We start from the raw sequence: 116,524 nt of genomic DNA on the forward strand, positions 1-116,524 counted from the left end.
TTAAGACAGGACAACGTCTGTCGGGTCAACTAGTTTAAGATAATTAATAATAATGCTTTATTAGTTATTAGTTATACGATATAAAATAAGGTTTATCACGTCACAGTAATAACAAGACAAGCGTACGGAAGAGATCACGAGACGTCCTCCCGTTATCTTTCTTATACCTATCCTCTTATACACCAGAATTAAAAAATAATAGCTGCTCTGTTCATCCGAGTTAATGCTGTTTTTCCAGAAGAATTTTATTCATTGTTGCGTATAAAATAATGTACAACACGAAACGTAGAAAACTACCCTACTTTACATAATCTCAACGCTTCATGTACTCGCGACATTTAACGCTAACTTCATTACACTTCCTTCGCTTCGTTCATGTTTTATTCACGTCTTTTGTTAAGTTTTTTTTATCCAATGAATGCAGAAATAAATGGCATTCGTGTAGCTACATTTGGAAATGTCAAGTACGATTTTCTTCGCTTTGTCTTGTGTTATACAAACCTTTGAATCGTGCAAAATTATGCGTAAATATATGGCGATAATAATGAGAAGATTCAGTCTTATATTAAATTCAAAACGTCACGGTTTACAGCTCACATACACAGCCACTCAACTAACAATAATTATTTGTATACTTTGTACTTTAGTACTATAAAACTTAAAAAGATTTTCGCGAGTCACGAATAATTTTCCCTAAGCTCTTAATGTAAAGAGCATTTCAAATGCACGTCGCAGCATGAATTCTAATTCGTTGGTGTTGCCAAGCCTGCCATTCTGCCAGGGTGCCAGACCAGCGTGCCAGACGCGTTGCCAAATGGATCGTCCTTGGCAACTGGCTTCTGAAACCGAACGCTGTTAAGTGTTCAGCTTTTCGCCGCGACACTGTTTAACTAAGTTGTCAGTAATGTGGAAGTTATAATGTCTATTAGAATGCCTTTCCATAACGGGTATAGAGAGTAGGTATGTGTAGGGAAACGTGCGGAACTACAACCTGATTCATATAAGTCAAGGTGACTAACGATATCTTACTTATTTATATCAAAATTACTAGCTGTTTGTCACAAAGTTTTTCCCGCGTAAAGCCCAACCCACGAAATTTTTTACAACCACGCAATCTCTTCAACAGTAATCGTTATATTTCAATTAATTAACATAAAACCGTAACGTACTATTAACCTAAACCTTTCTCAAGAATTGAACTATCATTTAGTAAAACGGTATAAAAATCCTTTCAATATATTTTGAAAGAATCGTTCACATTCAGACAGACAGCTATTCGAGACTTTGTTTTATAATATGTATAGATTAACGATAGGACACTAAAAATGTCGTACGAAAACAAGACCGCTCTCTTTCAGGTCTTACGTCTAGTTATCCTAAATAATATTTTCTTTGATCTTCTGACCATTCGCCACGTTTATCACGAATCTAAGTATTATTATGTGTTTGATTTTACGCCTAACTAACGGATCAGTAATGATTTGTATAAAATATTTTTTACGCTCGACATCTTGACCTCAACCTCCAATACAGGATTAGAACTAATCAACCAGCAACAGACCGGCGCACCGCCAAATTAATCCGCTAATTAAATTACCTTTACGCGCCAAACTGTAGCCTTCTAACATGTTCATTGAACAATAAACATGCACAGTATATCAATCAATTGATTTAAACAATTCTTCAATTTCAAAAAATTTTATGATTATAAATTACATATGTTATTTTAAGAAATTGAATCACGAAATTAATGACCAACGTTATTTTAAAGCAGAAACACATTCATATTTACCCTAATTTATTTGATTTGATTTGATTTATACCATAGGTTCTAATTTTGCTTAACAATGATTTGTAAATGATTAATTTAACAACCGCAGCCCTCTACTGCGTAGGCCGCGAGCTTTATTGCGCAGCGCTTATTACGGAGCTTCGTAACCGCGAGGTCAAGGACAGACGTATGGGAATCAACGGCGTGACGCTCCATCGGGAAGTTCGCGTAGTGACTACACCGTAGCTGGCACTACGCCGTAGCCGCAGCACAGTAACGACATGCAGACGTTTGATGCGTAGTCATCCCTCGCGATTATTGGTTGAACTTTATGATCATTGCGGAAGGGATATAAATAAATTTCGTTCGGGGCTAATCTTCGTAATGGCTTACCTTGAAATATGGAACCGTCACGGCATAGACAGCAAAACTTCTGCCTTTATAATATAAATATCTGACGCGCATTTCAACAAGTTACTGCAGCGCGTTCGAATCATTATATTTAATAAGCTCATAAAATTAAATAAATAGGAAATAAATCTTTGCCATGCACGAGATGGCTCATTGCTTAACATTTGAATTTTCCGGTATAGGTGTAGTATTTACAAACTAGTTGCTTTTTTAATTTGCATGTAACAAAGCAAAAAAGTGTCAAAAACAAAACATTATAACGACAAAACACTGATTAACTTAATCAAGTATTCAAAATAAAATAACAAAAGTTAGAAAAGTCTCGTTAAACTAAACCCATATGTCAGACGCGAACTCATGTTTCATGCAAAATACTAAACTCGATTTTCACTCGACCGACTCGATAAATACAATAATCTAGAATCGAGTTCGAGCTCATGAATATTAACCGCGTCGCGGCCGCTTGATGATGCTCGCGTTAAACTTGTTTGTGTATTTTTAAGTAAACAAGGTGGATTTAAACTAGGAAATTAACTATGAACATTTTTAACACGTGACTATATTAGTATGACCCGTGATTGTGTCAGTACGAAAATATAACAAGAAATTGAATATTGAAATCAAACTATTTACGGATTTTATCGCGGTTGTTTATATTATTATTTTCTCCCGACGTTCGAAGACTTTGCAGCCGTCATGGTCACGGGGGGGACCGGAGTCTGCGAAACGTCGCGTCGGGAGAAGATAATAATATAAACTACTGCGATAAAATCCGTAAATAGTTTTATTTCAATGTTTAACACTCGAGTAAACAGTAAATTTAATAACTAAACAGTAATGCAAGAGTAAACAGCAGGGAGAGCTAGTGAACAAAAGACAATCTGATAATGATTGATCATTAGAGACTTTCCCGCCCTCACACCCAGCACTAGAACTCCTGTAAGCCAGGATCAGCAGAGGCACGCATTTTATGACACCGAGCAGTGAAGCTCGGCGAGTCTCAGGGAAAACTAATATGTCATTATCCCGCAACGAAATTGATCAAATAGAAAAATAGGGAGGAGGAGGGATTGATCATTACTGACAAATACATAGAAAGTAGTTCATAAATACCCCTAAATTTTAATGACACATTCCGAAAAACAGCTAGCTCAGTTTTTACGACTTTCCGTTGTAAAAATGATCGATTTTAAACCCAAAAATGTTTAGTAATTACGGTGGTTACAATATCTTTCAAACCTCAATGCCACTAAGTATAACTATTTAGCAGAAAATAGGCTGTGACAAACAGAGTTTATAAGTGAGCAAACGACTAGTGAATTAAATTACCTTTTACTATTTCAAAGAATCGACATTGTTTTCGACACAGAGCTGCGTACGTGTCGACTGTCGACTCCAGTCCTATTTGCATCACAGAAGAGACCGACATTTACATAAATAACCATAACAATGTATGATCAATGGAAAACTCTTCTCGCTGGCGGAATACTAATTTTGGAAAAATATTTTTGATTAACTTTGCCAGCATTTTACATAAATACCAGCATTTTACATAAATACATTAGGCGTATTAAAAAGGATATTCTGTTTCGGTAGGGCGGTCTGTATAAGAGCAGTGTACGTGTCTAACCTTCCGAAATCCGGGTGTATATTTCAAACCCTTGTACCTAATTTTTCTCAAAATTAGGGCTGCAAAATAAACTTCAGAAGACTTTTCAAGCCGAAGTCGTGGTTCGTGTGTAGTGGGCTGACAATGCCTATGTAAAATTTAATTAGTATTAACTTAGAAGTCCTACTTTTGATGAAACTATCGCGATATAGGCGAGATTTAAATCGATTTTAATTATAAAAAATCATATCGCTAGGGCGTCATGCTAACTAAAAACTCACTTAACTTATGAATGTTCTAATTACGATGCAAAATAATATTTCCCGATCGGGGTGTCAGACCCCACCCAGTTTCACAATCTAACATTACAACGAAATAAATAAAGCGATCGATACATATAAAATAAAATATAATAGGCGTACAGTATATACCCACACCGAGGAATTCCAATATGCGAGACGAATGCCTCTGAAGCGGTGAACTAAGCCAACAATACCTCCGTCTCTGTACGCCCTATGGCCCGTGTAATAAGGTTGGGAATGGCGCATTTGTCACGTTTAATATTGCGTGTTTACCCATCGCCGTCGCGTGTGGATCTAATATGAAATAGCTGATACCCTACAATGTGCTATCTATTGCCGCAGATAAAAAATATATGCACGAGACAATTGAGAGTCGATGTCTTTACGGCATTAGGCGAACACGTGTCGTAAAACTTTATCAATGATTTGTTCACAAAAATTAATGACAAAAGATGCAAGTCGTATGCCCGAGGGACTGTGACAGGACTGCCTATTATAAAATACTAGCTTTTGCTCGCGGCTCCGCCCGCGTTGTAAAGTTTTTCAGGCTAAAGTTTTCCATTATAAAAGTAGTAGTTTCCCGGGAGCCTATGTTCTTCCCAGGGTTTCAAACTGTCTCCATACCAAATTTCATCTTAATACGTTGGGTAGTTTTTGAGTTTAAGACGTTCAGGCAGACGGATGCAGCGGGGGACTTTTGTTTTATAATATATTTTTATAGAACTTTTTAAGAGGAACAATCCCATCATACATAATTGTTGCATAACTTTAACCGTTTACGCAGCGCACGCAACGGAAGCTCTCAAAACTAATAAATTGTCCCCGTATTTGCAACATGTTTCATTACTGCTCCGCTCCTATTGGTCATAGCGTGATGATATATAGCCTATAGTACTACACGAATAAAGAGCTATCCAACACAAAAAGAAATTTTCAGTTCGAACCGGTAGTTTCTGAGATTAGCCATTACTGCTCCGCTCCTATTGGTCATAGCGTGATGATATATAGTCTATAGCACTCCACGACCAAAGGGCTATCCAACACAAAAAGATTTTTCAGTTTGGACCGGTAGTTCCTGAGATTAGCGCGTTCAAACAAACAAACAAACAAACTCTTCAGCTTTATATAATAGTATAGAAGTATAGATACATCACGGTAGTAAAGTAGGTTATTTTTTTATTTTTTTTATACGTGTACGGCACAATGGCTCCATCTGATGGTAAGTGGAGTGGGGTCCAACAGAATGTGAACTGACGAGAGCTGTTTACTCCTCGGCAGTCGATACAATAGGGGACTGGACTCATTGTTGTTCTTTATTATTATCAAATATTTACGTTATATAAATTATAACACAGAAATAATTATTTAAATCCGGTAAAAAATCAACAAGTTATAAGTCTTTCAATTTTGATAGAAGGGGTAAATAATAAGAAACAGAAAAGTGGCGCAATACCCACGTGTGACGTCATCGGGCATTATGACGCGAGCGAAAGAAAGAGATGAAGCGATATCCCCACTTCGCGCCCACTTCGGCACATAGTAATATTTGAAATATGAATTACTGGATAATTCTGCAGCGCAGGTGTTCATCCAGTAAAATATATTAAGACCGGCACGTATCTTATAGAATCCAGATGGATTCTTACAAATGTCCTAGAGTCTAGTAAAAAGAAAAATCTTCTTGAATAAGGTACAATAATTACACACATCATAATATTTTGTACAGTGTGTAATTCCCACTTATATCTTCAGGATGCGAGCTAGTCTTACTAGCTAAATAAGCGAACTCTTGTCTAAACTTATGAGATCTTCTGGCAAGTTTATCATGTCCTAGCACTGGATATAGATATATGTAGATATAGTATATATATCCTGGTTGACTCGACTACTTGGAACCTACCATGTATTTCCACCATGTTACGCTCATTTTCCATCGTGTAATCGTATTCTCAGATATTATATTTTATGCAATCAAATAATTCAATCAGTGAAATAATTAATCAAATAATCTGGGATTAATTCATTCAAATAACAAATCATTATCTCGCTTGATTTTGTGACTAAGTATATGTATATACTAGCTTATGCACGCGGTTCCGCCCGCGTGATAATGTTTTTCGGGCTTAATTTTCCATTATAAAAGTCACGCTATATATTTTCTCGGGAACCTATGTTCTTCCAATGGTCTCAAACTATCTCCATACCAAATTTCATCTACATCTGTGGAGTAGTTTTTAGTTTATCGCTTTTAATCAGGCAGGCAAATGTGGCTGGGAACTATGGCTTATTATATATTTTTTGTTTTTTGGGAGGAATAATTCCGTCATACATAATTGTTGCATAACTTTAACCGTTTACACAACTCACGCAACGGAAGCTCTCAAAACTAATATTTTTTCCCGTCTTTGCAACATTTTTTATTATTACCACGCTTCCATTGGTCATAGCGTGATGATATATAGCCTATAGCCATCTTCGATAAATTGGCTATCCAAGACTAAAATAATTTTTCAATTCGAACTGGTAGTTTCTAAAATTAGCGCGTTCAAACAAACTCTTCAACTTTATATCATAGTATAGATTATTTACCAGTACAATATTAGTGCATATCCTTGAATTTAAATCTGTAACAAAGTGATTTTCAAACCCAATACGTTGGGCTATATTTTACAAAGCTCTGAAAGGGCTAAAGAAAGTACAAAAACACACATCACGCCACGTACCCACTTTTCGCTAAGAATATTCCGTCCAGTAACGAAATAGGAGAGAGCCTATTTTCATATCGGGCACATTTACTGACTCCGGCCTGATACTCAGAAAGAAAATTCAATATCACTTTGCCTGACCGGGAATTCGAAGCCTGGGTTTCAGAGCAGTTATCGTACCGCGTACGCGATACCGAGACAGTCAAAGAAAAAGTTAATACAATACCACATTATAAAAACACCTATACTAATTAACTAATCAGGGAACTCTCTTGTAAGCCTCTTCGACTTAGTTATCAAGATCAACGTAAAAAAAAAGAATTTAAAAACCTTATTATCTTAATTTTTTGTCGATTATCTCATGATCATATACTTAATATTATTATACTCATATTTTTGTGCTACTAAACGGCGAGAGATGCTGATGATAAGCACCACAGCTCCCCATAGAAGCAAAATCAAGAGGTTTTAATTACGAAGCATATTAGTAACTAAACTGCGCTCGTCACCCTAAAATGGTACATAAGCCTCTATTACCAAAAACATAAGCGACAATATAGGCACTATACTTAGAACTAAGTTAGCTTTACAGAATATTGACAATAGTGTTAAAGTTGCGTGAAATCTACGAATGTAAACCTATTCTTGGTTTGCCATTGTCGTCAGTGACAGGGTCTTACGTCCGCGGCCTGGGACCGACGCCATTGTTAAAGGGTTAGCCATTTGAATCACAATCAACTGGCATTTGTCGCCACTGTTGTTGGTTTATTGGTAGACCAACATTTTGGAAGTAGATAAAATATATTTATAAAGGGTATTTTTTCTTATCTTAACGTGATATATGCGGGCAAGTACAGTGCAATCCACGCATGGGCACACGTAGTCAGGTGGGGGCAGGGTGGGGGCCACAGCCCCCGTAAATGTAATACAAATACTTTCTCTTGTAAATATGTACTTGTGTTAAATCACTGGAATTACCTACATGAAATTTTCGTCTTAACTCCCTCTTGAATAAAAAAAATAAATGCAGTTCACTCTCGCCCTGTATTGAAAGCTGGCTACACCCATAAGTCCACAATAAGGTCGATCAACACTAAGAGGTCCTGTCCCAAAGACATTGTTATGTTTGATCTATTTTTAAGATAGATAAAAAAATTGATTGGGATCGTTTATTGATAATTTTATTACAATCAGGGTCCAGGTTCAGGGACCGTGTCTGTATCGCTTTTTCCAAACTTCTTGATTTATTACAACAGCTATAGTATTTATTAATCGATCTTGCACCAGTTCCGTTTGTCGAATTATTTTTTTACAGCTACGCCATCTAGTGCTACGCCGAAGGCAACATTCATTCAAACGGGTAGTCATCTACAATAAAATCGATAGATGTCTCCTACATGACTAAGAAGTTATCGACTTTTAAAATTGATAAACCATAATATGAAGATGGTGAACTTCATATTAAAATATTAATTTTGTGGGTAGTTTCATAAACAGTGTTTAAAGTACTAATACAATACATATTATTATGTATTAATTTGCGGTGAAATAGCCACTATTGGCAGAAAATATACAACAAAATTTTAATGTTGTGGACTGCAATAGGCTTAAACCGTAGCCATGCTTTAAATTATTGCCGTTGACATCGCACGCCACGTGTGGCCCTCTTGTAACGGTCTTTTATACCTACACTGACCAAACTTTTCTCTATAGTTTGTCATTCGCATTGCACAATGCCCATTAACAACTAGGTTACAAGCCAATACAAAGGAAAGTATTCAGGGTTTTTATTGGCTTATCGCATAGAGTAGGGTCGAAGTAGGAAGTGTTAACTTGGAGGCCGCAACATTCCAGGAACTAGGAAGGCATCGATAGAAGCCACTGTAAAAAGTACGCATAACATAAAGGTCGGAGGGTTAGTTGTGAGGCAGTGCGCCGTGCGTGGTGCGTGGTGGTGGCGGGAAGCCCGCGCTATCTCGTTAGCGCGAGGCGAGGCTCGCGGCGTCTGCGGGCGGCACTGCGGCGCGCCCTCAACGCCGACCGCGAACTAGGGCAGCGGGTGACGGCGGGCGTCGGCGTCGGGCGTCGGGCACGGAGCCGCCAGCGAGCGCCGAGCGGGACCGCGCGAGCGCTGCGCTTGGCGGCGCGGCGCGGCGGCTCCGGGGCCGGCTCCCCGCAGTGACGCATTGCAGGTGCGCGACGGCCAATCGGCGCGCGCCGAACTCCGCTCCACGCCGCCGCACCCGCCCGATATAAAACCGACTATCCTTTGCGGATCAAATTTAATCCTCTGTCGTGCGTCCCGAGACATGGACTTGAAAGTCCGCGAAACTCGCGTTTGAACGTTTCCCGCCTCCGGTCGAGTGACACGAGCCCCCCTGCGCTTGGAACACGGATATGAGAGTGCGACGCATCGAGTAGTCGATTCGGAACGATTCGCGCCCGAACCCGTAGCGAATCGCGGTCGCGAGTTTCCCGGCGCGGCCGCTCGCGCGAGAGAGGGCGGCAGTATCGTTTCAACCGTCGGTCCGTGCGGTCGCTTTTGCGGCGTAGTCTGTGATTTTTTAGTGTAGCTCCAGATAATCCAAGTTAATCTACGATGGTGAGTGCCGTTTTTGCTGCGATGTGTCGGGAGTGCATTCGGGCTATCGTTACCTTCCTTTCGCCGGTCATATTTCGGTTCCGCGACGCATCGGTGTTTATAGTGATGACGGCCTCCATTATATTATTGTGATGGCCGTTTTTTGCCGCATTGCGGATCGACGTCGTTCCCGGAGCCGGGACGTCGACGCGATGTCGAAGGATAAGGAGCCGTTGAGACATATCCCTGTGCTAGCTGGCTTAAGATTTTAACGTGCGACCGTTACCAGGGCTCGAGAAACGTCCGTCGCCATAGTCTCGTAGGTGTTGCCGGTGCCGTGACGTTGACGGTTGATTTGTTGGTAGCCGAGCGGCCGGTAAAACGGTGATGGTGTAAGATGGCGCAGAGCTCCGGGTCGCGTTAAACAAGTGGTTCATGGGTTGGGAGCGGCGGCGGATCGATCGGCCGCTGCTGTCAAACGCCCGTTGACTCATCACTACGCTCGCTCGTATGTTTCATACGCAATTCGGTAGACGTGTTGTATTTCTTCGCCGGTCGCTGCGGGCAGCTTGTAACAATGGTAATATATTCGGTCGCCCTCCGTAATATCTTGTGCAAACATTTGTTGTTTTCCTACCGGTATCCAATGAGTATTCGCGTTGCACCGGACCCCAATGTACAATCAACGGCATTCGATGATTCCTTGTATTCCGAGTAACCGTCATCACATAAAGTCGTTTCGTTCTGCGTATATTTTCGATTGTTTTGTAAAGACGCAAACCCGATGCACTGTCGACATCATCAGATTATTATAATGCATGCTATGTTAAGCAGCACGATGCTCCTTCGCATCGATTAGTGTTAGTCATAGAGATCAACGTTGTCACACGTAAGTTGCTGCAAAATTCTGTTATCTGTCATCCAAATAAAATATAACCTCAAAATGTTGATACGTTTTCTTGTGTATTTTCGTTATGCAAGAGAAACAAGATTTCATTTTCTAAAGACTGATGGAATCTACATAGGTTGATAATTCCATACTAATTAACATGTGAAATGAATGGTTCTATTAATGGCAGTAACCAGAAGAATTGCACTCTAGAACAATAGACTGTAATGACCAATATTTTACATTCACAGAACATTTGTAGACTATAGTGTTATAGCAGGAAAATCACAAACAATCCTCTATTCAGAATTTGTATTGAACATTGGTATGGTACTAATAACTTAATTAGCAATTGAGACACCAATTAAGACAAGAACTTTGCAATATATGAAAAAAAATTTGGTCTTCATAAAGTATTTATGTTATTGAATAATAATGAAAAATGAAAGATAGTTTAAAATAAATACTTAGTATTTTAAATCATGTTGCTGTAAATTGGTGAAAAGCAATGGTTTAGATGTAATCAAGATAATGAAAGAGTATTCAATTGTTGTACATTGAACAAAATTTATGAGTACCTATTTGATTTTTTTTTAATAATATAATTCAATGTTGCAAATAATCTAAGACAATGACCAAGAACAAAGAAACATTGAAAAATACAATAAAACTAACATAAAGGAAATGGATCAGAATAGGTAACAGAATATATTAAGATACATATAAATTCACAATGCGTCCTATAAAGTACTCAAAGTATTTTTTTACAATTTTTGAAGTTTTGCACAAAGCGATTAAAATGTAGGTATCAAATGTAGCCAAGGATATCTCCAAAGTCCTAGTCTGATAACATTTCTACCTGTCATTATGATTAAGTCCATTTTGAATTACACATGTTAGTGGCCCAGATTAGTGCTTTTATGCTATATGTATTAATTAATACAGATCTATGCTGTCTTGCAAGAGTTAAAAACAGTAATCTGAGATAGACAAATGTTTTCCAAATCATTTTAATACACAAATTATTTATACACAATGCAACTAATGTAATATACCTAACTAGCAAGTCAAGGTAATCTGAGAAAAAACCATTGTCAGATAACAAAGTATGATGGACATAACATAGATTTTTCATAATCATGTAAAATTGTAATGATGTCAGCTCTGCCCTGGTTATATCCAAATATGTGAGTCATTGGTGTTTAATGAGGTAGTAGGGAAGCGTTAATTAATTTTGTTATCTGTGGAGATGAAAAATATATAGGATTATATTTAAAAAGAAAATATTTGTATTATACTTCAAATTACACATATCTGAGTTGCAGATCTATAGTGATATACATATTTATTAAGACCATGAAGGATCTGTGATAAGTTTTTTTTTATAATTTGATATAATACTTCGCATTCCTCATTGGTTTAAGCCTTGCAGAATACCCAGAAACTAAAATAATATGTCAAGGACAAGTCCATTGTCATATGAATTAAAAAAAGATACATTTTTAGTCAGTGGACATGCAAATTAAAATTTCTAGATCTTACATTATTTTATCATCTTAATTACGCCATCGCCAGATCAATAAGACCAGCGCCAAGTGCAGCTTGTAAACATTTGTGCTAAAAAAAAGTCGTGCGAATATTTTGTTCCGTGTTATTGTTAGGCAATCCATTACGTTCATACATAAACATGTCAAGCCTCGCCAGGCGTCGCGTTTAGCGGACTAAGTGGGACCAGAATAGCTAGCGTACCTGCTTTTGAAACCTAGAATTTATATTTTTAAAAGGTTTCTGATTTACGAACATTGGAATGTTACGCAAAAAGTAAATTGCTCTGAAGTTAGTCACGAACGGCGCGGCGTAGCTATTGTTTTACATTTTTAAAGTGCCGGAAAATATAAAGAGGGGGAATGAAGTTACTATCTTCACATTGGCCATACATATGATATTTCTTTTTTGCCCATTATATAAAAAAGAAACCTGTTCTAGATTTTGTAATATTCATAATTAAAAAGTTGAATATTAGGGAAATTGATTAGATACCTACTCATGAACGAAATTATAATAATCCGATAACACTTTGATAAATCTTGTATTTTAAATAATCATTGAATGATGAAAATGATTATAAGCAAATTTTGCTCATTGTAGATTATCAATTTGAATATTTTCGTCATAACACCAACTTTGTTCATATACTTGCTTTGGTACTATACCTACAACTTGCACAAAACCGTCCTGTCGTCATGATACTTTAGATACTAACTTGTGATTAGTTAATATATTCCAGATTACCACTTCATGTATTCTGTACTCTCTGACTCGTATTACCTCAGAACTATAGTGATGTCACTCGCGTCTGACTTAAGACCACTTATAAATATTCAAGATAACTAGTAGACAACAATCGAAATGTCTGTTATTCCTGATGTCATAGTTCTTTTTAAAAAACTAAGCGTGGGATACAGGGGTGAAGTGAGTACAGGCCGATCAAAAAATCTTCGCAAAACTAGCAACTATATTACGTTGATTTAAGCTGATAATACTATCAGTATTTTCATAACAAAAAGTTATCGCAATAAAGCGCCTAAATTAAATGACATTAAAGCGATAAATAAAAGCATAAGATAATCAAGTTCAAAGATTGTTTTCAATGCCGCGTCCTTGCGAAATCTATAATATTGAACAAACACAGGACTGCATTCCGGCTTGCCAGGGTTTGCCAATTACAAGGAAATACAGATCTTTCCTTTTGAAAAATTGCATTTACAGAGGAAAATGTCTTACTTTATTATTATTTATTCCCGTTACGGTCCAATGGAATCGTCCCTACACTGATGCAGGTGACCCACATTCGATGCTCCGATAGCAATCAGTTTCGAAGTGAATTAAGATTAGGCAATACATTTTTGAGGGTTTGTTTCAAGACACGTGTTGTCCGAAACTTGTACGTAATATGGCGATAGGTTTGTCCAATTGAAGGATATCTACGAATCTTAGCATTAGTTACAACCTTCAGGGACGCAGACGTGACTTATTACGAGGAGTACCTATCATCACTAAATAGCGAAGCGTGACGTGGCCAGCGGGACTAGCAAAATTGATTTATTAGTACGGCCATAAACATTATCGACACTTATATTACCGATAACTTCCAATGCAGTATTTTGTATCTGGCGTTGCGTTTGCCGCATTGTGACGTGTCAGCCGGCCGTAATTACTTGTAATCTACCCGCTATCTTATCATTCGCGGCGTGTACTCGTGTAGCCGCGTACGCCGTTCAGACACCCTTCTGCGTTGGATACTTGACTACGATGGTCGTCATGGCTGTACGTCTCCTTCGTATTCTTAAAATTAGTGATACGAAACTAATAATGACCTTAGAAATTTTCATTCTACTTTCTAAACAATAGTTATTTTTGCAGTGATGGTTTTGTGTGCTGGATTGTTTTTAAAATGCTAACGCGTCCGTCCGTTTGTCTGTGTTCCAGGCCGATCAACTGACAGAGGAACAGATCGCCGAGTTCAAGGAGGCGTTCTCACTGTTCGACAAAGACGGCGATGGCACCATCACGACCAAAGAATTGGGCACCGTGATGAGATCCTTAGGACAGAATCCCACAGAAGCCGAGCTTCAGGACATGATCAACGAGGTTGATGCTGACGGTGAGTACTAGGCCTAATATACATGTAAAATACACGTGCTTTTAAAGGCACTTAAAGGTGATATCGTGCTCCTATTTGCAGAAAATAGCTTTCAGTCATTAACTCACCAATGTTTAACACGAGGTATTTGATGTTTGAAATTTACATATACATTTGTGCTTCTAAGTGATATGTAAATTTCAAAAGTATACATTTTCCTTATACATAGTGAGGTAAGCTTTCGGAACACGTAATGTGGCTATAAATTAAAATTATAATCGGATTAGATATTTTTAAAGATTATAATCATAAAGCGGTGTTGGTAATCAAAATTAATCGGCTTTTTGTTACACTCTTGGATAAGATTGATAAAAAATAGATAATATTTTGTACGATCGGTGGTACAGTGTGTCTTTTTACAAGCTTTTTTGTCTTATTACAATTTTCATGTTATTTCTTTAATTATGAGAAATCGTAACAAACGTGCGCGGCAACATCATTATAAGGCTACTTTTCACTTTTGCTTTCTTTGTCCATTGGGGTTACCTTTAATTAAGATGTGACAGGTAGATATAACTCAATGTTCAAAAAAGTTTTTCACGGTAGGCAGCAGCAGTTTAGCTGTGCCCTCGGCCTTGCCGCCGTCTATGGGCAACGGTAACCACTTACTGTCACGTGGGTCGTTAGTTAGTCTACCTTCGACAGCAATAAAAAAGTAATGGAGGTTCTCAAAAATATTGCAATATACCTACATAACGTCTTCAAGAGTCATAAATTCATGTAATGATTAATATTTGGCGAACAAATTCAAACGGTAAACCGAAATGGCACTTCCGTATCGTCGGTTGGTCTCGGAAATAGAGTCACGTACTCGCCGTGCGCGAAATGGGCTCGGGTTTTATTGCTCCCGGGATTTTTTATGTCAACTGTAAGCCGCATAGGAACAAGTAAAGACGGTTTTATAGCACCCATTATTTAGACTTATGTGGGGAATGATAAGGAATAATATTGGACATTAATTTTGATATTAAGGATAAAGTTTTACAATAATTTCACATGCTGTTTTGTATATGTATAACAAATCTGGTGTGGTAATATGTTTAGTTATATTTCAAATTGAAGCTACGCAGACTAACAATGGAGGCTCTGAATAAGATGTGGTTTTAAGAACTTAGTGAAATTCTATTTTTGATCTCGTGATGTAACATGTCGATCCGTTTTCAAGTACAAGTATTTACAGGTAACGAGCAAGTTTCTTGAATGTATTGCGGTTATTTCAAATTATTATCTATATTACTTTGATGTTTTCGATCGGTTTTTCCCGTACATTATTCGTTGTTACCTAGAAATATGAACAATAAATTTCAGATATGTGTATCCTTGTAGAATAACATTCGTCAATATTATAATATTACCTAAATCATGCAGTGTCACACGGCAAGTTATGTTCAAAAATCACACTATCATGTCTTTCGAAGGAAAACATGGTCACTAAATTTTCATGGGTTGCGAGCGTATAAAGCGCTCACCCGAAAGTCCCGTGTGTTAGTATAAGCCGTCCCTAGCCAGGCTAACAAACGCAAGGTAAAAAAATAAAGTAAATAATTGAAACCATGGAAAGTAAATGAAAACAACAGTATCGGTGCGTTGTGTTCGCATCGCTTATGCCACGTAATCGGAATGTTATCAGCTCGGCGCGCTGATAACGAGGTGGCCGGTCCCTCGCCCTCCGCCCCCCGCCCGCCGCCTGCTGCCTTCTGTCCTGCTTCCATAATTAAATACAATATACCTACCGAGTATATTGCACAGATTATCAGATTAGACCGATATGATAGTCTGGGTTTACTTGGATTTCTACGGTATCCAGTTGCCAGGTTTAAATGGTTCCGGGTAACGCGTATAGTTTGTGACGAGGTAGTTGCGAAACCGTTCGAAATTCTGTAACAATGCGTGCAATAATTACAATATCAATACAATAAGTGCAGGTCTTATATGACTAATAAATAAATAATAATAATATCAGCCCTGTATTATATACTTGCCCACTGCTGAGCACGGGCCTCCTCTACTACTGAGAGGGATTAGGCCTTAGTCCACCACGCTGGCCTAGTGCGGATTGGTAGACTTCACACATCTTCGAAATTCCTATACGACTAAACGAGGGATCTAATCGCGTACAGTTTCTGAAATTGTTAGTTAATGTTTGCAGTTAACTTCTGCATTTCGAATTTCCTCATTAGTTTTTCCAAGAGCTACAACCTAAAATAAAGGTTTAAAACACTTCAGGTGTTATCGGCAGGACTGTTTCCATAATTTTATTTAAAAAGAATAATCAAAAAGCCTATAATAAATTTTAGAAACATTAATACAACAATAGTGTTATATTTTTATCTAGAGCGTAGGTATCTCATGTAAATATATTGCGACAGTATAACTCGTTTAGCGTACAGTGCAATGACAAAGTCAAGGTTGACTGACCGTGTCCTAGCAACTCGCTCTTAACATTCTAATTTTGTTTAGAACCGACACTGAAAGAGCAACTCACGATACTAACGAATTTGTGGAAAAAATACGAAATATGACATTCATAGTTTATACTTCTTGAAAGCAATAGATATACCGGTCGTAGATAATGTAAACGTTTCTAGATTTTTTATTGCATCATTGTTTGCATTGTAGCTAATGGCATTCACGTGTTCCATTATGTTCTATTTTTAAATATTTGTACGAGAGTATTTAGGCAAAAGAATTTTAATTTATACAGCCTTCCAATTGCAAAATATTATCTAAGATTACTGATCATCGTAAAATACTAGAAATGTAACAATACACAGAATATTATGTTCTGCACTTGGTCTCTGAATTAGATATTAATTGAATATATTTATTCTTAACATATCACACGTACCGTGACGTCAGTAATTATCTACATTATGTGTACTAATATACTTAATACCGTGAATATGTTACATTGTAAACAAATAATAAACATGTAATATAACACTCAAGTTTAATAAAACCCATTTATTGTGCACAATTGTGTACGTGAATAATTGATTAAATATGCACATGAATGTCCTTCCTGCTTAGTATGCCTAGCTTGTTTGTGGTTAATTGACACACTTCCAATAATAATGTCATTATCCAACATAACTCATTCAACTATTCCGAATTAATTTTCCGTCCACTATTTTATTGCTGTTTATTGTAATTATTTCTTTCCCATATTCAGATAATTTGGTTGTGTTAAGTTTTTACTCACCGTCGTACATTTTCGCTCATAAATTACAATTAATTCAGCACAGTAACGCTCCAATAACCTTGTAAGGTCTGATAATATAAATAATAATAGCGAGAGTAATATATAGATTTATGTGACAATTAAAATATAATCTATAATTAAAGTATAATTTATCAGATTTTAATAATAATAGACTAGAGTTGGCATTGTGCTTGCCTGAATGAATAATTTGTTACGTTGACGTGAGAATTTAAAACTATTGGATGAAACGAAATAGATTAATTGGAGACAATACTAACCTGAGCATGGATATAAATTTAGCTAATAGTGTCCATATTCCATTGATTTATCAACTTTTTTCTGATTTTCCATTAACTTCCTTGTAATTCGTTGAATAGCCCTCATGATAATAGTCCAAGCATCATTGCAGTGTTTCATTTTAAAGTACCCGAAGTGACAGAATACGTATTACGAATTAATTGACTTGTACAATACTCTTAAGTATACGTAATACGTATATACAGGGAGGAAACTATAAGTATCTCTCGACAAACACTCGTATCCAGGAAAATTAAACTATGCCACTGATAGTGTTGTTTGTTGAGCGAAACAATAAAGCCGTGCGCAAACAGACGTGGTACTCAAGCGGTATAGGCGGCGAGGTTAATACATGTATGTAAACCAGTATACCCGCGGGCATTTGCACGATTTAGGTCTAAAAAATTACGGTATGTCACAAGTAGAAAAATAATTATTTATTTGACGCGAGATTTTTCCAAATAGAACAAGAGTGATTATACTTTCCAACTGTTTTTATATTTCGATCGATCTCTGCCTATGAAATTTAGCACATAGCGCGATATACCTCGGCTTCAGTGAAGTGCCGCCCATGTACCTACTAACAGGCTTTAAGACGTACTGTTTGCTGTACAATGTGTGTACAGATTATGAACTAAGTACGAGACATATGTATATTGTTTAAATTTGCTTGCGTCGCGTAAATATTATTCGTCATGTGATTTCAATGTGAATGACTTTATACGTGCGTTTTCTATTTGTAATTCGTCATAATAAATATTATGAGTGGTTGGTATAGTTTATTTAATTTAGTATAGATCGTCAAACAAAAAAATGGCAATTAACTAATGTGGATAAAAATATAGTACAATTGTAGACATTTATGAATTTAAAATAAGAGGCTATAAAAAAGTTTCGTACAAGATTGTCGCATTTAACACTTATGAAAGTTATGTAAACGTAGTACGCGGTAAAGAACGCGATAAATTTGGAAATGTCGAGTTTCACCACTTTATGCACCAGTTTGGACTGCCTCCGTGGCGCGGCGAATAATATATAGGCAGAGAAATCAGGAGCCGCATGTTTGGCTTCAGTTCGATTGGAGAAACCAGCTAGTTCTTGTTCCCACAGGCTACAGCACAAGACTTGAATCTTTGTATGGGTTTTAGATATCTTATTAAGAGGAAATATTTACACCTTAGAAAAATGTATCCAAAGTAATTGCACTAGTCTACGATCGTGCTACATTATTTAACAGTTCAATTTCCATAAAATCTAACCCAGGCAATCTGGAAGGCAATTCCAAAGGCGTTAATATCGCTACACTAGTTTCTATCGGTAATTTGACGAGATTGCAGTGCTTGTTTTGTTAGACGTTTTTATTAGAACTATTTCAGTAAATTCAATCTAAAAGCAGGTGAAATAAGCTTGAATTTATTTTAAATCTGTTTGAAGCTTGTTCGTTTGTTTAATTCTATTGTGCTAGTACTTTTGTGTCCCGTTTGAAGGACTTAGCATATTCTGATATTATTTTAAAATGACGAGTGCAGTACAATATTATGTTAGTTCCTTATACTGTTATTCTTTATGGACATATTAATACCATAAACCATGAAACACATAGCTAGCTCGTCTCGCTGAAATATAGAGCTGCATTTCCATACTTTCCTATACTTGAGCGTAATAAAACTGCCAGTGTGCCGTCTCAAACGGTATTGTTTACAAATAGATTGAGACGCGACATCGGCTGACCGTGACATTGTGCGTTTATCAATCCACCCACAGACGGCGGAACCATGTACATACATATAGATAATAATGCAGTCTATGCTGGGGACATTTGAGCTATAATGCACCTCACTGTTAGAATAATCTGGTACATGTAATGGAGATATTACTCGTCATTTGAATTTTGGAATGGTCATCGACCTTCGTGGCCTTACGGCGAAAGTTTTGTCAAACAAGTACCAGTGTTTAATATGTAGTAAGGTTTTATCAACGATTCTATTAAGTCTACTGGCTATAATAATAATATCAGCCCTGTATTATATACTTGCCCACTGCTGAGCACGGGCCTTCTCTACTACTGAGAGGGATTAGGCCTTAGTCCACCACGCTGGCCTAGTGCGGATTGGTAGACTTCACACACCTTCGAAATTCCTATAGAGAACTTCTCAGAAGTGCAGGTTTCCTCACGATGTTTTGAACCTGCGGACATTCGTCTTCGCAGTCCGTTCCACGACCAACTAGGCTTTCGCCGCTTCTTTCTTCTTCTACTGGCTATAACTACTCCCATTGGAAATTTTCAGAATAATGTCGTTATGCCGCGATGAAACACTGTGTAGGTGTTGGTGAGTAGGTACCCCACCAGTAATTCGGAACTTGAGGCCTCTAGTTCCAGTCATCAAATCATTATCCATGAAGGTCACACAAGCAATATTCACTTGTACATGTGTACTTGTGCAGAAGAATCTCAATCATCGCGTAAAGTTGTTTTCACAAGTGCGGATCGCGCGGGAAACGTGTCTTGAAGTTTCGATGTGTGTTTGTACACTTGTGCTAATGTTGTTTTGTGTTTATTTTGTTTGGACGCCGCACAATTAACCTATATTAAGGTCTACCACGCGTATTGAATACTAGTTTTGGTCTGCAGCTATACTTTGATAGCTATGAACTCGCTAGACTTGCATTTCGTAATTTTTAAATAGGTAATGAATTTTTGTATATTATAAAAATATATAAAAAATATGTTATTTGTTTCACAAGTTTTATCTGATTCAATCCGTGAAATACCTTCAGCTTATTAAGGAAAAGTACGCTATTTTTTTTTTGTAATTATACCCGTAATCGTTGTATAATTAAAACAACGAACTGATTAAAAACAGTCAATACCCGCGCAATGTGAATCCGTTCTAAATTTGGTTTTGATAAACATTACATTTTCACACTCTTGCAATGTAAATAATTAGTTTTTGATAGTTCTTTGATGTTAATAACATTGATAATGTATGTTTAGTTGATTAGTAAACTGTAGTTCTAACAATTTATACTGAAATTTGAACAAAGCATCATTCAGTGGGAATATCAAAGAAGAATCAGAATATCTATTTATAACAATAAGATATTTTGTATACATTTTCGGTTATCATATTTTCATGTTTTTCGTATGTTATACTTAACTTCATCTATGTGTAATAAAAACAATTTAACATGTTTAACAGATTTTCTGAAAGCAATACACTCTTTCACATCATGCAATGCCTAAGCCACGGCGCGGCCTATTTGTGCAAACGTGCCTCCATAACAATAGCGACTGGCTCGCGTTGGTTTCACGAGGCGCGAACAATAGGCCCGTGTGATGCGCGATGTCCGCTAATTAACACAACAATGGCATCCTAGCTGCTGTAATACAATACGCTCGGATACCGGTTCGAGGCGCAATAACCGTCGTGCAAACAGCCGACGAGACGCACTTAACAATTGTCTCACAGGTATTGTGCTCAAGGAACGCGATTCGTACAGCCTCGTTGCTCCGATGTAAGCTGTTTGTTTTTTGGCCTTGGTTTGCCGAGTTAATACAATGGGAAATGCTAGTTACATATGTATATATTTACAAAAAATACACTATAGAATAAATTTTAAATTATACTTTTACATTATCGATTATTACTCGTGATAAAATTATAAATAGCTGCCACAGTTATTCGATATCGACATTATCGTATGTTGATAAATATCGATGTTTCTGCTACGTCACTGTTCACGTTCAAGGATGCATGTAACACTATTTTAAAATTTCCCCGACGGTGTTGCAAGTCCCTAGGTTGTCGTTTATCAGATAATTGGTGATCTAATCGGTCGTTTGGCAAAATTTCCACTGAGCTTTATCTGTGTCACTGCTGGCGGCACAATGCGGTTTTGTGCAAAAGATCCAGAGCTGAACGTTGTTTTGTGTCCGCTCGCCGGGTTTCGTGCTTTTGTGTAGCAGCTCCCGTGGGAAATTTGGTTCACGAATAGCGTAGGGGAGAATGGGGAGTCTGCGTCTTAAATCGAATTTCATTTTTAACTGAATTTGCTACGAACTTACTTCGGTTACGTACCTATTTAAAACGATTTTCGTTTCGTGTTCTTTATTATTCTTAACAATGAGCCGATTTGCCAAATGTATTCTCTATGGCCGGTTCTCGTCTGCTCCCTAAGGACTGCCCATACACGTTACAATGGAGGTATATCCGGTACCGGTGACCATTAACGAACGTTATTGCGAAATTAAATGAGACCATAATAGCTATACTTTTAGAATTGTCTTATGTTCAATATATCGTGCGGTAAGAATTAGAAGCATGAATGCTTCACATCGATCGAAATTTTAATATGCAACATCGGCATAATATAATGACTGTTGTGTTTGCTGTGAAAGGATATTAATTCGTATTATTTATCACTGTCCGTTTTATTTTTCTGTTAACAAAGATAAGCAATCGGCCCAATGTGTTCATAAACGGGCGAGCCATGTTGCCATTTGCCGTCCTAATCAACAGTTTCTATTGATGTCACGTGTAAAATTTTCCACAAAAAATATTCCTATAGCCGTTAATTTAATTAACAATTGACCATTAGCGGCGGTCAGCAACCAGCGCGGCGCGGCCGGCGGGAAACAACGCTGATAACGACTGCCGGCCGCTTGCTTGCCGCCACGATAGCTGTTGTGATGCTGCACGACAGGATACCGGGATTTTTTTGTCGATTAGTGATGGTTGTTGCTGTAGAAATGAACTTGTATGATTGCTGTGTGGCTTTGGCGAATGGTGAAATTTTCCGAAACCTATGATACATATACATTTGATACAGTTTGCAAACCGTTCTGATGATAGTTAGATTCTATATAATTTCTACATAACGGAAAGCCGCCAGGAATAAGTTTATGTAGACCCTTTGCTATTGCTGTGTGGGTAGTGTGCTCGTTAAAATAGATTAGTGTGAACAGTGTATATTAGACTACCTCGGGAATACAGGCTAGGCGTCAACTTGTATGTGCAAAAGACAACGGTGAAACTAGCGACACATGTTTCCTAACTGTAATACATCATTACTAACGGTAGTTCAGTCATAAAATATAAAGGCGGCTATAAATCCATCGGTTGATCAGTTCTGAGAGGAATGAACGCTCTCTCGCAGGTTCTGGGGCGTGAGCCGATAGCTTTCGCACATTATTAACGCGATATAAGCTTAATAGCTCAGAAATTCTAACAAATACTGGTTCAATCATGATGTATTCAACATCGCTTATTTGTCTTTAAAGTTTTGTAACGAACGCACGATACTTTAGCTCTAAAATATTTATAATAATATCTAAAATATTAATTATTTTGTATCATTATATTTGTAAAATACACAAAAAATAATACCAAATTGTTTTTGATGGTTTGTGAAACAACGGCTGTTCTAAAAAACACCACATCGGATAGTTTCTTTATGAGTAAGAAATGTAGTCATATTACTAAAACAAGAGTGCGCCGGCGCGAACCCGGCTTTTATGTCTAGGAAATATTAAATATCGAAACAATTGCCAGATCCGAGCTGGCGGGCCGGCAGGAGGCAAGTTCGTGGAATCAGCGTATACAACTCACTGATCGCTTCGTTCGGGGCTGTATTTTGTATAAATTTAGATTCCACGTGAAATTTTGAGATCATAGAAAACGTTAAATTCCTAACGATTTGCGATTCCTTGTTTAAAAATCACGGGGAATGCATATTTCTTAGTTCATACAGAATTCGCGCTTTAGACGAGCGTCGTGTGTAATGAATGTTTACAGCTGTTTTTAATTAGTTGCCTACGCACAAATATAAATATATCGGCTATAGGATGCCAGTTTTAAACGTCCCATTTTAAGTATGTGTGATAAGCGAGAATAGACTTAATAGACATTCGTCATATCGCCTTATTGATCTAGTTGCGAAACCGGTAATGATCCGCATTCGATCGGTTAGCAAAGAAATGTGGGATTTTTACTATTTGTTAAACACCTGGATTGTATTGTGTAGTCTATATGACGTTATTGCCTTACGCTTTTTTGTTGACCGATGAAAATCGGACGAGCTTCCATGGCGTGCATTGCCTAGTTTGCATTGTAATTATAATTAGTTATCTGGCATGCAAGCGAAAGTCATTCGTGCGTGTGCCGCTAGATGATGCTGCATTAAAACTAAAACAATCAATCCCGTAATGAGCAAGATCTAAAGATAAGTAGCTGAATGTCAAGTCTGGGGTTAGGTTAGGTTATAATAATATTTATAATATATTCAAGAAATTCGTTTGAAATTTAACATTTTCCTTAAGTTTTAGCCGCGAACTAAAATCATTATTACGCCCAGAGCGCACGGCATTTCACTGTTATATCTAGCCGTTTTGTAGAATAGTCGAATGATCGTAAAATTTATTAGTATTTGATTTTAATGGTATGACTGGTGGTTTCGATTCCAACTGCTCCGCCATTTGGCAAACATCGCCCATATTGAGTACAAATGAACCCCGTGTTTGGCTTTATATCGCTACGTGTTCACAGGCTTCGAACAAGCTGTTTGTAGAAATGGTCATTGCTCAAGCATACTCGAGTATTTTCTTTTGATTATAAAATTAGAGTTTTATGGAGCTCTAAAATACTTAAACACAAGCCTACTTATCAACTTTATTTAAGTTCCATAAACACGATAATAAACTGTGCTAATACGCGTCGTCTCCAGGTGTACGCTGGCCAAATATAGATTGGGTCCTAGTGATGTCCTCGCTCGTGACCGCAGCGAGTGATGACAATAAACCGGTGTAGTATAGTGAAATGTTTACGTGTCTGCCACCCATCACCGCCCGTCCGATCTCCAGTCACCAGCGCTTGCGCAGAAATCAGTGTCAAAAGGATAATTTACCGAATGCGTATGAGCGAGTATTGTAATGCAATCTTATCATAACTCAAGATGATTCTCCTCTTCAGACAGTGAAAAGACGCCAATGTTTTATAGGGTGATATATTAACTCAATAGAGGAAGTTAAGTTCTTATTCTTAATTGAAAAGTTGAACAAATGTTATTAGAGAGCGTCAAAGGAATAGACATATGGTGAAACTGAGAAACAATTAATTTATTCGTGTATACGCGCGTTATTTTCGTCGTAAATAATGTGCCGGCCAAAGATTTGACGTGTAGGACACTAGTGCCCACTGGGCCGCGGCGCCGGCGTCAGCCGAAATTCACGGATGCGCCTGCCGACCGTTGACCCCGACTTCAAAGCATCTGAAATGGTCTTTTACGAGTTTTCGAGTGGCCGGACAGCGCGTCTGGTGTTGCGATACTGGGACCGGCGCGACTGCACTTTGCATCCCGCACTGCGCCGAATATTTATACAACAAAAAGGCGATAAATCAAAGTAACAGTTCTCTAGTTGGCAAGAGTTTTGCGCGGTGATGTCACGGACGGGCGATAAGATGTCGTTCACACGCCAGAACGAGACCGCGGCCGCGTCTTCGTCGACACCGGGCTATTTGCGGAACAATGCTTTAGAACGTTAAACTCGACCGGCTACGTTACCAATTACCCGACTGGACTGTGGTCACGTGACTCGGGTCGAAATAAAAAATGTGAAAGCCAGACTGCCGGAATCGCGTTTCTATTGTCAATTTGTTTGTGAAATTCAAGATGTTTCATGTTTGGATCGATTACAAACGCCGCTTTGTAAGATGAGCTCGGATCTATTAGATAAAATAACTATTCTTAAGTAGTGATCTCAATTCTGTATGACAAAAGATATCACCAGTGTCTTGCAACCTCATCAATATTTTTTTATCAAATAAACAATTATGTTATGTTTTCAATTAAGACATCTATGTAGTCAGATTGGATTAGGATGCACTAAGAACGAATGTATGCGCGTTTAAAGTCTACACACAAATCAACATGTATCTTAGGTTGGCTGATAATTTTATTAGTTTGCGTTCGGTTGATACTAATATGTGGAAACGTTCCATTGATCTGACGTGTACAAACAAATAAAGCATCTCCTTGAACGTATCGATATATCGGAGCGAGTTACGGCGAGATCGGCTGGCACTGAATGTGTACCACGAGGACACATTTCAGTTGTATAAACGTCGATGAAAAAACTGCGTAATTTGCTGGGATTAAAAGAAAACAATACGAGACACTATAGGTTATAAACTGTCAACAAGAATTATGCTTTTTTAAAAATTAATTTCAAGTCTTATACAGTTCCAGAGCCGAACTTAAATACGTAAGGCCTATGCGTGTCTATCAGGAAAGATGCCTTGAATTCCGACTATAAAACCACTTTAAAATAAATATTAGTCTTGGTGCTAACTGCGATGATCGATACGTCTCGTTTCATAACTGGCTACACGCTCGCTTCGTAACGGATGTCGTCATTAACAATAAAGTTTAATGAGGCGGGACAAGGCACCCCTAAGCTACAGAGGCGACGTCAGGTGACACCCCAGTGCCCGATCGATGTGGGCACGTGGCGAGGCGTCTAATTGGACGAGCTTCACGGCCCGTTGGTTCGCTGCAGCGCTATATCTCCCCCTCGTGCGTGTTCGCGCCGCATGTTTAGATTAACGTCGTCAGTGTTTGCAGCGCTTATTCGCTATTTTTCACCTGAGAACTGCTTCCTGTGTTCTATATATAGAGCCGGTCATGTGAACTTGTCTATAAGATGTTTTGATCGGGAACAGGCGCTGCCAGTAATCAGTTTGTATGGCCATCAGCCGGTCTACGCCGAAATTTCGAGACGAGCTTTAACTTTATAGCAGTTTGAAGTTAATCTCATTTAATGCTCTATTTGTCCTTTATGAAAGAACACACTCCGAAAAACATCAACGATTCTACGTTCCAAATTTGAAATTTGCTCTTTTTGACATGTTATCGTACAAAGAGACGGCTTTATCGCACATATGTTATGATTCTTGGGACGATAGTAAATATTGTTGAGCTTGAGTTGTAGAGATTAGTCTCTGAAAACAACACAAAGCCACTCGTAAGTAACATCAAGCCGGACATAAAGATTGGTGTCAGCAATTTAACCTTATTTTTTGTTCTGGCACGAGTACGAGCCACTGCGGCGGCTTTTTCGTCATATGTGTGTATCGCCAAATATATGATACTTACAATTTAGGTTAAATCTTACCACTCAACAGCCGCATTCGAGTTATACTTACTCAAGCTTTAGAAAAGACTGCATTTAGTTCACCCAAACTTAGTCGAATTAGTACTTCCCGTTTCGGCACTAGGATGCGCGTGTTGATCACGATTCGCGGCGTACATGATCAATCTTCGCGATATTTTCCATTCCAATCGCAAAGTTAGAGAGGGCAATGAGTCAATTGGATTTCACACGGTGTATTTTTAGTATATCGATAATCAGTTTGTTTTTATTCACACTCTCATATCAAAACACAGCCGTTCTATGTTTAAATACCGGCTTTAGAACATTTAAACAATACACTTTATCAAAAATACTAACTCTATATTGGTGACTCATCGATCGCGGATCGTAGGAGACATTGCCGCGATGCCTCGCAAGTCTGTGTAATTGCGTCGCCCACTCGGCCACCACGCCGCGCCGCGATGGCCGCACGAGTCGAGCCTTATGTGGACACCCACGCCGCCACCCAATCACATTTGCATCGACCGTTAGCTTCAATTACATAATCATGTCCCTTTTGAACGACATGTGACACTAATCACACAACGTTTTTTGTATGACATCAATTTTAACTGGAATATTATAGGTAGAAAAGTTATAAGGATTATTTATAAAGCTTGTCATTAATAAAAATCGATATATACGACTTATTAGTTAGGAATTATATGACTCGAAGGACCAAAAATGGTGGACTCACGTCAGTGCTTTGACGCAACTCCAAAATAGGCCGACGTTGCACGTCTGACGCGTGCTGGTCGTTAGCAATATCAATTAATAGGTAAGCGAATGGTTATTGATACATGAACTTGTCTTACTTTCTTTTTTTATCAAGATTTTCTCATAAAAATTTAATATTTTGCCACGTAAGCTGCCAATTATAAAAAAAGAATATCCACCAGAATATAAATCACCATAAAAAGGTTGGCAATTTCACAATTTTTTATCAATTAACTTTGAGACCCAGTAGGCACTTTAGCCAATCGCTGCCATTAAGAAATACAGCTCACATTATAATTGAGGGTAATAAACGGTGTGCTTTCAATCAGGCTTGATGACGGCGAATGCAATCACTGCTCATTTGTGTCCACAATCGTATAGGCCGGCTTTACACGAACAGTTCGAACAGTTGATTCATGGTTTTCGAACGTTCGATCGCGAAATATTGCTGTAAGCATATTCATTGTAGCGCTAAAAGGAATGAAAACAAGATATCAACTACAAAATATTCGCATTACAGTCAATCAATCACGTTCTATCTAAATATTCTGTAAAATAAGATAACACGCGATACTACAGCGATATAGTTTGAGCATTCATATGTACTGGCTTGAACATCAAGTTTGTTGCTCGGTGCGGTCATATAGACTTCAGCGGTTTTTATTGAAGAGTGTACTTACTAGCTGGACATGTAGCGGTCAATCTTGTATGATACCAGCTGTCCGTGTACAGTCCAGGCTGATACCAGCTTCGTGTACAACCGCCTTTACATGACTTGTGAGCATTAATGCACGACAGACCACAATCGAGGTTGAAACATTGTAATGCTAAAGCAAGTCAATTTTCTTTAATTCAAGTTTGTTTTTGCAATGATCCATTTAATGTATGTTTTATTGTATTTGAGCTTAATATTTATATTGGTCGTTTGGTTCTATTATTCTATATACAATGTGGTCAAGTGTATCACCGTACTGACTACAATGTCTTTCAATATAAATATCTTAGTCGTCTGACTTTCCAATACCTAAAATTTATGATAGAAATAGTTGAATCCGGCGTTGGATTATACTCTTCCTACACAACCTCAGTGGTTCGTGGCTGAACGGGCGGTAAATCTCGCGCTGTTTACATTAACCCAAGAACAATAAAAATAGGCCACCGGCCGGTCAAACAACCCGCGTCGAATATCGATCCGAAACTGCTGCGGCCCGCGACCGCCCCCGAATATCGAGTGACGACACCGAGCCCCGACCTCACGCTTACAAAATGGATGCTATTTGGGTATTGGATTTCGGAATGGATGAAAACTGAGCCATCATTTACTGCTGAAGGAGTATTAATTCCGAAGTTTTTGCGTTTATTTGTAACGAATATTCACATTTATAATATTAATTATTTTGGAGTGTGATGTAGGAAAATAGCTGATTTTGATGTAGTTGTAGGTTTAAGGATACAGAAAAACATGGTGAGGACACCGGATGCGTGATCAGAATTCGATTCCAATTAATATTCATTTTCCTTGAAATTAAACCACAGTTGCTTTAATAAAAGATTATTTAACCACATCAGTATACAAAATGGTACTAAAAACTTGTAGTTTTCTTAAACGATTAGGTAATTTGACTAGATATAGAACATTGGGATATTGTCAGAGTAATGAATAGAATGTGAACCAGTGCTTTGTTAATTCAAAATTATAATGTATAAACCAACACAGAGCAGACTTATCATTGGACACGCTTATCTCTTCAATCATGTATAAATAATGACTACTCTATAGACCATGAAATGGATACAGCCGTTCAGAATGAAGGTTGATAACAATTGCCCAAATTGTACAGTCGATTTGTGTGTGTTTGTTCCGTATGAACGATAAACGCGTAAAGGACACTTAACGAGGCGAGTCCGGAGGTGATGTCATGCGCTGACGAGCGATGAGTGATGAGCCTATCGACATTCCGCGTGCGGCCGGCCTAACCTTGTATGATGATGGAATATTTTCCCTCACAACCACCGCGTGCAAGGAGAATGAATGTCTTATTGAACTAGGTAGAGTTCGGCTGTTTGTTCAAGTCCTGTGTTTGTCTCTCAACTAAGGCAATTAAAAACAAGTTCTTGTTTCTGTCTACCCCGGCAATATATACATATAATTTATATATCTATGTTGCATTATATTATTAAAGTGGGTGTAAAAACTCTGGGTCAATGCGCCTGCAATGTCATCGGTTTGTTTTGTCTATACTTAGCGCGCTCGTGTCATCAGCTAGTTAGGTGTGCTATGCATGTATCTGTCATGGCGTCTCTCAAAATCATCAAGTATTTGTGAGGATTTTTATTAATAAATTTAATTTACAATGCAATTAGTTAGAGCATTGTCTTTTTGAAGAAACAAAATAGATTTGCTAAGTTTTAATCCTCAAGTCAGCATTTGAAATTATATCGGGCATTTCAAGTGTACTTAGAAAAATTACCAGTAATAGTAGTCTATCAATTGATTGATTTTCTTAATTCGCCATCAAGTAAAAAATATTTTAGCGAAGAGTTCTTTGGTAATGGTCCCTTCATTATCTTGTTCGTTGTCAAAATATCCCTCAAAGGAAGTCAAACGTCGCCAAAAGTGTTCCAGTTTCTTCAATGAACAAATTGTTCAACGACGGATGTCTGCAATATGTCACTAGTTGATCAGGATGCGGGTGACAATCTACTGCATAACACGTACGAGGAGTAGTGGACCTTATTGTTGTGTCATTAAGTTCATTGCTTTGCTAAGTAATAGGCTGTTGACTCATCTGTATATCATTCCATGTAAGTTTTTTTTTTCTTGTGAATACGGTGAAGGGACTGCACTGGAAGTACAGGCAGGTCTGAATAGAGTATAATTGATACAACTGGGACATTTACGGTGTTGATCATTAGAATTATGTAGGCCTGTTTTAGAGGAACATGTACTGATTTCATACATTATTTGTCATGTTATTTTCAATCCAATTATTACATTATTTTTCCTTTTTCCTTATATTATAACAAAACAACAACCGCAAAGTAATTAGTACATGTTTAAAACCATAAAAGTTGTTTTGTTATGTAACTGGTATGTATGCATACATATGTGTTACATTAATATTAATTGAAGGAGCAAGGTTATAAACTCAGTGATATTATTTACTTACACCATGAGAACTTCATGTAGGTACTTACAAAGATATTTACATTACTAATATGTACCTTGACCGTAATTTTGCATTAGATTATGTTTTTAAATTAACAAATAATTCTTATATAACTTGGTCATTATGAATTAATAACTGTTATAGAATATAACACTTCGTGCTTCTCATTTGTTGGCTTTATAATAACCAATATTGAAACATAATTCTGTACAATAGTCATATTTTATTATCTATCCTCTACACTCTCACATGCAATTTCACAATTGTGGATTTTCGTTGAACGTTGATCATCAGTTGGCATCAAACATTACTCATTTTCCCATCAAAAAACCACATTCGCAAACAGCCGTCCATTAGTGAAGTATAAGAAGTACGTCGGCCCTGATGTGAAGGAATGCTCTCCCGATGTCTGCGCAGTGTCTCGCGCTGGCATCTGATACAAACGACCCGAGATTCGTAACTGATGGGGTTCGGAACGCGCGACGACGTTTACCGACATGAAATCAGAGAGTAAGAATGTGGAGTCATAAAACTGGTTTTTTGGTCTGGATTTACGTATTATGATTTACGGCTTAGCCCGTTTTTGTGGATTTGATGCGTGCTAGAATGAGACGGTTATTCTTGGCGGCTGACTTGGAGAAGCACTTTTGTTGTTGCGTTTGCATCGTGAAGCAACGCTGTGGAATGCTTAAAAACGTCTCTTATATTTGCTATAAGAGAATGGGTTGATAGGAATTCGTAAACTGTATCAGTACCGCCTCTAAATATCTATTCGGTTTCCATATAATCAATAATATGAACAGGAAATACCAATAAGGTGAAAGCAACATAATTTATCTTATGCAATGCGAAAGTTTGTGAAGATGTTTGGTTATTTGTTGAAAGTAAACTCAGAAACAGCTAAACGAATGTAGATAAAAAAGTCATTTTTATTTTTAATTACCTATTATCATAGCTCGCGTATCGACGCCTCAAGCTGTCATACTATTCGACCTCATTAATGCCAGTAATTCTGTCTAGACATGGAAGTACTGCGGTTGCGGGCGACGCCGCGGTGTAACATTAGCTTGTATGGTATAGTTTTTGCGTTGGTAGGAAGTTGCGGTTATGTCGCGCACACCGCACTCGCCGATACGGAAAATTATACTTATACGGCTAAATAAATATCGGCTTTAGATGATTTTACAGAAAGTCATGGCTTCATTTGAAATGGATCACTCCACGAACAAGAACAGTAAAGTTGACCCATTTATGCTGAGAAAATCGGATACAAATTACTCTTACTTTCGGAGATTTGGTCTAATTTAGGCAACTGTGGTGATTCACAAAATGACGCGGCAAGATTGAAGCTCTCATTTAATTTAATTGTCCCTCGCAAACTAACACAGAAATGTTGAAACGAAAATAATTTACCCGCTACTACGCGAGCTATTAATATACTATTAGGTGAGGCGGAAAACGAATTATTACACACAATAAAGTGCCACTTGAGTGAATAAATTTAATATAAACAAGCCGGAGCGTCGTACAAGCGCCCTTCTGTTTTGGTAGGTCGCCAAACTACACCGACAGATGGTGGATGTACCTGGGAATCGTGAGGGAAATACTTGGGAATATCCCGAGGGAAAACACGAAGTGAATAGTTATCCTGCTGAGTTATAACCCGTAGTCCGTTTTGCAGATATGTAATTATTTGAACGAGAAATCACGTCATTAATTAAAAAACCATGACCGTGACGTGAAATTGATATTAATGGTCTCGTGTGTTCAAAATCTCTCGAGACTATTGTAGTAGTAGATAGTAGTACATATACAAATTTGCTTACATACGCGACTCAGGAGACAGTGGCCGTGTAAAACATTTCCGCCAAGTGCTTTCACATAAAAAGCAAGCATCGAACGCCCCCTGAACGAACTCGCTCTCCTGAATGCACGCTAATGATTGACGAGCGCATCTCGCCGCCCCCTCGCGCATTGTGCGAATGCGTGACCCAGTGCGGCTGCGGTCGGCCGCCTGTCGCACTCCTCTCTGCCCTTTGCGTGTTGAATCAGACGCCGATATAGCCCGCGCAGCCCGGTACCCTCCGTACTTCTGTAGCTAATCTAATTGGGGATTTACTTTGTTGCTGTAGACTTTATTGACGGAAGCCCGTGCGCACATTTGGAACGACATCGTTTTTTTTTTTTTTTTTAATATAAATGTTCCGCGTTTAAATTAGTTGCTTAGGTAATGTCTGCTTGTTAGTTTGCAAATATATATCAATATTAACTTAAAATGTAATTTGTAAGAATCAGAACTGTTGTTTCTTCATAAGTCTGTCATAAGTACACAAGCGAAGCAAAAACATTTTTAAAATGTAAGCAATTTTAAACAGATAATGCAATTTGCAATTGGACGAATTGTATGCATCGCCCAAGACATATGGACCGTAAATAAGCGTCAATAACATTCAATTCAAATGACTAATCACATCAAAAATGCATCACTGATTCACTTGTTGAACGCGCGCGACATTTGCAAAGTTATAATACTTTGCAGGTGGTCGCAGACAAGTGGTACTAACGGCGCAGTAAACTGTTGTAATAGGTGATGGTACACAAATCAGCTCGCGATTGTGTTGACACGCCGCGTAACCACTCTGTGCTGGAGCCGGCTTAATAAATGAATTTGCATATATTGAACTGGCGCGGTGCCAGCGCGTTTGTCGCCAATACGAATGGTCGGACGCGCCGCCCGCGACGCACGCTTATGTGCACAGTTTATACCGTACTACAATTGTTTTTTAAATACACTTTAAAATTTCGATGTTTTCGGATTGGTTTAAACGTTTATATTACAGCTTAAAAGGCTTAAATGTGTAAAGATGGAAAACGTAGTACCTGTAATCTGAAGTTTTAATTGGTGTTGCTACTGCTTAGTGTATGTTGTACTATTGGACGTGATTTCCTTGTACCTCATGCAGTGAATTAATTTAATATTAAGGTTTCTTATTTTTTTCTAATTGTTATATCGTTTGAGAGTTAGCACTGAAGCGGTTACTGCCCGCATGCTCACGAGCGCAGTAATTTTTATTAATTTGTTTTCAGTCTGCAAACGTTAAGTGTAGTAAATGTTCAGTTGTGAAAGTATTGTGGAAACACGGAATGTTTCTTAAATTGCTACAAGTTTCGCCAGCGGTTTCCTCAGCGTGTCGCGGTCTGATCTCCAGTCTGGCTTGTTCTATTGTTACACTTCCCACTCGGCTTGTAATTGTGGTAGATTGCTCAACGCCAGCGATATAATTGCACCACGTGCCGGCATTGTGATTGCGATCTTAATTCTTCACTTTTGCTTCTCGATGGATGTACAATTAATTGAAACGATCTGTCGATCTGTCTTTTGCTAGTTATTCTGTCTATGTTAGTTATTTTGAGATAGTTTATACCCAACTATGTTCCCGTAAAAATTACAATGGTTTAATTGCGAAAAGATAGGAGGTAGTTCGACCATCGTATCTTAAATAATGGAATGTATTTAACGCTATCATATATGAATAATTATTTTGATTCTCTAAACATGTTAAGATATCCGAGTTATATTTTTGTCTAAGAATGATTAAGACTCCTGATTGCGGTGCGTTGTCTATCCACCCACGACGTATTGCGTGGGTGTGGATAACAGATAATTTCATTACAAGAATATGAAAATATATTAATTATGATATCAGCTATGTATGTTCTCATCACCGATCTGTATAAATGCCATAGAAATGAATTCATTGCATTTTGGTATCACATGCCATTGAAACTCCAAATACAGAATTACCGTTTTGTGTTGTTAAATGCTACAAATATAAAAATATCCTCCTTCAATAGGCTATGGTGATTACGTAATACATACCATCAAATGACAAATGGTTAGCTTACCTCATGCATTATAAAATACGTTTTTATTCTGAGTAAGTAGATTGTTATAATTAGCCTCGAGTGACTAAAATCTGTTCATACTTTTTTCTATCTAATATCGAATCCGCAGTCTACATTAACAGTCATTGCACGATAGATATGGCGGGTGCTAGGTTAGTGCTATATTTGGATTTCCGTCCAATTATTAATCCCGTGCTAGAGTACTAATTGCATATAAAAGTTTAGGCAATATAGTTACATGATTAGTGACGGATTTTAAATATCTGTAGCAGAATGAAGATACCAACCACATGTGATAGGTTATACGTCTGATGATGCTGAAATGGGCGCGGTCCATTAAGAGACGAACGGGCGCGAGTTCAATTTTCGCACCGAAAGTCTTACGAATATCGCATTGCATCTTTCAATCGGATGTCTTTCATGAAACTTAGAAATTCAAGGCATTTGTAAGGGCAAAATCGTCCATGCGTCAATAATGTAAACTCATTTCGTCCGTCGTTCAAACGCCGCGTAGTTTCGTTTCTTAATTAGTGTATGTTTTTGCTTGTCCGCCGTCGGGGCGGGGCGGTGATCTATTGCCAATCGTCGGCTTATAAGGAATGTAGGAACGTCGCCGATTGACGGCCGGCGGCCCACTGACTCACGCTCCGTCCTTGTCAACGTTTGTAAGGTTTCGACGGATCTATCGATCGCGTCACTGGGTTTTTATGTGGTGTACACTACGCCTATAAATTATATCGGTGAAGGTAATTTGTCTCTGGTATTTAGTGGAAGATAGATGTGTTTAAATTGTATTGTTGATTTAGTTACTGGTATTAAAAAGTTAACGATTTTCTTCTTGGGAAGAAGGTCGGCAAATTTGTAAGTAAATGTGCTGTTTGCCGAGCTTAATTTCGTTGAAACAAGTCGTGTTTTGGAATTATAAAACTGGCTGACTGAGGATCGCACCATGGACCCTTTCCCTTTTCCTATAAGATCCTGACTACATACTGTGTCATTTGTAGCGTTCAACATTTTGTTAAGTAATCAAACTACTATAGTTTTAGTTTACCCACTGAATTTTGAATCTCTCTTTCCGTTATATTATGAATAAGTCATTGTTATTGAATATTTTACGATTTCCCAATGTGAGTCATTTTACACTGAATTATCGTATCGCAACATAAATTCTCGATAGCGGTTGTCAGCGGGCTTCACGATAACTACGGGTTTTATAATCCTTTGGCGAAAGATAATCAATTTCAGTAGGTAGGTATGTTTCCAAGTAAATCATGATTAGATATTTTATTAGAATCTAAACTAAGTTTTAAGAATTGAAAGGAAAATTGCCGAAATGTGACACGACATTACGATTGTAGGCAAGTTTAATGTTTTCGTATTACATTGCCGTTCTGAAATTTTGTTTTCGTATTTACATCTCAATTCTCGGCATAACCACTGAAAACGAAAGCGATGTCACTTGAATCTCACACGCTTTCGGTAACAAGAGTGGGCGATCACCCAGGCGTCTCATCCTACACATGGTCTGTTAAAAGTCTAGAATAATGCGAGCCCGCTGCAAGACAATGGGAGCGTGAGTTCACCGTCGCGTTTAGCACGCTAGCAGCTAGCACGCCGCGTGGGTGCGACTTGTTTACGCTGAGCACGCCAGCCCACAGCGGCGGTGTAGTCACGGTGTGCTGCTGTGATTGCTTAGACATATATTTTATTGTAGTTAGGTAAATGAGCTTGTGGGTCTTTAGATGGTAAGTGTCTACTATACATCCGCCATGGTTTAGGAGCTATGTATCCGCACCAAGCAGATGTTTGCTATATGTTTAATTATCCACGATCTTGGTGATGATGGCATAAATTTATTACAGTTTCAGCTTCTAACAACATTACTTCTCCTGTTTAGATGCTAAGTCTTTCACCTACCACACTAGTCTAATACGAGTTGGTGATTCGACTCTGCGACAGTGACCAGTCAGTTATAAAAATGTGTACACAAGATTGGGTTAAGTCTTGAAGATACGTGTATTTTTATCGACCTCGTTTTCTCTTGAGCAACGACAGAACAAATATAGGCATCAATTAAAACAATCAACTAAATAGGTAATACGCTCGCAAAATTTCAATGAGAAATGCTCGTTAACAATTGTAGTCTGTCATCGCTGTCATACGATACCTTCATTAAAACAAAAAAATAGGTGTAAAACGATCTCATCAAATCCACTTCAATTAAAAACACGCACACTGCGTCCTGAGTTGTTATTAAAGCGTGTAAGCGTGTGTTTGTGTTGGTCGGTTGTGCCAACTGCCAACTGAACAGCTATCGTGTATTGCTCGTATGCTTCGTTGCTGGCTGCTGAAGATTTCTACAGACACGAAAAAAAAAACCTATATAATGTATTGTCCTAGCTGGGACAAGCGTTTGGGAAAATTCTCTACAACGCGACGCCTGGCTTATCTACGCATCCGATCAATGCTTCTTCCGAGCTCAGCTTGCTGAGCCGTGCCAATGAACCGCAAGTAAATTTTCAGCTGACCAAAGGAGTTTTTGTGCCTTTGGTATGTTCGATTCTCGTCTCTGGGAAATGAGGCTTTAAGCAGGCGTAGACTACTGATATGTCTACAAACATTGCGCACCCGTTATCAGTTTCAAATGTTGCGTTTTTAGTGGTCTAGTGCACTCGAAAATATTGCGTTACATTATCCCTTCTTTCCATCATGCAGTGGGGTAATAAACACTAAACACACGACAATAACACAAGAAGTAATATTTTATTGTGGCAAGCCGCAATAATATCTGAAAATAGTATACGAAAGCTGCAATAAAACGCTTGTAGAAATAAAATGGCTATAAATAACAAAAGTTGATCACGATCAGCATCCCACTGATTATTCTAAATTCCTTTTGAGTGCTCTCGCGTGTTCGTGCGGGCTTTGCATTTGGCAACACACCGTCGGCTAATGTTGCCAGATCTGTATTTCTGAATTCGGAACTAGATTTAAAAAATGTGATATTCTGTGTCTCCAGAAATTGCAGTTCTTCCGCCGCTAACTTATCGTTAAATGAGTAATTCGTAGCTTATAATAAAATTGACACACCGATATTTCCCTCATGCAAAGATCTGGTTTTCCCCGCGGAGAGTTCTGAAAATCGATCCATCACGCTCGAACCGGCACATCTGGCAACACTAGCGGCGACCCCGCCCTCCACCCGGCTCTCTGACACCATTAGTTGCCATTAGTTAGGCTAAAAGCGCCTGATGCATTATCAACTACGCATCGAATACATAGAGATACGGTTTTGCATCTGCAATTCTATTTAACGAACGGCATAATGACAGCAATCACGCTCGCCGATCAAAAGGAAGCGGTGAGTCAGCCGATCGTTCGTTCAATACAAAGGGATCATTATAAAGATGCGTCGATGATGTGTTTATATTGTACATAAGTTGGATAGTGTAGTCGATACTCGGAATGCGATGTGAACCATGCAAAAAACAATAAACAGTTAAATGGCTGCGGTCGGTCGCTCGGGCCCGACCCGTCCCGCGCCGCTCCCTTCGTCCCGCCTACGGCCCGCCGCCCGAGAGGGTTCAAGGCGAAAGACAACCATTGTTGCTCCCACACTTCGTTTGCAGTGTATACTTCACTCGTTCGCGTTTTTATTCCTATTTATGTATGAAAATGGCGTAGGATATCGAAAATAAAGCGTTTGGAACGCCAAAAATAACTTGTTAATAAACATGGAAGTTAGCAACTGCTTGCAAAACGATAACATCAACGTTTAATGATCCATGACATCATTGATGCTATCATGACTAGGATTGGTCATTCTTGACGCGTTCGGCGCATGGCGAACAAACCGTTGGAAATAAAACATAACGGCCGGTGCCAGGGGCACCGAGTAAGCAGTTCAAATACAATTTACTTCACATTTTGCATTTCATGCTGTGCTGCCCGTTGACAGTGTTTTGGATTAGAAAATGTTTGTTTTTTACTAATATTTGTCCCGAGTCTGGAATAGTACCAAGAGTTGTCGAAGTCCGTAATGTCTCCTGCGGGGGCTGCATGCGCGCGCACACCACGGGCTCTAACGTGAGTGGAAACGAAACATCTGAATCGAGTCGCCGTTTGAAGAAATCTCTAAACAGATTTCGCCTTATTGAACTTAGTAATGGAAGATCAAAAACCATAATACCTTATCATTTACTTTGGTGAAACTCGTAACGAATTAGCGTACGTTAATCAACGCCAAGCCAGATAACAAAGACAATTAATCGTACAACGGCGGCGTCCAGGTGTGATCCAGTTCCCGAGCGTATGCCGAGTGCATTGTGAAGAGCGAGCGCGCCATCGGTATAAATAGCCCGCGCACCACCTCGGAAAGGTTAAGCCCAGAATTAGACGGCCAAACTTAACTCGAACTTATTTTTGCAACTCTCCCCCGCCGCCGCGCACCGCCCGCTACCCGCCGCGGCCGTGCGTTAACCTGCCGCGATGTGGCCCGAGATTGAACAAATGTGGGTAATATTGGATATTATGTCCAGATTCCTCCCAAAATTGCATTATTGTGGTAAACTCACTAGTCTAAAATCTATAGTTTTACATAACCGCCTGATGTTTAAATGGTCTTTGGGAAGACGGCTCCTGAGGCCTGAACATATAGTAAATGTTCTGATATAATTCCGTATATTATCGAGACATCTAATGTCTATGTAATCGAAATTATCTCTGTCCTTCACTAGATATGCTAAACTATCGCGTGTAATATACCAATAAATGTTACAAAAACATATAATCATCACTACTCATCACAATGAAGGCCATGTTAATTGCTTAGTCATGAAGTGTAACTGTTACCTGATGACATAATGCAATGCTAATTGCATTTAGATGCTGAGTAATAAAATAGAAGTAAGTTTAATGAGTTCATAAATAAACAATCTAAATTAATAGGAAAAATTAACGTGAACCCATTTTGCTACACACCAAATTTTACAGAATTCTAGAGACAACTAAGACCAGATGCTCCAACCCAGCCAATAATAGATTACACATTTACTTTTGGTTTGAAACAAACATAATTAACTTTTAATTACTTTAAAAATGACTTTATAATCACACCTCATTATTAATACATTAGAAAAATATCGATTTTGACGTCAATAACCCAATCCGAGTTGCGAGATATTAAATCCATCAAAGACCAGAGTAGATAGCACAGAGTTGTCCATTCCTGTTGCCATGCACCTTTGTGCAAATCAGGCCATTAAAGCCACTTTCAGTTATAATAAGATAGTGGATGAGCACTATATTTCGCAATACTCATCTATTGGTGTATTTCTATTTAGTTGTGTTTACTGCGGCGCTTGTTAAATGAGCTATACTTGCCCATCATTTCGAGTGCTCGAATTTCTTTTCCGAATTCAATTTAATATTTATTTGCGCAATAAACTTTCGGACGTTTTGATGCGTATAACCGCGGGTTAGTGAAATTGCCGTATAAATTATTCTGTTTCCGGTATTAACGCATCCGCTCGGCGGAGGCAGTGGTAACGTTTCGGCTTTGCTGTACACTCCGTGAATTATTAATACAACACGTCAATTATTTATGGCCTTACTATGAATCAATATTTATGTTTATTTTATTTGTATTGTGTAAATATTATGACATAGTCGCATTGGATTGGATATCGTGTTGTTAATAATTTCTATATCTGCTCATGAATAACATGTAGTGTATAATGACTACTGTGATGTCGATGAAGTCTAGGGTACGATATCAGATAATGAAGATTTGTGTGTGTGTTGTTTGTTGTGTTTGGGGTGCGAGTTCCTCCCAAAAACCAAACTTATCTGGTATATACAATAATTTGGCGAAGCACAATATAATAATATGTAATGCATCAAGAAATTTACACATAATACAGAATTCTTTATCGGCCAGTGTTTAACTGCGGCGATATATTTATCATCGCTCGAGTATATTGTAAACACTAAAATATTCCGCAAATGTGTGGAAGCGGTTTGTTGATAAATAACAGCGTGTCACCTCCGTGTTGTGAGTGAGCGTGGGACGGTTGTCAGTTGCTTTTAATGTCACGATTTCTCTATTGCGGGTAGAAATAATGATTGATTATCTTTTATTATTCTGAAATTCCAAAATTCTGTCGTTATCGATGTTTTCCTCTATTGATCAATAATATCGTTTAGATAGTTTTAAGTCACATAGTGTGTTTCTTTCTTTCTAAATTTCTAACTCTCTACGTATCGGTGTCGAAGGGAAATCTCGCTTGCATAGATTTCCAATTAGTTTGCATTCGAATCGCTTGCTTATATTTAAGTGGTGATTATGTTTGGACACGGTTAATTAACATTTTAACGTTATGGCTGGTGCGCGGGTACCTGATTAGATAGTGGTTAGTGGCTGGTATTGGCGAATTGTCTTGCAGGAGTACCCAAGATTCATCCAGGCAGACAAACCGACGATTTGTCGATTTTTTAACATCTCTAGTCGTAGGTAGTTATATACATATTTTCTGAGTGAGTTTACCCATCAGCTGCAGTAATGTGTAGTTAGCCGAAATCACGAGTCGCGATAAATACCAAGTGCTACGACAAAAGATAGAATTGTTTCACAAACACACACTAAATAGTAAAGATAAATGTTAATATATACAAAGATAACTGCGCCGAAAATTAAGCCGTTTACAAATTTTACGCACTTGAAAATGAAAAGCGAGGTCTAGGGGCCGCGTATTTTGGCTATAAAAAGGAGAAATTACCACTTCAGTCCCATTTAAAAATAACTATTTCTTTTAATCCAAAAAACATGATTTTCGTTAATTAACTTCTATTGACAATGGATTCAAAAGAGATCTTTTCATTAATAAACTCTACTATCAATGGATTCAAAAGTTTACAAGAAGAGCTTCCACCTACCCCCTTGAATACGTGCGCGTGGTTATAAATAAAAAGTCGTGGCCAGAGTACATGCCGTATTTCTCAGAACACCGTAAACATGGTTGTACTGTGAAAGATCAAGCCGCCCGCGTATTTTATGGCTGTATTAATGTGCGCATTGTAGGCGCGTCTATCGCCGTGGTTTATACCTCGTAAAAGTATTTCACTGACAGGTGGGAGGTTTCCATCATGTCTGGGGTCGTTATGTAGAAAATCTAAAGATATACTTCTAAGAGAATTTTCAACGCCGATCATTATTATCAGTTACAATAACGATACAATTATTGTAAATGTACTTGGTTTAAGGGCGCAGGTTCGTTTTCGTGATACCATCTATTTTCAAAGCATAAATATGTGTGAAGACTTCTGAGCGTTTAATTACCACGGAGAAACATTTTATATTATAATCCTATGAAAAAACTAAAATCATTTTATGAGTGTACTAAAACAAGTGTCCAAGATCATTTCATCCGGGTATTTTGACAGCGTTTTCCGGCGCCAGTAATATGGTAGGCCTAATTACGTATGAATTTGGCACTAACCCCGACGTAGCCGCACGTGTTTGCAAAAACCCGTGAAGTGCAGGGTTTTATTTAAAATGTCCCGCTCTAGATATCTCTACCAATCACCATGGATCTTCTATAACAAATTTGTAACAGATGATGATTAAATGGGTTACCAAAAAAATAAATTTGTTTTGATTAATATAAATTGTTGATGTTTCTTTTACGCGAAATGAAAGCCGATTAATTTTGAAGTTCGTAGTATTGATAAATTTAATTCGGTGATTCATTTATTTGGAGCAAATTTACTTCGGTAGATTTACAATGGTAAAGCAATAGGAATCTATATGATCGAAAGATAAGACCATGAAACAACAAAACTGGTGTCAAAGAATGACATGGCTGTTCAATTCGTCACTAATGGTTTCGTAATGTTACATTTCAGGCAACGGCACGATAGACTTCCCCGAGTTCCTCACGATGATGGCGCGCAAGATGAAGGACACCGACAGCGAGGAGGAGATCCGCGAGGCGTTCCGTGTGTTCGACAAGGACGGCAACGGATTCATATCGGCTGCCGAGCTGCGCCACGTGATGACCAACCTCGGCGAGAAGCTCACCGACGAGGAGGTCGACGAGATGATCCGCGAGGCGGACATCGACGGCGACGGTCAGGTCAATTACGAGGGTGAGTACACATAGCTTGATCGTGTGGTTTGCGTGTTGCATATGTAGTTAGAGCAAAACGAACTGCGGAAAGCGGACGATTGCGATTGGTCGGATTAGCCGCTGCGTAGACAATCGTGGGTCGAAATAACGGAGACTATTCCATAATCAAAAGGAAGCATTTTATAAAGCTGCAGATAGATCATTTGAGCAGGTTCAGTTTATCTCGAGTCTGCTACAGTCTCAAGGAGCTGCTGGTCGAAAGACACAGCTGTTAAATCCGCTCCAGCGTGACAATCAATTTGTGTAGTTGTTCCGAAAGACGCAACTTGGTAGCAGATTTTTATCAAGTCACTAGAATAGAGGTCGTATGCCGCATCGGATGCGCTGCACACAACTTGCCGCGCGTAAAGCAGCGACGACTAGTCGCGCGGCGGCCGCGTGCGCGCGTTCGTTTTGCTCCACTTACACGCGTTTGGAAAGGCGCCATTATTGCACCGGGCCCTGCTTTCTTCGAGCGTGTTTCGCCAAACGCTCATTCAGGTTTATTGCTGCATGTTTCCCTTCGGGCGACACTAGGTAACCCGTTTCTTCAGGTGAAATTATACGCAAGCCGCGCACTTACAATGTTCGAATGAGTGAACCACGCTCGAAGATGCAGACCTGTTATACATTTTGGAATCGAAACTGCTGACTGTTTATCAATCGTACAAGTAACTACGCTCACTTAACACTCAGCGCTGACTCGAAACCAAAACGTATGTTTTTGGTGAAGGAAATGTGACTCTTTGGAGCGCACAGTTTTTAATGTAATTGATGTTTAGTACTTTGTGTGTGCAACAAAGATTCACATTAGAGTACTGTGATATGCCAACGCGTAGACGTGGATACACACATAATGTAACACTTTACCACCCTCGTTCGTATATGTGAATAATAGTGCGCCGGTGACCGGCGGCACACACGCCCAGCATGGCTAGTGCCCACCTCCACACTAACACACTCTCACAATAACAGAGTCACGATGAATATGTTCCTCGTTAAAGTCTCACACTGTAACAGCACGCGGGTTTACGCAGACTTGATTTACAAACACAATCACGTGATGAAAGCGAACGGTTGATTAATATGTTAGCGATTATAAAGTTGTTAGTCGGTGGCGTGTGTACTGTACTGTGTAGTGTAGTCCGGGCCCGCCGTGCGCCGCCGTGCATGGAATGCGTCAGGCGCCAGGTGTGTGTACAGAGTCATGCGACCGAGCGTTCTCTCTCTTGCAGACTTCCATGCACTCGCCCAAATCATATTCGCTCGCGGCGACGGCAGCCGTTAGCGCACGGCCCGCCGGCACGCTTGTGATAGTAGTACAGTTACTAACCGTGAGAAAAGACTCTGCGATAACGCTGTGATCTCGAAACCGTTTCCCCTAGTAGTGTGTAGCGGACAGCGGCCCGGCGGCGCGCGTGTTCGGACCATAGGTATTACCCTGTGTTAATCTGAATGGTTTGCTGCTCGTCATTAACCGCTCCCTCACACTCTCGTTGGGTCTCACACTGTCTGTCGAACGTGCATCTGTCTAACTCAGCGCCGCCGTCGCGGATCGGCTGCAATTTTGCGCCAATATAACGACAAAATTACAATCGTCCGCTGCACGGAGAGAGCGTTCAGTACTTTCTTGTTGATTGGTGCATGTGTCTAATGTTTGTATAGAAGTTTTTCTAATCGGAAATACCACCTGGCGATCGCGTCGGGCGCGACGAGCAGCAACGTGTACATCAGAGGGTGGTATTTCGCACGCTCCCCGTAGTGGCATGGCGGTGGGACGCGGCCGCGGGCGGTCGCACGGCTGCCGCAGTGGTGACGCAGCGGTACCGCAGCGGTGCGGCCGCCCCGCGCCGCCGTCGCACTAATTCTAGTTGGTCCGTGTCTGATAGCGGTTCCGTCTTTATTAGTGCATCTCTTTTTCTGTCGGTCACTTGGTTGTTTTAATATTCTCTGTGTTAACATTACGTTGTGCTAGCGGTGCTCGCCGCTGCGTCCTGGCCTCACTAATGTTGTGTTCTTTTTGTTTTCAGAATTTGTCACCATGATGACGTCGAAGTGAGCCGCCGGCTAGTGTGTGTGTAAAAAGCAGAGAATTTAAATATACATTTTGTTTCATGACACACAATATTACCATCGTATTGGACCTGCATTTCTCTAGTGTTTGCGATATAAATTAATATTGTCATCGTTTCAGTTTAACGTGTAAGGCGCGGCGCGGCCCGCCTCCGCCTCCTCTTTTTATTTAGGTTTAAAGTATTCCGTTAATTTTACTATGTAAGAAAAGTTTTAACTGTAGCGGTACAAAGGGAAACGAATAGGTGTGCGTCGCAATGTGATGGTATAAGTCTCGGGTTCGTGTCGGCTCATAATTTATAATATAATATGTGTATATTTCTAGCGGGCGGGGTCCGGCCCGGTCCGCGCCGGTCCGGCCCGGTCCGGTCTGTATAATTACTCGTATGTATGTGTGCGTGCGTGCCTCTGTTTGCGTCGCGCCCTAGTGTATGCGGTGCTAGCGTCCGCACCTTTCCGATACATTTTAATGTAAATTTTTTTCAAGTATGAGATATTTATAAAGTACGTGAGGAAATAAAATTTGAAAATCCAAAAAAATGCAGCGTGCCGTGTGTCGGTGCCGTGTCGTGTCCGGCGCGGCGCCGTGCCGTGTCCGTGTCCGCGCGGCACGCGAACGCCTCTACTGACTACTCCCTGTACATTGATCATAATAAATGTTTAAATGTTAACTAACTCAGTAAACGAATAAATTAGATTTATCGGTACTGCATTAATTGTATGTGTAAATGACTTGATAAAATATTATATTTCTATTGTTGGTGAAACTAATTCTATCGAAATGGTAAAGTAATCCGCTCTGTTATTCTCTTACCACGTTTGATTCATTCTGTTATTAAATTTTACAAAAGACATACTGAAAATAAATGTTTCTTCATTTTTAGGTCAATAATCATCGGTGTTTCATTTAGCGCCCGTTGTGTTGTCACCCTGTGTCGTGTTGGTTCGCTCCCGCCCTAGTCCTTAGTCTTTGCCCCGCATCGTCACCCCCTCCCACTCCATTCGTATCGCATTGCCACCCTACCCTTCGTCTATCGGATAAGTTATTTTATTTTATTGTATTTTAAGGATATTTGATTTATTTGTAAAAAATAATTATACGTCGCAAAACCATGTTTTATTATCGATATGATTATCCAAACACATTACCTGTCCAAACACTAACTACTGGCAACGTTTTAAATTTTTAGTTTTTTTATTCATGTATTTCAAAGTTTAAGGCGATACCTCAAGGTCCATTTTCATACATTTTGTTTCGGCTTTAATCTGGGTAACTAAACAAGCATTGGCAAGTAAAGAATTTAAATTCACGTCTAGTTAGTGATTAGTTCTCGCAGTTGAAAGAAAAATGTAAAAATAATTAATAATCATGGATATTTCGGCCTTTAAAATTTAATATGACGAAATTTTAAAGGCAGAAATATCCATGATTATTAATTATTTTTACGTTTTTCTTTCAACTGCGAGAACTAATCACTAACTAGACGTGAATTTAAATTCTTTACTTGCCAATACTTGTTTAGTTACCCAGATTAAAGGTGAAACAAAATGTATGAAAATGGACCTTGAGGTATCGCCTTAAATACTATTTAATAAACAGTACCATATAAATTGAGGTAAATTATTATAGGGTAATAATGGCCTACATAAAACAGTAACGCAAGAATTTGGTTTTCCACATGCAAAATGATGCTACAATAAAACTATAAATGTAACTAAAACGAGAATGTTGCCAGAATATTAATTCAATTTATACCTATATAGTAGTTTTGTTTACGATTGAATGACGGGACGATCTCGTTCACTTGATAGTAAGCATTACTATTGCCCGAAAACATTTTTGATTCCTTTCAGAGGCATAAATGACAAAGCTCTATATGATACTACACTGCGTTCATCCTCGTGATAGTATCAAATCTTAATTACATAGTCTAGCAGACATTAGCGTAATAGCCTTTCTAAAATAAGTGCTTATTATATAAGTGGTCCATAAACACCTAGCGAAAGCAATGGTGGTGTCTTATCGGCAAACTTATAAAACTGTTCGCTCTGAAGTTAGGGTCAAACGGCGACCATGTCCGCAGAGTATGCAACTTCAGAGCTAACTAGAAATAACAACACCTAGACATTCCATAGGTATATACCGAGGCGGACTCGCATACTAGAATACTAAGTAGCTGGTTGGACATTTAAATTACATTTTTCCTTAACTTACACAATGACAAAAAATAAAACTTCTATTTCAAAAATATTACCATTTATAATAGAATATGCTTTAGTACAAACAAATAAAAATCAAACATCTTGCAATATGTGTAAATACGGTATACATAAACTATAGATCCACCTTAAAATGACTGGAATTACTTCAGTTTCTACTAATAAACAAATTTAACGTGATAACCAGCAATTATAATTGTAATATTATTTTGAACTGCAAGCTTGTAGAATGTCTGAACGAAAACGTATATCACAAATCTAAGCAGTCTTGACCCTTGCAGCCTCTGCCTTGTCGGCGTTAGAAGCCTCGGCAATACTTTGCAGCATCAGCGCCAGGGTCCTAGTTGGGCGGCCCGTCATGCGGCGCGGGTGTAAGTAGGGGGGAGCGGGCGCGTGCGCGAGTTTACCCACGCCTGTGATGTCCATGTGCACCCAGTCGCAGCACACGAAGTTCTGGAATGCCACAAATAGAATCTCGAGATGAATAGAAGTAGATTGGGCATTTGATTGTAAGCACTACTCAGCACCGGGTACAGGCGGGCGAGTAGCCCAGAGCGACAAGTCTTTGGGAGGGTCGGAAACAAAAAGAATAGGTGAAACACGAAATGTTCGAATGTATAGACATCTCGTAGAAGGGTAGGGTGTCTATGCTTTATAATCTTAAAAAAAATCGTAAGTCCCGGTATCCTTACTTATAAGAAGCGTTTACCTTGTATTTATTGTTGCATCGGCAACGTGAGAAATTCTACGGGCTTCTTGTACTACCTGCTCTTATTTAAATCTAATGAGAGAACAGCACAACAATGTTAAAATTAATAGAGTATTTATCGTAGCTGATTACCTGCAAGAAAGCAGCTCCGAGGCAGGGTGTCGCTTTACCAGCACCTTTATTGCGCAGGTCCACCGACGGATCGTCTGCACACATACAAGATATATTGTCCAATGTCATAAAACCACTTTATAGCTTTAATCTATACTATTATATAAAGCTGAAGAGTTTGTTTGTTTGTTTGTTTGTTTGAACGCGCTAATCTCAGGAACTACCGGTCCAAACCGAAAAATTCTTTTTGCGTTGGATAGCCCTTTGTTCGTGGAGTGCTATAGGCTATATATCATCACGCTATACCCAATAGGAGCGGAGCAGTAATGGCTAATCTCAGGAAATACCGGTCCAAACTGAAAAATTCTTTTTGCGTTGGATAGCCCTTTGTTCGTGGAGAGCTATAGGCTATATATCATCACGCTATACCCAATAGGAGCGGAGCAGTAATGGCTAATATCAGGAACTACCGGTCCAAACTGAAAAAATATTTTTGCGTTGGATAGCCCTTTGTTCGTGAAGTGCTATAGGCTATATATCATCACGCTATGACCAATAGGAGCGGAGCAGTAATGGCTGATTAGCCATTTCAACAGGAACTACCGATTTCAACTGAAAAATTGGTTTTGTGTTGGATAGCCCTTTATTTGTGGACTGCTATAAGCTATATATCATCACGCTATGACCAATAGGAGCGGAGCAGTAATGAAACATGTTGCAAAAACGGGGAAAATTATTAGTTTTGAGAGCTTCCGTTGCGTGCGCTGCGTAAACGGTTAAAGTTATGCAACAATGATGTATGACAGGATTGTTCCTCTTAAAAAGTTCTAAAAAATATATTATAAAACAAAGCCCCCCGCTGTATCTATCTGCCTGAACGTGTTAAACTCAAAAACTACCCAACGTATTAAGATGAAATTTGGTATGGAGACAGTGTTAGACCCTGGAAAGAACATAGGCTCCCGGGAAACTACTACTTTTATAACGGAAAACTTTAGCCTGAAAAACTTTATAACGCGGGCGGAGCCGCGGGCAAAAGCTAGTAAAACATAACACGAAGATCGTGACTAACAGAATATAAGGTGATCACTGACCATATCGGTCCGTTCAAAAATTGACTTAGTATTATAAAAACAACATATCTACACAATATTCCAAAATCTTGGCGATATCTCGTGCCATTACACTGGGTCGGACCAGTCTCCTAAATAGCAGTCGATATGGAAATATAAGTTGTAAGTTAGTTTACTGGTGATCTGCTGTCGGTAGTATCGCCAGAGCGGGAAGCGCCAGGCGCGGTCGCCGGCGCGCGCGCCCGCCGCCCGCAGCGCGCGCCACGCCGCCTCCGACGTGCTGAAGCACCCGAACGCACCGCCGCCCGTCGCCAGCAGCACGCCGTCTGTAGGCGAAGCGATGCTTCGGACTTACCAAATAACCTCTGGGGACCGTTCAAGTATTACATAACGCAAATTTTGTAGATTTTTGAGCCCCCCACCTCCCATGTAACGCGCCGTAACGTTTTCCTGTACGCCCAAAGGTTATGTAACTCTAAAGTTACTTTTTTTTTGTAATATTCACAATTATTTTACGCAAAATACCGGAAAGTCGCTAAAATACCTTTATTGTTTTTTTTAAATAAAAATCCAATGTTACATAACGCTTTGTACGAGACCCCCTCCCGCCCCTGTAACGCATCGTAACGTTTTACAAGACCCTCCCTTTCCCCCCAAATTGCGTTACGTAATACTTGAACGGGCCCTTAAGTATACGCATCCGCAACTCAAATCTTATACGAAAACCGCGATCATAATCCGACAATAAATCTACAAGAAATGGCTAATGTTACAAAATGGAAAAGAAGCGAACACTATTTTATAACTTCTTCAGGAATTACGATGAGCGCGTGAGAAAGAATTACACCTTTATTAGGGACTAATTAGGGACCTTTCACACAGACCAGCTCGGAGATTGGCCCGGATTATACGCTTAGATCTGGGTGGAGCCGATAAATCCGTTTCACATATCCCGGCTAGAACAGCATGGTCAAAGTAGATGCGTTCGGAGCCGACCTAGTAAGTCCTTGAGCGAGATTTTCCTCTAGAATCACGCAATTCTAGTTTTGTTTATGAGGTGTGTAAGTGAGTACATCGGTAATAAAAAAATATCGTCATTCATAATATTCAATACCTTTTTTACGTAGCACACGTCAGTTAAGTTCAAACATTAGTATTAAAATGGCGACTATCGGCGTACATGACGCAGGAGGACACAATCGGAACCGGCCGATTGCGTGAGCGCGAAAGAAGACAAAATGAGGGTAGTCGGCTGTGCGAGCGTCGTGAGATGCAGCCGCTCGGCTCCGCTCAATTTGATCGCGATTTAAATCTGCTCTCTCCGAGCCGGTCTGTGTGAAGGACCATTAGCGCCCTATCCCGCTATACCTGACTGTTGCACTTTGCAAATATTTTGTTTATACTTATCACAAAAGGACTTCGTTGTGCATTGTTTGCAATAACAAACATATGTAATATATTCATAGAATAATTATCAAAATCGAACAATGTAAGTAAACTATTATAAACCTTCCCACACAAACCCATTAAAATTATCAAAACCAGGTAAGAATCGCACAATTTTTTTATCACTTGACCTAAATAAATAAACCATGATTTCAATCCTTTACAACTAAACTCGACTGAAAGGTCACTAACGGTACATACGAGTGAGTGTGGCGACATCTATGACGAGCGAGGGCTTGTGGAGAGCTTGTCCATACACGAGCGCGTCCGCCATCATCAGACGACCCTCCATGTCCGTGTCTTCTATCTGTATATACTTGAGACATTAAATCCATGTTATACCTACGTGTCTTCCTAATCAATTCTAACCATGGTGACTCCATCATTGGACAGGCGTATCCAAAATAACTCAGTGGTTATTACGATTCCTGAACCGAGTCCTGACTACTGACTCAAAATTTCTTTTCAGTCCTTAATATAGGCTATATACTCATGATTCCTTCACTTGTTCATTTAAGTTTGGGTGCCGGTAACCACTTCTCCTAGTTACCCTCAGTACAACCGTGCATGTTTACTGACCTATTAAATAATATAATAACTCTGCCTCGGTGGCGTAGTTGTGCGTTCATCAGGTCGGGCAGTGATATTGGAGTTTTCTACTTCGTATCAACCCGGAGTTCGGAATTTGGCCTCGATAAGGCGATAGGCTCGTCCCCTATCAAACCATGGAATACGCACGGCGGAAATTGGACCTAGCCGTTTGAGAATAAAAGGTGTGAGTGTGTGTGTATAAGATTAATAAGGTATTCCTATATTACACGGCCCAAATGAAATTCAGTGCACCTGTATTGAGAGTCCATTGAGCGCCTTCACAACGTCTCCAACCTTCATGCACTGTCCGCTCACCATGTTCTCGCAGATCGGAATCACGGCAATCACATTGATTGGAATCTGAAGTTATTAAATGGTTACATAAGACATCTGGAGATAATCCATTCCTCATAATTATCTACGATTTTTTATCCTTTCGAAGATGCGAGAAGGTTAGGTACCTGCCTACTCAATCCTCATAACTAATCATTTATAGGTAAACGACATTAAATAATTAAAATTTCATTTTTTTTTTCGAAGGAAGCCAATAGTTAGCTTTTGTTAGGCTTACTTCAGGATTGGCCCATACCTACCTTAAACGAAGCAGGCGCCCAACAGTTCGTACTGCTTTAAAGGGTCTTCAAGATTTTTTTTATATAAGTAGAGCCCCTTTATAACAAGCTACGTCATTGCCTTACTTCTAATATACATTGAAACATTTTCACAAACTATCACATTTATAATATTGGTAAGAAGAATAAAGATATTATTTTTATACGACGTGAAATAATATGTTACAGGATTTGTTAAAACTGTGAGTGATAGTTACCTTGAGTTGTGCGATAATCTTGAGCGCGGCGAGTGCGACGGCGGCGCCCGCCATGCTGCCGCGGTTCTCCACCATGCTCTCGCGACGCTTCAGGCACAGGCCGCCACTGGAACCACACACCGACGCTTTCAATATTTCTACCATGATTACTTTATAAAATTTGGAAATTCATGCTAAGCGACACGGAACACAATCGACAATCGAAATAAGTTCTATCACTCCTCGCCTGCTATTACTAGCATCAGTGACTTTCGCGACTAACTTCAAGCCGATTATGTCTGAGCGCCCGTACCTAGCTAACGTACAAGGACACCATTATGAAGACGTTACCTATCAAAAGTGACTCCCTTGGCCACAATGAGCACGGGCGGCTGCGTGGCCCGGCCCGCCTTGTACTCGCACTCGAGGAACATGGGCGCGTCGCAGGAGCCGCGCGCCACCGCCAGGAAGGCGCGCATGTTCTGGCGCTCCACCCACTCGCGGTCGTGCGCCGTCACGTGCACGCCCAGCGGACACAACACGTCCAGCGCCGCCTGCGGAGTTACCAGATCATTCTGATAGAATCGATTTTTTATCCGCCCAGATAGCGACACAACACAATAGTCCCGTGAGTAGCCTGTGTATATCTGATATCAAACAGGCCAGGATAATTATATCAACCGACAAGGGCACCGGTAATTATATCAATCGTCTCTCGCCTGTTGACATTCTATATGATGAACCCCACTACGAACATAGCAGTGATTTGATAGTAAGTGGATTACCACTTACTATCAAATCACTGCTGTGTTCGTATTAGAAAAAAAGCAAAACGTGAAGGGAATATGCAAACCGGCATAGTAGCGATTATAAAAGAATACTTAATCTAGTAGGAAATTTCTATGGGTTTTCTTTATCAGGTGCAGTAAAACCACTTCGCAGTGCTAGAATCTAAAGTGCCTGCAATTTCATCTCTCCGAGGGAAATTAGCACGCAGACGGCCGATTATGAAAAACTAAAAGCAATTTTTACAATATGAATAATATAACAAAACCCGCGGGCTAATGGTACCTGGGCGAGGTCGACAGGAGTCATGGTGTTAGCGGGCATGTCGGAGAGGTACCGCGCCCAGTTCTGACCACTGCCCTGGATAGCGCCCAGCTCCCACAAGCTCTTGTCCCCTTCGCCATACATAGACACCGCTGGCGACGGACGACGCGCGCTCTCCGATTTGAACTCCTGGAACCTGGTTAGCGTGATCTGATAATAAATTATATTGGATGCCAGTAAAAAACATTGTGTAGTGACTGTTTGAAAGTTCCAAATATTTCGTTGTTGACTGATTTAGATTTCTATTTTCATTGCTCACCTCCATGCGGCGAGGTGCGCAGCTTCGGCGGCCGCGTCCGGCGCGACGCTGGGCTCCACCAGGATGTCGCCGACGCCGCGCTTCTGCAGCAAACGCACGCCTGCGCCCACACCCCACCGGATGTTCTCCTATAACACAAATTTATACATTAGAATCTTGTATATTACCTACCCCTTTAATGCCAAAATGTACGATACCTATGCGACCAAATACTTATAGCTAACGAAATGGATGTGATACACCACTGTCTACTCTTGAATAGGAAAAATATTTGATGCTATGTATGTATATATGTAGTAAAGCGGACTTTAGGAGATAAGAATGGTAGATCCTTATCCTCACCCGCGTCTCATCAAGCGCCTCGAGCTCGTTGTACCCGGGGTCCTTACACCCAAGCGAGGCGAGCGCCACGGCCGAGTACACCGGCACCAGGTCCGTCACCACGAACGCCTTACCCAGCTTCATATGTGGCGCTAATCTAAAGCGGAGATGTTGATATAAAGGATAAAGGTATAGTTGAACCTAATTGTCAGAAATGACCTGAGATCCCTTAATGTATAAAGAATCTCAGGTCATTTCTGATCGTAAAGGCCTATTCAGAGAGTTGCTAAGAAAGCATTATTCGGTGAGATAAGAGAGCAATTTTTGCAAATGATTTCAGTCCTAAATTAATGAGCAATGATACTTACCCGAAATAATTGATCTAGGGTTTTCATTGGAGCTTTGGAGAGATATACTTACCTACCTATATGTTGACATCTTAAGATTGTGAATAGTTTACAAGTACTAATAAAAAAACGTAACACCAAGGTAACGTCTAAAGACTAACTCATTCAAATGCTGTTTAAGTTTCCCACCAGACTTCTGGTCTATTTCCTCCGCCGCTGGTGAGAGCTCGAACTTGTTGTTGCCCTTGTCGTATAGGCCCAACACCAGACCTTTCTGTGAGATACATTTTACACGTTACTTGATTGTTTTCGTTGTGTAATGGCGGTGTGTTATCACTCTGAGGTTATCACCACAATTACATGTCAGTGCATCGATCATCTTGTAGTTCCGGTGATGTTGACGAGATAGCGGTATTTATTAATTGTGCCGCCACATGTGCTTAGAATCAAACGGAGAGGCGGTAAAGATACGGGTAACAATTGAAACTAAACCATAATATCAATTGGTGTGCGTAAGCCTTTAACACGTCTGGTTATACAATAATGAGGCACACTCCGAGTAGCATAAAGCAGCAAGTAGATTAGAAGATAATAATTGCAATACCGGTTTTAGTGTGTGGACAGGCCGGTCCATCACCGGAACAGCAGGTTCTTAAGTATTTGAAAATCATAAAAGAATGGTTTTGCAAACAAAAATACAGTAGAACTAAAAAGGCTCGTAAAATTTATGGCTCGGGCGCCCAAATACCTTAGACCGGCCCTGAGTCATCATAGTAAATTCATTGTTTTCTTTGACTTGACGAATATAATAATCGGTAGTACCTATCTATTTGATACCTATTCCATAAGTATCGGGTATTTAGTATGCGAACCTGGCGATTGCACTTTGCCATCGATAAGTATATTAAGGTGGTAGCTCAAGGTCCATTTTCATACATTTTGTTTCGGCTTTAATCTGGGTAACTAAACAAGTATTGCCAAGTAAAGAATTTAAACTCACGTCTAGTTAGTGATTAGTTCTCGCAGTTGAAAGAAAAACGTAAAAATAATTAATAATCATGGATATTTCTGCCTTTAAAATTTCGTCATATTAAATTTTAAAGGCCGAAATATCCATGATTATTAATTATTTTTACGTTTTTCTTCTCACTAACTAGACGTGAATTTAAATTCTTTACTTGCCAATACTTGTTTAGTTACCCAGATTAAAGCCGAAACAAAATGTATGAAAATGGACCTTGAGCTACCACCTTAAGTGAGTGCGGCTTTGCACGCGTGAAAAAGTAATTGCGGGAATAAATATTTACCCAGGAAAAAACTAGCCAATATAACTCAGGAGTAGCTTTAAATTAGTGAAAAAATAAACAAATTCAGTTTAATAATTCCTCAAACCAACAAACAAACTCGTCAGCTTTATGATATTAGTATAGATGTTTTACTCCATATTAATTGACTAATTCCTGGTTATAAAAGGCTTTAACATTCCATACAGATACAAAACATCTTTGATGTAGTTAAAATGAAAATAGCTAGACACAGTGTGGTACGGGTTTGAATTGTAAAGATTGCAGTGGTTTCTTTAAAACAGAATTGACAAAAATGGGCTTGAATAATTAATAGCTCATAAGAGGGCCGAGTGTGAATTAAAGTTGCCTTGTTGTTTTTGTTACGTTAATTGGCCTTCAGCCAGATGAAACCAGTTAAATATGCCCTTTTAGCTCTAATGTGTGTCAAGGTATTATGTTGATTTTAACAATTAGTAGGCCCAGAAATGTTCCATTATTGCTGGCAGCAAAGCTTGTACTTGACACAGAGATCTTGATCCAGTGGTTGGTTATACAAGTTTTAATGCTTAAAAGTTACTAAAACTAACTGCAATAAGGGACTATCTCTCAATCTATTGATCATCCTAATTTTTTATGTTCTCCAAAGCAAAATAGCATACCTTATTGCCATCCAGTTTTTTTTCTTCATTTTGATTACTGTCCTGAGGTTCACAAGAAGATGTTCTCTTCAGTAACTTGTAGTAATTTACAAATTTATTAACCCTACCACTTGTTATAAATTTTGATAAATGCATTGTAAAAAAAACAAGCAAATAAAATTATAAAATAAATCTAATAATATAAATGGACGTCTTAGCCAACTAGATTTGTAAATTTAAATTTGAATACTTAAATGCAAAATTACAGGTCTTCAAAAAGTTTATTTCATTAGTAAATTTAATTTAAAATTAAAATGTTATAATGATTTTATAAAAATAAAAGACAATAATAATTACTAACTATCTTTTATTACCAATGTTAATTTTAAAAGTAGTTGTTTTTGGCACATGCCTAATGGTTAGAGATATCCTAGTGTCTCTTTCTACAGTAGAGCCTTTGGCATATTTATCAGAACACATGTGTAAATTCACAACAGTATCATCCAATACATCCTGCTTGACTTCTTCTATCCAATGTAAATAATGGTGAAAGAGTTTGTCTTGCAATACTAGTAAACTCCTTGGTTCCAGCAAAAACGAAAACACTGGCTGCATGTTATTATTATCTGTAGCAGGTTTGAGGAACTTTAAAATGGTATGGGATCCGACAGAAATGGTAGTTATTGTGGGATAGAATAAATCCCCATCCAAATGCGGCATTATGCCCTGCCCGGCTAGATACTCATTAACTAGCACATGATTAGGCCTTTTCCCGCTCATTAAGTTAAGGCTGTGTATCCTGTCGAGATACTGGTCCAACCAACCAGGTATAGTTTCGGCAATCATACCCTTATTGTGAGGTAAACCGCCCCAATTTTGCAGCCTTCTGTTCGAAAGTTGCGTCCACTTCGGTTTTGGTGCCGCGTAAATGTTTGATAATATCAACTTTTCTTCATTTTCTGATATAAATTCCGATATGTAGAACGCAGTGGGTTCGGCCTAAATATAAAATAACAATCGACTATAGCTCAAACATTACTATTCTTAAATATAATATTAAAACACAAGTAGATTATACTCACGATGTCTTCATATTAGTACTCACAGTGGTCACTTTATACTTTTCAATATTTATAGGTGTATTATTCATATTTAAATCGTCTATAAAATATGACTTTACCTAAAATTTATAACAATTTATGTAAAATTTTATGCTGTATACAAAACTGTCAATCATCCAAAATTGTCAATTGGACGTTGGCGTTATATTATTGCAAATAAGTTTTATTATATTCTTAATTCTCAATAGCAGAAAATAACCACGAAAAACGTGGAATACAATACTAAGTATATAATATTTATTACCTATCATTTTCTAAAAAATATATTATGCTTATCAAATACTATTTAAAATAAAGGTTTTGCTGTTCCATCTTATTAAAATCAACAGAAAAAACTAAACGCTTCACAAGTTTGCGTTTTATTATAAATGTCTGAATTACAATTATTAATGTTAGGTACTATGCCAAATGTGCAGTTGAGAAATATTTTATTCCTAAAGATCTACAAATAAAGTTTTATTTATCAATTCTCTGTATATTATGATGTTTACTTCATCTAAATACATATTCACGTAATAATGTTGAGACTATTTTTTATTCCTCTACCAGATGGAAAAACCAAACATATACAGCTAATCTTTTTTGACAGCAGCTTACAGAAGATAAAAATGTTATTTGTTAACAATTTTTTTGTAAATATCTGTTAAATGTGTATATGTAGAATGTGATCAGAATGGGTGGTTGTATTGGTATAACTAGAAGCGGTAGTGGGCCCATCGAGGAGTCTTCGGGGACAGTTTCACGGCCTAATTCTGGTACGTAGGTCACGTATTGTCGCCGTGGTGGGTGCTAATGTGCAGAATGCGAGACTGACAATGGTTTGTTGCAGGCGGACTAAGGAAGAACCAATCTTTGTGCCATGAGACAATCAGATGGAAATCCGACGTGCCTCTGACGGAAGGTCAGTTACGCAGCAAGAGAGACGAGTTTTGGGACACTGCGCCGGCTTTTGAAGGTCGAAAAGAGATCTGGGATGCGCTGCGGGCGGCGGCGGTGGCCGCCGAGGCGATGGACTTTCAGCTCGCGCAAGCCATACTCGACGGCGCGAGTGTGTCCGTCCCCAATGGCTACCTCACAGAATGCTATGATGAATGGGGCACCAGGTATCAGGTATGTACTAGAACGTTTGATTATACAGCATAATAGAAGACCTAATCAAATAATGTTTGCAAATACTAGTGGAAGTGCTAATGGACATTAAAATTAGTGGTCAAACTTGGCAAATAAAGTTTATGTTTTTTTGTCTTTATATGTAAATGTGCTTTATATTTGTTATCAGTGGTAAAAATACATTCCATTCATTAAGTTTAGGTTAATACCTAAGTACATGAAACATCATCAATTTCTTATTAGGGAATTATCATGTCATAAAGAAATTGATAATTTTATCCACTTTCTAAATACTTTACACATATTATAATCCTTGGGTAATGCGGTATTAATACAAATTCAATATGTAAAGAAACAATAATCACTGAAGAAGGAAAAAGTACTTGTAAACAAGTACACATGAAGTATTTAATCATCAGTCAATACTCAAAATAACATGAATGTACATTTATTTTCATGTGAATCTTAGCCTCTAACAAAGTAAAGTTTGTTTACATTTAGTTTTTCCTGCATACTATATTGACATACAATGTGTTACTCTCATGTTACATGTAGTGCTCTGTACTTGTGACCTGGTAGGGTGTAGACTCATAGTCACATACATACATACATAACATCACGCATTTTATCCCCGAAGGGGTATGCAGAGGCGCAACTAGGGCACCCACTTTTCGCCAAGTATGTTCCGTCCCATGATGTGATAGGGGGCGAGCCTATCGCCATATCAGGCACAAATTCCAGACTCCGGGCTGATACTGAGTAGAAAAACCCAAATATCACTTTGCCCGACCCGGGATTCGAACCCAGGACCTCAGAGCTCTATTGTACCGAACATGCAATACAACTACGCCACCGAGGCAGTCACTCATAGTCACACCAGGGTAAAAATTTACCTGATTCACTTTTTATAATTTCATATCAACAATAAGTTTATCACTATGTTTTTTTTTACTGTCTTTATCCAAAAATAAGGATGGTTTCCTAGAATAAACATTTTACCCATAGTCCGTATTCTGGAAAAAAAATCTTTATGTAAACCAATAGCTGTTTTCATTACAATAACATCTTTTTTAGAAGCTCTCAGTGCCAAATATAGATTGCTCGTGCCTCTATTGCTGTCCATCATTATGAAAAAATTATAAGTATGAATTGTTAATCACATTTTAGCCTAATATTTATGGTTTACAATATAGTTAAGCAGCAGTGAAGAATATCACTAAAACTCATACCATGATACACAAAATTAATACAACTCTGATAGAAACACATATGTAAAAGACCTAATTACAATGACAACAGTCTAAGAATTAATTACATTAAAAGCTATTCTGACCTGTTCTATTCTTAGTTTCTCATATAGTTTCCTCATGTGTTATAGCTGGCTAGTTATGCATTCAATTAATGGAATTTATACATACATGTTTTTATCCGGTCTTAAAAAATAAAAACACAAATTTAATATTGTCCATGATGTCTCTGGTGAGAACTGCTTTCTGAACTGGTGGTAGAGTTAATATTGACAGAATCTAAATAATGTATAACATTTTACAGATTCAAATAAATCATTTCATTTCACCTTTTTTAAATTTGTGGGATTATTCATAGGGTATTTTAAACTAGTGTTATCAGTTCCTATTATCCTGCTTGTTTCTTTTGGCTGATCTATGGAACAGCTTGGCCGATCTTGATGAGATTATTTCTGACAGGAACCATGTTTATTACGACTGACTTAAGCCAAACCTTACTAACAAAACCAAAAGTGTAATATAAAATAAATATTGCTAGAAAATTTTAAATGTGTACAAAATTTTATTCCACAGAAAAATCATGCAATTCGAACACTGATTAATGGCATTTAGTAACTGACAATATCAGTTTTATATTAAATTGTTTCACAATGGGACAAGCCTTAGATCCATAATGCTAGTCTAACGTTATCTTTCTTCTTCTTTTATAATTATGGCTTCCATTGTATATCAGTGATTTCGTCAATATCATGTACAAAAAAAAATTGAGCACGCCAATTAGAGACTAAAGAATTTTGGCCCAAAGTATCTTACCTAAAAAGAGTTTGAAATTATTAATTTTAACTTTACATACTTTCGAAATAGTTATTTTCAACAATTTATTGTCAATTACCACTTGTTTTACTTTTTGCATTAAAACCAGCGATATTGTCAATAATGATTAAATACCCATGCTTTGAGAATTCATTCGCGTCCATAGATCGAACACGAAATTTTACCACATTTAATTACAATTACAGCTAGGTTACGTAATGTTTATGTCATTATGAACCTTAAATAGTTCATTAGGTTAATGAGTGGAAAAAAGTTAACTTTGACCTTATTTGACCTTATTACCACACAGCCTTAATTTAACTACCTCTATTACCTTTTAGTTAATGGAAGGCTTTTGTGCTAAATTATTTTCATTTGTATGTCTGTCAAATTAATTATTACTCGGGCAAATGAGTTTTCGTAAATAGAAACGGGTGGCTCGCTCGTCTAAGGCCGATTATAAATTCTCTAGGTACTGCTATTGTTTATACCATTTTATATTAACCTTCAGACGACGAATTATTCGTCTTCAGATTTCTTAATTTTATATAATACAGACAAAATGGTCAGGGAGTTGTAGTCAAAATGGTGAACACGCATGAAAACAGGGTAATAATGCACCACTGTTTTAACGTGGGTCTTCAGGTTGCCGAAATTATAGTTAGTAAATACCATCATTCGAATTATGACTGGGTTTCTAACAGGTGACAATAACAATTTCTATTAAATTTCCTAAGACTTTTTTGGGAATTAGCGGCACTTTTTGGAGGGCCGCAAAATGCGTAAAATAAAACTTAAAGTTTTCTACTTTTGTAGCATATACCAATGGCTAAGGAGCACCGTGACTTTTATTATGCTTTCGTTTGGTGCTTTGGGACTGCAAACATTGGTCCGCCTCGATATACCACTAGTCTAGAGTTCCCTATTTCGTTTTTATCGATATGCTTGATATTAAAGAAGTCAATCAACGAAGCAGACAATACTAATATGCTTGATTTTGTAAATGTTTCATATTTTACCTTAAGCTGCTCTGCCTCCACATTTTTGTACCTCATAAAGGTTAAGTGTACCATGACATAATGGCCAAGTGGTGGGCTTAAACTAACGCAAGACTCAGGGCGGCAGATCTTTTCGTAACCTTTTTACCCGAATGCCGAAAAAGAGTATTGCAATTTTTCATTCTGCTTCTTGCAAGCGTGAGGTTCTAGGCGGTGGTCTTGTTAACCGCATACTAAAGCCGCCACTGCCTCAGCCTACAAATAGACCGTCATTACTCCATATCTCCCCAGGTGCCAATCTACTGCCTGTCGCCTCCCATCAACATGGTGAAGGAGGCGAGCGGGCGCGACTCGCCGGCGGAGTGGTCGGAGCCGGTGGACGGCGGCGCGGAGCTGTCGCTGCGGCTGCGGCTCTCCAGCACCTGCAAGGATGTGGACCTCGCCGTCTACTCCAAGCACACTGTCGCGCAGTGCAAGAATAAGTTACATGTGAGTTTCGCATATATAGCGTCACGTCTATATCTTATTTTTTATTTATTCAGGGTTTTTGTTCACAAGAACATACCAATCCTATTATATCATACAGTAGAAATGTCACAGATTAAAAAATAGTCGTAATGCGTCACTCATCTAGATGTGTGAGGCATTACGACTATTTTCTAGATGTTGCTAAGTCTTTTTCTATCTTCAGGGGTGTAGTTGTTTCCACAGCCATATTTTGCCAGCTGTTAGGTCTCATGTAATTAGGGGTGCCAAAGCCATTTATAAGTCCTGTACCAGCTGAACCGTACGATCACTCCATATCACTGCCTGACCCGGGCATGAAACCCGAGACCTCAGCGCGGCAATCGTACCGCAATACAATTGCGCCATCGAATATATTTAAATCACAAGTCATGTTTTTAGAATTTTTTGTATACTAGTATTGAGGTTAAATACAAAATATGGCAAATAATGGCGTTCAATGAGGAACATTGCGCTCCAGAACGGTAGTTCCTACACACGGGCTCGTTCCAGAACGGGAATCCCCTTAAATTAACTAGTTTGGCAGCTGTCTTTCTTATCCGAGAGTAGGTAAATACCACCAAATTCCTTTTCTACTTCATATCCATGTGCAAGGTTTACACAAAGGCTTTGTTTTTATACATTATGAGACGTAATATCTGATACCTGAGCATGAGCGCAACGCCTTACCTTGCGCTATAATTCATTCTGTATATTGTCGATATTGTCTACAACTAGGCGCGGCGCCCGATCAGATGATCGATGAAGCTCATCTCGTCGTTTAATCGTAAATTATTTATATTCCGGTATAAACCAGTCGTTAATTCGACTGCGAGACTCGTATCAAGGTAGGTCGCATCAGATGTGCATTAGACATTAAAGCGACAATATGTATTATGTATAAAATAAATAACATGATCTCGTTGACCTGCGCCGGCGCTGGAGGTCAGTTTATCGTGACGTGAGTTTGTTGTGACGACATATTTGTGGTATATCGATTTCTAGTTGGGTGGTGATTTGTACGCGAAAGGTACTGTCGCCAACGTGTCACCGCTGGGCTTGAGCGATCCAGTTTATTTTATATGTAACATGTCCGGCAAAGATCTCACTCCAACTGATGGTGAACACATTAAGGTTCAGATGATGTCGACTGGCGAGAGCCTCTCGCCAGATGATTACCGATACAATTATGACGGCCTGTTTTAAACCGTATATACACATACAATTGTTACTGAGCTTCATAAGATCAACTAACGTATGGTCGCGTATTCTACTGCGTTAAAGTCTAAACTCGAGCTGAAAATTGGCGTATAACATTGAAGGATAATGCAGATTTTACCGTTTAAAAAAACAATGGTTTTTCCTCTTTACAATATTCATCAAGAGATAATGATAATAAAATAGCAAATCAGTACACAGGTAACGTAGGAAATACTGCATAGCCATGTGATTTTCTTTAATTATTCATCCAAGCTGGCAATCGCAAACATATGGCCACGTGACTCTAAATGCTGATCTTGATATTGCACTAAATTCGATTTACAAAATATTGTTGTTCAAATTGATGAGTAGATAATATGTCCAGCTGAGTGACCCAGATCACTCGATTCATGTGTATCGTATACATAATATAGAGTTTGTTTATTTATTCGCGCGTCACGTACAAACCGGATTGTAATACTTATTTTAGTATTCTAAAAGAATTCCAGTCTTTAAGATATTGAATATATTATATATTATTATATAAAAAAACCTTCTAAAACCGCTTCTTACTTTAAAATACTTGCACTTTATATACGGTTTAATAGGAAATTATTAAAACACAAAGCTTGTAATCTTTCCAATACCTTTTTTATGTTTATAAGCATATTTAAAAAAATATGTACCACGAATAGATAACTTCTCTTTAGAATTCGACAAAAAACACCGCTCGTTAGCAGTAAAGATCGCGGTTACGCTGACAAAATATTTTGTGTGACTTTAAACTGCGTACGTTATATTATGGTATTAGAGTAAATCACCAAACCCGCCAATGATATCATTAAAAATGCATTCCAGAATAGGCGGCAGAAATGGACAATTCTGTAGTTCCTACCTTGAAGTATCTACGCATACCTACTAAAGACCTATTGCATGGGAGTTGTAGGAAGTCTTAAATCTTTATTAAATCCCCCAGGCTCAAGAGAACATCGAACCATGGCGTCAGCGGTGGTTCTACGGCGGGAAACTCCTCGGAGACCGACTACTGGTGGAAGAGGCCAAGATCACTCCTGGCTACGTGGTGCAAGTGATCGTGAGTACGGACCCTCAGCCGCCCAGCTAGTCGACGCGCGACATACGAGGGACGAGCGAGTCCGCGTGATCTGTGTTTATATAACCGCGGCGGGCTGTCGATTTGGAAATACACCGTTTTTTTGATGCTATGAGTGTAGATTTACCGTGCCCCAGAGACTAAAAAAAATGTCTTGTCCTAATTGCAGATTTGATTATTTTGGTTTAGGTAATTATTAGTAGTACACTCTGGTGGAAAAGGACCTTCTGACCCCCCAATATGCCTGTGCAACTGATGCTAAATTTGTTGAAATTAAAACTGCGGGATAACTCATTTCAAATTGTATTTGTATCTATTTTGTTACAATATTTTCAAGTGTAACGTAATCGCGTGCGCATTTTTTCCTCGTTCTAAATCCGCATGACAATAAAATGTTAGATCATTTGTAGGTTATTATTTCCTGGTGTCGACTTATCTTGTGTAATACACGTTTTTATTGTAATAATCGTAGATTGTGGTATCTACAGGCTGGAATTGATATAATATTCCATATTTTATGTATTTCTGGTGGAATTCACATCGACTGCTCGCTCGTCTCCTAGATGGCGTTAATTGTGCTTCGAGATCTACCCTCATTGTTAATTCGCAAGCCTTTATTATCTACGGCTTGACGCTTACAGCGACGAATGTCATCGTAAATGACCGTAATTGTGAGTATAAAAGTTTTAAAAACCGTTTTGAGATGATATATCAACAAATTTATTCCGCAAAGAACAGTGCGTTAATAAATTATTGTTTCCCTGATTATTTGGTTTATTAACACGCGGCATGGCCATTTATGAAGGTATAGTAAATGAGCTAATTTGTTAACTCGGTAGTCTGAATGCAACCACAATCACTTTCCGTTATCTTCTTCGTCCTATGGAAACAATATTTTGAAGTCCAGGTACTGCCTCATTTCGATGCTACACATAAAAAAATATGTTCTCGAATTGAGTCGGAGCGAACAAATCAAACGATTTAATAATTGATTAACGATTGCTGGCGGGAGCCGCCCGCCGCCATTATCGGTTATTACCTATTTCCGTTCTCTGTTCACTGCACTCCATTGATTTCAGCCCGCAATTATTGGTAATATGTTGCGAGTCGAGTGCTTTCAAGGTGACCTAATACTGACTTTTACCATAATAGTTATTCGTGTGTTGGAGATCGATAAAAACAAAATACTCCAAGTTGTAATCAAAATTTAGGATTAAACTATTTGTTACACCGTTCACAAGGCAATTTACGAAAATCAACGTATCAAGTACATAAAAACTAAAAATATTGTGTAGGTACTGAGAAAATAGCAATACTGGCACCGAGTTATATGTCTTATATTATGTTTTATCACCAAATAGCTGTTTTGGATTTTTGTGAAAATTGAAAGTTAGTTGATCGCTCATTACACAGAATAGGCCAATGTATGCATTTATTAAAACGTAATATCAAACTGTAGGACCGAATTAAAAAACCCAAAAAAATCTACGTCCATAGGCGACGGTGACTTACCATCAGGTAAACCATTGCCTCGTCTGCCTATGAAGGTATTAAAAAAAAATCCTGTTGCATTCATAAACATACAATCATGGTGATATTGTTAAAACTGACCAGACCGTCGTATCTGGGTTCATTTATCATCCTTTTGTTCGTGTATCGGTCTCCGCGATGACACACCGCTGACGCACGCATCATTCATTCCGATCACAATTCCAGTCGGTCCGTGTGTCCGAAAAAGGAATCCGTCGACATGAACCTTGTCACGTCTGCTTATTTTTGTCGCAGGCCCATTTTGAAGGTGGCAATGTACTCGATGGTATTGTGGGTGCTTAAATATCGGGAGTCAAGGATTTTCCTTCGATTCGTCGAAAAACTCGTACTTTGCGGAATATTCCGATCTTAATTCTTAGTATAAGAAAGTTTTCGTTTTTTGAAATATGACATCCATTACAAAGAAAGCGTGCTCGGGTCGATTAGGCAGTGTCTAAAAACTTGGCTTACATAGTAACTAGTCAAGAATCACAAATAAATTAACAATATCTCTAAAATTACATAACCTTCATATGTGGCTTGTATTTTGCCGAAATATCTTAATTTACATTTAATTATTTTTTTAACGTCTTATGGGTCTGGCAGTGTACAATGCTTGTAAGCCCCATGACGTACTGAGTTCAGTTCCCAAAACAGACAACCAAAAATTTGGACTGATAAGATTCAAAAACACACGCGTGGGTTGCTCAGTATTCGAAAGTATGTTCTATCCCTTTTTGTCTTTGAATTTCATATATGTTTAACCTCAAAAAAATCTCCAAAAATGTCTAAATGTATTTATATTTGTTGAATATTCATATATAAATTGTAAATCGCATATTTACTAGAAGTAATGTAGCAAAATTACGTTTACCTCCATTTGTATTGCTTTTTAAATAAATCATATTTTATTGACTAATAAATAATTAGTTAATATTTTATAAAGGTTATATAAACACAGACCATCAGCTTGAATCGTCAAGCATAATCCAAGATTGAGTAAAATTATCTTAAAATGTGTACGATAGTGAAACGAATCAATATAGTAGGCATTGTATAATAAATTTTACTAGGAATCAATCGGGGTGTTCACTGACCAACTGATTGTGTTTGAATTCAATTAGGAACCATATGAATGTGTTCTTTACTAATAAAATCGATTAGAAGTTGTATTGGAGGCTAGTTTCTGTTAAAACGAAAAATGCCTTGTATCTGAAATAGTCAAACTATGTTTGTTGGTGAGCGAACATGTCGCTTTACACAGTGATTATGCGCCGCACCGTGCAGTTCGAGTGTTTCCGTACGTTTTGAATGTGTTTACGGGTTTCGATGTTGTTTAGGATGTGACGTCACCTTTGATGTGTTGCTGTTGTGATTTTCACCATCGGTTAAGGTGTCGTCCACAAATTATGCTTTTACTTTTCCGCACGTCAGTGTGGATTTAATGTCTCGATAATACCTCGCGTGGTATGTGGACTGCACCTAATCGTCACAAATTATGCTTTTACTGTAGTAAAAAAATGTAAAAGTGAAAAATGCTGACTGGACGGTAATGTAGTTTAATAAATAATCACTGAAATTATTACTCGTAATATAGAGATTTTTTTAAATTATTTTATTGTGGAAACACAGTTTTTCCTTTTTTTAACGAATATATTCGGAAATTTATAATTTAAATATAACCCCTTCAATCCATCCACCTACATAAACCAAATGTAAACAAGAAGCTATTTTCACAATTTCTTTTCTATAACTGAAAAGAGCACGTTGTTTCTAGCTTTCTCCGTAAATTACAAAACAAAATAGGTATATTTTAAATAAAGGACCATTTAATAGAGAATCCTTAAAAATCCTCGACTGTATTTCCACAATAAAACCCAAATAAATATAACAATATAATATTGGATTTGTGAACATCACTATTATAGATTTTTATATTTTTTAGTTTTATAAATAATTCTCGGTTTATTTATTTAGAGTTGTCGAAACGTGTTATATACATTTGATTTCCGTAGTTTTTTAGTATATAATATATATTCGCTAGTATTGTGAAATATAAATGGCTGATAAAATATATAAAGAAATATTAAATATATGGATCCTTAAGGTTGTGTTGATTTTGAAAGGTTAGCTCATTTATTAATTGTAAAATATTATACAAGTGACATAGTATGTGGATGTTACCGATACACAAATATATGAATATAAGCTTTAAATTATTATCGATTCGAAATCACGTGGTATTTTTGTCAATTTGAGTTGTAGAAATTCGAGACAATTTTTTTTTGCTTATAGTCGCTATAGGTTTCCACACTGTCCAGGGAAGTCGGGGCAGTTATTGAACAGCGGTAGAAACCAGGGTAACGAAAGTCAAAATATTGTATTTATAAATAATTCGATGACAAAACTGCCACGAGACATCATTTAAGCAATTATTGAATGAAATAAATTCATATCAGCCATTTGCGTATGTACATTTATAAAGCGACTGCCATTATTGTGATGTGAGAGTTCTCGTAATAATTATTGTAATAATATATTATCATTTTCGAACGCTAGACCTAATGTTTCGCATAATAAAACAATGAATGAGTTTTTTTTCCAATATGTAAAGTATATCTCGAGGTGTTATATGGAAGGATTAAATATATAAGAATATAATATATTTTATAGAAAATTATATTGGCAGCATTGGTGATTAGAATATTAGTTAAAATATTTTAATGATGAAGTATTCTCAAAATACATCATATAATTGATAATTTTTGTTTCATGCTTGGCAGAATGCTGCAAATTGTGTAAACCCACAAGAATCGTACTCAAAGAACATAATATTTGGTATGAAGCCTATTTCAGTTCAGTTTATTTTCACATGGTACCTCGAGATATTCGTGTTGTATGTTTTCTAAAGTTTCACAATGTATCGTGTTTTCTATGACAATTTATATTTGTTTATTTACACAAACATTAGATGTATGTTTAGTTATCTCGCGCTGCGAACCGCATCAATAAACTATTGGGTAATTTTAATTTCAAAATTGTTGTGGAAAAGCAGGTTTTTTTTTATTTTTTCAGTAAAAAAAATCCCATTCACGATAAATTGTATGGAATGTGTGTGTTAAAACTCAATACTCAAAGATATCCGATACAATAACGTAATCGCTAGACGCCCATATGAAGTACTTAGGTTATCGATAAATTATCAAATTTTATGTAAAGTATAAAGGAAATTTGAAATATTGTAACTTTATTGTTCTAATCTAAGGTGATGGCCTACATTTTCCTTTAATATTTTTATGTGCTTCTTGTTTTATAAGTCGATAGATTCGAATGTCTCGATTATTTTAATCGATTTCGCAAACAGTAATGTGCAATTTTTTTTACCGAAAAAGTTATTTATCTGTATTTTTTTTATTATGTTAATCGATTTATGCATCCAGTCCTGTTTTCACAACAGCTTTTGATAAGTTGTCAGGGCAGTTAGAGAAGTTCGTTCGACCCGATCGGAAAAGAATGTCTCTTTGTATCTTTTTTAAACATTTCTATATCTATCGACAAAACATTTAAAGTTTCAATTCGTTTAAATTTGTTTTCTCCTGTTTCTATTTTCGTTGTGTTACCTGTTTTTTTTTTTTACATTTAGTGTCGATCGGCCATTTTATTATAAACAAATAATTAGACGGTCTAGTTAATATTTCAAAATATTATGTAAGATTTAAAAATACTAACTTTTAGGTAAAGATATTAGTGTTTATAAATTATAGTTAATTTTGGGAAGAGGCTTATAACCGTATACCTACTTACTTCACTCTGTATAATTTTATTATTAATCCAGAAAGAAATCTTTCTATGCTCACTGATCTATATCGATAAATTGATTTTATATCAATAAAAAAGGTAAAAGTAATTATTGTTAATTTATCGATATCGATACAAATCAGCAGACATTTTACTCCGAATATCGATTAGTTGCTTATGTTATAATGTTTTTTTATAATAAATTTTTTAGGTCTGTCACTTAAAAATTAAAATTTAAGTGTATAATTCGATGTTAATTTTGAGATTATTCATACATATCCTACAGGAATAAATAATTCTGTACAGTTTACTACATAATGGAAAAAGTGTAACTTTCTTGGCAAATTAGTTCAAATTGTGGTCGACTGTACATGTTTCAGTCAATATATTACGATGGAATTATTTATGGTGCTAAGAATACACTGTACTGTTATATTACAGGCCTGTTTCATGGATTTTAAATGTATAAAATACGTTCAGATGTATTTTAAACAATATCGAAAAATGTATACCACCCAAGTCTTATATTATAAAAAAAATAATAAAACGTTTGTGATTTAACGCTAATAGAAAAACTACATAAATTTTGTAGCAGATACTGCTCTCTAATTTACCAATTATTATCGATATATATCGATTTAAAGTTTAGTGATATTTTTATTTTATATTTTTTGTTTATGATTCACTAAGCATCAGTTAAGGGTTATTTACGAAACATTTTTCGAGTGGAGATAATGAGACATCTTCAATACATTTATTTTCCATGAAAGAGGTTGTAATATAGTGCCGACGCTTATGGATACTCTTTTACAATAGAATCGTTGTGACTAACAGATACGGGTAATGTCCAAAACTTTTATTTTCACAAAAAGAATTTATATTACAGCGCTTAAGGTGTATTTCTCTCTACGACCTATTTCGATGTACGCAGTATTACCTGGCACTATGGATGGCCAAAATACTAAGCAATATTCTATCGAGAAAATCTATTTGAGGGTAGCCCCCGGCAGTATATCGAGTTTTAAGTCATCCAAAACGTCGACAAATATCGCTTATATTTTAACACGGCCTTATTAGAATGAAACTTATATATACAGTTTGTATCTTAAAAAACTTGAATACTATTCTGTTATGAAATGGAATTAATTTCGAGTTATTATCGATGGTTTGATTTATTTATAGCCATCACTAGTGGATTATAGTTTTCTATAAGCGGATGTATTTTTGTTAGAATGTTCGGTCACGATTCCGTTGTATACAGGGCGATTCGAAATTAATCTGAATTGAAAAGGAAAGTGTGTGATTAAAATTATTGGGATGTGAGAATGTTTGGGACCAGATTATTTTCAAATATCCTTGTACTGTTAAATTGTTCGACAGAAATGTAACACGATGCCTGCATACATGTATAAATCACCGCGTGTAACCGAAGGCTAATCGTACTGAATATTATATTAGACCCGATTTCTTGAGGATTACTTACTAGTATTAACATATCCAAAATATATTGAAGTTATTTATAGCGTCTTGGGGCCACTTGCACCAATAAAATGAAATGAAGTACTCTATCTAATCAATGTTCTAGGTGGCATCACTGTTTATCGATTTGCGAGAGTTTTATCAAAAAAATAATGTTCGTTTCGGTATTCGGTAGTATATTAAAAAACTGTCATGTTGTCGACTTTTGTTGAAGTGCAAATCGACATCTGGACCTTTTCAAAATTTGATTAAACGTAACGGGTGCAAGTGGCTTTACCATTTGATTTGGAACATGTTGCGCCATTAATCCGTCGACAAGTCGGGTCGCCAGTACTGTCTCGACTGTACGAGACGTACGGTAAGCATTGCAATTGCCCCAGTGCATGTGTCATAGGCTGATTTTAATAATTCACGACAAATCGACACTTAACGCTTAATAATTTCTACGTTCCTATGTATATCGATACTGTAGATAAGGCTTTCGTTCACTAGCGTTTGCAGTTTGACAACCATATTATATGTCACTTTTATGTGTCAGTGTCACATGTTTGCCACATAATATAAAGGTGAATGCTCACAAGTAGAACGCGGTGTCGATTTATCGTGAATGCCATACAGTTTTGTAAATATTATGAACCAACAGTTTTTCAGTGTGTAAGCAATATTAGCATTTTAAAAATTTTCAAATAAAATCACTTTGTGAATAACATATCGTTGTGTTGTTTATTTTTGGCCTTTTTAATTATGATACTTGGTACATAAGGATTGGGCTTCAGTTCCTCTTTACTTTAGGTGAAATGAAATCACTTAGAATTGAAAATAAAAGAAATAAAATAAAACTTACTGATGGTCAGCCAGTAACCAATCATGGATAAGGAATGCTCAGATACAATTTAGTATAAAGCCTGAAGGTTTTTATTATTTTCATTGATAAAATGCGATTTCATTTATTAATTTTCTGTATGTATTGAATAAAAAACAAAAATGTAACCATACTGAACATTTAATCTTATATCAAAATTGACTGTTTACAACTGCGTATTGAATGCAAAAATTCCCATCAATGCATACTGGAATAACTTAAAATACTGATAAACATAGTTAAACTGAAAGTTCTTGCCGCTTGCATCTTATTAACAGAATACGTATATAAACAAAGTCAAATCTAATTAACAAGTTCGAGTAAATAAATAGGTCTTATATTTTAAACCTACTTTCTGAAAACATCCTGTATATAAATCAAACTGGGGCCTTATTCTCTATCCCGCACGTTATTTTGATAGTGTGTAACAAGCACGTAACACAACGCATCATGTTTAGGACTATAGAAATTTGGCTTACAGAATACTATTCCACGCACATTTCTCGAAGATAACATGACACGGCCGCGATACGCGTTTACACTATCATACAGAATAATGGCCCTGGTCTGATACCATATTGTGTGTTATTAACGTGGTATTTAAATAATCAGTTAATTTATTTCACGTCATATTCCACACGAAAAATCTGCAGCGCGCGTTATTCTGATCACTACAGGCACATTACAACCGTCTCATCACTTGTTGAGCAACATTAGGCTTGTGGAGCGTCAAATGACGCGCTACATTACGTTTTTGACTTGCGATAATTGTTTACTTGAACTTGGTAAACAGACTTTCAGCTATTGTCATAATATAAAAACTAATAAGTCTTAGGAACACTTCCATCACTGCACTGTAATTCTCTATGACAATATTTCTCACTAGCTTTGAAACAGACATTACTAGTACATCGCTGAGGACCTGGATTTTTATTTAATATAATGTAATTTAGTAATCTCGTTTGCCCGTGCCAGGGTAAAAATCGTCTCATTACACTATAATATTATGTGTAATATAGTCCAAAATATAAAAGTTGTACACCGACGACGTGGTGAATTACTACAAATAACGGAAAATTAGATGAATAAATTATTTCCAACATTTTGTGTCATGCACAAATACGACTGTTCGTTACAAAACGGTGCAATTTAACTATCATAGAGAATACATACAGATTATAGTTATTTGGGTATGTATTTGAGCAGCTTGATCTCGTGGGTGAGCCATATGGCCAGGGTGAGCAACACCAGGGAGCCTGACTGATGGCTCGCGGCCAGGGGAGTCGGCACGTAGTGCAGCAGGGTCAAGATGCCGAGAGTTACCTGCAATATCCAAAAAATATTGCAATTAGAAACCTTGCCAACTGTTATACTAAAATCTAGTAAGTGCCAAGCATCCTTGCTTGTCTAATGATGCTGCATTCAGTTGTACATTAAATAAAATTTAAAACAGGGTTTGTGACTAAGGTAAAGCGTGTACTATAGACTGGAGCCAGCTGTAAGGCAAAGCTCTACAATAATTCGATGTTTTAACGTCACATGGTAAACAGCTTATTTAGATCAAACATTATAGAATTTGGTATATATAATACACATACCTGCAACCAGGCCATAGCTCCAACTCCATTCACAACCCTCCTGGCCATCGGAGACAGCGGTTTCTTCCTGGCCAGCAGCCACAGCGTTGTGGCAGCGATGAGGGTGGTAGTGCCCAGCACGCGGTGGTCAAACTGCACTGTGGTGGGATTCTCGGTGAAGTTGCGCAATTTCGGCGAGAATTCCAGGATATCGTCCGGTATCCAATGGTCACCCATTTTCGGGAACGAATTGTACACAAGGCCGGCATCGAGGCCCGCTACAAATGCTCCTGGAATGAAAAAAAATATTATAATGTATATTGCGGTCCACGTGGTTTATCCACACATCAAGTGCGGATAGTTCTTTTCCAGCAGTAAGAATGTCGTTATTGACGTTATTTTGGCTACGGACTACTTTCCGCCTATCTAACCATTCATCTAACCAACCGATTTTGGCAATACACTAGCAATGTGTACAAGGCGCGACAATGGAATTAGTCCTGATTTAATTTAAATCTAAAGCACTCACCAGACACTGCCGTGAAGAACGCCATGGCCTTGACAGTGTGCGCGAAGGCCGTGACAGACGCGAGCCCCTTGAGCCGCTGGTAGGCGGCGGCGGCGGGCAGGGGGCGCAGCACCCGCAGCGCGCCCGCCAGCAGCCCCGAGTACAACACGAAGGCCAGCGACAGGTGAGCCGCCAGCCGGTACTGCGACACGCGCGGCACGTCCGACGGGCCTTGGAAACGGTCCTCCAAGCCGGACTTCACCATGTACCAGCCCATTAGACCCTACAAAATAACATTTTAATGTTAAACCGTATTTAGTAAAATTAGCAAACTGACGGTAAAGAGTCAACAGCGGCTGTAAAATTTTATAAAACTAAAGAAATCTCGAGTTTTGCTTTGCAATAATAAGCTCTTCTTATTTTTTTTTTAAGGTTGATAATTCATCCATGATTCTTCTAGTATCATATAAAAAGTGATCCATTTGCTTATCTACCATTCTATGCTATACCTGTGCGGCCACCAGCGCGCAGTACGCTCCCACACGTATCTTCATTCCCCTGTCCAGATACCCCCTGGCCCAAAAGAAGGCGGCAGGGAGGAACACGACGGCCCCGATGGCGCGGCCCCACATGCGGTGCGCGTACTCCATGAACCAGATCCACTTGAACTCTGATAAAGTGATATGCTGGTTTTTGCTGCGACAAAAAATACTCAATGTGGTGGGAAGTATAATCAAAATTTATTTTATCTATTTTTCTTTAAATTATTAACTAAAATATACATTCATGTTGTAGAATAAAAGTATACTATATCAACAATCATTATTTTATACTTATATCGCAAAGATATATTGATATTTTAGAAACGCTATTCTAAAAAATTCTTAAAAATCAAAGATTTAATTTCTTTTTATAACTTTATTCATAAGCTACAAATCATATTTCTTTTATGTGAATTATTATTGATACCCTCTTTATACCACAGCCTATACATACTGACGCCTCTGTTTTCCGAAATAGACATTGCGAAGGTATACATACTATTTGAACTCGGGGTACTGTTGATATTTTTCGAACTCGTGCTGCCATTCCTCTTCGGTTCTCGGCATCTTCTCGCCGAGGAGTTTCCACGTCACCATTGACAAGCCTGACTCTGTCAGACGGGTAACGCCGCCTGCGCAACATTACACTAAATTATTTATAAACAATAAAAACATACGCAATACATTCGAATAAGTTGATAGCAAATCGAATAAATATCTTAAACCTATAATTACACAAATAACTTTTCTCTGCCTCCCTGTACTTGAAATACTTACCGGCATATATAAAAAAAATTAAATAGTAGTAGTGTAGCTGATTCAAATTCCTTCATATGCATTCATGTATTATTTCATAACTCTTAGAGAATTTGTGTAAATATATGTATTTCTGATGCATTTAATGTTCATTTTGCAAAAGTTGAATAGCAGATTTTAAGTATACAATATCTTGAACTCCTTTAGCATGAGCTGCGTAGTGAGAAAGATAAGGCAGTAGAAACTGTGCATTAATATTACTCAAATTCATTACTTTAAAATAAAATAAAATAAAACACAATTTGGCTATTAAACATTTATTTCAAAACAATAGTTTTGATACCTTAGAAACATGAACACAAAATATTACATACATTTACACAAGTTCATACAAAACACTAACAATGCAACACTAACAATATAATTTAATATAAACTTAAACTAAAGAGACCTATGCTTTGATCAACAAAATCTCACTAACATTGTACTTTAAACTGGCTCATCAAAAAATAACTAAAATAAGGTCTCAAGAGTACACAAATAGCAAGCTGCGAGCAAGAATGATATTAATTACTTCGAGGAATGTTAGAGAGATTCATAACCAATAAATTTATTTATAGTTCAAAATGTTGCTATAATATATATAGCTTTTACCTGCATCTTCGCCCTCATAACTCCATTTTAAGAATAAAGAATAGCCCTTATGGCTCAGGAAAGGATTCTCAGAATGGGATTAATTGTTTGGAATAATCATTTACCACAACATTCACAAATAGCTAATAAAGATAAATATTATTATTATTCTAATGTGGATAAGTCCACTTATGTTTTTCTTTAATATTATCCTGAGTGGTTCATTCTTGCATGCAAAGCTTTTATTAATTTAAATGAGTCATGAACTTTAGTCTTTTATTATTGGCATAGTTTTGTTTTTTCGAAACACCTTTTTTTGCCTGATTTCATAGATTCTTACAGTTCTCTATCGTATTGTATAAGGCAAATTTTTCATGTAAAAGTTATACTTAAGCTAAAATTTAAATAGACTTTAATCATACCTCACTATAACAATTTCGAATGTTAATGTAATATCAAAATCTTCCAACTTCTCTGATCCTAAAATTTGTACCTTCATAATTCCTCATTATTTACTCCCATTGGTCGAGGTCAGTATCAAGTTGACAATATAGTAAATGCTGTAGAGCAGTAGCAAGTAACCGGCAACCATACCTAGCACCACAGCTGTGAACACCATCCCACTGCAACCAAGCAGCCAGTACCCCACCGCTTTAGATGACTTTGGTTTGGGTGCAGCTGAGCAGAAACGCACAATGATGCCATTTGACTTTATGAAGTTGCTTATCTGGAAATAAACAGGCACATTAGGTACTGGAGTGAATTGTGTGAGCAAAGTGTAGGTCAGGGATGGCGAAGCGATCGCACTCGTACCAGCAGTGGACAAACTAATTCGGCCACGCCAATAATAATAATAATAAAAACACATGTTGCGGAATGTAATCTTTTTAAAACCTCCTGGTGATAATGCTTATGATTGCAAAAATAAAGTTGGGTATGAAAAAAGATATTACTAGAAAGGGATGAGCCTGGCATTTTATAGGCCTATTCATTGTATGTTATAAATAATGGCACATTAACCAATAAAGTTTTGGCATCTCTGGTGTAGACTAAACTTTCGACTGGGCTGGTACTTTTATCCTGGAAAAACTTTTTTACCTGGATGGAGCCACAAACAAAAGCTAGTTATACAAATACAATAATTTACATTTCTACAATTGTTTATATATTTGCTCCTCAAATTTCAAAATTCTGGATAGATTTGTAGCATGCAAGAGTCAAATGGTAAAGGTATCAAATACCAATTAAATTTTAATTCTACCACCAAATAGCATTGATATTGAGAAATAATTATCCTTTATCCGTAAAACCACTTATAGACACTATAGCAGTGTTTGTACCTAGTACAGTGATATTCAGTCAGATACCAAATTCTTAGCATCAGCAATATCCACAAAAGAATGAAACAGTATTGTACAATTGGTACATTGTCCCATAAAAAACTATAATAATATATAATAATATCAGCCCTGGTATTATTATTATATATCAGCCCTGTATTATATACTGTCCCACTGTTGGGCACGGGTCTCCGCTACTACTGAGAGGGATTAGGCCTTCGTCTACCACGCTGGCCTCGTGCGGATTGGTAGAAAATGGAATGTTTGTAGATTCAAATCTCAAGGGCACACAACTGTGACTTCTAAAAAATTATGTGTGTATTCTTTATGAATTATCGCTCGCTTTAACGGTAAAGAAAAACATTGTGAGAAAACCTGCACACCAGAGAAGTTCTCTATAGGAATTTCGTAGGTGTGTGAAGTGTACCAAAAAACTATATAGATATACTTAATTATGTAAAACACTCACTCTAAATCCTTTGGAGCTGTTTGCTTTGTATGCATTATATCTGGCAGGTGTGATGAGCTGTCTGTGTGACACTGTGTTGAAGCTATTCCTGGTCCCAGAGACCAGAGTACTCTGCACCATTCTTAGAGACTGAGTGCATCGACATAGCTGTGTCACACTCCACATAACTGGAAAATATTATAATAGTAACATTTCAGTTCTGCTAAATTGTCTTCTTAATATCTTTGGCCCAGTGTGAGGTCCACCTTACTCAAATTACTTTTTTTAAATATTGCATCAGTTGTATGCTTACCACATAACCAGTGGACCCCTCAATTATAAGGGCTTTGGACGTATAATAATTTTATCTGATATCTCAAAGTCCACCTATGCCCTACTTTTAATTCACTGATAAATTTGTACCGGTGATAGTTTGATAATATTTAGCATAAAAAAAGCATGCAAATTAAACAAAAACAAATACACTCACAATGGGTTTAAAATTTATTATGGAGATATTTATTCCATTATAACTACATGTAAACTTTTTATTTCTTGGGTGTATGAAATATTATGTAAAATACCTTACAGATTACAAAATAAACAGAACAGGTTATAGTTGTTCTTATACATTTTGCCAGGTTATGAATAAGCAAATATACAATCGACATAATAATTGATCTATATAACTATCCAAAAAGAGTACATTTCATATTTAGCGCACATTATGTGCAAGACTTAATAAAACGTGCAGAGGTCGCAAAAAGAAATGTGTCGTAAAATGCAACATACTTACTGGATACTGCTATAGAACACTCAATGCATCAAGGAATTGTAATCGATATTTAATCAAAATTCCACTTGTTTTTATCGCGGTATAGGTGATACTGAGAAAATTAAAAATACTGATATCAATTTTCTGATATTCAATAAACTGACAACAGATGTCAACCACTAGACAGTTCACTGTGACAGACGACAGCTGTAAAGTGTTAACTGTCAGTGACAACAAGCCCTGACCAATAAGAAGCTCAATTTACCCAGATCTGAAATGCGAGTATATTTTTTTCTGTTGTCATATAAAGAAACGGTAATTTATACAGCCATATCTCGCACGTGTATGTTTCATACTAATTCGGGTAAAAAAAGTTCATGGAAATATTGAAATTCATCAAGAACGGTTGTATAAAATTGCTTGAATTGCACGGACGCACACAAAAGAAAATTATAATAGGTATGCTAGGAAGGAAGTAAATAGGATGATTTACTTATTATGAAAAAAAAGTGACACCAAATTTATTGTAAAAAGAAATAAAATTGCGAAAACATTTCCACACAATTTATTACGCGAGAAATACTTCAGTCTTCAATTTCTCTGTAATCATTCGACAATGCCTTAATATTGTGTACTGCGTTTTTAAATTCTCCCTCTTCTAAGCCTTCTCCGACGTAATGGTGGACAAAAGCACGTTTTGCGTACATTAGAGAGAACTTCTTGCATATTCGTTCCCAAGCTACTCTTACTGCAGAACTATTTGACACCATAACAACTGCTCTTTGCAACGCGGCTAGATCGCCACCCGGCACAGTCATAGGTGGTTGATAATTTATTCCAATCTGGTAAAAGGGAAATAATTGATACATTAAAGAAGTCTAAGAAAACCATCAAGTTTATATATATTATATTTAAGTAGATACCTTAAATCCAGTAGGTGACCACGAAACAAATTTTATTGCCCTCATACTTTTGATTTGATTAATGCACGAGTTGATATCATTTGGATTCACATCTCCACGGAACAACAAACAACATGACATGTAGTATCCTTGTCTAGGATCACATTTTACCATCTGATTAGCAGGCTCAAAACAGGACATCATCAGTTGCTGCGTACTCATTGTTTCGTGATAAGCCTTTGAAGCACTAACGAATGGTGCAAAAGTGACTAAAGGGAAATGAATCCTTGGATATGGTATTAGATTGGTCCTGAACTCTACTAATTCAACATTTAGTGAACCTTCAAATCTCATAGAGGCTGTCATGCACGAAACCACCTGTGAATAAATCGCTGATCTATTATAATTAATCTTATTTAAGGTGGTAGCTCAAGGTCCATTTTCATACATTTTGTTTCGGCTTTAATCTGGGTAACTAAACAAGTATTGGCAAGTAAAGAATTTAAATTCACGTCTAGTTAGTGATTAGTTTTGAAAATGTAAAATAATTAATAATCATGGATATTTCGGCCTTTAAAATTTAATATGACGAAATTTTAAAGGCCGAAATATCCATGATTATTAATTATTTTTACGTTTTTCTTTCAACTGCGAGAACTAATCACTAACTAGACGTGAATTTAAATTCTTTACTTGCCAATACTTGTTTAGTTACCCAGATTAAAGCCGAAACAAAATGTATGAAAATGGACCTTGAGCTACCACCTTAATTTGTAAATAATATACTCAATTTGAAATGGGTTACGTAGAAATAAACAGACAGTAAATAATTTCCAGTTAATTAAATAATTTTTGTACCTGGGCTATAAGTCGATTTAAATTGGTATAAGTTGGCCTGGGCACATCTAATAGTCTGGCAAGGATGTCATACAATGCTTCGTTATCAAAAATAAAGCACACATCTTCTGTATTCATGCAAGTATGCGAAGTTAGCACTGCATTATAAGGCTCGACGATAATAGGCGATATTTTTGGCGAGGGATATATTGCAAATTCTATTTTCGACAACTTTCCGTAGTCTCTGACGAGTCCTTCGAGCAAGAGCGCTGTAAAGCCAGACCCTGTGCCTCCACCAAATGATCTGAATATGATAAAACCCTGGAGACAGTGACAGTCTTCGGCAGCAATTCGTATGCGATTCAGGGCTAAATCTATCATCTCGCGACCGACACCAAAATAACCACGAGCGAAGTTACTAGCTGCATCTTCTTTACCAGTTAGCAACGATGTGGGGTGAAATAAGTGGTGGTAGGCTCCTGTACGAATCTCGTCTACAACGAAGAATGCACATGTACTTATATTCACAGCCAAGCCATCTAAGTCATAAAAATATATTAGCAACTGCCTTTACCAATGGGAGTTGGTTCTAGATCGATCATAACAACTCGTGGAACAACCTTTCCAGCGCCTGTCTCACTAAAGAACGCGCTACAACTTGTGTCATTATCAGAAAATGCCTGTATACCGTCAGGTCGAATACCATGTTCAAGACAGTATAACTCCCAGCAGGCATTGGCGACTTGAACTCCCGCTTGGCCGATATGTATGTGAATTACTTCTTTCTGAAATAATTTAGTGGTAAATGTTTTGATAGAGACCTATTCGTAAATTATACGTTTGACTTACACCTTACAATAGTCATTTTATAAACGATACACTGAAAATTTCGAAACTCTTTCCAAATACGATATTTTTTATATAATTTTCTACATGGTTATTTGTTGATTTTTACTTACTCAAAAGTTGTCAGATCAATTGTCAAACTTGATGAAAAAAAAAATTACATAATACATTTATGTAGGAAGCCTAAATATACCCATAAAATCTATCTTTGAAGACTGTATGTACATGATTTCGGTGATATTAGGGTAAATTCTTTCATATAAATAATATAATATTTTTTGCGCACAATGACTTTTGAGAATATTTTCAGAATCTTAAACCTTATCATAATATTTTTTTAAGAATCTACCTTCTACCTAAGGTGTTCTTTATTTTGATGATAATAGTAAGTCAAGGCCGTATGATCTTTTGACCCTGAAATATTTAAAAACAAATGGTTTGTTTTCAATGAAAAAGATTTTTTTTGGTTTGTTTACTGATTAGCTGTAATTCGTATCTATTTTCAAATCAACCAATAACACGAGTTAATAATAAACTCGTTTCAATAAGAATAAAACGTCACTTGCACAAAACGTCGAACAAACTTATTTTTAGAAGTAAACAAGTGGGTGCTTTACTTTATTTGATTTATTTAAAAATTACATAATTACTTCGTGATAAGATAGTCTGATTTACGTGATTCGCTCACAACAGGAGGTCTTTTAATAGTGCTAGTCGCTTATCCTGACAAACAAAATGAATTTCGCTGGAAAAGTAGTGATTGTTACCGGCGCCAGTTCCGGCATTGGAGCCGCCACGGCGGTATTTTTATCAAAACTCGGCGCCAAGCTCTCCTTGACTGGAAGAAACGTCGAGAACCTGCAGAAAGTGAGCAAAGACTGTGAGAAGTCGACCGCTACCTTCTCAATTGCTGCGGATTTGACAAAGGAGCATGACATCGAGAACATTATCAAGAACACGGTGGATCATTATGGCCAGCTCGACGTGTTGGTCAATAACGCAGGTATTATTGAGACCGGGACCATCGAGAACACCTCTCTTGCGCAGTATGACCGCCTGATGAACACTAACGTCCGGTCAATATACTATCTCACGATGTTGGCTGTGCCTCATCTCTTAAAAACGAAGGGTAACATCGTCAATGTGTCCAGTGTGAATGGCATACGGTCTTTCCCCGGTGTCCTCGCGTACAACATTTCCAAGGCATCAGTGGACCAGTTAACTAGATGTGTAGCTTTAGAATTAGCTCCTAAAGGTGTGCGAGTAAACTGTGTCAACCCTGGAGTGATTCTGACCGAGTTGCAGCGCCGCGGTGGGTTGAGTGAGGAGCAATATGCTGCTTTCTTGGAAAGGACAAAGGAGACACATGCTCTTGGTCGTCCCGGCAAGCCTGATGAGGTTGCTGCTACTATTGCGTTCCTTGCCAGTGACTTGGCAAGTAACATCACAGGTGCCAGTGTGCCAGTTGATGGTGGCCGTCATGCCATGTGCCCTCGCTAAGGGATTAATTGTTATGTAAATGTGTGCCTTATTATTTTGTTATATTAGTGGATAAGGAGAATATTTTACAAATTTATCACACGTCATTTAAAAGCATTTTATAATGGTGTTCAATATTTTTTAATAAATTTATATTGTTTGCAATGCTGCATTTATTTTAAAAAGTTATATGTATTATAATTTCATGTACTTCGCATGCATAACTTCCAGGGGTAAAAATAAAAGTAATTTTTCTTTTTTATAATTTATCTAAAAACTAACTTACAAACATTATCACAATTTTCTAATATCTAAATATTAAAATTACATTATTTGTGCCTGCAAATAAATCACCAAAAACATACATATTTTTGAAACTAATACAAGTGGCAAGTCATGTAGAAAGAATGAAATGCTTTGTGGAAAAGACAAGACTTATAAAAATAAATTTGATTACTAAAATTTACATTGTTCCAATTTAGTCACATAGAAAAAAGGAAATATTTAAAAATAGGTGAGTAATTACATTATCAGAACACAATATTGAGAATAAATATTAATAGAGAAAACAATAATTTCATAAAAATTGCATTATTTCATTACATATCTAAGTTAATGTTTAAGTTCCATGTGGCTGACAACAAAAATATTAAATGTGTATTCCAATTGCATTATAGCAAAGTAACTGCTATTTTCATGGTAGTAGCAGTTGGTTAGCGGGAATAGCAGCAAAGAGTTTCTTCGCTTCGTCGACGCATGCTTGGATGATTTGTTCGAAGGCAACAGGCGCTATGTCTTTTATCACAGGCTCCCAATTTGTATTTATTACTGTGTGTAGTGTTTCACCTGAAATAAAATACGCTATTAAAACAAAAAATAACGTTTGTTGCTAAATAGCGTTACGAAATGTAGTTGTTAAAGTCCATGACCTTTTATGTTAACTGTTACTTTATTACTTGAAGATGATCTATGATGTGTTAATTGACGATATTCGATTAATGTTAGTAAAATTTAGTAATATTTTATTTTTGTGGCCCAACATTTAAATGAGATGTTACATTTGCAAATTAATTAAAAGCGATAAAAATTACAAATCACAGTCGCCAATAGATTTATAACTTCCATATGTAACCAACTGATATGCATTGCAATATCATGGTATTCAATCATCCATACAACGTATTTCGTTTTTAGTTTAAGTGTAACGCAATATGCTCATATACACATACCACGTAGAAACAATAACGTATCAACTTCGACCTTGAGATTCCAGTTTGACGTCTATATTAGCAACGACATTCGGTATTTTAAAATACCTATTTTGGCATAGAGTATAGGGACTAGAGAGTGAAGATGAGAACACGGCTTCAACCAACACAATTAGAAAAATATTAGCTAGTCGAATTATAAATATTATCGGTGTTTTGGATACAAAAGTCTTTCCAATGTCTGATTTCTCCGGGTGAACTAAAAAATAGTAATAGCATTATAATAGCACGCATCCAGTTTTACATTAGACCTTATCATTTTATTGGCGACTGTAACTCTTATGCAAGCGACCGATAATTTTATTGCAGGTTAACACCTCGGCCGAGAAATTTGGAAGAATTCGAACCATTTATTGAGTTATTAATTCGTTGGCTGGAACAGCCCCGAATAACTTTTGAACAACGTCAATACAGCTCTTGATGATTTGCTTGATGGCAGGCGGTGCGATCTCCTGCATGATGATCTCCCAGTTTTCGTTTGTGAATTTTTCTGTCGTTTGAGCTGGAATTCAAGGTTTTGTTAGGTTTTCGGAGGGACCTATTACATATACCAGATGGGAGAGTATCATAATTTGTATTTATGGGATAGCTACAACGATATCATCGATTGATCTGCTGAGGGATCGGCAGAAGTTTGTGAACACAGCCAGGGAAGCGGGAATTACCCTCGTCATCAGTTATCTCGTCGTCATTGCTGAGATATCGGTCTTTTTTAGTCCTAAATTTACACTGCAGGATAATTACCGGCCATATCGAGTAAAGCAGATACTTTGCTGTTTTAGAAACAAAAAATAATTAAATGATCTTTATGAAAATAAATAATTCAAAGCTCATAAGAAGTAGTGTAAACAAAATCAAGATAAGATGCTTGTGGCATTGGTTGTTTGCGTTTTATCATTGTTGCTAGTTTTACCCTGTCATTTACACAGTGATTAACAATTTACTTTGTCTTTTCTTGTTATTATAGTATTACGTAAATATTAAGTACCTATTATTTATACTTTTGTTAACAGAGAGAAGACATATTTTCATACAACATTGTTTTAAGGTGGAGGTACACCGTGGATAATTTCGTTTACATCGCAAAAGGGGCAAGGTTGTCCGAGTGACCATACGATCTACAAAACTAACGTAACTTAAGTGCTATTACAGTTTACAAAATAACTCTTATACAAGTTAATTAACTTACAAAGTTCCTTGTTGCCGTTGAAGAGATTGGTGAACTTGAACTGCGCGTGGTCCATCTTGTAAGAGTCCTTGTGGTTGGTCACTATCCAGTGCCCGTCCACTGTGTCGAAGTCGTATTTCACTAAGATGTTCAGGTTTGCTGGAAAAAAAAAAAAACAACACTGATATTTAGGATCAAAATAGAATAAATAATAATATGTATGATGTTCGATTTGTTGAATCAGTAGAAACAAATAATAGTTTTAGAATGTGGCGCTAGATGCCGCTATTATTATGAATTTTTAGGCCCTCTGTTGTATAACTTTTTTTTATAAGCCTTTGGCCTTTGCCTTTCTTCATGTCTTTACATGATTTATTATAATTATGTCTCTTTGTGTAATTTATGTATTAATTTATTTTTATAAACAGCTGATAAAGAAACAAGTAACAATTATGATAGTGGAGCAGAGAGTGTAACACATTGATAAACAAAGGTCGCGGGCTTTACTTCTGAAATCTGAATATTCGAAGTAATGTTGGTATTCATTGTTATTGCTAGAACTAAAGAAGAAAATACATCGCCCGGTAACCAGTGTATCTGAATTCTAAGTTAGGTATTTACTAGTGCCTTCCTTAGAAGATTATGACACGTTGAATAGTGAACAAAAGACCGATCTTTCAGTAACTTTAATGGTGGATGTCAGTTTCGTCAATAATTAATAGGCGTGCACGAAGCAAGTGACCCGGGGAAACTTGCCTCATCGGCATTGAAGCTAAGGAAACATGCTAGAGTAATTCTTTCGCAACAGGGTCGTCGCTCGCTGTGCCAGGTCGGTTGTCAGCTGATTTAATTGTTATGCCTGCGAGTGAAATAATCTTGGAGGATTATTGCGAAATTTTCCACTACACTGGCAAATGGTAAACGTACGTGCAGATTTTTTATCAATTGAAGTCGTACTTTAGTCGAGTTAAAAATATAATATTTAAACCAAAACACACATTGCGCCTTTATGCTGAAGGGATGGGCAGAGATGCAATCAGTGCACTAACTGTATGTCAAGTGTGTTCCGTTCCATGACGTGATAGGGGGCGAGCCTGTCGCCATATCAGGCACAAATTCCAGACTCCGGGCTGATACTGACAAGAATAACCTCATATCACTGCCCGACTCAGGATTTGAACTCAGGACCTGAGAGCGGTGGTCGTACTTTGCATGCAATACAACTACACCATCGACTAAAATATTCTTAATATGATACTTACTGATTTTAATCTTGGCGTTTCCGTTGCCCTTGATGGGCAGTATGAGGATCTGGCCATCCATGTCGTAGTGGGCTTTGAGGGTGACGTTGGCCGTGAAGTCCAGGGACGCTTTGCCCTTGTCCGGATTGATTCTGGAGCAAAATACATTAATGAATAACTGGAAGAGCTGATGTTTCATTTATTATTATAATTATGTCACGGAGTACTTTAAATAGTTATATTAAGCTTTGTCCCTTAACCAAGAAAGCAACTTCATCCTAAAACTTACTTATAAGAGTTAACCCTGAACCCCCTCAGTCCAGTAACTACGGTGTCAGTGAAGGTGATCTTCAAGGCTGGGTTGTTAACTTGTACTGTTCTAAGCTGGACAGGGTCCAAGGGAGCGATGCCCAGCTCTGGGATGCCATCTGCGAACTTAGGCCCCGCGACAGCAATCACATTCTGAATACATTCGTTCAGATTCTTGTCTGATGCTGAGCAGGGATGGATGAATGACGCTGGAAAAAAGAAAAATACTATTTTAAACGATTAATATTAGTAGCTAAATTTAGGAGGTGGAAATGTAAAAAATGCAAAAAAGCCAACATCACGCGGTGTTCCCAGGCGGTCACCCATCCAAGTACTGACCGCGCCCGACGTTGCTTGACTTCGGTGATCGGACGAGAACCGGTGTTTTCAACGTGGTATGGACGTTGGCGAATGCCTTGCTCTACCAACCGATCTCTACGTATAATTTTACGTCGTAACGTGAGGCAAAGGTAAAAAATATCAAAAAAGCCAACATCACGCGGTGTTCCCAGGCGGTCACCCATCCAAGTACTGACCGCGCCCGACGTTGCTTGACTTCGGTGATCGGACGAGAACCGGTGTTTTCAACGTGGTATGGACGTTGGCGAATGCCTTGCTCTACCAACCGATCTCTATGTATAATATTACGTCATAATAATTATAACAGAGCCAAAGTTAACATATACTTATGTGTATTGATTTTTAATTACTCTGACATTCAAAATGCTCTAAAACAGACTATTCGGGATGTTCAAGACATGACCTTTTCCAAAAAATGTAAACATTTGATAATAAAAAGACGAACTTGAACAATTATTCTATATTTGCATACTTAAGAGCTCTTGTGTTAAATCTCTTGTAACACACTGCTAGTGATATAAGATTGGGAGAGCTAACAAAACCAGCGCATTTAACTGGCAAAATAAATATAAATATTTCGTGTTTGCATGCTAAAAATATAATTGATAAGTATCACTGGCACGAAAACACATATTCATTGCACAATTGCATTTATTACATTGTTTAGGTAACTACATGATAACTCTAGGTATGTACCTAATTACATAAGTGCATATTTTATCCTTCAAGGAGTAAAAAGAGACAAGTAGGTACACTCCATAACTAAGTAATATGTGCTTAGCTTTTTCCATCCCACGATGTGATAGGTCAAACACACAAATTCCCATCCCGGGCCACTGGCATGTGTTTTGTGTTCATCACGATAGGTTATGGAAGTCCTTTAATAATTTTTAGGTACTACATATAAGTACGAATTACAATTCAGAATTCCAAGAATTTTTACAGTTTATTGCGAATTAACAGGAATGTAGGAAACACAAATAAGCAATGAAAATTCTGTGTACATTCGTGTATGTTCGCTGGACAAACCATGTTTAACGATTAGTCATAACGCTAGATAGTTTACATTAACTCAAATAAGTAAACAATGGTCAGTTGCATATACTCATTAATAATATTGGTACTTGGGATATCAGTGCTTATAGGTTCCTTATAGTTCTTATAGTAAAAGCGGCGATAGCCTAGTTGGGTGTGGAACGGGCTGCCAAAACGAATGTCCGCAGGTTCAAATCCCAAGGGCACACACCTCTGACTTTTCTAAAAAATCATGTGTATTTTCTTTATGAATTTATCGTTCGCTTTAACGGTGAAGGAAAACATCGTGAGGAAACCTGCACATCTGAGAAGTACTCTATAGGAATTTCGAAGGTGTGTGAAGTCTACCAATCCGCACTAGGCCAGCGTGGTGGACTAAGGCCTAATCCCCTTTCAGTAGTAGAGGAGGCCCGTGCTCAGCAGTGGGCAAGTATATAATAAAGGGCTGATATTATTATTATTATATAAAATTCACAACCCTGCGTGCGCGCAATGTCCTTAAAAAGGAGTACGAACTGTTTTCTTCACTTAAAAAACTAGATACTTAAAGAGATTGTTTTTAAAATCTAATGTGTTTTCAATTATAATATTATTGCTGTTTGTATTTCCGTGTATAAATGACGAGGAAACGTAAACAAATCAACAAAGTTGATTTTGCCGAGTTTAACCACATTTTGGAATCGTATTTGAAAATCAATAAATTCAACTTCCTGGGAGCGGAGGTCCCTTTTAGTCGAATTATATAACAATACGTGTTTTTTAAGGTCATTATTGACTTCCGTAACCAGTTAGTAATATTACTACTTAATTTATTGTGTAACTCGAATGCAGTAGTTACGCAACTGTTGAATAGGTAAACCGTAATAAAGCATTTCTAGATTAATATTATAGTACGCAAGTACGAAGATAATAATTATCTATGTTTAAATTTTTAAATTCGCCAAAAGGATTGATTTGAATATAATGAATTTTTAATATTTTTCGTGTTTTCAAAATAGATGTGATAAGAAACCCAAACAATAAATATTATATTAAATGGGGCTGTAAATCAAAACGGGTCCTTGACAAGATGTCATTATTAATTCATCTCGCTGCAATCCGTTTACTTAGAAAGGTCAATATTTAGGTGAACGGAACTCCAGGGTCAGATAATACTATAAATTTTATATTTACAACAAAAACATCAGAACGATCTTCGCTATGGAAACTATTGGCATTGAAAGTCAATGTTTTTCGAGAAAAAATATCAATCAACGTTCATTTCTGGTAGTTGGATATTTGTACCATCATCCAAGGTGTAAACACTCGCCATAGTAAGCTACGTAGGTGTATCGCGTTACGGGATCAGCTTGTGTATGTCCAATGCTGCATAATTATATCAACTGGCAAGGAATAATCACCACTCGTCAGTGGACACTCTACCTACACCCCACTCCGCTTACCATCACGTACAGAAGGGTCACATTGCCACGCCCTTATAAAAATGGTAGCAATTGTAAAAACAATCTATATAATTCTGACTGCGTCAGTGTCGACATATAGCAAAGTAAGGAAACAATCTTGAAACTTGATTTGGTTATTGCTATGTGCAAGACAGCGATCAGAGATCTGGTGCAATCGTCTGCGACATGCGGTAACATCCAGTGTGGAGAACGGATACTAATTATCGATGTATCACTATCAAGTATTTGAAAATTTTAATACACAGAAAACCGATATACTTGTTTCAGAATGGCCAGAGATTTGTTTTGCTTTCTGCAATTATTTTGAATTTTCTGGTCCATCTGCTTAATTTTATGAGTATTTTGCGCTTTCGTCTGAATGGTTTGGTGGCAGCTTATGCAACGAGCGGTGATTGTTTCATTTCGATTGCTACGCGAGACATTAAAAAATGTGTACTTAAGCTTTATAAATATTATGTGAAGCCGATAAAAGAGTCGTTTTAAAATAATATCTGAATCGAATCAGTACGAGAAGTGGAATATTTCATACGGTGTTGTCATTAACTTTTGTTGGTGTAAAATTGTTTCCTTGTAACAAAATACTTCGATTTAATAGCGAACAATAAATAAAATTTAGGATCCCCTTTGGTCTATTTGATTGCATGGATCAACCCTGGGTGCAACCAAATGAGTGCACGTGCGCCTCTGTCACCCCTTTGGGAGTGAATGGGTGTGTGTGTGTGTGTGATACAGCAGATCCCATTAAATGCGAAAGTATGGACTTGAATTTCTAAACAGATCTCGATTTGAATGAAGCCTTACACTGATTTACTTTCTGGGCATCTAAACTGAAGATTATTATCATTTGGCGCGGTATGAATTAAAAACAAAACAAAGATTTAGAGAAAGGTGACCGTTTAAAACAGTTGTTCCACTTCATTAAATATGTACGACAGTAGACAGTCTTATAGTTAAATTATAAATTATTCCACGATTGCTATTCATATAAATACGTTAGAAATATTTTTTTTTTACGCGGGGAAAAAACGCGTTATCGCTACCACCACTCAGAGGGTCAGTGGAATGGTTATGTTGGTTTCACCGGTCTTACGGCCCAATGTCGACACTCGGGAGTATAACATCATCCGAGTGAGCGTTGGACCGAGTCCCTAACCCTTGTATACCCTACACCGGCATACCAACCAAAACCCGCGGTGGCCTTCTTCGGCGCATACGAGACGGCCCCGGGGTATCTTGTTGCACTAAGATAGCTGCTCGGAACCGTCCCAGCGCGATACCGCATTGCGGCACCTCTCTAATTGAAGGGGCTAGGATGCCCCACAAGCTGAATGACTCTTTTGGAGTCTACGACATCGGGAGACCTACTGCCCGCATTGTCGTCCACCTCAGAGTCGCTGTAGTCGAGCGAGCAGCCCCCCACTGTTCGCCCGCGACTCGCTCTAAGCCCCAATTAGTCGCCTCTTACGACAGGCAGGGGATACCGTGGCGGAATTCTTTAGATGCCCCGAGCCACAGGGCTACTTTCTACTTTCGTCCAACCCTACCAATACGTGACAGTAAAATATTGATTATGTATTGCATACTTATCAACTTTCAACAAAATATTCTTGTAGTGGCCTTGGTACCCATAATACAAGTTAAATCTTATTTTGGGTACCAATGCTTAATAAACTTACTACATATTTTTTTATGTATGTATTGAAATACATACATAACAAAAATATGTAGTAGGTATATTGAGTATATAAATTGTATATGGTATCTGTGAAATACTAAGCTTTTGTTGGAGATAAATAAATAAAAAATTCAAATACTATATTAGTATCTGTTTCATGGGTATTATGTAACATTTTCCAGTGACATTTGATTGAAATAAATTGTATCGGATAAAATTACATTATAGTTAATTTATGTATACGTTGCACCTCAAAGGTTATTAATCTCCAAAAATCTTGCATCCAGTCAGCCTTGAACACAGATGCATATTCACTTTAATATTAAAAAGAAAGTAGTATCAAAGTTGTTTAACTCCGACTATAAAATAAAAACAGTTTTCGTAACCAACGACGGTTTGTGCAACTGCACTCATGCATACACTAGAATGTATCAAGTGCAATTTACGCTGTAAAAATTAGATGTAACTATGTAGATGTTTCGTGATTATATGAAGAGGGCGAGCCTATATCAGGCACAAGTTCCAGACTCCGGGCTGATACAGACCTGAAGTATTAAATTTGGCGAACCCGAGATTCGAACTCAGATGGATATATGGGGTTAAGAATCTTATGTGAGAATTCGCCTTTTTTAAGTGGTGTTCAGATAGCGTATCGATTGCCGATAGCTGATATTCCTCGGCATCGCAATATCGCATAGTAAATTTCAAACTACAGCACCATTAGTTTTAATATAAAAAATAAATACGTTAAAATAGTCGCAAGCTGAGTCTTGATTATAATGTCCTTAGTAATTGTTTTAGTCTTGGAAATTAAATAGAGATCAAGGTACCCATAATTACTAGGAGGAAGAATTAATACAAAGTAATTACTTAGAAGAAATATAACGAGATGTCTAACAATATAATTCAGTAAAATGAGTACAATCGTGAATACAAAATATCAAGGGATGAAATTCTTTAGTCTATTAACATGAAAAAATATATATGGCTATTACTGATTAATAACACATTATTTTTTGGCGGAAATAAAGAAATTCCATTGCTAGCATTATGTCTAGAAATTCGGATGCACACAAGGAAGTACCAAAATCAAGAACCATACAATCCAGTTATCCGAATCTAATGACGTATATTCATCTCGTAACCTGGTAAAACCGTGTAAAAACTATTACGTGAACGAATTTACTTCACTCCGAGAAGATTTACTCTCGGCACTGAAATGAAGATGTATCTTTATAATGATTTATGTTTACGCGAATGTTAGACATTAAAATAAAACTATTTTGCGGATGATGATACGCAAAATAGTTTTATTATATTATATTATAGTATTGAAAACAGACCTATACATATAAATATCTGAACTGTGAATCTCATCACCATCAGTTCGTCCCGTAACCTCGAAGGCTGCAAAGTCTTCGAAATTTCGGGAGAAAACATAATAAAAAACTTTTTTTTTTTTTAAAAACTGGCGAGAAACTTTGATCCGAATACAATGTGCGATAGAAATTAAAATATGCTACTTAAAATAAACTAAATAATGAAATTAAAGCCTTTGATTGCTTCGTAGATGTCAAACAATCTATATATATTATAAAACAAAGTCCGCTTTTTTGTATGTCTATGTTATCGATTTTCTCAAAATCTACTGAAATATTTTTTATGAGATAGTTTAAGATCCTGGGAAGATTAGAGGTTACTTTCTATCTTGGGAAAATATATAGCGGGACTTTTATCCCAGAAAATTCCGTCACGCATGCGAAGCCGCGAGCAAAAGCTAGTTTTATTAATATAACTGACATTATAATTATTTTTAAGTTGTATTTTATTTTAACCCTTATCTCATAACTTGGACATTGGCTTCAAGACCACTCTTAAATACACAGTTTGATTGTAATTTGAATTTAAGTCTAAAACTACACTCAAATGAGTCTATATTCCCAAATCAAACAACTCATTAATGGTTGTAGTAACGGTAGGGCCATACATGGTACAACCGGTCGAACCGCTTACATAATTGACCTTACTCTCTTTATAAATATTTATCTGTTGCACAACATCGACTCTACCATTTACACATCATTTGGACATCTTTCAGTGACTACACAGCTAATAACAAAAATAATAAAAAAGTCATTTTTAATTATAATAATTGGTAATGTAAAATATGACATAAATAAATAAAAAAATAAAGTTAAATGAAAGGAATATTTTAATTAATTCGTTTTTTATTTGGTTGGGTTAAAATTTATTTAATGTAAGATAAGACTTTTATCGAATATCTGAAAAATCAGCCGTGCATCATTGCACTGGTGAGATACTATTTAACGAACTTAATGTTTAATAATCTGATGGAGCAGGATATATTTAATTACTGCTGGGCACAGGCTACTCTACTACTGAGAGGAATTAGGCCTTAGTCCACCACGCTGGCCTAGTGCGGGTTGGTAGACTTCACACATCCTCAAAATTCGTATAGAGAAATTTTCAGGTATGCAGGTTTTCTCACGATGTTTTCCTTCATCGTTAAAGAAAACGATAATTCGCAAAGAATACACACACAATGTGCCCTTGGGCTTTGGACCTGCGGACATTCGTCTCAGCAGTCCGTTCCACATCCAACAGGCTATCGCCGCTTTTTAATCATATTTTTTTATAATTAATTAAAAATATATACACGTATATTACATTAAATACCACACTCTTTTTCAATTCTTATTCATTTTGTTTAGTTTTGTTAAAATAATAATTTTACGACCGACTTTGACGTCAGATTTTAGGAATGACAAAATGTAAACTTAACTCACGAATAGCTTATTAAAAAAATATTTTGATTTCATCAAAATTTAGTAGGCACGAGTAGAAGTGGTCGTACGGAGCGACATAGTCGCGAAATATCAACCAAGCTCCTTAAAAAAAGATTTAAATAAAAAATATATAAAATGACTATCTTCGAATTACGTTCGTATTGATTCAAAAGGACTGATCACTCGTTTGATGCATCGGCTCGCGAAATTTATTAATATTTCTGTTACCTCTTTCCCGATCGGCATTAATTTACGAAAATTATAAAGTTGAGTTGAGAGTTTGAAATGATTTTTAGGAATTTAAAATAATGTTTAATTATGTTTACAAAGGGTTTCAAATTAATGACTACAACTCTATCACTATTTTTGAGCGCGTTGAAATCGTTAGTAAGAGCGTTACGACACACACGAACGTAAAAATATTTGAGCGTATGATTGACACTGCCGTTAGTAGAAGTTGTATAAGTAATTAATCTTTAATTAAGATGCTTGTAAATGGGGATTAATTAATTTATATTACGCAATAAAGCGACTTTAAATGGCTAATACGCTACTGGTTTTTGATATTTGATTCGTTTGTGAAAATGTTTTATTTAATATTGTTTATTGCGTTTTTCGGTTTATTTTCATTTTGAATAAAAATATAGCTAGATATTAATTGTTGGCACATTATTAATAAAACCAGTACAATATTTAATAAGGTGCTATAAAGTAACTCTCCGGCTACAACACTTTAATAAGTAATACTCAAAAGTTGAATCTGAATATTTCGACCTCAATTCATATCCTACGCCTTAACATTTACACTTGACCGCGCAGAGCGCGTCTGAATACATAATTAAGTTTATATTATTCAGAGAATGTTCAATGAATATTAAACAGTGCATCTGATAATAAGTTTTCGGCTACGTTCATACGTTATTTGATTTTTAAATTTAAATTATTATTTTAAATTTTTCCCTTTATTAGTATTTGTTAGTTTTCTCAATTTTTATTAATGAGAAATTGTGCCTCTTTGTAGATATGTATATATTTTTATATTCAAATATAAAGGCACATAAGATTTAATATTAAATAATATTTTTACGGATATTTTTAGTTCATAATAGAAATGCTATAATTAGTTTTATACAGCCAAATATATAAATGAAAAATATTAAAATATATAACTCACGTAAGCTCCCAGCAGAGGTGCAAGCCACGAAGGCGAAGATGAAAAATATCACTTTCATATTTAATAAATAAAATATATTAATTAAAAAATAAATACAACACGACGACTCAGCGGCGAGCTTTCGACTGTCCATGCGCCGGCGCCTATAGCCTTATATACATTGCGTAAGTCTATCCGTCCAGTCGTCAATAAACATTTTTCTAATTCTTTGGCATGAGATTTGTTAGTAGGTACGATTAAAAACATCGCGGATGTGAGATAAGTAAAAATGATTTTAAATAGATAAAAATATTTTTTACTATAAAATATTTAAAGATTTGTATTGTTGGTTTTTTTCGCCAATAATATATTTTTTATAACCAAACCGAAAATTCCTTTACATCTGAACCCACATTAAATACTATAAAATTGTATTATGCATAAGTCTTATGTTTTTTTTTCGTGCCTTAAAACACCTATCAGTACCGGTACTGGAAGAGTGAGTATAACGGTTATGTAAGTGTCACCAGTATTACGACCAGAGTCGATGCTCGGGGGTATACCATCTGAGCTAGTATAAGATTGATTCCCTAACCCTATGTACACTCTACACTGGTATACTTACCAATATCCGCGGTGGCTTTCGGCGCAAACGAATCGGCCTCGGAATATGCCGTTGTATTAGGGTAGCTGTGCGTGGTGTGTGGGCGATAAGCTCCTGCGGATCCTCTCTATATTCGGGAGCCAAATATGCCTCACAATTCCAAAACTCCTTTGGCGTCTACGACAACGGAAGAACAACCACAGGCTTGTCGTTCGTCTTGGGGTCATTTAATTGAAGTAGATGATCGAACAGGCTACTACTGCTCGCCCCGTAACCTTGCCATTTTAATTGTCTTTTACGACAGACAGAACCATAGGGCAAAGAACTTATGTCTTGAACTATCTCATTGAGTACAGGTGATCTTCATTAATAGGAGTGAGATTTTTATCGTATTGATCTTTGATAGTTTGGTTTACTTTACATATTTCCATGGAAATGATTGTACAGAGCTCTCAAGTCTTAAGTACGTGGATCCTTACGAAGTTTTCCTCCTTCTCAAAACGAACGATGAAAATAAATTAGATTACCTACATAATATAATTTTAATGTAAGTCAGACGTGTGTGGAATAAAAATAGTATCAAACCCTCGACCTTTGCCTCGCCTCTTCTCTCAGTCACCGCCGAGCCGCCGCAACACTGACTTGTTATCGAGTTAAAAGTAATATTGTTATTACAGAAGTATTTATAGAAATGTCTTCCAACTACTAACCTTTTCCGATATTTAAATAAAAAATAACTTTTGTAATAATATAACTTAGTTTTAAATTATTATTAGTTGAATAGAATATTGACGTGATATCCTATTCAAAGATTGAATATAATATTATTGTATTAGTTTATAATATCGATATAAACGATCTATAGAAGAAATAATGATGAGGAAAAGCGATTTTGAGTTTTTCTGTTCAGTATCAGCCTGGAGTCTGGAATTTTTGCCCGATATCGCGATAGGCTCGCCTCCTATTACATTATGGGACGACACATTTAGCTAAAAGCGTGTGTCCTGGTTGTAGCTTCGGAGATAAAGGAGTGATGTGTTTTTGTTTTGTTTTTTTTTTCTATTGAAGCAATGGTTGGAACATTTATTGTTTCTGCTGCTAATTAACTAGCAGCAGAAACAATCATAATCATTCTCTGGTTTATTCCTGAAAGTCTAAAAAGGTTCTTAGAGAGTATTTCTGAGAGAGAGCAGTACTCCCAATATTCAACCATAAATATGAGATATTTTATTTGTCGTTAAACTTTGTTAAGTGGTTCAAAGTAGGTTTACAATTGTCCGCAATGTTTGTTAACAAATATTATGCATGGTTTCGGCGAACTCCTGTATAGTTTTAAATGAATCATCGATTTTATTAATAAAATGTTATCATCATACAATTTAAAAAACTGATTTATCAAATGTCTGAAAAGGCCTTTTATTAAAACTGAATATAAATATTGGGATAATCCCACATCCACTTCGGAAAAGTCTATATAAATATCTAACGTATTTACACTGTTATTGAAATTTACAATACTTGTGAATAACGCAATAGCTTTTTATTGAAGGCAAAGTTCATATTTCTTGTGAGAATAAATATTTTCCCAAATGACAGTAATACTTGAGATCGGTTAGAGAATGCCATCGACCCTGATGGCATTAGATAAAATATTTAGGGATGCTATAGTCAGAATAGTACCGGCCTGTCTCGCTGAAACTACTATTGATGTCCCGGAATTGTGGAATATATAGCGAGTTTTTCACCAGTGACGGTCTTAGACGGCGCGAGGCCCCAGAGGGGACTACTAAACAAGGTCCTCTGTTTTATAGGTAAGATGCGTTAATAGGGCCGAGCTAAAAAGGGCCCTCAGTTGGACATTGAGGTCCTTTGTCTAAGCGCGTAAGGTCCGGAAATGTTGCTTAGTTTTCCCTAAAGGCTGCCACTGTTTTACCACGGTAAAATCGCTGCCTAGTCTTCTTCTAGATATGAATTACTGGAAGGTGACCGACCGATCATTTTGTTGCCTATTCAATACATAATATTGAATTGTATTGACAGAAAATAATGCTAGCAACGTGTTATCTCTTTATTTACTCTTACCTCCCAACACGAGATGGCTACTTTGGTTTATCTTGTACTTTTTTTTTATACATTTTATTTTAAGTGCAAATATGTTCGCTATCCTGATAAATCAAGTATTTTATATATTCTACCTGTCTTCATCCCAGTGTAACATAATCTAGTGCATGACCTAGAAATTTAACGCAGGATCTCTCAGATCACACCCTGCACTTGCCACTTCATCAAGGAAGCGTAGTCGGTTGTTATTTAGTAAAATAAAAAAAATATTGGACAATATATATATCCTCTAGAAGATTATTAAGGGTTTCGTATTTCAACGATTCGAGTGCAAAGTTTTGTTTCCTTGTAAATACGCTACTTGTGACTGGAATAGTAAGCGAGTTATTTTTCCACGATCCATCACTTTGGTCATTGCAGAGTGCAACTCTCGGATTCGACCTATCTTATTATGACCACAGTTAGGACACGTTAAGGTGACGTTTGTATTCAGAAGTGAAATTTTATTCAGAATTACACTAAAACTTTTATATTTCAGTAACTATGATTCGCTTTGCATTTTGGGTGCACTATTGAATTGCTAAAAAGTCGCTATCTTAATTCTAGCATCAATTTTTTTTTGTAAATTGTGTATCTGTTTATTTATTGCAAGATATTATGACATTAATGTTGTATGAAGCGTGATAAATAACACCCGCAGATCAGATCTAGACTTTATTGTATTCTTAATAATGTCAAATATATTTAAGTACCCAAGGCGAAATATAAATAACATTTTCATCCAGTGCTAATCTCATCTAACTAGGAAATATCATTAGAGAAATATTTTAGCGACTCTTTGTTTTTTTACATTTGTGTCGAAAATTCCATGCGCAGTCGGGGGTAACAGCTATGATATAAATGCCAAATTATTAAGTATGCTTATAATTAATGTAATCTGTATATACAAAAATTCTCTGTCAACACATTTGTTTACGTTAATTTTGAAAAACCCAATCGGTTTCTAAGAATTTTTGATTATGTATTTTCTGCTCAATATCAATCAGCCCGAAGTCGAAGTTGACCTTATCGCCTATTATGTCATGGAATGGTATATGTACGGTAAATAATGAATGCACTATTTTCGCTGCTGTCTGCAACTTCGAGGATTAAAGTGGTGAGTGTGTTTGGTTGGCTTCAGCTAAAAGATACAGTTTTGGCCCCATAGGTGGCGATGTTGTTGAGACTTAAAAAGGTAAAAATTAATTAACATAAACTGTTCTCTACGTAGAAATTATTTTTTAATCATTTTATTTGGATCAACAGATGATACAATAGGTAGCTCACATATAGAAGCCATTCTATGTCAGCAACGTCTGCCGGGCTTACCAGTAAACTGTATAATTAATATTGTCAAAATTTTTATGCAAAGTCACTTTTTGTGGACTTTGATTTATAACAACGTGTGAATATTTTACACGTGATTTCTGATTTTGGCGTATGATGTCGTATTTCTATCGTTGCATTCAAATTCAAAATACATGAAATTATAAAAATAACAAAATATGTTATTGTCTCACAGTTTTTTCTAGTACTAGAATATATCATGATTATGCTTACGCAAATGTTAGACGTGAAAATAAAACTATTTTTCAGATTTTATCGCGGTTTTTATATTATAATTTTCTCCCGACGTTTTGAAAACTTTGCAGCCTTCGTAGTAACAGAGTGGAGGTAGTGGTCATCCGAAAAGTCAAAGTTACAATATCTACCGACATTTTAAAATTATTATTCTAATTATTTCCATACATTACCTTAAGTATAGACCCTCTTATTTAGCTCATTATATTTAGTCTCTCACTATAAGTGCGGGTTGTCGGCAAGAAATAGATTTTCAGCAATAAGACCGTCTATTGCAGCAAGTATTTAAAACAATATATATTAATTTAGCTGTATGTGGTGCAGAATAAAATGTTTTCATTCATTAATTGATATATTTTATTCTAAAGCAGATGAGGACGTAGTCCCTGATATGGTGGTTAATCGGTTTACGTCCGCTCATGAACACGCCACCAAAGCCCAAACTTTGGCAAAAACTAGTTTAACATAAAACGTTTTATAACGTCAATTGTGAATTATTATACGTGTAAGTCATTGTCATACGTTTTTTATAAAAGTCGCTACACGTGCCGGTGGGACGATCGATAGGGAATATAACTAGGTAACGCAAAACACGTATTCTGCCATAAAAATAGTTAAATAATACTCCATTTCAAAACATTTATACACATGTTGAATTGATACCTTGTATTCTTTATTTGCAATTAAGTAAAACCTTTTATATTCTTTTATTGAAGAAATAATTGTGAAGAAGACTAAAGGATTTAGGCGATTTGAAGTTACGGTTTCAGCTATTTTTGGACGACTGTACAAAAAATAATAGCAATGATGATTCTAATCGGCGAGGGACGCGAAGTTATCGGTACTTGGTATTGTTTATGCCATAAGGCGCTAGTAACTTTTCCGCGACATAAAATATCGATTCAATCGAAGTGAATCAATAAGTGTGATGAACCGTTCATGTTGTTTTCCCGTAATTGCACACATGATGTTACTGTTTATGGCAGGTAATAGACTAACAATAGTGGCGTTTGACGCGTGACGTCAACTCGACGTCAGTGGTGACTCGAGCTGCTTGTTTCGGAGAATTTGTAAAACTTTTAGGATTGTTGTTTAGTGGTATTCAGCTTTTGCCAAACCACTCAATAGAAGTCGTACTGACTTTTTTTAAACGGGCACTGCGATCTATCCCAGCACCTGATGATAAGCGGAGTGGAGATAAGACGGTGTTGTTTGAAGAGACATAAGTTCCCGATTTTCCCTCGCCAGTTGACACCGTTATGCCGGCTTAACTGGATGAAAACAGTTTGATCTCGGGAACTTGCGAGGTTTAATTACTTTGTTACCGGAAGAAAATAATAATATAAAAAAAAACGATAAAATCCGGAAAAATTGTTTATTTCATTCGCGTAAACATAAGAAATCATAATACGCAACGTGTATTGCGTTATTTATTATTCATACACGAATATTTGTCTCGATGAAATACAATTTGTTCACATCATTTTTTTATTTATCTACTCGATGAAGAGTCTGATTCCCGCGCCGGGTCAATTTTCGTGTGATCCATAAAATAATTTGGAGTTTGGCTGCTATGCGACTTGCCCGGCGATCCCTCTCTTTTATACCCTCGAAGGAATATTTGTTTACTAGTATAACCTCTCTTTTATACCCTCGAAGGAATATTTGTTTACTAGTATAACCTCTCTTTTATACCCTCGAAGGAATATTTGTTTACTAGTATAACCTCTCTTTTATACCCTCGAAGGAATATTTGTTTAGTAGTATATATCTGTTTTTTAATAGGTGCGTAACGTACGAGTAATAGTCCCTTCACAATACATTTATAAGGAAGTTATAACAAATCCTGATTTAGTAACAAACAGTTCTTGTGAATGATCGTCATGACCCGAAGCCTACATGACAGCACTAAGGTATACAGTACGATATCTACAGTATTACTAATTTAACAATGAATACGAGATTCATTCAATAAGTGACTAAACCAGAAAATACGATTAGCATTATAGTTGGTGCGTGAAGGAATTTTTATATTGTCGAAGTTAGTAGTTCAAGTTCATCTATACATAAGTCTATCCATGGGATATATCATTGTCATACGTAACGTTGGGGTTAACGATTGTAAAAAGTCTTAAAGGCCGTGACCTCTGTGGCTTAATTGTTTTTTTTTTTAATAAATCCTTATTTTAATCTTTTCAATTATCGGTAGAGTACTTCTCAAAATATATGTACGTAACGATGAAGTGTGACGAAATATTGTTACGAAATTTACTGTCATCTGTTTTTTTTTTTATCTATCTAAATACATTTTTAATTAATATGGTGTATAGAATGAATGTATTGAGAGAAAAAACAAATGAGAGAAATCTCGTAAAAACCGTTTCGTTGTATACATTAATTTTAAGAAACACTTAATAGTGATAAACCAACTTAATCAATGTGAGGCTCGGGGCGACAAATCTTTGCGAGGACTTTTACCCAATCGCTTAAGGACGATGTTTTTTATTTGACCACCTTCAAGCGCAGGACCCCTCGAAGTGCACGGCCCTCGGAGGTTATCGCGTTCGGCATCCTATAAGATCGTTACAGTCGATTCATCATCATCATAATCAGCCGCATAATATCCACTGTTGAACATAGGACTAAAGATTTCCAGGCGGACCTGTCGAAAGCGGCCTGCATGCAATGTTGCTGCAGGTTTTATCAAGTCGTCTGTATCCATATTCCATCAAGATAATCCAAATATCCATTGGATGATAAAGTAATATTACTCCTTTTAGAGGAATGCGTGATAGTAATAACAAGTAGTAAAATTGATTGTTTAAGTGGAATTTGCGAGAACTGGTATTTAATTCCCTATTAGATTATAGATCGTTAGGATCGTACCCACGAGCTGTATGTCACGTACACCGTAGATAATATAAAAAAGTAATTAATCTTTTGTAAGCGTTTTTGTTAATTTGTTTTTAAGTAGTCATTACAACCAGTTTCGGATATACCGGTATTACATACGTTAGTAGAGTTTATTGTAGAGTATTATTGTAATATGATAAAAAATAATAAAATATTACACAATAATAATCCGCATTAATTATGGTGATTAGTAGGTTCCATTTTTTGGGAATGAATCGGTTTTCGTGAGGTATTCTGCCTTTCTTCGGAACGTGCAAGATGCTGAATACGACATCTTTTGTGCATTCGTAGGTCTATTGTTAGTAGTTCAGCAGTGTGTTCATAGAGGGCGGTATTATTGACTGGTATAATTAAAAACTAAATTATTAATTCAACCATTAAATATGGTAATAATTTTTTAATTGATCGAATTCTGATAAAATTAATTATTTATATTGTTCAAAATACTATGCAAAGAATTGTAAGTTGATACTAATGAATTGAATCAACCATGCCTTTTTTAACCAACTTATATAAAATAATCCAAGAGTTTAACCAAAATTATACTAGATGTCACTATAATAAAATTTTTATGATATAGTTATAAATAAAGGATTTAAGTAAAAGGCTACAGAACGCAGAAGTAGTTAAAAAATGTAAAGTATTGATAAACACATGATTATTTATGAGTATAATTTTAACTCGAAATCTACCTCGGTGGCGTAGATGTATTGATCAGGTACGACTGCAGTGCTCAGGTCTCGGGTTCGATTCCGGGTCGACGGAAGTGATATTTGATTTCTATCCAGTAAGAGGCCTGCGTCTGGTATTTGTACCTGATATGGCGATAGGCTCACCCCCTATCTCCTTAAAGTGGGTGCATTGGCTAAGATGGATAAAAGATGTGTATAGAAAATTAAACTTAGATCCACATGCAGTACCACTAAGCTAACAAGATTTTATTTTTATAATTGTGATATAATCTATTCGGGAAACGAAATACAAAGTCACCGTCCCAATTAAAGAAACATTTTGTCTCATTAATAACAAAAATATTTGTGTTTACGTTGTAACAAACCAGCCGGACGGCATCATTTAAATATAATTTGTTCTAGTCGTTTGTATTTAAATGGATTTGTATTAAATATATACTTTAGTCAAACATCTGCGTTGGGTAGGAGCAATAGTGTAGCGTCGGATTTTGCCGCTTGGGGCTGATCGAAAATATGCCGCTCCCTCTATCATGATGATATGATTTAAAATAATTTAATGAATTTGAAATAAAACTATTTTACGGATTTTATCACGGTTTTGTATATTATAATTCTCTATAATATGAAAAATTACGAAGGTTAAATTCTTTGAAACGTCGATAGAAAATTATGATATAAATAAAAATAATTTTAACAAAAAAATAAACCGCCTTCAAAAACCTCTCTAAACCAAATAATAATTTCACATAACAGGTATATATTGGATACCAATTTTGGAGTCGGTGCCTAATTAAAATTGCTAATAGCCTAGTTTATGTTATTGTTGGACGTGATCTAACCGTTTGCCAAATATCATCCAAATCTGTTCAATGATTTCTGCGTTTAGTTTTAACATTCAAACATTTTGACAAGCATTTATAATCTTACTAAGTACTAAGAAGTAAGATTGTTTATTGCATTAAAATTAAACTATTTTTCGGATTTTATCGTGGTTTTAAGTTTTAATTTTCTACCTATTTCTTTGTTTATTACAATCCTATAAAGATCTTGTAAAGATAAAGGCAAGACCGGAGTGAGCCGTGACGATGACCCTTGAACTTGGCCTCGAGCCTCGACACTCGACAGCGCGTACTCGGAATTGTGCGACACAAGATTTATTACAACTCGGACAATACACCGCGCGCGGCACAACCGACATTGAAAAATAAACCGTATTGTAATGACGTTTCATATAATGTAATAAATATCATAGTATACATTTCATAATATTATGTCTTTTTTTTCATACGTGCACCTGGTTGTAAGTGGAGTGGGGTCCAATAGAAAGTCGACTGACGAGAGACTACCCATCGGTAGTCGACACAATTATGCCGGCCTGTTGGTACTGGACATACACAGGCAGATGCCGGAACGCGACATACTTGTGGGCCACTATAGCGGGTTTTAACTACTTGTTTATGGTGGTCGCTATCCGAGCGGATATAGAATATATCCTACCACCAGCAAAAATCACAATTAAATGACTGATCAATATAAATGTTTGCTGATGATTGATTTATGAAATATTGCCTTTAAATAGAATGACTGTAGTTGATAAAATTAGTAAGGGTTCAATATTATTATATTCTGAACACTGAAAATTATCAGATCGACTATACTTTGTCATGCAATAAAAAATATTTACCTACTGTACATTAAACAATCCACACATGTAGGTATTTAAAAAGTCAGAAGTGAGGCAAAGACTGCATTGTATTCATCCATTACATTGCACGTGCTCATAAAGAAATTGTCAACAACAGCTACGAAGAAACGATTTCAACGCATTTTCCTTCTTCCGGGGAACATTTTGCAGAGTAATGCATTCAGTGCGAATACAAGTTTTTAAGTGCACTTTTTTGTTTCGTTTATTTATGATGTTTTCATTATTTTGGAAATATATTTTGAGAAATATGATCGTTACAAAAAAAGAATTTTTTTGTAAATGACTAATACTAATGCGAATTTTGTAGAGGTTTTTAAATTTGTTAGAAGTAAATTTGGGGATCGTTAACTCTTTTCTACATATGTCGCCATTCTAATTGGTACGTATTATTTAAAATCTATAAGGTCTGATCTAAGTTGTAGTATAGCTGACAGCGCACTATCGGCAATATGGTTTACAGTATGAATTAGCGAACACAAGGAGGCTCATTACATTTTACAACAAACAAATATGTCTGTTGTGTGTTTAGAGATCAATGAAAACCACGAATTCTCATCACTTTTTGTTTAATAATAATATTAATAATATCTACCCTGCATTATATACTGACCCACTGTTGGGCACGGGCCTCCTTTACCACTGAGCGGGATTAGGCCTTAGTCCACCACGCTGGCCTAGTGCGAATTGATAGACTTTAAACACGCTCAAAATTCTTATAGAGAACTTTTTAGGTATGCAGGTTTCTTCACGATATTTTTCTTTAGCGTTAAAGCAAGCGATAATATATAAAGAATATACTACAAGGGTTTTGAACCTGCAGACATTCGTGTCAGCAGCCCGTTCCACGACCAACTAGACTACCGCTACTTTTATGTTTGCAGCAACGCAAGTCTACAGTGTATTTAGAACCGAATAATGGCTGCACACTGCTGCTTGGCTTCACGAACAGACAAAACGGTAATTCCCCAGATAAGTTACACACAACCAACCTATCAATAAATGATCTCTTGAGATATCTATATTTCTAGATAAGCAATACGGTTTCTGATGACTGCATCATTTAATATGAACCGTTATTTTGACAATTAGTGCAGTCGTCAGCACGCCGGCAGTATAAATGCAGTGTGCGATGCAGTGCCGCGACATTGTGAGGCACATATCGAGATGAAGGTCGTGCTGTGCGTGCTTGTCTGTCTGTCTGTTTGCGCGTGCGACGCGGGTTCCGGTGAGTTTGTTGAATGTTTTAGAGAGTAGCGCGGTTGTTGTGTTTATATAATGTAATTATAAGTGCAAGGAAGTGGGATAGTATAGTGGAGAAGGGGTTGACTTAAATTTTAATTTTTTAAACATTTCACATTGGGTGAGAATCTCTTTGAGAAAAAGATAAAGAATGACCATAAGTCATCCACCATACTGAGCAGGCTTGCTTTAACTATACTACAAATGTCCAGCACCCGTAGTGAAATATATATATTATGCGTACATTTACGCCGAAATAGAATCTGCGACCTATAGTTTCCCAACAATTGCACCCTTTGTTTGCCAAGATTTACGTCCCTAGACATCATAGACCTTGAGCTTATAACTATATCCAACACTGATTTAAATCTCAAAACACATATATTTCTAAGTCGAAAAATAATCAATTAGATTTGTTCACTCTAGGAGATGAACCCAGGACCTTGTTGGTTTCACAACGGTAACTATTACGTTTTTAAACTAACATCATTTTATACTAATTGGGAACATTTATTGAAATAAGAAGTTTTCCCATGCATCATTGTGGTTAATTAATCGATTGTTACATTTACAAATGAAACGTGGTAGATACAGTAATTAACTTTATCGGTTATATTTTTAAAGTTGATTAAATTAGAATTGTTAGGTGTTGTTGATGTTTTGACCTTATAGGTGCGGTGGCATTGTTGACCTAAAGGGTTTGGTTAAATAGGCTAAATAGGTATTAGGGAAGTCCCTTTACACGGTTAGCCTTTAATTAAAACGGTAAAAAGATAAGGTTTTCTTCTCTGTTGATCTAAACGTTACTTTTGTATGACCTTTACCCATTTTCAATATTTTTAATATAGGAATACATTAATTTAGGGATTAATTTTGTTGTGTGTCAAATTTTATTCAAATCCATTGAGCTTACTTGTAATAATCATCTATATTCCTCTAATAAACTTAATATCTCACATAAAATTGTAACCGATCGATGTCTGAATATTAAATATATTGAAGAAAACTAACACGGTTTTTTTATTAGAGTAACAGAAGCCAAAACAACTGTTTTCAAATGTTTGTCTATATGTTTGTTCACAAAAATCTTATTCGCGCGGACGAAGCCGCGAGCAAAAGCCAGTTTATGATATTAGTATGTACCAATAATGTTTATATTCCACATTTATATAAATGATTAATCATGAATATTTCGTCAACCGATAAACATTTCGTGAATCACAATCTATCTGCGGTTTGGCGGTTAGCGATGACGTTCGGAGTAGGTTCGATTGTTGTTGAGAATACGCACTTAAGTTTTTAGCGTTATAAGTAGGAAAATATGTATTTGTAATAATAATTACTTTATTTGAGGAGTATTGTAAAAAGTTATTACATGTAATAATCAGCTCACAGTATCCTGCCGTTCCGCGTACAAATATTTTCCTCAAACTTTTCATGAAAGAAATAATTTACGGAATAATAATATTTATCAAGAAGGAACTTAAATGAATTGCTTGAATTTATTCAATTTAACAATTTTGAAGTCATTGGGTAATTTATTAGAGATACGTATACTGTCACACAGTATACATTGTTTTAAAAAAATTGGATCATCTGTTTGATAAGTAATATTCTATCTTCACTTATTTATCACACATACATGGATACACATATTGCGGTCTGTTATAATATGTAAACCCATAAATTATGAAATGAGATAGCAATGGGAAAACATTGCTCTGATAGAAATCAGCGTAAGTAATAATCTTTTTAGAGAAATACGGGCGTGGATTTGTTTTAATAGAATTAACTGTTCAGTCACGGAAAAGATATTAAATAATAAAATATTTAATGGGATAAATGAACCGCACTTCCAACTTCCATAGTTCCGGGTTCGATGTCCGGTTAGTGTTTAAATATACGGGTAATCTTGAAGCTAATTGTATGGCATTATGACAAAGCGTTGAGTTTACAAGCATATCGTGTGGAAAACTTTATACATTATAATTATATTAAAAAAAAAAAATTGGATATTGAAAATTATTACCGACTTTAAAAAAAGGAGGTTCTCAACTCGACGTTTATTTAAAAAAAATATGGACACAATATTTAATTTTAATTAGGTATCGATTCCAAAATTTATAGCCAGTATATAGAAAATGTAAATAGTCTAGCAAAAAGCCGCTTATATTTACGGGATATCAATTAGTCACTCGGTTAGTATGAGTGATCAGTCTATCGTACCAATATTGTAATCATCTGGATTACATTAAATTTTCAATGCGAAAGTGTGTGAAAGATGTTTGGATGTCTGTTGTTGAATATATTTGGATATTTTATTTAAAAATAGACCAAGTTTTAAAATAGTTTTCAAGCAACTAAACTATTTCATTTCTTGGAAGGGAAAGTGAGATTTTAATTTAGAGATAATATTATTACTCTTAGTATTAGGGGAATATCTACTTAGTACTCAATAGAAACAAGCACTATCGACTGATTGTCCTCATTTTACACCGGAGGCTTATAAAGTGTACATTGTTTATATCACCTTGAACTGAACTGACCCAGTTCCACTGAACTCGATACGCACAAAACATGCCCAGTTGTCTGTTTGATGCATGCAGTCGAATACTAAGAAATGAAGTCGTTGGTTCGATTACCGGAGAAGGTTTGTATTCATTTTCCAATACGACCATTTTATTAACGAAGCGGCAGATATCGGACAAATTAGTATATTTTTCTTATTATATTTTCCAAGTTAGGAGAGAAGTTATAGTGGACATAATTTAAAAACCTGTGTAATTTTGATTTTTTACTTTAAATTTAAAAAGTCCGTACCAATGTATGCTGGTACAGTACCTAGTGATGTCCAGAGGGCTTTATAAATCATGTTCTGTCATTAGTATAACAACAAACGATTAGAACTACGACCTTTAACCACATAATTATTAATGTTTTTCTCGGTTATAATGGAAGATTATCACATTTTATACAAATATATTAATATCAGCTCTGAATTATATACTGTCCTACTGTTGGACACGGGTCTCCTCTACTACTGAGAGGGTTTAGGCCTTAGTCCACCACGCTGACCTAGTGCCTGTATAAAGTTTTACAGGTTTATATTAATTATTTAATTTCATTTCAATAATTTTGCTCGTGTTTTATTTAATTTATTTGAATTTTTGACCAATATAGAGTTACCTAGCATACAACGGTAATTTGATTCAGGGAAACAGGTGCATACAGTACAGGAAAATATGCGTTGTAAGGTACAGACTGATCGCGTGGAAATATTTTGCAAAATTAAACTCAAAGTGGGACTTTACAGCACGTATTCACTTTAAAATTATGAATAACTTGTATTCCTTCCAAATCTATACTAATGTGTAAAGCTGAAGTGTTTGTTTGTTTGAACGCGATAATCTCAATAACTATTTAGATTTATTTTTTTTCACTAATGGGAACCTATTTACGCCTGAGGTTACTTTTTATCCCAGGAAAATGTTTATTACGGTAAAACTTTTTCACATCGGATGATCCGCAGGAAAACACTATCAATAATATACATATAAAATCTAATCTCTTCGTATAAAAACATTTCGATGTGTTATTTTGTGCATGAAAGAAAAAACCAACAAACAGATGTAGCAGTAGTATGGTCTGAGAAGTCAATAAGAACCAAGGATGTTTTAATTTGCATACATTTCGCATCCTTACTTGGTGTAAAGGTGAGAGGGCATGTGCGGGGAAAACCAGAGGATACATTGTTTCCAATATTCCATACACTCATCAGAGGTTAACGACCTATGAACATTTTAGCTGCACTTTGTACCACAAACTTAAGGTTTACGTATTAAGTAATAAAAAATAAGTGAACAATAAAAACAAAATATAAAAAATTTAAAACATCCAAATAAAAAATTATATTGGAATATTGATAGTCATAACCGAACTCGATCTTCTGATCCGCAAATATTGTTTGGAAGCCTGGATGTTGTTGGAAGACCAATATATATAACATGATATTAAGCCATATTTCCTGATACCTTCAACACAAACAGGCCCGCATAATTGAGTCGACAAAAAGACCAAAATATGTACAACATGATTCCTATGTTACATAAGCCGTATTCCGTGATACCTGCAACACAGGCCAGCATAATTGAGTCGACTTGCGATTAGTACTATTTTAGAGTAAGTAGACTCAAGACTTGTTTTATTTCTAGCGCCGTTCATCAGACCATGTCACGCAGCAGACAGTGCTTGCCTGAAGTCATCAGCACAGCAAGCCGTGCCGGTGCTGGCGGCCGGCATCCCCTCCATGGGCATCGAGACCCTGGACCCTATGCGTGTAGACCGCGTGATGACCAGCCAAGCGGGGCTTGACATGGATTTTAGGAATACAATAGTTAAGGGTCTTCGGAATTGCGAAGTCATCAGCTTAAAGTAAGTCGGTGTTCACTTGCTTTTATCTTATGTCTTAGGGTGATGAGCGTAGTGCAGTCCCGCGCATTACTTTTAAATCACAGTTCTGTATGGTGTTTCTGCTGTTTATGCGCGCTCGTATCGCTTATCTTCAGGCGAGCGGCATGCTCATTTCGTCATTCAACATCTAAAAAAAAACTCTCTATTATAGTTTATTTCGAAGTTTAAATATAGTAGATTTGGCATAGTCTAGGAGTTCCTAGACTGGGGATAGTTATCCTCATTCAGTCTGAAATCAGTACGTATTTTTTGTAGAAAATGAATACTCGGCTTTTCTAATTTTATGAAATACCAATAGTGAAACAATATTAAGATAAATATATAAGTCAATTTAAATCGTTATATAGATTATCTCCTACTACAGTTAGTACGTCATCATTTAGATTATGTAATACACTATTAAGCAGATTGATTGGAAACCAATTAGTGTATCAATCATACGCTATTTGATGGCAATTAGTATAATTTACAATTTATCATTCCGGTAGGTAGTTCTCTATTAATTTTTTATTTACTGTTCCCTTCATATTTTAGTGTCAGGCGTAATTGTTTCAATTCATCACATTTCCATCTTTATAATTAAAAGCTAGTTAAATAGGTTTTAACTAACTGTTTTTTAACTTTACAAACGAATTAAATTAGTAATTAATTTAAACTGTTTATTGTTAAAGTTCCTAAATTAATAATATTTGATGTCTAATATTAATTATATTTTTAGAAAAAATACCAAAAATTTCTTCTTGATACAAATGAGCATGGTTTGATATTCTGCCAAACACTCCGCTTGTATTAAGAGTCCATTAATTGTAGAAAATAATTGGCCATGCATCCCTTTAAATATCTTAAGACAGTTCAATTAATAGTTTTCTTAACCAAGATAATTCATACTGTGACATAGCTGTGACAGCGACTTTAAGCGACTTGACGTAATTTAATGTGCATTATCTAGCTTCATATTAAACACTTACGAAGATGTACTAATGACTCATTAACAAACATTGCTCATTGCTGTTTTAACTGTGGTTTTGTCTGAGCACTCTTTTATCATTTTCTTTTTACGTCATTTATATTATAATGACGTGTTGCTCGCGGCTTCATGCGCGTGAAAAGTCTTTTGTCACTACTAGTCTTTAAAACACTAAAACGCCAGCACTATCTATTTAAAAAAAGCCCTTTTTTCAATGGGATCGAATTATCGGGATAAAAAGAAGTCTATGAGTGAATTCAGGACGTGGTCAACCAGTGTGAAAAATTTCATCCAAAACCATTAAGCCGTTTCTACGGGGACAGACGGACATACTCTTCCGTTTATTATATGTATAGACGTCAAGATGTATTTATCGCAATGACACATGACTGTTGGAAAAAGCGCAAAAACTGTGTTTCCAAGGTTACAGGTGTACACAATAGAAATAACACTTGATATTATCGATAATAGAGTATGTAATTTGCAAATTTTTCGTTAGAATTTAATGATGTTGATGTAGATGTATTAAGCTATTTTCACCTACGAAGTTGTAGGTGGTGGTGGTGGTGCTCTTGATAGGATATATTTTATATCTGGCCGGATAGCGATCACCGTACACAAAGTGTTAAAATCCGCCACAGTGGCTGAAAGTGTGTCGCCTGCCGCGATCAGCCCGCGTATATCTTGTGCCAACAAGCCGGCATAATTTTATCGACTGTTAAGGGGTAATCATCTCTCGTCAATCGCCATTCTATCGGACCCCACTCCATTTATTATCAAGTGGGGTCACTTTGCCCTGCACGTATTAAAAAAATACTCTATCATAGAAGAGTCTAATTCGGTAGGAGTCGCAATGTCTATTTCTCCGCCAAGCAGCATTGTTCAAGTACTTCTGTTTTGTTGTTTGAAGGACACTGTAGCCAATGTTATTGGAATAAAGTTTAAGATGACAAGCGTTTTAATTCATTTTTTTATATCCTACATTGACTGCAGAATAAGATTATTGCTCTGCGGATATTGCGGCTCCGAAGTGAGTAATCTCTACCACTCACGTTTATATCCATTCACAAACTTGTGCATTTTTTTCTTAGCTTGATGTATAAATTTACTGTCGAGTACTGTAAATGAATTTTGTTGAACAGACGTGACGGGCCGAACAAGACTTATTTGGAACTGAAATGCTCGGTGACCATGATCGGAGACTACAACCTCGGCGGCAAGCTGCTCATCCTGCCGATCGAAGGCAACGGCAAATACAAGATCAAGATCCGTAAGTTTATAGTCTCCACCCTATATAACCTTTTTTTTTACCTTATGCTGTCTACGAACATGTCAGTTCTGATATTTCAGCTTAGCTTACACAGTTGTAGCGATTGTTTATATCTAAAGCTAGACGAAGCATTATAAATGACCTCTGCCGCCCAATAATAAAAGCATTAGAGATCTTTATAAGGGACTGGAAATTGAATGTAACAGATTGTACAAAAACCTACCGCGAAGTTGCCGCTAATTTAAACTTTTCGTTTTCTGCGGTAAATTGGACGCCACTAAACTTACTATGAGGAGCGGCAGAGTTACTTTACCCTACCCATATTAAAAAAGTGATCCCACTCCTCCATACCAAACTGTCGTCCACTCTCGTTATATGAATCGTTTTCAGGTGATATTTACGTGAAAATCGCGCTGGATATTGGGGAGAAGCTAGTGAACGGCCAGAAGTACTGGTCCGTCATCAGATGGAAGCACTCCGCTGATGTCAAGACAGGAGTGGAGTTCCACTTCCAGAACCTCTTCAATGGAAACAAACAGCTTTGTAAGTAAAATAGATGGAACTTACCAAGTGACTCAACTAGTAACAAGAGATGAAGCCTGGTCATTGGAATTTCTACTTATGTATAGCGGCACGAATCGTGAGCATACTCGTGATTGGTCAGATTGACGTCCAACTCGCCGATGTTTCGCGCGATTGGTTGCTCAGTCGTTGCTCACTGTCTATTGGGTAGTTGTCGATGCTCGCTGCCTATTGGGCTTACGTGCCATACGGCTACTATACTCCTTCGTACGATTTGTACATGCGAGCTCGTCCTTTACCACTATGCTCACGACTTGTGCCAGTAACTATCTTTTTTTGAGCGGGAGTAAATGACAAAATGCTTCAACTTATAAAAAGTAATTACGGCCACTCATAGAGCCATGGATCACGGACATGTTATGAGAAGGCAGAAATATAAACTTCAACATTTTTCAGTAAATTTTTTGCCTCAACACTATTGAACGCTTTGTCGCCGATTTACAGTGACTTTTTAATTTCAATTATGAAAGAAATCTTAGACTCTATAGTTACATGTCTGATGCTGAGCTATTTGTCACTATACGTTACGTTACCATAGTGATACTCTTATTATTTTCATATAACACGAGATCTTGACAAGGTGTTTTAGATAATGTATAGACAAAATCCTGGCGACTGTCATGACCAGATCGAATCTACTTAATCATTTGAACTACGCCTCAAATTGCTAACATTCCTATTATAATTATCGCTTGTCTCACTCCAGCTGACACCATTCACGAGTTCGCTAATTCCAATTGGAAGGAGATCTTCCAAGAAGTAGCGCCCCCCATCGTTAAGGCAGTCGTCACTAAGATCGTGAACGAGTCCACCAAACTCTTCGACAACGTCGCCATCAGCGAAATGGCTTTAGATTAAGTTTAGTTAAGGAAATAAAGACTGTTGTATAAGATTACGTAGTTTTAGTATCAATTACCTAGCCTTAGTTGTCCTTAGGGCAGCATGTATATGCGGTCAACTTGTTACTTCAATACAACGCAGTTGGAGAAGAAAATTACAATAATATTTATATTTCATATTATTACTACGAAATATAAATATTACTAAGAATTACGTGGGAAGGTTAGTCAGGAAGCGAGAGAGATTATTAGTATGAATCTGACAGTCACTTGAAGGAATCGCTAAAGTAAATAACAGTTTTAGTTGATAGTTGCTTTAACCTAATTGATTACTGTGCAGATTTAGATGTAATCAATAACACATAAACCTTGATTGGGTTTGTACACAATCTATCATCATTTAGATATACGTCTTACTATCCAGAAAATACGGATAGTGTGATTTATATTTTAGAAAACTACATTCAAAAGTTAGCTATACATCGTTTACACTTTATCTCGTTACTGACAATTATTGATAAAAACAGCTACTTTTTTATCTACAAACATTTCTTGTTACGATGACAATCTATGAACGCTCATGGACACACCACATCTTAAAGAAAAACTGTAAATGGCCAAGTCATGTACATATGCCATGTAACAAAAGATACCTTTTACATGTGTAAAAACATGTCATACGTAAACAGGAACTTGGTTTTTGTACCATGTTCATTAATCTCAGTCGTTCTAGTATCATCCTTTACATTGACTAGGTTATATTATAGTATTTCTTTTGAATGGATAATTTTCTATCAATAGGGTTGTTTACAAAATAGTATACCAAGAAGTTATCTGTTAGATTACTTGAATGGGAAGTGGGTACCACACAGCTTCGCTATTTTTAATTAAAATCCCAATATTAATCAATGATCGGATTCCGAGAGTAACTACTGGTGGTAGGTATCTCATAGGTGGGAGACCGCCTGGGTAGGTACCACCACCTGGTCCTGGGATGGAATTCCGGGTCGGGCAAATAAGTGATATTTGGATTTTTCTGTTCAGTATTAGCCCAGAGTCTGGAATTGGCGATAGGCACGGCCCCCATCATGGGATAGAACACACTTAGCGAAAAGTGGCTGACTTTGTTGCGCCTCTGCATACCTCTTGGGGGATTAATGCGTGATGTGTGTGTGTTTTTTGGTTCATTTTGGCGATGGATCAAAAAACATGATAAAAAACTGTCACAGCCGCACGTTCTAACGAGTCGCATTCTGGAGGCGTACACCCCATTGTAGTAAGGACAATGGGGTGAGGACATTGCGTGAGGAAGAAAACTCTTACCCTTGCGCCGGTATAGATGACTCTTCTAGCATAGACAAACGCGTCAATCGGTAAGCTGAAGTTAACTGATATTCACCGCCTATATCACCCACAATATCATTATAATCAAAGGTGCCAAAAATTAATATACCTATCCTTACTGCACGATTGCTTATAATCAGTCTTTTTTTTCACGACTATTTCTCAACGCTGTCAATTTAACACTAATTTTAACAGTTTAAAAACTAATAAGTCAATATTTATAAAAAAAGTTTTTTGACTGTAGTTCCGCCTGCATAGAAGTTCGTCCGCGTAGAAGAATTCTAGTAAATGACAGTTATCTTAAAATAACTTAACGTTTTCTGATACCTGATTTTAATGAAACAATTCTATATTCTTTACCTAATTATACTCTCCACCCGTGAAAACTTAACGAAAATTGCTTCAGACGTTTCTAAGATGTCGCTGATTTTGTACTATTTCTCTTCTTTATTCTCCCCTTTATTATTAGTTAAAACCAGGTCCTGTTGTTTTATTATATGTATAGGCTAGATTTTCTCGCGGTTCCGCCCGCGCAAAAACTTTTTCTTTTTTTTTTGGGTTGAAAAGTAGCGTTTAGCACACAGGAGTAATATAGCATTCGATTAGTGAAAAAAAATCAAAATCGGTTCAGTAGTTCCTGAGATTAGCGCGTTCAAATATATGTATTAGTATAGATGAGATATTTGTTAATTTGTCAGTCATTAGAACCGGATGCAGGTCTCAGTAAATAATGTTCGCGGGCTAATGGAACGAGCTAATATGGTCAATGATGTACGTAAATACATTACATACTTAGGTCTGTATAGTACAAGATGTATAGCCAAGTTCTATCATGGTACTGTTTGATCGTAACTGTTTTTACTTATAATTATAAAACAAAAATCTCGTTTTATTACTGTAAGGTAAGGTAATAACGTCTATTTTATTTTCATATTACTTTTATTTCATAAAAAATAATTTTACGTGAGCAGCTTCGCGAGCATTACTCAGTCATTATTGAACCTGCACCTATCGATCAACAAGGAATGATGTAACGAATTTCTAAGAAACAAACACAATTTAAAATAACCGAGGACATAATTACGCAGCAATAAATATTAAAACTATAACATTAACATATGATTTTTTGTTGTTCTTCTGACTGCCTCTGTGGCGTATCTGTATTGCCTGTACGACTTCCGCTCTGACGTCTTGGGTTCGAATCCCAAATCCAGTAAAGTGATATTGGATTTTATACTCAATATACGCCTGGAGTTTAGAGTTTATATTGTAATCGGCTAGATTTATCCCACCATGGGACGGTTAAGTAGAGTCAAAATTAGTCCATCGTTTCACTTCGTCATATTACACGACCTGATCAAACCTGAAGCCAAAACTCGGCTGTCATACCGCAATACAACTTTTTTTTTTCTTATTGCTGTGAATGACGAGACGAGATTGCCCTTCGCCTGATGGTAAGCGATACGACCGCCCATAAACAGTGGAAACACCATCCAACACCTTGAAGTACAAAATATTGTTTGGTATTCCACTGCGCTCGCCATCCTGAGACGTGAGATGTTAAGTCTCATTATGTCCAGTAGTTACACTGGCTGCAATGTTCTTTAAACCGAAACACAACAATAACTACACAGTTTTGCTTGGCGGCAGATATAGACATTGCAGTGGTATCTACCTAGGAGGACTCTCACATATGAGAGGCCTACCACCAGTACA

At 37.0% G+C, this 116,524-nt stretch overlaps 9 protein-coding genes and 2 non-coding genes across 19 annotated transcripts; 4 read left to right on the forward strand and 7 right to left on the reverse strand.

Annotated features, from left to right (window-relative positions):
* Positions 1-8,973: 8,973 nt before the first annotated feature.
* On the forward strand, positions 8,974-45,583 carry LOC115441335 (calmodulin). 3 transcript variants are annotated; one of them, XM_030166099.2, is made up of 4 exons: positions 8,974-9,400; positions 13,758-13,932; positions 42,353-42,595; positions 44,646-45,583. In XM_030166099.2, the coding sequence occupies exons 1-4, from the start codon at positions 9,398-9,400 to the stop codon at positions 44,672-44,674; spliced, it is 450 nt and encodes a 149-aa protein (XP_030021959.1). In that variant the 5' UTR covers positions 8,974-9,397; the 3' UTR covers positions 44,675-45,583. The 3 variants fall into 3 exon arrangements, with proteins under 3 accessions (XP_030021959.1, XP_030021951.1, XP_030021967.1); XM_030166091.2 differs by lacking the exon at positions 8,974-9,400 and adding an exon at positions 13,382-13,595; XM_030166107.1 differs by lacking the exon at positions 8,974-9,400 and adding an exon at positions 13,577-13,583.
* A 1,345-nt stretch (positions 45,584-46,928) lies between these two features.
* LOC115441124 (cytosol aminopeptidase) lies at positions 46,929-55,812 on the reverse strand. Its single transcript, XM_030165745.2, has 12 exons — positions 55,629-55,812; positions 53,845-53,957; positions 53,358-53,493; positions 53,016-53,143; positions 52,718-52,892; positions 51,998-52,200; positions 51,668-51,773; positions 51,091-51,198; positions 50,449-50,554; positions 48,978-49,127; positions 47,750-47,823; positions 46,929-47,361 (listed from the first exon to the last, which is right to left on the reverse strand). The coding sequence occupies exons 1-12, from the start codon at positions 55,761-55,763 to the stop codon at positions 47,167-47,169; spliced, it is 1,629 nt and encodes a 542-aa protein (XP_030021605.1). The 5' UTR covers positions 55,764-55,812; the 3' UTR covers positions 46,929-47,166.
* Positions 55,813-55,957: 145 nt separating this feature from the next.
* On the reverse strand, positions 55,958-56,925 carry LOC115441225 (alpha-ketoglutarate-dependent dioxygenase alkB homolog 6). 2 transcript variants are annotated; one of them, XM_030165922.1, is made up of 2 exons: positions 56,713-56,889; positions 55,958-56,606 (listed from the first exon to the last, which is right to left on the reverse strand). In XM_030165922.1, exons 1-2 carry the CDS (start codon positions 56,755-56,757, stop codon positions 55,968-55,970), a joined length of 684 nt encoding a protein of 227 aa, XP_030021782.1. In that variant the 5' UTR covers positions 56,758-56,889; the 3' UTR covers positions 55,958-55,967. The 2 variants fall into 2 exon arrangements, 1 of the variants encoding a protein (XP_030021782.1); XR_003938445.1 differs by having other exon boundaries at positions 56,098-56,606; positions 56,690-56,925.
* Positions 56,926-57,268: 343 nt separating this feature from the next.
* On the forward strand, positions 57,269-71,229 carry LOC115441208 (ubiquitin domain-containing protein 2). The gene is made up of 4 exons (XM_030165901.2): positions 57,269-57,483; positions 57,558-57,838; positions 61,188-61,385; positions 63,577-71,229. The coding sequence occupies exons 1-4, from the start codon at positions 57,402-57,404 to the stop codon at positions 63,721-63,723; spliced, it is 708 nt and encodes a 235-aa protein (XP_030021761.1). The 5' UTR covers positions 57,269-57,401; the 3' UTR covers positions 63,724-71,229.
* Positions 71,230-71,503: 274 nt separating this feature from the next.
* LOC115441154 (cytochrome c oxidase assembly protein COX15 homolog) lies at positions 71,504-78,209 on the reverse strand. Of its 2 annotated transcripts, none has more exons than XM_030165805.2 (8): positions 77,981-78,209; positions 77,206-77,372; positions 75,991-76,123; positions 74,507-74,639; positions 73,975-74,161; positions 73,487-73,748; positions 72,979-73,247; positions 71,504-72,703 (listed from the first exon to the last, which is right to left on the reverse strand). In XM_030165805.2, the coding sequence occupies exons 2-8, from the start codon at positions 77,368-77,370 to the stop codon at positions 72,563-72,565; spliced, it is 1,290 nt and encodes a 429-aa protein (XP_030021665.1). In that variant the 5' UTR covers positions 77,371-77,372; positions 77,981-78,209; the 3' UTR covers positions 71,504-72,562. The 2 variants fall into 2 exon arrangements, with proteins under 2 accessions (XP_030021665.1, XP_030021675.1); XM_030165815.2 differs by having other exon boundaries at positions 77,977-78,168.
* A 292-nt stretch (positions 78,210-78,501) lies between these two features.
* On the reverse strand, positions 78,502-80,867 carry LOC115441132 (tubulin alpha-1 chain-like). 5 transcript variants are annotated; one of them, XM_030165784.2, is made up of 5 exons: positions 80,658-80,867; positions 80,273-80,483; positions 79,720-80,192; positions 78,883-79,239; positions 78,502-78,801 (listed from the first exon to the last, which is right to left on the reverse strand). In XM_030165784.2, the coding sequence occupies exons 2-5, from the start codon at positions 80,298-80,300 to the stop codon at positions 78,544-78,546; spliced, it is 1,116 nt and encodes a 371-aa protein (XP_030021644.1). In that variant the 5' UTR covers positions 80,301-80,483; positions 80,658-80,867; the 3' UTR covers positions 78,502-78,543. The 5 variants fall into 5 exon arrangements, with proteins under 5 accessions (XP_030021644.1, XP_030021652.1, XP_030021625.1 ...); XM_030165792.2 differs by having other exon boundaries at positions 80,273-80,476; positions 80,555-80,688; XM_030165765.2 differs by having other exon boundaries at positions 80,273-80,476; positions 80,548-80,688.
* Positions 80,868-81,119: 252 nt separating this feature from the next.
* On the forward strand, positions 81,120-82,188 carry LOC115441180 (3-oxoacyl-[acyl-carrier-protein] reductase FabG). The gene has a single exon (XM_030165852.2). The coding sequence runs from the start codon at positions 81,280-81,282 to the stop codon at positions 82,042-82,044; it is 765 nt and encodes a 254-aa protein (XP_030021712.1). The 5' UTR covers positions 81,120-81,279; the 3' UTR covers positions 82,045-82,188.
* Positions 82,189-82,272: 84 nt separating this feature from the next.
* LOC115441176 (circadian clock-controlled protein daywake) lies at positions 82,273-94,656 on the reverse strand. Its single transcript, XM_030165838.1, has 6 exons — positions 94,524-94,656; positions 85,990-86,218; positions 85,722-85,852; positions 84,481-84,618; positions 83,639-83,793; positions 82,273-82,869 (listed from the first exon to the last, which is right to left on the reverse strand). Exons 1-5 carry the CDS (start codon positions 94,654-94,656, stop codon positions 83,642-83,644), a joined length of 783 nt encoding a protein of 260 aa, XP_030021698.1. The 3' UTR covers positions 82,273-82,869; positions 83,639-83,641.
* On the reverse strand, positions 86,300-86,418 carry LOC115441539. Its single transcript, XR_003938477.1, has one exon. It is a non-coding gene; the product is annotated as a 5S ribosomal RNA (ribosomal RNA).
* Positions 86,497-86,615, reverse strand: LOC115441533. The gene has a single exon (XR_003938475.1). It is a non-coding gene; the product is annotated as a 5S ribosomal RNA (ribosomal RNA).
* Positions 94,657-105,011: 10,355 nt separating the features above from the next.
* On the forward strand, positions 105,012-113,517 carry LOC115441195 (protein takeout). Its single transcript, XM_030165875.2, has 6 exons — positions 105,012-105,054; positions 105,187-105,322; positions 109,548-109,767; positions 111,916-112,043; positions 112,434-112,586; positions 113,332-113,517. Exons 1-6 carry the CDS (start codon positions 105,013-105,015, stop codon positions 113,481-113,483), a joined length of 831 nt encoding a protein of 276 aa, XP_030021735.2. The 5' UTR covers position 105,012; the 3' UTR covers positions 113,484-113,517.
* The last annotated feature ends 3,007 nt before the right edge of the window (positions 113,518-116,524 follow it).

This window comes from Manduca sexta, chromosome 19, assembly GCF_014839805.1.
Source record: "Manduca sexta isolate Smith_Timp_Sample1 chromosome 19, JHU_Msex_v1.0, whole genome shotgun sequence".
Classification (NCBI taxonomy): domain Eukaryota; kingdom Metazoa; phylum Arthropoda; class Insecta; order Lepidoptera; family Sphingidae; genus Manduca; species Manduca sexta.

Bases quoted from the DNA above. Each gene is read 5' to 3' on its own strand.
- LOC115441195 (XM_030165875.2), top strand. From the start codon at position 105,013: ATGGCTGCACACTGCTGCTTGGCTTCACGAACAGACAAAACG. The intron at 105,055-105,186 runs GTAATTCCCCAG...TTTGACAATTAG, and splicing joins CTTCACGAACAGACAAAACG to TGCAGTCGTCAGCACGCCGG. The intron at 109,768-111,915 runs GTAAGTCGGTGT...TTTGTTGAACAG, and splicing joins TGCGAAGTCATCAGCTTAAA to ACGTGACGGGCCGAACAAGA.
- LOC115441154 (XM_030165805.2), bottom strand. From the start codon at position 77,370: ATGTGGAGTGTGACACAGCTATGTCGATGCACTCAGTCTCTAAGAATG. The intron at 73,749-73,974 runs GTATAGCATAGA...GTTATTTTGTAG, and splicing joins GCGCGCTGGTGGCCGCACAG to GGTCTAATGGGCTGGTACAT. The intron at 72,704-72,978 runs GTATGTGTATTA...TGGATATTGCAG, and splicing joins GAGCTATGGCCTGGTTGCAG to GTAACTCTCGGCATCTTGAC.
- LOC115441208 (XM_030165901.2), top strand. From the start codon at position 57,402: ATGGGTGGTTGTATTGGTATAACTAGAAGCGGTAGTGGGCCCATCGAG. The intron at 57,484-57,557 runs GTACGTAGGTCA...GGTTTGTTGCAG, and splicing joins AGTTTCACGGCCTAATTCTG to GCGGACTAAGGAAGAACCAA. The intron at 57,839-61,187 runs GTATGTACTAGA...ATATCTCCCCAG, and splicing joins AATGGGGCACCAGGTATCAG to GTGCCAATCTACTGCCTGTC.
- LOC115441176 (XM_030165838.1), bottom strand. From the start codon at position 94,656: ATGGACAGTCGAAAGCTCGCCGCTGAGTCGTCGTGTTGTATTTATTTT. The intron at 85,853-85,989 runs GTAAGTTTTAGG...ATTTTGCTCCAG, and splicing joins TTCAGGGTTAACTCTTATAA to AATCAATCCGGACAAGGGCA. The intron at 83,794-84,480 runs GTAAGTTAATTA...CTTGAATTCCAG, and splicing joins CAACGGCAACAAGGAACTTT to CTCAAACGACAGAAAAATTC.
- LOC115441335 (XM_030166091.2), top strand. The intron at 13,933-42,352 runs GTGAGTACTAGG...GTTACATTTCAG, and splicing joins CAACGAGGTTGATGCTGACG to GCAACGGCACGATAGACTTC. The intron at 42,596-44,645 runs GTGAGTACACAT...TTTTGTTTTCAG, and splicing joins CGGTCAGGTCAATTACGAGG to AATTTGTCACCATGATGACG.
- LOC115441132 (XM_030165765.2), bottom strand. The intron at 80,193-80,272 runs GTAAAGGCAGTT...TCTTCGTTGTAG, and splicing joins TCTAGAACCAACTCCCATTG to ACGAGATTCGTACAGGAGCC. The intron at 78,802-78,882 runs GTATCTACTTAA...CCCTTTTACCAG, and splicing joins GGTCACCTACTGGATTTAAG to ATTGGAATAAATTATCAACC.
- LOC115441225 (XM_030165922.1), bottom strand. From the start codon at position 56,757: ATGAATAATACACCTATAAATATTGAAAAGTATAAAGTGACCACT. The intron at 56,607-56,712 runs GTGAGTACTAAT...TTTTATATTTAG, and splicing joins AAAAGTATAAAGTGACCACT to GCCGAACCCACTGCGTTCTA.
- LOC115441124 (XM_030165745.2), bottom strand. From the start codon at position 55,763: ATGCATTTATCAAAATTTATAACAAGTGGTAGGGTTAATAAATTTGTA. The intron at 52,893-53,015 runs GTGAGCAATGAA...CACGCTAACCAG, and splicing joins GCGCACCTCGCCGCATGGAG to GTTCCAGGAGTTCAAATCGG. The intron at 47,824-48,977 runs GTAAACTAACTT...GTATGTGTGCAG, and splicing joins CTACCGACAGCAGATCACCA to ACGATCCGTCGGTGGACCTG.
- LOC115441180 (XM_030165852.2), top strand. From the start codon at position 81,280: ATGAATTTCGCTGGAAAAGTAGTGATTGTTACCGGCGCCAGTTCCGGC.